The 130,759-nt window shown below is 40.5% G+C and overlaps 6 protein-coding genes across 20 annotated transcripts; 4 read left to right on the forward strand and 2 right to left on the reverse strand.

Annotated features, from left to right (window-relative positions):
- Nucleotides 1-17,932: 17,932 nt before the first annotated feature.
- On the forward strand, nucleotides 17,933-44,431 carry IREB2 (iron responsive element binding protein 2). Of its 8 annotated transcripts, XR_008468605.1 has the most exons (24): nucleotides 18,355-18,483; nucleotides 19,321-19,410; nucleotides 20,677-20,726; nucleotides 22,654-22,819; nucleotides 24,034-24,171; nucleotides 26,189-26,410; nucleotides 28,096-28,165; nucleotides 29,402-29,585; nucleotides 30,126-30,265; nucleotides 31,110-31,281; nucleotides 32,622-32,722; nucleotides 33,186-33,302; nucleotides 34,396-34,555; nucleotides 35,414-35,549; nucleotides 36,090-36,174; nucleotides 36,774-36,930; nucleotides 37,201-37,325; nucleotides 37,612-37,716; nucleotides 37,974-38,116; nucleotides 39,273-39,420; nucleotides 39,508-39,630; nucleotides 40,271-40,456; nucleotides 41,086-41,434; nucleotides 41,681-44,431. XR_008468605.1 is itself a non-coding variant. In XM_054215530.1 (22 exons), the coding sequence occupies exons 1-22, from the start codon at nucleotides 18,023-18,025 to the stop codon at nucleotides 41,194-41,196; spliced, it is 2,898 nt and encodes a 965-aa protein (XP_054071505.1). In that variant the 5' UTR covers nucleotides 17,934-18,022; the 3' UTR covers nucleotides 41,197-41,495. The 8 variants fall into 8 exon arrangements, 2 of the variants coding, with proteins under 2 accessions (XP_054071506.1, XP_054071505.1); XR_008468602.1 differs by lacking the exons at nucleotides 18,355-18,483; nucleotides 20,677-20,726 and adding an exon at nucleotides 17,934-18,041; XR_008468603.1 differs by lacking the exons at nucleotides 18,355-18,483; nucleotides 20,677-20,726 and adding an exon at nucleotides 17,934-18,041 and having other exon boundaries at nucleotides 42,240-44,431.
- Nucleotides 42,246-51,837, forward strand: HYKK (hydroxylysine kinase). 4 transcript variants are annotated; one of them, XM_054215532.1, is made up of 8 exons: nucleotides 42,246-42,356; nucleotides 44,921-45,072; nucleotides 45,753-45,863; nucleotides 46,491-46,569; nucleotides 46,877-47,229; nucleotides 47,937-48,079; nucleotides 50,475-50,658; nucleotides 51,374-51,837. In XM_054215532.1, the coding sequence occupies exons 5-8, from the start codon at nucleotides 46,884-46,886 to the stop codon at nucleotides 51,835-51,837; spliced, it is 1,137 nt and encodes a 378-aa protein (XP_054071507.1). In that variant the 5' UTR covers nucleotides 42,246-42,356; nucleotides 44,921-45,072; nucleotides 45,753-45,863; nucleotides 46,491-46,569; nucleotides 46,877-46,883. The 4 variants fall into 4 exon arrangements, with proteins under 4 accessions (XP_054071507.1, XP_054071508.1, XP_054071509.1 ...); XM_054215533.1 differs by lacking the exon at nucleotides 45,753-45,863; XM_054215534.1 differs by lacking the exons at nucleotides 42,246-42,356; nucleotides 44,921-45,072; nucleotides 45,753-45,863 and adding an exon at nucleotides 46,200-46,402.
- On the forward strand, nucleotides 51,804-60,741 carry PSMA4 (proteasome 20S subunit alpha 4). Of its 4 annotated transcripts, none has more exons than XM_054215539.1 (9): nucleotides 51,804-51,853; nucleotides 52,467-52,506; nucleotides 52,773-52,815; nucleotides 53,593-53,755; nucleotides 54,988-55,065; nucleotides 55,298-55,386; nucleotides 56,247-56,377; nucleotides 56,588-56,711; nucleotides 57,184-60,741. In XM_054215539.1, exons 2-9 carry the CDS (start codon nucleotides 52,504-52,506, stop codon nucleotides 57,336-57,338), a joined length of 786 nt encoding a protein of 261 aa, XP_054071514.1. In that variant the 5' UTR covers nucleotides 51,804-51,853; nucleotides 52,467-52,503; the 3' UTR covers nucleotides 57,339-60,741. The 4 variants fall into 4 exon arrangements, with proteins under 4 accessions (XP_054071514.1, XP_054071512.1, XP_054071513.1 ...); XM_054215537.1 differs by lacking the exon at nucleotides 51,804-51,853 and adding an exon at nucleotides 52,178-52,279; XM_054215538.1 differs by lacking the exon at nucleotides 51,804-51,853 and adding an exon at nucleotides 52,183-52,275.
- Nucleotides 60,742-63,864: 3,123 nt separating this feature from the next.
- Nucleotides 63,865-81,480, forward strand: CHRNA5 (cholinergic receptor nicotinic alpha 5 subunit). Its single transcript, XM_054215018.1, has 6 exons — nucleotides 63,865-63,982; nucleotides 74,165-74,316; nucleotides 75,102-75,146; nucleotides 76,604-76,713; nucleotides 78,443-79,274; nucleotides 81,319-81,480. Exons 1-6 carry the CDS (start codon nucleotides 63,865-63,867, stop codon nucleotides 81,478-81,480), a joined length of 1,419 nt encoding a protein of 472 aa, XP_054070993.1.
- A 2,526-nt stretch (nucleotides 81,481-84,006) lies between these two features.
- CHRNA3 (cholinergic receptor nicotinic alpha 3 subunit) lies at nucleotides 84,007-92,274 on the reverse strand. Of its 2 annotated transcripts, XM_054215016.1 has the most exons (7): nucleotides 92,063-92,202; nucleotides 89,944-90,083; nucleotides 89,823-89,867; nucleotides 88,540-88,649; nucleotides 86,492-87,327; nucleotides 86,316-86,398; nucleotides 84,007-85,052 (listed from the first exon to the last, which is right to left on the reverse strand). In XM_054215016.1, the coding sequence occupies exons 1-7, from the start codon at nucleotides 92,115-92,117 to the stop codon at nucleotides 84,924-84,926; spliced, it is 1,398 nt and encodes a 465-aa protein (XP_054070991.1). In that variant the 5' UTR covers nucleotides 92,118-92,202; the 3' UTR covers nucleotides 84,007-84,923. The 2 variants fall into 2 exon arrangements, with proteins under 2 accessions (XP_054070991.1, XP_054070992.1); XM_054215017.1 differs by having other exon boundaries at nucleotides 86,316-87,327; nucleotides 92,063-92,274.
- Nucleotides 92,275-97,184: 4,910 nt separating this feature from the next.
- Nucleotides 97,185-111,240, reverse strand: CHRNB4 (cholinergic receptor nicotinic beta 4 subunit). The gene is made up of 6 exons (XM_054215015.1): nucleotides 111,013-111,240; nucleotides 106,184-106,329; nucleotides 104,231-104,275; nucleotides 103,995-104,104; nucleotides 100,019-100,991; nucleotides 97,185-97,939 (listed from the first exon to the last, which is right to left on the reverse strand). The coding sequence occupies exons 1-6, from the start codon at nucleotides 111,065-111,067 to the stop codon at nucleotides 97,799-97,801; spliced, it is 1,470 nt and encodes a 489-aa protein (XP_054070990.1). The 5' UTR covers nucleotides 111,068-111,240; the 3' UTR covers nucleotides 97,185-97,798.
- Between the last annotated feature and the right edge of the window lie 19,519 nt (nucleotides 111,241-130,759).

The following is a 130,759-nucleotide window of genomic DNA, read 5'->3' on the forward strand; positions in this document are numbered from 1 at the left end:
ACTGCATGTCTGCTGTCTTGTAAGTCTCTGTGCCCAAGGAGCTAGACTTCTGTGGTCTGCCAGTGCCAAATGACTTTCAGGCTTTGTTGCTAAGATCTTTCTGACCATGTAAGTGAATGCATTAGGGAACTCTTCCCAGTGAGTTTATTACATACTACTATTTATGTTTGAGAGTATTTCTCCACAAAAGGCTAGCAGGATACAGATAGCTAAGAAGGTGAGAATTCTTCCTCCCTGAAATCTAAAGGCTTTGTCTTGCAGTTGCCTAAACAGTCCTGCTGGTTGAATGGATACAGTACAAGTGAGTATTCAGTTGCCTAAACATAGGTGTCTACAGCTATTTTAGATGTCCTGTGTATCCAAGAGATCTGTACAAAGCTGGCATATAACACAGGCTCTGCATGAGATCTGTGCCTTTTTTTTTTTGAGAGGCAAAGCAGACCAGGGATAAAACCTGAGGGCACCGCAACATAGATGTCTGTGATTAGGCAACTGACTCCCAACCTATGTGTCTGCAGGCTCGGGACCATGCTGTGCACTGCATTGACCACACTGATAACTAACTGCTAGAGCAAGACAAAGAAAGGGTTATACAGATATCTGCAGCAACTTGGCACGTGTAACATTTCACAAAAACAAAACTTCCCCACATGAGTGGAACACTAGGATACAGCAGCCATATTCTCTGCCCTAGGGCAAGAAGAGTTCATTTTAGGATTTTCCTTTGATTTTCCATACTTTGTTCTTATGCTGCTTTCATAAAACATTAATTGTTTTTCTTTTCTCCAGGAAAAATAAACATCCTAACCAGTAAACAGATCAGGCAGTGAAGTTGGATTCAAAATAATCCACTGTGAGAAACCCAAAAATATGAAAAAAAAAAGATCTCAGACAGAAATGTGATATTGCATTGAATTGTTCGGTTCACACATATCTGTACCACCAGCTACTTTTGTCTGGGAACAAAGCTGTCCCACTGCATGCTGTATGCCCTGGAGAGCTAGTGCTGCTTTAGCTCAAGTGATCACATTTTGCACTCTGAGTGCAAAGAGATCTATTTCTGCTGACAGGAAGCTCCAAATCCCACATGGCTGCAGAATCCAGAGTCTTTGAATCCTGTAAAATATGTGCTGTCTGAATACTGCCATGTCAGAGGTGGAACAACCTAAGGTGTTCTCTTTGATATTACAGATGGCTGGCTGGATAAGGAGCGTGGGGGAAAAAATGCTGTTATTAATAATGGAGGGATAGGTGGGAATAGATGTCATAGTGCTTTCTGCTAATTTCTTCACTTTCAACATTCCCCACATTGCCTCCCAGAACATGAGGCCAGTTTCAATCAGAAGCAAAAAAAACCCAGGATATATTAGTTCAGTCTTACTTGACTCTTGATGCACTCTGCTAAATCAGAGCGAAGTTCTGAAACAGGGGATTTTGTCTTCAGTCTCTCATTCTGTTTCCATCTGAGGGCCTGCCAGTGATGCTCTGCTGACATGATCTGTGGCAGGCACTCATTTTTTTTGCCATGTTGTCAAAACAAAGAGGAATCTGACAGTTAATCTGTTTTACAAGCTTGAGTATGATTTGCTGTTAGAATTTGCTATATCGTCACACATTGCAACTAGAGAGGAAGGTGGTGAGGCTTGAAATAGTTTCTGTAGCAGGCAATACCACAGTCTTCTACTAGATACTGCTATCTCCAGCACAAACCAGCTGCTCACCGGGAGAGGCAGTTCGGTTGCTCAAGCAGAAACGAGGCGACACTCTAGGTGACTGAACTACAGATTTCTTAAAAGCCCTGTAGATATGTATCTCAATGTTAATCTTCACAAGATGTTCACATGGAGGTGGTAGACTGATTTCATTGTAGGTCTGATGAGTTCACAGAAAGTTTTCAAAGGGCTGAAGCTTTCGTGTCTAAGTAGCTGCCACTGCTGGGAGATAAAGGTGCAACTGGAAATCAAGTGATTTTACAGAATCTGCAGATAGGAATAGCTATAGTGGGTCAGTGCAAAGGTCCTCTCTCCTCCAGTATCTGGTGCATAAGACTCTTCTGCCTGAGACCCCTGTGAGCCTGCATATATATCCCTTTAGCAGGCTGAAAGACACACAGCTAATCTGCCTCCAAACCAGGCCTTGGAAATACCTCTCTGTGCTTGTGTCCTATTCACTCCATTTCCTCACCTTTGTGTTCCACATACACAAAAAAAATGGCAGGACCTTTTTACTCCCATCAGAAAGACCAAGGGGCTTGTCACCTTTTCAAATACATTGAGAATTTCTGGCATCTTAGGTGAGGCTGAGTCAGACAGCATCGCTGAAATATACAGCAGTTGTGATGATCGAGGATTTAAGGGTTCTACTCACTGTGAGTAAAATAAAAAGGTTGCTATCCTTCTGTGTTTAGCTTCTATTCTGCCCTGTGACACAAACCCAGAAAATACACCCACAAGATGTGAGTTTATCTTAGCACCTCTGGAGAGAGATCAGTGATTTAGAACAATCTGGATGGAAAGCAGTGTTATCAGTATTACTCACAGAGACCTTTTGAGCACTAATCTATTGTCCATGTCAATGCTGAGGTTCTGATGCTATTAAGAGGTCTCTGATTGCTGAAGCTATTTCTTTCCATTTCTCTTGCTGCAGTTGGGAGATTTTTAAAATGTTCCATATGTGGAAGTTTATGTAAAATTCACACTCCGCCATAACGATGCATAGTGAGTCTGGAACATCTAAATAATTATATTAATTTGCATATGATCCTCCGTTGGGTGCGCCACGACATCAGCAATGACTGCAGTGAGAAGTCTGTGTCTGAAGTAAGCACCTAATAACTCTTTTTGCAGGAGTTTTTAACACTGAGCTTACGCAGTCTGTGGCAAGGCTAGAGACTGAGAACATATTGCAGTTATTACAGAGTTTGAAGTCCAAGTTCCTTTTAAGACACGTCACCAGCAATGTGTTTTAATCAGAAGTATTTTAGTGAAGTAAATTGGAATCATCTGGGCCTGACTGGCATCATGTTCTCTCAAGTGTAATTTATTTCCTAATTCCTTTAATGAACTTGATATCAATACTTTGTGATGAACATGAAGAACAAAGATTAAGGATCTGTAATGCTCTCCATTAGCACAGGTTATATGGAAATATTGCGGTTGTTGCCTTTGTTGCAGCAACAAAGAGAGTCTTCAAAATAGGTCATAGTGCAGCTATGGGAATGGTCAGAATGCTGTAAAAGGACCATTTTCAGGGACAGAGCTTTCTTCATGGCTATTGTTTGAGTAATAGGAGAATGAATTAATTCTCTGATTTTTCGCCAACATTTCATCCTGCTGGAAAAATATCTAAGAAGATAGTCCATGACTTGGGGTAGGGAACATCTTGCAGTGTTTCTCCTAACTCCATAGACAGGGTCCCAAGCAGGATGGACACAAAATTACAGTTTCAAAAAAGGGAGGAAGAAAGGAAGAAAGGTGTAGTGTGTGTTTGTCTGAGTGTGAAATAGCCATCATGTCAGGGTACCTAGTTTTCACACAGCTCTAGTAGTCACAGCTAAAGATGAAGACAGTACTCTCCTGCCTTTCTTTCAGTTTATTAGAAAGTGACCCATTTTGTTCAAAAGTTATTAACTTCTGTCTGACTGAAAGATAGACCAATGGCATGCCTGAAAGACCTCACTCCAATTTTGGGAAACCAGGCTAAAATACAATGAGAGATGTACAGCTGACACAGTTTCAGTGACAGAAGGGAATACTATACACTCCTGCTGGTAGGGTGAACAGTGCTATGAAATGTACCATTCCATTGTTTTCCGAAAGCTTTTTTATTTTACCATGTGGATTGACACCACGGCACAGAAGATTTTCCATACAAAACTCAAACAGCTCCTTCCCTTCTCACCACAGACAGTATTCGGCATGTTATGAGTATGTCAATGGGGAACACTCTGCATTGTAGATAAAAGTTAAAAAAGTCTCAAGTATAATACTTGGAACCATAGAAGGATCTCAACATAAAGCCCTGAATCTGTTCCAAGGTAGGGAGGAGGAGAGAGAGGGAATTTATAACTTTTTTCTAACTTTTTTTTTTCTTCTTGATTTTGGCTAAGAACCAGAATTTAAGGAAGAGTTTGAATACTCTGCCATAATTAAAAGCCTGGGAAGAGCTTCTTTGTATGCTTTTTAATTTACATGCATTTGAACAAATTGCTGTGTAGCTCCCTAAACTATTTGACATTCGCTCTTGTTAGGGCAAATTGTGGTTACATGTACTTTTGACTCTGACATCTTGTGAAAGAGTAAGTTGCTCTCTACTAAGTTTAAACAATTGCATGTGCTAAATGCTTGTAATAAGTGCAGTGGCCTGTTAAATTAAGCTTGAATTTATTCAGGATATGTTAATTTTATGAATACTTTTGAATAAGTAATTATCATTTTGCCTGAAGCCTGTCATTTGGATGCTGCAATAATTAGGCTACCCGTTTGCCAGATTTTATCATCTAATAACACAAAGCAAATTCAGGAGGAAATTGCTGGGTGAGGAGAAAAAGTTTGTATCTTGAAGAAGATACTGGGATAAGAATTTAAAAGACATGTCTCTATAAGCAAGACAGCAGTTAAATAAGTTTTTGGAGCGGATTCAACAGTGACAGGGTTACAGAGTTCCTCTCACAGACCACAGCTGTCACAGCTGGGTGACAGGAGGCAGAAGCAGGCGATGGTCCATGGGGATGGCTGGCGTGACTGTTCTTTGCGTTGAGTAGAGCAGAAGAATCCGATGGCAGCCCACTAACCTGCATCTGGTAAAGACAGCAGTTCACATAAACTGGTCATAAACAGATGAGATCAGTCTCAAGGAAATGATGAGAACCTACAAACATCCTGGTGTTCACTGGCTGGGAATGGCATGAATCTCCCTCGCAGTTACCCAGTCCCGGGAGGTGTGTAATCATTCTGTTATACTGCAATCCAAGCAGCAATTTTTACCTCATTTCTAAGAAACTGCATTATTGCCTTGCAAGGATTTTACTACCATTGTTACCCACATATATGTAAAGTTGCTTTTTAAAATAAACTCTCCTCTGTGTAGTTTGGGCGTATGCTGCCAGTGGAGTCCGCTGAGTCTCTGCACTGTCCAGAGTTTAGTATTGCTGCACAGAAGATAGAAGGAACTAGCTGGCTTTGGAAGGTTATCCATGGAAATAAAATGTGAGAAGACCTATGCCTCACACAAATGTGAGACCTCATGGAGCAACAGGGTAGAGAATGCTATACACAGAGCCAGTACCGATCAGCAGACCAAAACAACTTGCCTTCGGTCAAGGAAGCAGCTCTTGTTCCTCCTCTGCCCCTGCTTGGCCAGGGTCAGGATGTGCCTTTCTGGGTGAGTCTAGGAATAAGGCACAAGAATGTAGGAAATGACAGGAAAGTGGATGGTCAGGGATTGCAGCCATGATTTTCTAAAATGGAAGATATTTGTGTGGGACACACAAACCTTGAAAATAGATGCAAGAATGTCCTTATATTTAAGGATGCCTTACATAGCTCTTTCGCTCCACCTAGTTAAAGCCTCAGTCCTGCAATCAGTATGTTGAATGCTGCTTGCTTGAAAGCAATATGGTTACTTGTTCAAAGGCTGCTTAGCACGTGTTGTCCACACACACACACACTTCTGCACTGGGAGATCTTAGCGTAAGGCTGTTGAGTGAAACTACTGGTGTGGGCATAAGAAATTTCTTTTAAGGTTCTTCTGTAAAGTGCCAGCTGCATTTCTGGCTATAAAAATAGCAACAGTGCCCTTTGTATATATGACTTCAAGGGCATAATTTGTCTTATATTGGTATAATAACTACTGTCTTCTCATGCTTAGTGTTGCAAGAATAGCCAGAAGGCATTCAGCCTGCATGAAGCCTGCACCAGAGATGTTGTATTCTCCATAACACGTGGTAAAGTCCTCTATTGTTTTGAGAAATCTTTGTAGTTTGAATGCATTATTCAGCTGTCTGATCATCTGTGTGCATGATAAACTAGGCGCTTTTTGCTATTGTTTTATAAAACTGTGGCTATGAAAATGAAATGGCCTTTTATTTTATTTGGGCAACAAAGTGATTTATGAAAAGACACAACCATTTCCCTGCTGGGAAGTTCGTGTGTGCTTTAAGCCCCAGAGCTGCCTGTGGGCTGAGACTGTGCCTTTGCTGTAGTTTTTCACCATTTATATTATTGGAGCGCAGAGGAGGACTGAGCCCCTCTACTGCCCCAGACTCTGCTGTGCTAGGTGCTGTACAAAGACGGTTTGAGGACCTCCCAAACTTCAGTCTCTGTAAATGCCCTGGGACAATAGTCCTGGGGACAGAAAGACACACTCCTCATCCTCACCGTGTTCAAATGGTCCACATACAGGTTGTCATCTCTTGTATGTCAGTGGTGAGCTGGAGGGACAGGAGGAGGATTGGAGCAGCACAGAAAAATGATTCATGTAGCCTTGCTTCCGTGCCTGCCCTCTCAGCTCTCTCCACAGCAAGGCCTTCCTCCAGAGCCACACCATTTTCACTTCACTGGGTTCTTGGCTCAATCTGGGCCTGGGAAACACTGCCCCATCTGTTGTGTGTGGGGGTGTGTGTCTCAGGACAACCCTCACTTGCATGAAATGATGCTGTGCTCAGCTTTAATCTGGAGTTACAGCTGAGTGCATCCAGCTTGGTTTGGGCAGCTATGATAGCTGGCTGAGCCCCCTTGGCTTCATCTGGTGAAGGGAAAATGACTGAAAGGATGAAAACAGGGCTTTTTAATTGCCAAGCCACCTGAATCAATAGGGAACTCTGCATGCTACTACGTGTGGTCTCCATGGACCCCATATGAAAGATGAAGGCAGCTGTGACCTCGCTTCACCACCCTTGCCTCAATCAATAGCTACCAGCTTTTAAAGTCCCAAAAGGTGTGATTAAGCCTCTGCTGCGTGAAGTTAGCATTTCCTAGCATACAGCCCATTGTCCTGACTGAAAGGACCTAAAAGCCCTTATTCTGTGAGGGTTAATGACCAGATGTCCCTGGAAAGAAGCCCATCAGCCCTGGCCCTCAGTGCCAGGAATTATTTCATTCCCCTTTCCATCCGTGACTTAGCTTCAGTGGGCATCATGGAACACTCCACTCGAGTAAACGAGTATATGTGTGCAGGAATAATCCCAATGATGTCCTGGGAGAGGACTGGAAAGAGAGCTGTGTTATTCATTACTGTTGTGCAGAGGATGCTCTTAGTCTGTGAGAGGAAGCATCAGAGGGATGCAAACTCAAACCCTTCCATACCTGAGAGTATGGTAGTGCATGTTTCAAGTCCATATATCCAGCACTTTCTCTGGAACAGTCCCTCTTATGGAGTAAGAGCTTGCGTAACTGTGATAGTACCAGCAAGGCTTAAATCAGATTGTCCCCTTGTAGTAGCAAGGCTTTAATAATGCGTGAACAGGACGGTTGCATTGTCTGTGTGAAAACAGTAAGGACAGGTTTATGGTACGCAACAGCAGATGCTTCAGCACCTTTAACAGGAAGGGAATGGGCAGTAGAGTTTGGAGAAATAAATGAACAAAGCAAAAGTTGCCTCATGTATGATGTATGCAAGCTGCACATTTAGCAGTTCTAATATTGATACATCATTCTCTAAGGGCCATTTCAATGTCACCATTTTCATGCAGAAATCCAACAGTACATACATCAACTTAAAAGGGTTCTTTGAGCAGCTGGCTTTCTTACTTGCATTCTTCTTTCGCCCCATCTCATTATTGATCCCAGAGCTCAAAAGGCTGTGAGGATGTCTCACTCCAAGGAAAACGGTAATACTGGTATCTTGCTCTCCACATGGTGTGTTATTGACTGTATGTTACTCAACTCAGGCAGCACAATTGGATAGGGAATTTGGTTAGCACAGCATAACCGGGGTATGTGGTAATTACTGGGGTGTCATTATCAGTCTTATGACATGTTTTTGCAGTTGTTAATTAAAGCTTTTATTTTCCCTTGTATGTTAAAATTTTGAAAAACTTTGAACAGTATTTCTAAATCTCTAGTCCCTATAGCCAGCAGCAGCTTTGGTTTTGGAGAAAGAAAAGCCTGTAAGTCTTCTTTCCATGGGTTGTGCCTTGCATGTGAGTCTGTCTGTAAGGACAGGTCATTAAGGATTTGCTGCTAAAGGATGGAGGCAGAAATAAACTTACACATGCGCCGAGTATGGAGCACAGATGAATCCACTCATAATTCAGTTCGAGTGCAAGATTAGTTTCCTCTGAAATGCCATCAGAAAGCATTTGCTCACAATCTAGGTCACAGCAACAAAGGCTATGGGAGGGATTGACTGAAAGCAAAAGGAGTGAAGCTGAATTACCTATGTTCAACAGCTGTCTAAGTCTAAACCAGATGTTTGCAATGTTAAATATTCTGTGGGAACTGAGGTCTGTACCCATGTAGACCCTGTAGTGGGAAGAAACTGAATTGTACATTTATGTAAGTCCACACAATGACCTCGTAAGCATCTTACCTGTGCTATTACTAAAAATCTCTGCTTCTGTTCATGCTAAAAGTGCACTGAACACTCATTTTCACGGCTAGCTCATACTATGTTTTTTTTTTCTACTGCTTCACTTCCTTCCCCTGAATAAAATAATTGCTCTTTGAGCTCAGTACCGTGAACAAAATAGTGATAGAGATTAAGATGAGCAGCAGATGATGGGAAACAGAAAATCCAGCTAGAGTCATTCAACATAAACAAATATTTTGAGGTGCATTGCTCAGGCAGTGATTAGTTTGCCAGCTGTAGGCAGAGCTACAGAGGAAATTAAAAAGATGGAGTATGCTGAAAACTGCAGAGGGAAAGAAACTACAGCAGGGTACACTGATTCATAATGCAGCAGGGAAAGAGTGGGGTTTAGACTAGGATCTGATGGATTTTAAGATTCTTGCCTCTTTGAGAGTCAGCCCATCTGTGAGATGCTTTCTATACTGTCACGCCAGCAGTGGAGCGGAAGCTTTTTTTTTTTTTTAATAGGCAGAAGGAGGAGGGGAAAGCCCTACATAAAACCCAGGCTTTCATAAGAAGAAAATATTGCATGTACCTTTTCAAAATCCTTCAGGATGCAGCTGCAGATAATGAAGACAAATGATTCCTTCAAAATGCCAATAAAGATAATAATGGAAACAAGCTATGCCTAAAATTCACCTCAGCTTCAGAGTCTGATGGCAACAAAGATAATAGCATAATGGAGCCTATTAATGCAGTAGGAGGCAGAAATAGACAAAAGCTAGAAGAATGAAGAGTTATTTAAAATCTCAAAGTGGTGTGTACGAAGGAGTGTGAGGCAGGAAATCATCACTGAGATCGTGGAAACATGAGCAGTACATGCTGAATGACAGAAGTATATTACGGCCTCACTACCTTTACTTGCAGATAGTACGAGTAGCATCTCTAGTGCCCTCTCCAAAATGACATATCTCAGCAAACTACATTAAATGGAAAATAGTCAGAATGTTTTCAGAAACACAATTCTTTTTGTCAAGAAACATCAGCCAGCCCCCAAACCGCTCCTGTCAGCAGTGGAACATTAGCCAGGAAAATTCAGTAGGTTTAGGGCAGGATTTCTACTGAAAAAACAGTCACTTATAGAAAACATCCTAGTCATTTTGGCACTCAATGGTATTATGAGAGACATGGGAAAGCTAGTTCCAAGTTCCATTTCCTGTTTTAGACGATGCCGTGAGCTTCAGTCTGATGATACGGAAAATGCTTGCTTATGGTAAGAGCTTTTTGACAGCCTGGAGATTCTCCTAATCCCTGGAAATGAAAAAAGATCTGAGAGAAAGAAATTGAAACTATATGCACTTCCAAAACAGAATACTAGTCACCTCATCACTTCACACCTCATGCTATCTGATAATGGGGCAAAGCTGCAGTGTCCTTTTCTGTCACTTCCTCTGATTTTTAAGAAATTTTGGAACATAAATTAAATGTAAAGGCATAGAAAAAACGTATTTTGAGATGGAAGTTCTGGAGAGGGGACTGAGAAGATTCAAGGATGAGACAAAACAAATGGGGAAGTAGAAAGCCTGGTTCATTTCTGTCAAACTCATCACAGGATTCCTGGATGATAACGCAGGCACTGCCTGAGCCCTCATGAACCCTGAGCAACAGGATAGGCTCTATGTACAACAAAATATGAAGTTGTTCACTAAGGGCTGTTGAGAACAAGCCTGTAAGTGTATGGGACACGCACACCATTGGAATAGCTGTACTTACAGATCAGTGCTAAAAGCACAGCTGGCAGCCTGTATTAATAAGGTTTAATCTGTTATCCAAGGAGACCATACATATATCATGGGACTCTGTGACCTCCCAGAGGGAGACTGACTACTAACTTCACTAGGATGGTTTAGAAATGATCTTGTAGCCCTTCAAGGCCTCTTCTCTACTGATTTATTATCTCTTATGCTTCTGAGAATCTATTTCACACCTGCCCTTGAAACCCCACCCTGCTCCTTTTTAAACTTGCCCTGGTAGCTCTCTTAGGCTTTCACACATTTGTAAAAATCCCCAGAACCACAGTGTTATCCCTCCTCAGAAAAGCCACCTGTGTCGAGGAGTCTCTGACACTCAGGACAGTGGTGTGGTAGCAGCAGGGCTGTGCCCCTGCTCCTGATGGTCACTGGTACTCTGGGCTTCCCCAGCCATCTGTCATCTCTCAGATACTAAAGCTACTGCAGCAGAAGCAGTCTCTGTACACACGCACAGTCCATATTACAGTGGGGCCTCTGATTGGAGGCAGCAGTATATTACCTTTAAATAGAAAAATACTGCTACTAAGAGAACAAAGACTTTCAGCTGAGATTAACATTTTATTGCCTGGGCGGTAGGTATCAAAAGGCTTTATGGCTCTTCTGGAGTCACTTCAGTCCAGTTGGATTAAAATCAGCACAGCTGTTCCCCAACTGGTTTTAAAAATGCTTCCAGCAAATGCCACTTCCTGCTGTTGCTGTCCTTCTTCTGGAAGCAGCACCATCCTGCTCAGCTTAGCTCAGAGCCTTGCTCTTCCACTTCCTTCTCCTCCTCCTCCTCCTTTTCCTCCTTCTCCCCTCTGTGTTTGCTTCAGGCCTAGTAGTCTCCATCCTCTCTGCACTTCCCAGCAACAACCTTCAGCACAAAATTGATGAGTAGAGTGTGGTGAGGGGTTGCCAGTAAGGAAATGAAATTGCACACACAAACAAGTGAGGCTGTGAGTATGGGAGACACCAGGTTCCTCTTGCTCTACTCTCCCCTCTACACTGGGCTTGGGCACCAGGAGTGTATTGCTCTCACTGGTTCTTCCTGCTCTGATGGGACAAGGTGAGCTCTGCTGTAGCCAGCCAACCCCTCATCTGCTTGGGGCTGCTCAGCAGAGGCAGTAGGACAAGTATTTCCTTGTGCAGGTCTTGTGGAGTTGAAACTTTCAGATGGTGAGGACCACACAACCAGCAATAACAATTGTTTCTGCCTCTGCTGTGGCTGATGGGGTACAGAAACCCTTGGCAGCAATGCAGGGATGAAGAGGGGCTGGGAGACTCAGGCCTCTAACTGCACTTGGAAGTGAGCAATAGAGTGTGTACATTTAAAAGAAAATAGTTGAGAGTGCCTGTGCTGAAAAAGCCAGGAAAGCAGGACTGGAGCAGCTCCTCTTCTGCTGAAGAGCTGCAGCTGGGTGATGCTGGTGGGAAGCTGAACCGCAGAGTAATGAAGTAGGGTTCAGAGTTTGTCCAAGCTCCTTTGATTGCTTGCCGATGCACTGCATCGAATAAGACTCTTGCTCTGCTCTAGCCTAGATTCCACTCCATCCCTAGGATGCAGATGCCATCTGCAGGAGCCACTCGATCCAGCCTCTTGCAAGCTACAATAGCTGTGAAGGGGAGATTTAATCCTAGTAGTCGAAGAGATGTCAGAAAAGAGACTCTGCCTGCATCCCTGCCTGCTCCCTGAGAAGGAAGCACAACCCTTTTTTGTGGAGAGAGCTGCAATGGCAATTGGCAGCAAAACTGCCTCTCTCAGCTAGGGTCCAGGGGCGGGGGAGACTGGTTGGCTCAGGCACCCCTCCTATTTTAGGTTGTAGATTGAAGGTCTCTCCCTATAGAGCTGGGGGCTTCCCACCTCCAGCAAAAGTGTGTTTGACAGTATTTAGACAGAAAGACTAGTTGTCTGCTCCCACAGCTGGCTTCTTCCCTAATATGCTTCTTGGATTCTCCTAAATACACAGGTCTGTGTGACTCTTACCTAGTCCTGACTTAAGGACCATTTTCTAAGACAGATGATACAGTGTTATCTCAGACTGTTACTGGTTACTAAGAAGGATGTGTATGGTTTTGAATGGTCATTAGCTTCATGAGTTGGGTTATACCTTGCTAAAAGTTTCATTCATTGCAATATACGAAGAAGTCCTGAGCACACCCCCAATCTCTCTCTCTGTCCTTTGGGTCAGAGTGCAGGTAATGAAATATCAAGACTGAGCTGAACACAGAACTTGACATGAGCCAGGTCCCAACTCACCAGAAAACAAAACACAGAAAGTGGCTTGTCTTGCTGTGGAGGTTTCGATGGATGACTGAAGATTGTCAGGTGTGGTAAGCTGTCATCATATTAGAAGCATTTAATAGCAATAAGCAGCAAAAAAAGCTTTAATACCATCCATATCATCCTTGCACACTAGGGAATTGCAGTACCTGGTGCTGAAGGTCGTGATCTTCATCTGATCATGAATGATCATGACTTTATGATCATTCTTGCCAACTGTTTCACTAAACCCCACAAATTTCTTTCTTGTGGGTGTATGGAATGTGTTCCCTGCTGCCATCCCTCTCTGAAGGGATAGAGCTCTGGGCTCTCTGCAGCTGGGATGTGCCCAACAGTGATGCCCAGCACACAGCTCTCCTTGCTTTCTTTCCTCCAGATGTGAGAAATGCACATAGTGGTACTTGCCAAATTAATGATTCTCCTGCAGTGAGTGAGCAGAGCAAGAAATTTGGCTCTCCAGAGTGTGTGTGAGCAGATGGCAGGTGAGCTATACCTTCCTGAGAGGGAAAATGCTTGTTCCCGGAGGTTTAGGGGTGAAAGCTCGGCCAGCAGTGCCTAGGCTTGCAAAAAATTCTGGGGTAAGAACGCTGAACTGTGCCTCCCCCCTCAGTTTCCAGCAGTGTTTAGGAAAGAAGGCAACAGATGCCATCCATTTAAAACAAGCATGTCAGTAACAACCACAGCCTGAACCAAAACAGATGTCATCTCTGTAGCTGTTAAGCCTGATATTTCACAGACTGCCGTAAGTGCTGGACAGTGTAGCTTGAAGTTCCCCAGTCGCTTGTTGTACTTCCTGAAATGAAGACCTCATGCTCAAACTCAGAATCCAGTTAATCTGCCATCAGCACAAAATAGTCCTCCTTCTTCCTGACATCTCTGGGAAAAGCCTTTGCATACACTTAGACTTTTCTGAATAACTAGAAAAGGCAATTTTCAAGCTCCCTAATGATACAGGAGGACCAACAGTACTATAACCTGAAAATAGGTGCCTGTTTTCAGAATAGTAAAAGTTCGCCACTCTATTCTTTTATTATATGAACTATTTGGAATGTCCTGGTTTGAGGACACGACATGGAAGTAAGCATGTTTACTCTACTGAATTTCCCTTTTGGTACTAATAAACTCTTCACAGCAAGGTTGTTCTCCCAAACACAATTTGTGCAGGATCCCATATACTGGCACTTCTCTCACAAGATCATCTTAAATACCTCTTTTCTTCATCTGGAGAAGTGAAATGTACTGAGCCCTGGAAGTAAGTTTTGAACAGCAGCTTCCATGGTACTTGAGCCTCTCCTTATACCCAACCTGAACTTTAGAACAGTTCATGTGCTATCTCTGGATGTTCACACGACAGCATTATCATCTGATTGACCAAGAGTCTGATGAATGCTTGGGAGGGACTTGTAGAGGGGTTTTAGAGTTGTGTAGATCTGTCTAAACGGCAGCTCTTGTAAGAGATTAGAAACAACTTTTTGACTTTCTGAGTGCCAGCATTTTAGAGGAAAAATTATCATAGCAACTTGAATTGCTATCAGTGAATCAAGTAACAAACATCAGTCTGAGGTAATTAACATCCCAGGGGATGAGAAATCTAGGGAATGTTATTTCTCAGTGGAGCCTTGGCATGGGTAAGGAACTTGCCTTTCAGTGTCTTTTGTGACGTTGGCTCACACAGCACAAACTCGTGTCCATACAGCTAGTGTTAGGGATAAATGCTTTCTCCTCTGGCAGTTATTAATCTACTTATTTTGATTTTAGGGATTTTGTGTAGTGATTATAAGCAATATACAATCAAAAGTGAAGCTTAAATTCATATTCTTGAAGATTACATGGTGGCACTGAGGATACTGAATTGCCAAAAAAAGATTACAAAAGCAAAGACTGTATCACAAACCATGTGGTATCAAAACTAAATATTCAGTCATGTTCTTACTGAAATATTCAGCTTGCCATGTTCTTAGTTTACAGCTCACCTAACTCCCATGGCGTTGCTGCTGTGGCACATAGGGGAAAGCGACTATTTGATTTTTTTTTTGTACAAATTATCCAGCATTAATTTTACAAACCCTTTTTTTCAGTTTGTTACTGAAAATATGCAAATGTCAAAACGTCTTTGTGATCTTTTTTGTTAGGTGCCCCAATGAGCTCCAACTTTGACATAGTCTGTGCATAGATTACTATGTGTCTTACCCACCTCTGTAGATTCACTTGTGGATCTTGGACTGACCTAAATTTCTTAATATTCTACGGAGGTTTCCAAAGTGTTCATTCTTAGTGTCCTAAACTCACTCATGTGGAAATAAAACTTCCATTCCTGTGTTACCTTTTTCATCTATAGCTAGGTAGGAAAACTAAGCTTTACTCTCCTCCTCTAAAGATCTCTCACCTGCTTAGGAGAACTGTGTAAGATTTACTGCATTCGAGCTCTAGATACAACAATCATATGGAAGTCTGTGTGTAGCCAGGATTAGAAGTGATTTGATTCAAAGGCTTGTATTTTAAACCGTTGGACCAATCTGCTTCTGCTGTAGAAGAATGTATGGTGTGAGTGCTGGCTGGCTGTTCCTGCTATTGCCTTTCATCCATCTTTATAGAAAAAGGGAGGAACACGAAAGGCACAACTAGAAAAGTGTTTTGCATTACATTGGGTTCTCTCTATCTTGGTGTGGTCTCTCTTTTATATGATATTGCTGTGGAACACAGACCTGAGAGCATTGTTTAGCTCAGCTTTTTCCACAACAGAAGTGCTTTCTCTGTTTGAAGGCTGAAATATGGTGAACAACAATACTGAAATTCTCTCTATTGAGAATATGCAGAAGTAGCAAAAAGTAATTCCTTCTATTCACATTCTCTTCTTCACTAAGACACTCCCATTTAGCCTGCTTCTGTCAGCTCTAATTACAAAGCAGCAACACCCATCACCAGTTTTCTTCTGGATAAGCTCTCCCTTGAATTTTACTTATTTCAGGATGTTGGATGCCAGCTGGGAAATGGACAAAACATTCTGGAAACTACAAAAACATCTTTCTTCCTAGACTGTTACACAACACCTTAAAGGAATCCATGATTCTAAATGAATCACAAAAAAAATAGTATGCAGAACAGTGCAGTAGCCCAGATACTAATAAGCAAAAAGCAAGAAAATTTTCAGTATAAATAATATTAAAAGCCAAACTTCAAATGGCCAAACATTGTGTTAAAACCAAATATATATGGGATTTGCTTTCCAAAAATCTGTCTGATAAGTAAGAAGGGCATAAAAAAGGAAACACTTGGTGCTAAAGGATTTAGCATGTGAACAAGAAATACTCCATAATCACCAAAATTCCTTTCCCTGGATGCACCTGACCCACCAAGTCAGCCTTCAGCCAACAGTGGAAGATAACCAGAAGCCAAATGTGGATTCAGCCCTGTAAGACGAGAGGTATCTTTCACAAAGGAAAACAAGTGGGTCAGTGATGGTGCAGAATGTCCCTGGAGAGGGATCTTATCTGAATTTGTCAAGAGACAAAGCTGCCATCATTTGTCTGCCAACACTTCATCTGCTCGTCACTGCACTGACCCCAGAAACTCCTGCCAAAGTCCTCTGGGAGCAAACGCGTGGCCAGCACGTGTGAGCCAGCCACGTGCGCTGGGGAGCAGAAGGTAAAACTGCCCTTTGTGCCGAGGTATTAGGCTGCAGCCCTCACTGTTTGTCTGAGCTTCGTAATGAAACATGACTGCACCCATCCAACAAGGGTAAAAGCTATAAACAAGATGCCACACCTAAATAATCTGTTCAAACAAACAGACAGCTTTTGACATCCTGAACATGCTTTACACAACTGAACTGGGGGAGCTCCTCTAGACACGTCTCGGCCACATCTTCCACAGCATCCTTCCCACCGATCTAGTTCCTTCCACCTGTGGTCTCACAAAGATATGCCAGACATCACTGCCATCTAGAACAAGTGAAAAAATGGCAGAATTCATAGAATCATAGAATGTTAGAGTTGGAAGGGACCTTAAAGATCATCCAGTTCCAACCCCTCATTGCCGACACCTCCCACCAGACCAGGCTGCTCAAAGCCCCATCCAGCCTGGCCTTGAACACCTCCAGGGATGGGGCATCCACAGCTTCTCTGGGCAACCTGGGCCAGGGGCTCACCAGCCCCAGAGTGAAGTATTTCTTCTTAATCTAAATCTCCCCTCTTTTAGTTCAAAACCGTTACCCCTCGTCCTTTGCTCCACTCCCTGATCAAGAGTCCCTCCCCACCTTTTCTGTAGCCCCTTTAGGCACTGGAAGGGGCTCTAACATCTCCCCGGAGCCTTCTCTTCTCCAGGCTGAACCCCCCCAACTCTCTCAGCCTGTCCTCATAGCAGAGGGGCTCCAGCCCTCCCAGCATCTCCATGGCCTTCTCTGGCCTAACTCCAACGGTCCATGTCCTTCTGCTGTTGGTGCCCCAGCGCTGGAGGCAGCACTGCAGGGGGGGTCTCCCCAGAGCAGAGGAGAGGGGCAGAATCGCCCCCTCACCCTGCTGCCCAGCTGCTGGGGATGCAGCCCAGGGCAGGGGGGGCTTTCTGGGCTGTGAGCGCACATTGCCAGGTCGTGTTGAGCTTCTTATCCACCAACACCCCCAAGCCCATCTCCTCAGGGCTGCCCTCCAGCCATCCTCTGCCCAGCCTGCAGTTGTGCTTGGGATTACCCCAACCCACGTGCAGGACCTTGTGACCAACCAATTATGCAACCAAACTTGTGCAGTTTTGAGTGTAATTTTTGCAATTGGTGCATCAAGTCATTCTGTGACAGAATGGCAATGGCAGGGTGGGTCAAACAGATGCAGGCAAAAGGGAAAGTGGGCGGATGAGAGGCCAGGTCACAGATATTATCTGTCCTTTATGGCCTGGAGAAGATGAAGATAAAAATAAAACTCCATCATCTGGCTAAAAAACCCTATAATCATTTGAAAGCAAGAAAAGAGGAAAAATATTAAAGAAAAAACACCTCCCAAAGAAATCCAGCACCAGAGACTAGCACCAACACAAAATTAAGGCCGGCTGACGTGCCAGAATGACGACAGCACCTCTGAGCCACGTCACGCGGGGCGGCGGCCAATAGGCGACGCCGGCGGCCACGCTCACGCAGGGCCCGTGGGCGCCCCCGCCTCGAGGCGCTTCCCCCGGAGGGCGGCCCCGCGCCCCCCCGCGGCTGCCTCCGTCATCGGCCTCACGAGTATCGCGAGAGCAGGCGGCCTCTCTTCTGGCAAAGTCTCGCGAGATCTCGCGTCCCTTTCTCCTCTGCGCCACGGCAGGGCGGCCCCCAGCTCTCGCGAGACTGCGCCCAGCGCCCCCGCGAAGGCGGGGCGCTGAGCGCAGTCTCGCGAGAGCTGGGGGCCGCCCCGCCCGGGCCCGCTCCCCCCCGACCCCCGCTCCCCTCCCCTCAGAGCTAATATGGTCGCCAGCGATGGACCCTGTCAGGCCAGGTCAGTGGGAGCGGGGTCGCCGCCGCCCTCAGGGGACCCCCGGCGGCCTTGAACTATCGCCTCGCCCCTTCCCCCTCCTCCGCGCCGGCCGGCGGCGGAGCAGCGCGGCCCCCGCCGGTGTGAGACGATTCGCCTCTCTCTTTGTGCGGGAGCGCGGCCCCGGGCCTGCGGCGGGCGGGACCGGGGCGGACACCACCACCCCCCTGCTGCTCCGGGGCAGCCGGGCCCGTTACCGCCCCCGGCGGCCGCTGCCCCCGCGGCGGGAGGCGCTTTGTTGTCCGGGGCCGGCGGCTGGCCGCGGCGGTACGCCCGTCCCGCCGGGCCTCCCGTTATTCCCGACGACCATTTTTGTGCCTCGTTCTGTTCCCTCCGCCGCAAACGCTGCGGCGAGAGAGGGATGCGGTGCCCATAACGTTGCCTGCTCGTAGGGCCGAGGCCTAAGGTCGGCTTAATTTGGGGGGGTCACGCTAAATTATTTAGATGTTCAAGTGACGCAGTTGTTGTTAGCTGTTGGTGGTGCAGCGTTTGCTTTCCAATGAAAGTATAACTGTAGTGTATTAAGATCAAAGCAAACGGCAAACAAAGGGTGTTCTGCTGCAGATCCAGCGTTTGGTGTTTGTGCTTACAAGGAGCAGCTCGGTGATGTCAGAACTAACACCATTTTCCCCGCTGTTTGTGTTTTAGGCTTTCTCCTTAAACGTTCAGTATCTGAAATTCTTTAGGCCTGAGGGATTATATCACTGGCCCTGTCCCTTTAGTTTGTTAGCAATTGCATTAAAACGTTTTTATGAACCACTGCTTCTCAAGAAGTTATTTATTCTCTGCACCTAATAGCTGTTATGAGGTTTATTTTTGTCTCTTGTTTGCTTGTCATTAGTCAAGGCATTTAATGCTTTATGTTTTCTGCTATATTAAGACCTGTATCTCTTATCTGAGTTGGTGAGGTGCATTTATCCTGTTTTGTAGATGGTAAACTCAGACAATAAAGGTCAAATGTATTCAGGCGTGTGACTATGCTGATTACTTGCATGACCTGTATATACCTGGTATTACAGATACTTTTAAAATTCATCTTAGTCACGCATCTACATCATTAGGTGTCTCAATCCATTTAGAAACCTTTCCATATTATGATGTACTTACAGTCCTAGAGGAACATTATTTTTGGCAAAATCAGAAATAAAAAGCTCTTCTTATGAGTCCTCTATCAGACTCAAACTTTCCATTCTTTTATAGCTGTAACTGGTTTTGTTTGTTTTGGTTTGTTTTTTTCCCCCAGGAAGCCCTTACCAGCCGGTAATTGAAGCATTAGGAAACTATCCGCAAAAGAAGTTCTACAATGTCTCAAAGCTTGGAGGCGCCAAGTATGGTAATGATACTTTTTAGTTGTTTGCAATTACGATGGTACCAGCAGTAAACATGCACCACTTAATGCTGGCAAATGTGAGGAGATGCAGTCGTGAATACTTCAATTCTTAATAGGTATATTTGAAGGCTTATAATTTTCCAATCTGTTACTGCTTTATGAAGTTGGTAGGGGGTAATACTTCATGTAGCTTTTTTTCAGTAAGGGGGAAAGTATCGGTGTTGCTGGAGTTTTCAGCAAAACTCTAAATCACAATAATTTTTCTTTTGGAAAAAATGAAGTGACAGAGAACCTCTATGTAGTATTTAAACAATAAATACAGTTGTTACTGTAATTTTCTACTACTTCTCGGTGTTCTAGTTTCACCTTACCGGCAACTTCATATAGTAGGTATCTGTGTTTACTAGAATATAGCTTCTGTTGCAATTGCTGCAGAAAGGTGAGGTTTTGTGGTGTCCAAACAATTGCTTAATCTCAGCATGTCATTAGTGTGTAATATAACACTAAGTGGTATGTGCCAAAAAGACTTTTATTGGGTCTCTGTGTTTGGGTGCCTTTTAAAAAATAAAAAGTATGTGCACTTGTGATGGGCGAGGGGGGTTACATGCAGATGGAGAGAGCTATAGATCAGTGTCAGCTGGAATAGGCTTTACTCTTGCAGATAATCGAAACATACTTTCATTATTCTCTCCCTTTGCTTTCATGTTAAACTAAAATACTTACCTGAGGTACATATTAAAGGTATCTGGGATTATATTTTTTTTCAGTTTTGCTGTTTGTAAAGTCTGTATTACTCTCCTATATTCACAGAATTCATGATGTGTTTCTTAACTAAAAAATTACCAGTGGATATTTCATTTTAAACCCGTATTTGGCCACAGAAATTATTTCCCTATTGTTTGAAGCGAAGAGAGAGGGGAGCTAGTGCACAGTGGCTGATGAAACTTTTGTGCAACAGCTGTCTGCTCTTGCAGATTTCTACAACTTGTAATAATGAAGTTAATCTTTCAGATAAGCACGTACGAAGGAGGTAGAATGCTTCTGTTTGTGGCTTTGTCCAGGAAGAAGCAGTAGTGTGGCAGAAACAAAACCAGTCAGTTCTACAGCAGTTTTTTGAAAAGCCTCATGACAGGAGTGGAAATATAAACAGAAGATACTACTTTCTGCTAAGATGTGCCATAAAGCTTGGAGCAACAGCGGATATTCCTGAAGATATTTGGAGAAGGAGTCTAAATAGATTTGACTAAGCGTGTCTTTGTCTTCTAATAGAAACTTCTGTGCAGAAGTTGGAAGCCTCATATTAACTACGTATTAGCAAGGTATTAAGTAAAATTTAGGCACGGTGTGGGACAGCACTGGTAGCGTATCCAGCATCTGGAGTTGCTCATTCCATTTGTTCCTACAACATTAATTTGGGGTTTTACCTGTTTGCCCTCTGCCTTGGTGCTTCTGACTAGAATCTGACAATAAGTGCCTGTTTAAGTTAATCAGATTATGAATATAAATGTTAATTGATTTATTTGCCAGTTTGCTGGGGGGAATCTGATTTTCTAGTGTTTAAAATAGTATTCAGTTATGGGGAAAATGGTAGCTAGAAAGAGCAGAGGGGGCGTCTGGAGATCTAGTCCAGCCTCTTGCTGGGACTAGAGTTAACTTGAAGAGCTGTTCTTGATTGAGCTCTGCAAATCTGTGAGGGTGGAGGTTCCGCCACCTCTCTTGATCTTGTGCTTAACCGCCCTCCCTGTGAACTTCTTTTTCCTTCTATCCTGTCACAGTTGTTCTTTCCTGCACCTTGTGACTTTTTTTTTGTCCTTTCACTGTGCACTTCTCAGAAGCCAGGCCTCACCTTCTGTGCAGTTCCCATTAGGTTGTGGGCAACTACAGGTAGCTTGCTTGGCTTTTTCTTCTCAGGGTGAGTGGAGCCAGGTCTCCCAACTGCTCCTGTGTGGCAGATGCAGCAGCCCTGTAACCATCTTGGAAGGCCTCTCGCTGGATGTGATACCATTTCTTGAGATCTGCTGTATCCTGGGAGGCCCAAACTACACACAATATTGCAGATGTGAGCTTGCGAGTGCCTAATAGAGAGTAGGTCTTGCTTGTCCATAGTTGATGGCTGCCAAGCAGCCCATTGGACACTCAGATTTATCATTGTAAGGATGCACTCCCTATTATTTGTAATCCACAAAAAAGCAAAACAGTTTCTTCTGGTAACTTGACTTTTAAATAAAGTGAGTGGTGGCATTACAGCTGATCAGACACGTTTTTGGTGACGTTCTGATATTATTTTGGGTGATTTGTCTAATTAGACAGCAATGGATAATATCTGAGAAAGACACACAATGAGAACAGAATCAGCAAATCCTATATTAATAGTTTGTGGACAAACTTATGGATTAGGTCAAGAACACCAAATCTTACCTCTTTTTGTTAAAGCCTGAACTTAATTGATTCACCCTCTTCTTCCAACTTACTTTTTTAATATTTCTTACTGTTCTCATAGAGTCATTTGCCTGCTTGAATGGTGCTGAAAATAATGGGGTTTGGGGAGAAATGTGAATTAATGTTGATGTTTTTGTTTGCAGGTAGTAGTGACGTCTGTTGCTTTTTTCTCCTCCCACGTTTTACATTCTCACTTCCAGTTTCCTAAATTTTCTTGTGCCAGAAAGTTGCTTCTAGTCAATACCTTAATCCAGATCAGTAACAAACGAACTAAAGTTGTATTTAGGGAAATGTCATTCTTCTTTATAGTTAATGAAATGTGTTTAATTTTAGGGCACATGGCAGAATAGTTTCTGGTCTGACATTGGATGCTTTTGGCTTGATATCTCCAGTAATGAAATCGTGAAATTTACAGTTAATTTTTTAATATTCTAATTGTTGTTGCTTTTTTACCCACTGTGATCAGTAAACTCAGCTCTAGATTCCTTGCATCTCCCTCCTGCCAGCCTAGCATACCTTCTTAAATGTCACAGTCATAACACAGTGCGGTCAAGCTATTGGTATCTTCTGTTCAAATCCCATATGATAATTCATCTTCTGCAGTGTATACATTTTGCAACTTGCTGTTCCATATTGTGTAATAACGATCTTTCCAAAGGCAACTGGAAAAGCAGGCTCCTGTAGCTCTCATCCCTCCAATCCCTAGCAAAGTCGAATTTGTTAGAATTGCGAGATTGTAATTTTTTTAAAAACTTCATAAGTTGAAAGTGTTGTACTAATTAAGTCAGTTACTTTGCTTTACCCTAGATACTCTGCCTTATTCCATACGAGTGTTGTTTGAATCCAGCATCCGTAACTGCGATGGATTCTTAGTGAAAGAAACAGATGCTATGAACATCTTAGACTGGAAAACAAAACAGAATAATGTTGAAGTGCCCTTCTGTCCTGCCAGAGTTGTTCTTCAAGACTTCACGTAAGTGTGTGTGTGCACACGTGCCGAAAACTCTGAAATAATCTGTGTAAACTCACTGAGTTGTATGTACAGTTCTTTGGCTTGAAAATAAGTAGCACCTAGCCTTTTGATACTGACGTATCTCTCTTTCTTAGTAGAAACCTGTGCACTGCTTTTGCTGTCCATTAGATTCCTTGTGATAATTACATGTGATGCTGGGGTAGGAATTGTTCCATGGGATACCCTGGTTTTAGTGCAGGCTGGCGAGGCTGTAGCTGTTGGCCTACAAGGAACACTTTACAGGCCAAGAGCCAAAACACAAATGGAAGTGGTGACATTTTGGCTGTAGCCAGATGGCTGACAGTTCATTGAAATATGTAGAATTCTTACTTGAGATAACTGAAGATTAAATATTGCCTACTCCACAAGTATATGTAATCCAATTGAATCCATAAATAATACATATATTTAAAAGAAGTCTCTTAGGATATTGACTTTCTTTGTGATTTGAGCATGGCATAGCTAAAAGGGCAGTCCTTCTCCAATTTGCAAATACTAAATTTAGACTGTTGTGCTGACTCATTAACTATATATTTATCAATAAGTGAGATAATTAAAAAAGGAATTGTGATAATAATAAAAATGAGGTAACTTCTGCTTAGAAAACTAGGTCAGGAAGATTTATATAGTACTGTGTTAGATAAACATTGTCCTCATCTCAGTTTTGTACCTCAGGCACACTTGTCTATGGAATAGCAACAAGAATGTTTTTGTAAAACACCATGAGCTTCAAAAATGGCTGGCTCTGTGAGAAGAGTAATAATACATGCTGAGGTGTTCAAATGTGTAGCACGAGCATTGTTTGCATAGCAAGGTTCTATCGTAAAGATAAAAAGTACCTCCAAATGAGTTTTGTTGTAAAGTACCATCACACTTCAGAAGCATAGCAAGACAAAAGAGAAATTAATTCTCCTCTTCAAGACATTTCTATGTTCTTGTTTAGTCTGTTATCTTCAGGCATGCTGTTGCTTGTTGTGAATGAGTACCAACTCCGTTAACTTTCAAAAATGTTTCAAGCTCTTTAAAATTTAGAGAATAGAATAGTAGGGGTTTATTATCTGAACTAGAACTTAGGTAGATCTAGACTTAAATAAAGTTAAAATTAAAAAGACGCTTGTATATTTAGTGAGTTAATGTCCCATGCTGTTGCACTATTTTGTTTTTCTGTCTGTTAGGGGAATTCCGGCAATGGTGGATTTTGCTGCCATGAGGGAAGCCGTGAGAAATGCTGGAGGAGATCCCGTGAAAGTCAATCCTGCCTGCCCAACTGATCTTACTGTTGACCATTCTCTGCAGATTGATTTCAGCAAATGGTAACGTACCTCACTTTTTTAATGAACCGTATGTTTTTTCTGATACTGAAGTACGGATTACTCTGGTCTTGTGACTCTCTCATCAAATCATTTATCACGTGTGGATCCCTGAAACTACACCTGATGGTATCTGAAAGAGGGCTGAATAAAAATGCATAAAATAATACTCTTGGAGGGGAGAAGGAATGGTTATGAGGGGTTATGGATAAGGCTGACTGACAACCTGAATTCTGGGCAAGAGATTGCTGAAATAACTGGATTTGTCGTGGTTTCCAGAAAATAATGTGTCTTGAGAGAATGAGGCAGAGGGAGTTTGTAATTTCGCTTTGCCCTGTTCTTCCTGTTGATGTTAAACACAACTTTTTTTTTTTTTTAAATGTAGCTGCCTTGTCACAGCTCCAGAGAAACGGCTTGCAATCCTACTGGTCATACTGAAAGACTGTCATTTCAGCCCACAGTTTAGGACTGATTTTTTTTATATTTCTTTTTTATGGGCCTGGATTTTACAACAGATTGAAAAAGGCTGCATGTATTTGCAGAGAGAGAAGTGTAATTGTAGGAGTCTGGAAAAGTATTGGAACTGGAAAACTAACAGCGTGGTTTTCCTTTTCTGACAGGCAGTAATGTAATGAAAACAGCCTGGGGCTGCATTTTGCTAGAAACATAATACTACAGAAGAGGAAAAAGCTTGCATTTTATTCAGTGTTTGCTGAAGTAAACGCTAAGTAAATAATGCAGTTCCCCCTCTACGTTCTACCCTGCCCCCTCCATCATGGAGCCTTTCAAACTCATGCATAATTCTGTAAATTACTCTTTGGGAATTTTAAAAGTTCATGGGGAAGAAAAGCCTGTGGTCAAATGGACATGGGTGTATGAGTCATTTCTGTAGATGTTCCAAATACATATAGGATTTCAGTTTGGTTAGAATAGTGAAGAGGAAGAAGCCACAAATCATGTGTGGTGTTGCGTATGTGTTGTTGCGGTCCTGTGGTCTGTCCGTTCTTGTGTCTGGAGGGACAGCTGATTCGATTGCAATTAGGCTAGCCTAAAATTATCAGAAAGACCAAGTGTTGGCAAGAGGTCTCAACATGCTGCTTTGTAATGATAAATCCGGCTGCTGGAGTCTTGCTTTTAGAAAGCTCACAGGATCTCAGCAGCTGCTGCCCTGTGATAAAAACCATTTGCTTACAGGATGGTTTGTGCTGCTTTTATACAGCTTCCACCTCCTGCTGATCAGGGGCTGGTGGGCTAAGTTGGGATTTAGACAGGGTATCCTCTGAGGCCAGGCAATATCCTGCAATTTGATAACTATCTTTTCTGTGTTACTAAAGCAGAAGAAAGGAGTGGTTTTTAATTAGGAATCCATGATTTGGTAGATACTGAGAGGTTAAGAGTCATTCACTTTTCGCAGAAGATTTTTTGCTCTCATGTGAAGACTGCATATTGTACAAATAGAAGGTTGTGTACAATATGGACTTTTTTAAAAAAACAAACAACACTTTCCTGTCTTACTTCTGACTATGTAAAATTTATCTGAGCCTTTGAGAATTTGTATAAAAAGCCTAATTAAATAATAAAGTTATGTTTCTTGCCTTGAGAAAGCTCTGTCTGTAATCATTCCTCTGTGGATTTAACAGAACATGTACAGCACTGTCTTAAAAAAAGAAACATGTTCAGCAAGTCCAGCACTTGAATGAGGCTCTACCCACACCTTCAAAGTTTTGAACCCTGAGTTTAGCCTTTGCAACATTGTTTATAAAGATTTCTGGTCTGTTGTGAACAAATTGTTTATCTGGTGTTTATCTTTCAGACAATCCAGTTCTCTTCATTTACCTACTGCGACATTACATTACTTAACTAAGTTATCCAGTGGTAGTTTACTAGGGTTGTAGTAAAATAACTTTTTTTTTTTCAGATAATATTTTATAATCTGTTGAAGGGATTGCAAAGAAACAGAGGAGGAGAAAAAAGAGCAAAATTCCTAATGTCTAAATTATTGTTCTATTTAATGTTACAGTGCAATACAGAATGCTCCAAATCCTGGAGGTGGTGATTCACAGAAGCCGATGGCAAAGCTTTCTCCACTGAAAGCGCAGCCTCGGAAGCTGCCTTGCAGGGGCCAGACTGGCTGCAAGGGGCCCTGTAGCGCCGGAGATTCGAGTCGCAACTCAGGACAATTTTCTGCGCAGATTGAGAACACACCTCTCCTCTGTCCTTTCCATCTTCAGCCGGTGCCTGAGTATGAAAGCTTCCTTTTTTTAATTATCTGCACCCTTCTGTGTTGTTAAGCACTGCCTATAGATACATGATTATTTATTTTTTTCCTAACATCCTTCTGTATTCTTCTCCATATGTGCCATAGACAGGTTTCAGCATCTAGAAGAAGGTCTGATGTAGCAGATTTGAATTAGTCTATGATAATTTTCTTTTACACGAAGGGCTTTACTAAACAGTGCAAATGGCCAACTGGGTGACTCATGGCTGTGAATTTTAAATTAAATTTTGAGACCTCCCTCATTTCTTTACAAGGACAACAAAGCATAGGAGTAATCCTGTGTATGTTACAAAGTAAACTTCAATGAATAAATCAATGAAGCACTGATTTATTTCTAAAAGTAAATTCTAGTTTTTCTGTGAGAACTTTTCAAAAGTCTCTGTCTTTTAAAGAAGAACTAAGAACTAGCCTGTACATCATCCCCCAGCGTCCATGGAATCTCACAGTCCATCTGTCATTGAGTTGAAATTCAATGAATATCCTGCCTGTGTGTAATGGCCTGGGGGAACCTCATCTATCTGCCTCTTCCAGATTTTCAATATTATTAACCGATCACTGCATACCATTCCATCTATGACAATTACATGGTATCATCCTTCTCTTTCAGCTGCCACCTCTTTTGTCTGGTAGACTGTTCGGATCCCTATCTTCCTGTGCTGGACAGGTGTAGACTTTAAAAGCTGATCAAATCTGTATCCCACAGTGGCATGATATGCTAATTGTCCTGGTGATTTTATAGATATGCAAATATTCCTGCTCAGTAGAGGCATAGGAATGCAGAATTAGTGATGGTTTCAGCAATATTCTGAATATTCTGGCAGCAAAACAGCAGTGGTATTTATTAAGCTGCAGTGTGAATGATGACTGTCCCTCGGGGCTTTGCAAAGCAGTGTAGCCACTAACCTTCTGATGCTGCAGAGAAGAAAGGGAAGGGTCATGATGTAAAATACACCTCTAGAAAATTGAGGATGGACTTCCTTCCTGATACAAAGCAAGTGTGTTCCCTTCCTTGTCCACCTTCGCAAAGCAGAGGTTATTAATCTTAAATTGTGGATTACTCCTTTTTAATGAGTATCAGTATCTTATGAAAATAACACTTACTAAGAAAAGATGGTTCGTATTCTAAGACTGTACTGATGAATACTTGTGAAGAAAATAATCGTGTCTTGGAGGGAAAAAATACAGAAATGGAGGGTGGTTACAATCACCCTGATGTTCTACTCAGTTGCCGAAGGGCTAGTACTGAACAGAGAGGGTGTTTTTACCTGAACTAGTGAACATTGTGGTTCTTTACTATATCGAATCTTGAGGTGTGCAACCTAATGATTAGGGGAGGAAAAAAAGCTTCTGTGTATTACAGTACATGTTTGGATTAGATATCTTAAAATGAGTATTTTTGAGATCAAATGCTTTATGCAAACTATGCCTAGAATAACTATGTTCTCAAGCACAGCACAGATGAAATCAGTTATTTTTCACTGTTTACAGAAAGCTTGCTGCAAGGGGGGAATTATCTTTGTTCTAACAAACCACTTCAAATTGTGCTGCAGGCTTAAATGAGTCTTTCATCAAACAACCAAAATAACAACTTTTTCTTCTGTAATTTGAAATAAACTATGACAGTGCTTGTAAACTTGCTATCTTCCTAGGCCTGAGACAGTATTGAAAAATCAAGAGTTGGAATTTGGCAGAAATAGAGAGAGGCTTCAGTTTTTTAAGGTATGTCTGTGTACCTGTGGGCTTTGTATTGTGTTGTGTTTTTATGTCTGTGTACCTGTGGGCTTTGTATTGTGTTGTGGTTTGGTTGTTTTAAGAGCTTGCTCCATTTGTCTGCCAGTTTAGATGACAAATTAAATATAATCATTTGCAAATGTCAGACTCTCAAATCTGAATTTAATGTGGGGACAGAAAATTGGCTGATAACATGGTTTGTGACTTTAAATCTAAAAATTGTTAGGCAACAGAAGCTGTAAACCTAGGTGTTGCTTAAAGGGGAGATAATTTTTTGTAATTCTGACTTGAAAAAGTTCAGAGTGTTTGATTCGGTTCTTGTCAGCATGAAGATAGCGGACAAAGCAGGTATTTATGAAGCATTAGTCTTTTTAATGCTTTTTAATGAGCTCAGTGCCTTAGGTCATGATGCGTTTCTGAATAAAAGGTTTTTATCCATATTTCTATTACAAATCGTACTGAAGTTGTAAGTGTTGAACAGAGGCGGATGTTGGGACATTGCTGCTCTGAAACTAGACAGCAGTACCAGTAAACTCGTTTTTAATGGAAGTCTTGCGTGGTGAATATCAACTTCTGTGTTGTTAGCCAGGCATCTGCGACATCGGTATTTGATCCTCATCCACGTGGTTTAGGAATCTGATGCAATGCTCTAAAAATCTTTTCATGTAGGTAGACTTGGAGGTTTCTTTCTGAGAGTTGTAAATTAGCTTTTACATATTAAAGAGGGGAACTGCCAAGCTGGATCTTGTTACAAGTTTTCATGTTGGCTTTTTTAAATCTAGCATCCCGAGTTTGCATGGTAGCAAGACACTTTTCTAAATTGCATCTTCAGTATCATCACAGAGCATCAAACCTAAACTAAGTTCTGCTATAAATGCAAGTGCTCGGGTTCTGTCACCTAAATAATAGTCTTAGCTGTGCCCGAAATCAGTTGTGTGAACTGGAAGGTAAGATTTATGCAACCCTGCTTTTGACAGGTAGGTATGAATTATTGATTCAGCCTTCAACAGGAGCTGAATGAATGGCTTTGTTGATGATTAAGAATGTACAGAGTCCAAGGGGATCACATACCTCTGTTTGACAAATGAGCAAAAGCCATTTTCGTAAATAGCAAGTCCTGTTTTATTGCATATTAGTTGTGTCTTTTTAGTTATGTTCTAAGAACTGAATATACCTCTGAAAAAATGCACCTTTTTTTTTTTTCTCATTTTGGAAAAATTATAGTGGAGTTCAAAGGTTTTCAAGAATATTTCCGTAATTCCACCTGAGACTGGAATGGCACATCAAGTTAATTTGGAATATTTGTCAAGAGTTGTTTTTGATGTTAAAGATTTCCTATATCCAGATAGCGTGGTTGGCACAGATTCTCATACAACCATGGTAAATGGTTTGGGTATCTTGGGCTGGGGTAAGTATGCTCAGAATAATTTGATAGCACTTTGGAAGGTGTACTAAAGCATTGCTGAGAAATACTCTCTTCCCACTGGATGTTTCTATCTCAAGCATAACAAACTCTGCCTTGAATTATTCTTCAGAATGTTTTTGTCTAAAAATAATCTCAACTAACACTTCTTTCCATTGATAAAATGTTTTTTGTAATTTAAAGAGAAAATAACCAAGACCCAATTGATATTCAAATAACTGTTGTTTGTACATGCAGTATAAAATTTGTATGAAGGTTTCTTTTCTCTTGAACATTTAATTTTAGATATAAAATATTTTCTGGTTGACCGTGAAGTCTGACTTCAGAGGTAGTCTTGCTTGATTTTATTTTTCATGTAAAATATTTAACAGAACTTCTGCATTTATTGCTGTAGCCTTTAGGCTTAATAGGAAGGATTTGATTAGATTAGATTTATCAGATTAGAAGAATATAGATTAGCTACCTCAATGTATTTAGTGTCAGTTACTTAAACTGATGAAAAGCAACCTAATATTCTCCTTCCAGGTGTCGGGGGTATTGAGACAGAAGCAGTCATGCTGGGGATGCCGGTTACTCTCACTTTGCCTGAGGTCGCTGGGTGTGAGCTGACAGGCACGGCCAGCCCACTCGCTACGTCCATAGATATTGTTCTAAGCATTACAAAGGTAAGCGTTTGATGCCTTTTCAAACAAAGGAAAGTTTGTTGCAAGTTTTACCAGTGATGTTTGAGAACTGAATGAAATGGGAGTATTTTTAGTATACCTTCAGTCATGGCAGTGCAGGAAGACACAAATAATCTCTAACTGGTTTTATTTAATAGTCCTCCAGAGTAGTGGTTTTTTTTCTTTTCCCTCTATAGTGGTTAGATTACAGGCCATCTTTCACTAAAAAATAGGTAAAAAACCCCCAAAACTATGTGTGCAGGGTTGGGGGCAGGGGATAGAAGCTGTGTTTTCCGTTTTTCTCCTGCTGACAGCATGTAGGCTGCTTCTCTAGTGCAAAAACTTTTTCTGGATACCCTCGATACCCTTTTTGTTCTGAAATACTCCTGCAAGACACAAGGCCTACCTCTGGTTGCAAGCTGGTAGAACTCAAGAATGTATTTTCGGAAGAGAGGGTTTTGCCAGGGTGGCCTGAACTGTCAGTGTTGTAGTAGCTGCAGAGCTAGTGTCAAAGCATTGACAAGATGCGACTGCTTTGAAAATACATTCTTCTTCCTGGCATGATGCTTTAAGAAGTGTGTATTTGTCCTCAACTAGGAAATCTGAAGACCTCGGTTGCAGGTGGAGCTGTGTTTTATTTTCTGAACTTCCAGTGTAGACTTTTAGAGCCCAGTATGTTAGTGGGACTTGGGGTTTGTTTTTTGGTTGTTTTTTTTGCCAACATGGGCCTTAAGGTTTCAGCTTTTTGTTTTAAATGTTCATGACTGGATAATTGTGAATTGCTGGAACAAATACTGCTTGCATTGTACCTCTTCGCATAACAAATGTTGTGTATTCTTTTAAACAGCAACTTAGGCAAGCCGATGTCGCTGGAAAATTTGTTGAGTTTTTTGGGAGTGGAGTTTCCCAGCTGTCTGTAGCAGACCGAACCACAATAGCAAATATGTGTCCTGAATATGGTGCTATTCTGAGCTTTTTCCCTGTTGATAATGTGACGTTGAAGCACTTAAAGCATACAGGTAAAGATGAAATTAAAATAGTGATTCATTGTAATAGTGTCTTAGATACGATGTGTGGCAGTACATTTTTTTGCTTAAAACTCTGTAGTTCTTAAACGGTGACTTTCTGCAGAGTTCTGACGTGGATTTAGTTTGTAATATTCTTCCATACGGTAACAGGCTGTGTCATAGAATATACTTGGCTACAACTTTTATCCTGTAGAATCTCATGCGCCTGAGTAATACCTACCACAAAAACTGTACTGCACATATCTACTGTTGGCTAGTTTTGTGGGAGGCGTAGTACATGGCATTTGGGTCTGAGTTATTTACCTGCTTTATTGGCTGTAGCCTGTCTGTCTCTGTATCCCCTGTATTTACCTGGGGCTGTGGTTTTTGTATGCACAACACCAGCATGTGGAAAGCTGACTTGCACTTGGGGTTTGTGTCCAGTCTGGTTCATTTGTCTGATACCTGATTTACCAACATCATGTTGTTTTTCAATGTCCAGAGTCCTTGTTTTTGAAAGCATAGGTAAACCGTTAAAAGAAAAGTTTTAACAACACTCTCACTTATATTTTGAAAAGTGTATGGAATATAAATCTTCTTGATATGGAATGAATCTCTTAACCACCTGTAGATTCCCTACAAAATCAAAATCTAAAATGATTACTAGAAATAAGTGAAACTGCAAAACAAATCACAACGGGTTTCTGATTCTTTTCACAATGATTTTTTTTTTTCTTTTGAAGAGTCTTATTTCACTGGCATTTCCAGCTAAGCTGGAGGATGTAAGTTCCTTGTCAAGCTACTGCAAATAGAGAAAGCCACAGGGTAAAAGATGTCAAAAAAAAACTCGTTCACATTAGTAAGCCTTTCTGATGATGAAATCTGTCACTCTCAAATAAGAGTTAAACATTTTTAATTTAATAACAAACATGTTTTGTCTGGTCAGTGCAGAGCAAATGAAACAGCAGCAAGTAATACTGGCTGTTATCAACTAAGCACGTGATCTGTATTAAACAAGTAAATCTTAACAGAGAAAAGCTTTATGAACTTCAGGGACAAATCTGTAAATTTAATTAGAGTTACAGCTGCTGGAGTTGAAACAGCTTATTTTGTTCCTTGATATAAGAAGGGAAGTTAAGCTAATCTAAAAAAAAAAAAATAAATTTAAAAGTACTTTAATTTGTGTGTCATTCCTGAATAGCTCCTGGAGGCTGGGTGATGGAAGTGACTTGAAAAAAGTACTTTGGATGACATGCTTAAACAGTCTTAATTTCTGAGAACTAGGCGGGGGTGTGTGGGTGTATTTATTTTTTTAATGTGACTTTTCTCATGTTTGAAATAACCTTCCTAAGGTTTTGACGAGGCCAAGCTTGAGGTCATGGAAGCATATCTTAAAGCTGTGAAGTTATTTAGAAATGATGAGAGTTCTTCCAGAGAACCTGAGTATTCCCAGGTATGCTCGAAGTGACTTGTTTCTGTGTGTTTGACTCTCATAATAACTAACTAATGCTGATTTAACAATTTTGTCTCTTGCTGTAATTTTAATTGTTTTAATAAAAGTTGTATTTATTAACTCACAATTTTGGGCTGCAGAGTACGTTTGCAAAATATAAAGGGTGTGGTGGAAAGAAGGGAAGTACAATAATGTTCATGGCAACTACCATACTGAATTCCTGTCATTCCTGAGTGATCAGGTAAGTCTTAGGGATGGTACAAAGTTAGGGATAATGTTAAAACACTTCGAATAAGATGAAGAGCCTTTTACAGTGGGCAGTCTTGAAAATGAAAGTCCAGAGTTTTAATGTCTTGGAACATTCAGATTTTAAACCCAAGAGGTCCTGAATGTCTCAAGAGTACATTGAATGGAGTGTTGGGCTGGGGTTGATAATGCATGCTTTTCTGTTTCTTTTCTTTAGGTAGTGCAAATTAGTCTAAGTTCTATAATTCCATATGTCAGTGGCCCCAAGAGGTCCCAAGATCGAGTGGCTGTTAATAACATGAAAAGTGACTTCCAAGCCTGCTTAAATGAAAAGGTTTGTACAACTGATGTACTCTTCAAAAGGTGCTTCCAATAATCTGTGTGAATTAATGTTATGTTAGTTATACCTTGCACACCTGCTGTGAGCCCTCCTTATTACTCTATAATAAACAGCTGATCCAATGATACTCTTTTCTTGCTTGACAAGTATCCCAGGGATAATAGCTGATAAATCATAGGTGTGTTTGTCAGGAACATGAATTTCCAAAAATCCTTAATTTCACAGTTTAGATTGCGAGAGAGGAAAAACTTAAAGTAACAAAAAGCATAAACTTGGGAAACATTTTCTCATTTTCAGAGTTTTTTAAACAGATGCATTTTACTTAATTTCCAAAACAGAATTACCCCAAGAAAAGAAAATTCAGTGTATCTTAAAAGGAGGTGCAGAAGGACTTCCAAGATTCCTAGCTAATCAGTGTTCTGGGTTCTTAGCAAATGATTTTTGCTTGCAACTTAGCTTGACTTCATAGAGGAAGTGTTTTTACTCCGAAGGTGATATTTTTGGTTATGGATACGCATAGGTATCTAAGAACGCAGATAGTACAGGAGTGCATCTTAATTTTTAGTGTTTATCATTAAAGTTGAAGACTGGCAGCAGTATTAGAAACATAGACATTTAGACACACTGTAAAAATTCTTTCTGTTGGTTTTAGTGTTTCTGGCTTGTAATGAGGTGTATAATACGGAGTGATCGGTTGTGCTGGAGAGAGAAATCCTAACTGATCATGGGTCACGGAGTGGCTGAGGTTGAAAGGGACCTCTGGAGGATGACTGAGTGCTGAAGAGCTGGAGGGTGTGATATGTTAATTGACCTAGTCTGCTTTTAGTTATAATCCTCTTCCAATTAAAATCTTGTGTGTGCTTCTATTTTGGAAACAAGTATTGTATAGAATTAGACATGTAGTTGTAAGGGGTTGCTCTTTCATGTATGTGTAGAGGCATGAACTGAGGGCTGCTTTTAAAATCTGGTTAAGGGTTCCTAATGGGACAGCCGCATATTATTTTAAAATGAGGGTTTTACTTGGGCTTGCTGTAATGTCGTACTTTCTGTATTGTGATAACTGCTAACATGTATTTTTGTCATCTAGTCTGGTGTTAAAGGCTTTCAGATTGCAGTTGAGAAACAGAATGACATTGTACCTGTTCAGTATGAAGGAAACGAATACAAGCTATCTCATGGCTGCATTGTCATTGCTGCAGTAATCAGCTGTACAAACAACTGTAATCCATCTGTCATGCTTGCTGCAGGTATGTTGTGATAGTGACAACTAACTTGATCCTAGTGCTCCCGTGTCTACACAGCCTTTACTTTCACTTGTGTAGGTTGTCTGCAATGACCTGATTTAAAGGAAGCTGTAAACTTTTAACCTTAAACTCCTGGTCTGTTCTGGAGGTTATATAATGAAAGTTACTTTTCAATAATACAATCTCAAAATTTGTGTCATAAAGCAATATTAATGATAGTAATTACAAAGTATTTACGTTTGGTAGTATTTGAACAGGTAACCGGTTTTAGGGCTCTCTTCAGGTGGATGCACACAGTGACACAATTGGTGCAGGAGGTGGGCTTTATCTTTGACTCCCTCCTGGATGACAGTAGCTTGAGCTATAGTTAGCTGCAGAGTCTGGAGAGAAAATCTGTGTTGCTGAGCAGTTCTGCACTTTAGCCACTAGTTAAGGAGTACATGCCATACCTTTGCTAGCCGCATGCCGTTTTCCCAGAACGGCTAATCCTCTCTCAGACCTTGCTTGCTTCTTTGGAGGTCCTCTGTGGCCAAGGCAAGCTTCCCTTTGAGGCTGTGCGGCCTTTGTCAGAAGAAGAATAAATGGATTTGCACTGTCAGCTACAACATGGGAAAGAGATTTTTCTTACAGAAAAGAAAATGGCTATCTAAACTACAGGAATGGGAATGAAAACCTGAATGGTATTGTTATGAATTAAGAAACTTTATTCAGGCAAGTAGTTGCTTTAATAATTTAATAAACTGAAGGTCTGCTCATCCTCTGGGGGGGGGGGGTTGTGCTTAATTTAACTAAGGTAGCATCATATAGATGTTCTTTTAAGGGATATACAAAACATAAGCTGTCTTCTTTCTTTCTTGGTAGGACTCCTGGCTAAAAAAGCTGTTGAAGCTGGCCTAGTGGTTAAGCCCTACATCAGAACAAGTTTGTCACCGGGCAGTGGAATGGTTACACATTACCTCAGTTCAAGTGGAGTGTTACCGTACCTCAGTAAGCTTGGGTAAGTTGTGACTCCTACTTCATTTGTCACTCCAGGAAAATAGTACGCAGGGGGCTTATTCAGGTTGATAAATACAGTTGCTGTTCATTTTGGGTTGGCTAGGTTTTAACTTACTAGATTGTCATTTTAACTACTTGCTGACTTAAAGTCGTGTTTTACTCCAGTTTATTCTCACCTTATGATTTACTATATGTAGATATCTACCTCATCTGAGCTCTGTTTTTTCAGTAGCAATCTAGTTAATTGTGCCTTACAAAACAGGATGCTGTGCTCTGTGGGGAATGTTACTGCCTTTGCTTTGCCATTACTTATGGAACTAACATCTTGAGATATTTTGAGTTATCTTGACCAACTACAAAAAAGTTACCTTGTACCTTCCCACTGGCATCAGTGAGATGTAGCGGCTGCTGTTCACTTTCTGAAAAGTCTCATTGTCAAAGGAGAAAAAAAAAAAATCTTCTTAGTGATTCCTAATGAAATAAAAAGCTGTTTTGCTAATGATCATTTCATGTGCTACTTGATTGTTTTTTTCCAATGCAGGTTTGAGATTGTCGGTTATGGGTGTTCAACCTGTGTTGGAAACACTGCCCCCTTGCCAGAAGCCATCAGGAATGCAATAAAGCAGGTAAAGCTCTACAGCTTGTTGAATACAGAAATATAGTTCTCACCCAGCTAAGTGATCAAGAAATATAGTAAAATATACTTTATTGTTGGTTTGGACTTTGCATGACATATCTGCATGTCAGAGGGAGACAATGGTAATTGATTGCTATGTACAGGAAACATAATAAATAGTATTTGTAGCATACAGATATAAATTACAAGATAAATACATAGGATCTCATTTTATGGAAGATGCAATGTGTAGATTTTGTATCATAAATGAAGAGGAGGATTTTAAGAGTTATGTGCTTGAGTGATTTTTAACTAGCAGTGTCTAAACAGCTGCAGTGTTTTTCTCCTGTGAAGCAGAAGAAAAATACAGGAAATAAAAGGCAGGAGAGGAGCACACTGAACTGACTGGGGGACACATCCAGAGGTCAAGAGTGAAAAAGGAGGAGAAGGAGAAAGGGTAGCAGGAGAGAACAAAATGCCTTTAAACTGAAGCGTTAGAATAAACATTTGAAGTGGAGTGCTAAAAGTGAATCCTAGTCAACAAAAAATAGCACAAGCTGTTGAAGTACCACAGAGTCCTAGAAAAATATATCTGAGTCTGCTTTTCAGGGTGAAATAATTGCCTGTGGAGTATTGTCCGGAACAAAGAACTTTGAAGGTCGTCTCTGTGACTGTGTCCGTGCCAACTACCTTGCTTCTCCACCGCTAGTTGTTGCTTACGCTATTGCAGGCACGGTTAGAATAGACTTTGAAACTGAGCCTTTGGGTAAGTATTTCCTCACTTCTTCCATTTCTGCATCTAATGCATATGTAGAAGAGGTTTCTTCACGTGGATTTCAGCATGCATTTCTTTGGAAAAAAGCACGCTTCTATTTGGTGTTGCTCATAGCTAAAGCAAAGCATCCATTTAACTGATGAAATTCTTTGCATATCTGGTACCATCTCTGAAGACTTGAATATGTACGTATTTATATTCTAATATAAAGTCTAATATTTTATTCTTCTAAATTACTGTTCTGTTTAAAATCTTACTCAGGCACTGGCTTTAATGGCAAAAGTATTTACCTACGAGATATTTGGCCCACCCGAAGAGAACTTCACACAGTGGAGGAAGAGTGTGTGATATCATCCATGTTTAAGGAATTGAAAGAAAAAATGGAGGTAAGAATGGTCTTTTGTTCTACATAAGATTGCGTTTCATTGTAGCTTTATAATGTCTTCCAGTGGAATGTGGTTGGTTTGTCAGTTATTTCCATTACTGTAAAGGAGGACTTAAGTGAGAATGATACTTGTATTAAATAGTGATTTTTAAGTAACATCCAATGAGGTAACTCATAGTACGTAAGAGAAATTAAAAGGAAAATCACCAGGAGTCTTTGGTTTCAGAATGTATAAAAGATCATAAACCGATTTGTCTGTTCTTTTTTGTTAATTTTCTCTTTTGTAGAAAGGAAATAAACGATGGAATTCACTGGAAACACCTGAGTCAACTTTATTTCCCTGGGATTTAAAATCTACTTATATCAGATGTCCTTCCTTTTTTGATAAACTTGTAAGTACATTGGACACCAGATTATATGCATTACATTTAAGTAAAGGAATAGCTATTCCAGTAAAGCTTCAATGTTAAAGTAATGAATTTGATTATCACTCATTTTTCAGTCTTTTAAATACTATTTCTATCTCTGGAATGAGTGGAGCCTGTACATTATATGCTGTCCTGTATTACAGATACGTTTTATGTCTCTAAGGATCTTAGAAGAAAAATGTGTTTCTTTTGTTGTTGTTCCCCACCCCTTCCCTTTTTAGGCCAAAGAACCAGTTTCACCACAACCAATTGAAAATGCCCATGTCTTGCTCTATTTGGGAGATTCTGTAACGACAGATCACATATCCCCTGCTGGGAGCATTGCAAGGAGTAGTGCTGCTGCTAAGTATCTGACCAACAAAGGGTAAGGACTTCTCCTATTACACAGCTCTAATGATATCAGAACTGCTTCACGTGCCAAATAACTGGGCAGCACTGTTGCTTTCCTTTATAAATGCCTGTCTGCAACAAGTGGAGATAGTACACAGATAAGCAAAATTGTAACTGTTACTGGCGTTCATAAGTAATCGCTTGTCTTGCAATCCCAGTAATCACCTTTCTTGTGTTCTCTGTCTAAGGCTACAACAAACAGCTGAGACATGCTCTTAAAGAACTCATTCTCATAGCTGTTGCTACAGTAATATCTGCTGCCAAATGCATGCCAAAGCAGAAATAATGTACTGATTTACAAATCAGGTGACTGATGTTCTGTTAATGTGAGGTTAGTCACCGTTACTGTCATCGGCCTCAAGAAAGGCCATGAGAAAGATGCGCAGAACAGATCAGAAGCTTTAGAAACGTACAGAGTTTAAAAAATGAAGGCCAGTTTTATAAATAGATGTGAGTGATGCTGTGACTTACCTCTGCATCAGCGAGCATCCTGCAGTGTCACTGCTCCTGAAATCCTAAAAAGACGCAGAATGCAGTGCAGTGCTGAGCTAGTCAGGGTCACACCTCTGCTGAGGGTTTTGGAAATTATATTGTTGGGTTGTATTGCAAAGGTGTGTTATTACAGTATCAGTGAAGCACAACAAAATAATAGCCTGTGGTGTGGACTCTTCTTTCTAATGAAAGTCTGAATGAGTAGTATTACAAGAAAAAGAGAATTAATGGGCCTTTAATCCCAGGATGGTTGTTTGATTTACGAGTAAAACTCTTGTTTTGGTACAACGCTTGTCAATAAATATGCTGGTGGAGGTAAGAGGATTAGTAAACAGGCTTGTTTTCTGGAACAGTCTCCCCATAATTCTTCTGTAAGTACCATACTACTCATAGCACTTCATTATGAAGTCATAGAAAACAAATTTAAAATGGCAGTTTTCCTCATGAATAATCTAGCAATTATTTACACATTTTGTTCGTAATTTATAATAATTATATTTGTTGGGTGAGTAGTTCTTTACATCTTGCACTGAAAACTTAGAGATGCTGCAATAATTAGCATAAAAATCATAATATTGTTTTAAACAAGATAGTCTTAAAAAATACTGATTCCCTTTTAAATATGCTTTTAATTCTAGACTCACACCTCGTGAATTCAACTCTTACGGAGCTCGAAGAGGTAACGATGCTGTGATGACAAGAGGTACCTTTGCAAATATCAAGCTTCTGAATAAGTTCATAGGAAAACCAGCTCCTAAAACAATTCACTTCCCATCAGGACAAACGGTAAAATATATTTGTTTGTGTAGCTGCTCTGAAATTGTGATACAGCTTTAGAACTTGCTCAGACTATTTCACTTTGTTATTCCACAGCTAGACGTGTTTGAAGCAGCGGAGTTGTACCAGAAAGAAGGCATCCCTGTAATTATTCTAGCAGGAAAGAAGTATGGACTGGGTAGCTCAAGAGACTGGGCTGCAAAAGGGCCTTTTTTACTGGTACTGTTGGTTTGTTTGGGTTTGGGGGCGTGGTTTTGGTTTTTTCTGGTAAAACGTGTTGTTTAGTTTTAGGCATGAATGTGTTTAGAAACTGTCCTTAGTCTTAAATTTCCACTCAATAATTTCTTTGCTAGAACCTTCATAGAATAGAATCACTAGTCAGGATAAATCTGAATTTCCTAAGTATGTAATTTACCGTCTTGGACTCCAGACTTTTAGGTGAATTAGACATTTATCTAGTGCTGACTTCTGTTTGGTCTCTGTGGGGTATTAAATATCTAGCTATTGGAGACTTAATTTCCACTAATATTCAGCATGTATTCTGAGTCAGGCAGTTACTCATGTGGCGTAATGGAAGCAATTACATTCAGCCTGGCATTTCCTGCCTGCTAACTGCAGCATGGTCACTGTCTGTTATACAGCTCCCTTTCATGCTGGATGGGCCCTGCTCTGGCTCATTGACTGTCCTCTAGCTGTAAAGCGAAAAGGCTCTACCTACTTACAGGACTCTACAAAGCACACTCTCTTTACTCTTCAGTTTGAATTGCAAGATTTTTGGACATAATGTGTATTTGAAGCTTACTTTTGCATTTCACTGTGACTACTGTACTGAAATATAAAATCATTTGTATTTTTGCAGGGCGTGAAAGCTGTCCTAGCTGAAAGCTATGAGAAGGTTCATAAAAGTCAGTTGATTGGAATTGGCATAGCTCCACTTCAGTTTCTTCCTGGGGAAAATCCAAGTACTTTGGGTCTCACTGGCAGAGAGCAATTTTCTATATTGTTCCCTCCAGAGCTGTCGCCCGGAATGACTTTGGATATTAAGGTATCTTTGCAATATTTTCTTTAATTTCTCTGCTGAATGTGATAGTGATTGAAAGCACAGAAAAGAAAGTTAATCCTGATGAATGAAAGCAGGAAAAACCAAAACTTCATTCTCTTTGAAAGTAAGCTTATAGTCTTGCCCAAAGTTTGTCATGGCTACTGAAGTTTCCCAAAGTACAGATCTATGCAACTTATTATGCAACCTGAAATTCTTGATTGTTCTTTTGGGCATTGTTTTCCCCCACATGGGCACTGTATTAGGGGAGAATTGTGTCTCATCTCTCATTCAGGCCCTTTTAAAGACAAGGGTGCAACTATTTGAGAGAAGCTTCAGCTTCCCATTCTGTGTGAAGGAACCGTACACCCAAAATACTTTCTGCCATCTTAGGGAAATAGCGTTTTCTTTGTTATCGATAGGTACGTAGCACGTTCCCAGACGGATCTAAACTGTGCAGTACAATAAGCCTTTATTCTGTTCCCAGCAGTGTCTCGGCTCTGTGGTGGCAGATAAGCAGGTTGAATTTGCTTGTATTCAGCAAAGCTTGGGGTTAGAATCTTAACTGAGAATAAGCAAGGGGAAGTGAAAGCAAAACTCTTAATTGGTCTCTCTTTCTTGCTTTTGTTTTGAAGACAAGCACTGGAAAAGTATTCAGCGTGATTGCCTTGTTTGAAAACGATATGGAGATAACTTTATACAAATATGGTGGAAGTCTAAACTTTGTGGCTCGAAGATTCTTATAGTAGCTACTGACTCTATGGGTACCTTGCATAACTGGTAATTCTGAAAATGCCTTGTGTGAACCCAGGAATCTGTACTGTGGAACTGCAAACAGTCCTAGTGTGCTCAAAGTTACTTCGTCCATGGATGTAAAAGATTGTGAATCATTGTAACTGCAACAAGATCCTTCCTGATTTTAAATAATATTCTAATGGTGCTATTAAACATTGCTAAAGTCAACGTGTATTGTGGCAGAGAGCTGTAAGTATGGAGGGGATGTTTTATCAGACCATTTTGTAAATAAACTATGCGAAATCTGAAACTGATTGTGCTGAAGATTATTATGTAAGAAGATTTTTCTGCAGTTGTTTCCACTGTAAATCTGTGTACTGCTGTTTGTTGGTTAAAGGGTAGCACATAGTATGGAATGTTAAAGGCCAAACAGAATTTTTTTTTTGCATCTGGCGCTTAAAACAGATACTCAGTTTTGAATTTCTTGCTCTTTAGGTTATGTGCTGAACAAAAAGCAACTCCACATGAGGCCCATGGTATCCTGTATCACAGATCGTGACTTTCTTACCTTTATTATGGAATTATATTTCATCTGGATCCAGACTTAAAACTGCTCACGCTATGAAATATTCTGTGCTTAGAAGTATGGGAAACATCTCTGCATTTAAAACAAAACAAAAAAAAACCCAAACAAACAAAAAAACCCACAAACAAACCAAAAAGCTCACAATTATTTTGTTCATGCAAGTTAAGTGTAGCACCCCAGCATTTTGGCAAGCTGCAGTGTCCTTCGATTGAAGTTTGTCATATGTACTTCAAGGGATGCAGTTTGTCACTTCTGACATCGGTTTTTACTGTACTGTCTGCAATATCATTAGACCAAGTACCTCCCCGTAGTATTTTAACCTTTAAAAATCTTAAAAACATTTATTAGAATTGTTTAAATTCCTCTGCTTTAAGAACGACCTATGTCTAATAAGTTATACTGACGTGTCAAATCTTAGGTAGTGGAGGCAGCCGTGCTGCCTGTTAATGCTTTCTGATGTGCCGTTAGTTTACAGCTCTCCCAGACAAGCATCAGATTCCTCTGCTGAAGATCCCAGAACACGGAACAAATCGGGCTCTTTCACACCATTGCAACTTCATAGATTTAGTTGTCAACACATTGACGGTAAACCCCCTGTTCCATATTTAATATTAACAGAAGATGCGGAGTTTCTGGAAAAGTGCTTGTTTCACCACGTAACTAAGCATTGGCAGCTTCTCATCTGTGCAAGTGACTCGTCAGCTTCGAGATGCTCTTTCTGCGCTCCTATGTTCTGAAAAGCTTCATAATACCGCTGACAGTTTATGTAGCGATTAATTTCTTTTGGAGAACAAAACTGCAATAACTTGCCTATGAATTGTCAAGATTCTGCTTTAAGATTTTTTGCTCTTGGGAAACGTCTTAAGTATCAAAACTTCCAGGAGGACTGTATTAGCTTTACTACATGTGCTTTCAATTTATAACCAGACACTAAGCTAGCTGACTTGCGAACTAACAGATGCACCGTTCAAATCTTTAAATAGTATGCTTCTGACATTCCTTTCAAAAACAAAACAAAACCCCTGACATAATTATTACAATATATTAATTTTTTGTCACTTCAAATGCCAAATTAATTTGACTTCATTGGCATAACTTTGATACACCTTTTTTATTTTACTGGACAAAGTTCCCTGAAGTTTTAAACACTGTATACTCTGTTGTTACATTTCACTAGTTTTGCTGTGGTTTTCTTTTAGTCAAGATAAAAGCCATTCCAGTGACTCCTACCACTGATATGGGTGATAAATCAATGCATTTTTTTAATACTATATTCAACTGAACGCTGAATGAGTTTCCGTTCTGTGGTACGCTTTTGCTAATTTTATCCAGAGTTATTGAGCAAATCTTATTTCTTGTACAACAGCACCTAATAGTATTTTTTTTTTCCCAGCTCAAAGGCATGTTCTTGATTTAGTTCAAGAAAATGCATGTTCATTATTGGGGAGCAAATAGGAATTTAGTGCTGGCACGTAATGCAGATGATAAATAAAAACACAACTAAAAGCCTATTTACAACTCGTGTGACTGCTGATGCTTGAAGGCAAGGCAGCCTCCCACCCTCTCTAGCGCAGTAACACACTCCTTGCTTCAGAAGGTAAATGTCAGGAGCCACATCAAGGTAAATCAGTGTTGTGAAGTGCAATTTCAAGGGATGTGACTTACCTGCAAGTTGTCACCAATATGATGACCAAAGAGTCATCTCTTTTAGGAGACATATGGCGGGTTTCATTACCATAGCAACTACTTTAATTCTGCTGCACTCCTGTGTCTTAAAATCAATGAAAGGCAGCTTTTGAGCTGTGCTTTGGCACCTTTTCCATTCAGCTTTAGGCTACTGCTGCTGCAGTGGGCCCACCCCTAACTATGCCGAGGTCCGTAGCACCTTAGTGAGTTGTGCAGACTGACTCCTGCCCCCAGGATCCGTACGCCCGGAGCGTGGTGGGCGCTGCGAGGAGCAGCATTGCTTATGTCCCCATCTGCCGCTCGTGTGGTAGCCGACTGCCAGCCAAGGTAACGCCTGCCTGCCTGTGGTAATGTGCCTGTCCCCTCTCCCGCCTGCGGCAGCCAACGCTCAACAGCCCAGTGGCAGAGGGAAGACGTTTAACTTTGGACACCGCTAGGATCCTGGGAGCTGTAGATGGGCAGGAGTGACATCTGCTTTCTGGCAGTGGCGGGTTGTGGCACAGTCAGAGGACTGCTGTGATCACACACAAAACAACCTTGCCCAGTTAGACCTCTTTCTAGTATCCTAAAGCATAGGAGGAAACGTACCTTTTTGAAGAAGTGACTTGGTGTGTTAGACGTATTTAACCTAGACTTTTCTTTCTGGTTTGATTCAGAGAAGAATCTGTTCCAGTTTTTCTAAATGTCTTTCTCTCCTTGTGCCCCTCTTCCTTCCTCCCTCTCCCAAACTACAAAGCTTTGGGATAGTGTTGATGTTTATACATTTTACACCTAAGGACACGAAATTATGTATATTAATTATATTTAAGCAACTGCAAATAAATGTCTGCTGTTTAAAGCCAACAGAATAGTGTAAGTTTTAAGTTCAGTAAGTATTGTATAGACATATCTTAAGTTCAGTTGATGATAATTGTGCATAAAAAGTTAACGATGCTGTAAATTATTTTTAATAAAGAAAATTGTATGACAGTTCATGTATGTTACAATCTATTTTGAATAGAGAGAATGGAATACACTTAAAATGGTAATGTAGGTATGTATGAAAGGGTGGGGTGAATAAGGAAAAGGGTGTAATTATGCATGTTTTGTTTCCTCGTTAGGAGTGTCTCACATGTGGGCTTTCAAAGCATGCGTACTTGGTTTAGAGAGAGGTTATCTGTGTTACCTGAGCTACAGATACTAGTTGGGGTGTTATAACTATACCAAACACTCTTTGAATAACCTATTTTTTTTTCTGCAGGAAAATGTTTAATCTAGAATCTAGATCAAATCCTGCATTAGAGCAAGCTGTTGACTGAGGTTACATTTATGGCACGTAGAGCTTACAGATAGATGGGATCTTCAAAAGTGATTTGGGGGTGTCCGATGCTGCCCCATCTCTGAGGACTGGCTTTTTAAAGGAGGCATTAGACTTGCACCCAGCCCAGAGACGCTAAATCATTCAAGTCTTATCTTACTTACAGATAAGAGAGGCCAAAGTACCACCGCAGCCCTGTGCGTTGCCTCCCAAACACAGTGTGCTGGCTCGGCGGGAGAAGCCTGGACGGCTGTAGGTGGAAGTCTGTAGGTGCTCAGACTTGGCACTACTGTCTGGAAGCTAAGGCAGCCTAACGAGGTACAGATCTGAAAAATGTACTGGAATTTTGTTTACAGAGAGAATAAGTATATTCTGATTTTTTCTGCAACCTGCTATGTATCTTAAAGTCATGAGCATAGCAAGAATGTTTTCCTGCTAGATCAGTTTTGTTCCGGTGAGCTGAACCTTCAGTCAGCCTCCGAAATCAAGAGAGGGAGCCCTGAATATTTTCTGGAGCTCTTTTATTCTTGAAAAGAATTGCTTGTGCTTTCTGGGGGGCTGGGGGAGTGAAGTAGGTAAAAACATGTATGAGTTGGCCAATCACTTCGTTTAGTAACATCTGTTCTGAAACGGGGGGAAATCCAAGAAACTTCTATTTGTTTCTTGGGGAAATAGTTTCCCTTTTCTATTTCCCTATTGGATTAAAATAATGCTTTCAAAGTAATGTCTTTAATATTACAAATAACACTGAAATATCGGGACAGAGGATTCTTAATAACTCATTTACTTTAAACCAAGATTTTTGATTTTTTTTTTTGTAACTTCAGTAAGCATTTCTAATTCTGTCATAGAGGGACCTCAAATACTGCAGAAGATTACTTTCTTTTTTCTTTTCTATTCTTAGAATTTCGGAAGAGATTTAAATATTGATCTTGAAAGTTAGTATCTGTGGGGGGACTGAGGTTTGTATGATTTTAATTAAGTCTAAAATGCCCTAGGACTGGACAAGCGTTCCCAATCTGAACTCGGCACAGTCTAAAGGACACCCTGAGAAAGGCGCCTCAGGTTTGCTGCAGGTCAAAACAGCAGATCCTCGGTCAAAACAGCCGGTAGAGTTTTTGATCTTCTGTGCTGATAAAAGGATTTAAACAAAATGAAGAGATGTAAATCTTTGTTTCTCCCGATAGCTGGGGGAGCACGTTTTTTTGGCTGTTTTCCCCTTCCGACAGGAAGCTGTCGGTTTCCTGCCCCCTGAGGCTGAATGAACACAAACAGAGCAGCGCTGCGCGGCCGAGCAGGCAGCCGCCGCCCGCCGCAGGGAGCGCTGCGGCCCCGGCACGGCTCGCCGCCGGTCCCGCTGCCCGCCGGGAGGCTCCCGGGCCCGGCGAGTGCGGGGGCCGAAGGGCCCGGCCCGGTTCGGCGGCCTCCCCGCGGTCCCCCGGCCGCCGGGGGCAGCGGCCGGGCCCGTCGCGCTGCCCCGCCGGGGGGCTGGCGAGCGGGGGTGCCGGCGGGGTCCCGGGCAGGCGGCCGCCCTCCGGGAGTCCGCGGCGGGATAACGGTGTCGCGGCGCCCGCAGGGTCCAAGGGTCGCTCCTCTGCAGAGCGGGGGCCGCGGCTCGGCGCCGCCAGACCCGTGCGAGCGGCTGTGGGTTTGTTCTGAATTCCTACCGCGGGAACGCTGAAGAGCACATCTACGGGAACACTGACATCTACTAAAATGTTTCTTGTCTTTTGCAGACGCGAATTTAGAACTTCCTGGACCAAGATTCATCAGCTCTCTTCCTTAGGAAATCATTCCTTGTTGGCAACATACCAGGTTAGGCTATTAACTAATAGGAAATTAGTTAATAAGAATACTCCTAGTTAATAAGCTTTCCATGTCTAGTTGTTCTGAACAGATTGAGCGTACCTCTGTAGAAGACTCTCTTGAGGGGGGGCTGCAGACTAAGTAGTTGACAAGAAGCTGTGATGTAAGAAACCTGGGCTGGCTTAGCAGGCTTTTTTTTCCTGTTTAGTAGGCGTAGGAAACTCCTCTCCAGTACCCGAATGCATTTTGTTGCAGTAATTGCTGCTTTTGGTGTCAGAATACAGATAAGACCATCCAGCTTCTCTTTTCCTCCTAGAGACGTGATGTCTTCTGGAAACAACTGCCAACCCCAGTCATTGACCAAACCTGCACTTAGTGAAAAAGAAGCAACGGAATTGGTTGACAGGGTGTTTGGATTAAAGGTGTCTGGGATCAGGCCGCTCCCCAGTTACGATGATCAGAATTTCCACGTGCGTGTCTCAAGAAACAAAGGTGCGGCTGAAGGTGCTGACGAATATGTCCTCAAAATCACCAATTCAGAAGACAGCCAGGAGCCTGACCTCATTGAAGCGCAGACCCAGGCCATGATGTTTCTCAGCGCTGAAGGCTTCCCTTCAGCTACGCCTTGTCTTACAAAGGATGGTAACATCATGTCTCTGGAGGCAGGAGGTGAGCAATTCCAAGCACCTTTACTGCCTTCAGCTTGCTAGATGGCATTCTGTATATTTACTACAGTAAAACTTTAGCCTTATATTTAAATATATGGGGATATATATCAGGTCACCTGTATGTCTACCCATACTAGTCCAAACTTAAAATACCAGAAGCAAAACAAGTCAAAGAGAGTAATAATTAACTATGAAAACACTTAGGAAATAACTTCAGTGTGATGAATTGGAGAAAACTTTGACCTGACCTGCTCCTGCACAAGAAAAGGGGGAAAAAAAGCCTCATTGACTAAATGATGTTACAAATTATTTGCCTACAGAATGGTGTAAAATATTATTCTAGCTCATCTATGATGCCAGAACAAATTGCTTTAACAGCAACTGGAAGAAAGATCGTGTTGACAGTTTGCTTTTATTTTCACTGTAACTTCCATACAAAAGCTGGGATTCCCAACACTTCCCGTTCCGCTGCAAAACCGGTGGCTGCAAGCACCGGGGGGGTCCACATCCTGCACAGGTTACGAGTGTGTTAAGGTTTGCGCATCATCGTACAACATTCTGGTAAACCAAATCTTTGAATGAAATCTGTTTATCAGCTACCTCTGATGACTTCTACACTGAGATAAACCTTTTTTGCCTCTTGCATTAAGTAATAATACTCAGTAGCGTGTATCAAAGTGACTGACTGCACCTCTCTCTGCTTGTTAGATACGGGACCTGGGAACAAAAAGTACATGGTCAGACTGCTGACTTACCTGCCAGGCATGCCTGTAGCAAAAATTGCTACAAACGCGCAGATTCTCTATGAGATTGGTAAACTCGCTGCCAGTTTGGATAAAGCTCTCTCGGAGGTGAGTTTTCCTTGCTCCGGCCTCACAAACGTCTTTCTCAAATCATTCCTCCTCTGTATTTCTTCTTGTGGTTGCTGTCTGCTTTCCTGATCTGCAAAATTGAGGTTGGTGAATGCAGATGTCAGTTTAACTCATCTTTCAGGTGCCAGCCTCCAGGCTGGCTGTTACTAAAGCATTTCCCCAAGTAACGTCACCAGTTGGTGCTTATGGCTTGGTACTGGTGATCCTTCTGCAATGCAGTTTAGTACCATGAACAGGGGGATAAGGATTTCTTTTTGCTTATGCAAAACTCCCCTGTTTGGTGTTTCAAACCTGGCAAATAAGGAGAGTGAACCCTAGGCTGCCTGAATTAGAAGCGTGTAAAGCTTGTTTTAAAGCATTTTTGAATAATGCACATCAGGCATAGCTGGCTGATCTGTTATTTTGAATTCATTTTGACTTGCTCTATTTCTGCTGGTCATAAGAACTGTGACCATTTAACATTGGTAGCAGTTGGTTCCTTCCCTACAATACCAGCTGTGCTAATGAACAGAGATTTGTGACACTTCTCTCATTTGCACTGCTCCAAGTCAAATCATCTTAATGCAAAGTAACAGTTCTTTCTTTACGCTGTAATTATACAGGATAATAAAGCTGATAACTCAGCCAGTAATTAAGTTTGATATGTAAAAGAACTCTTGCATTATTTATTGCCTTTCATTAACCTTTCCTTCTCAATGTTCTGGCTACTGGCTTCAGACAGTTACAAAATGTGAATTGCCAGCTTTACAAACCGCATTCTTAAATTACAAGAGCATTTTTCAATTGGGAAAGATTATTTACTGTTGCTTCCCAACACTGGTCACGCTCTTATAATGCGATTAGAACAATTTATAAAGACCAGATAGTCTCAAAATATGACTGTGACTTGTCCTACCAGAGAGGAAATAGTTGATGAAGAAAGAAAATTTTGATGGAATAGGCTCTTTGTGCCCTTAACATACGGATTATCATCTACCAAGGTTTGTCATTTAAAAGAAAGAAAATTGCAATCATTTCTGTCAAAACTTCAAAATGTCATTGACACTAAAAATAATACCTAAGGTGTGAGGTTTTCTGATTACAGATCAGAAAATACAGCCTGTCTTTTCTAGCCAGTTCATTTACTTTGTCCACTTAATAGCAAAGCAATGTGCTGTGCTTTGTTTTGTGCACAAAATAGTATTCCCCCACGTTCTCGGGGGGGAATGCTATTTTTGCCTGGATGTGCCTCTCATCCTCTGAATGGAAATAAGTTAAGTTTATGGCTGCAAAGTGACTGTCCATGGCTTTACAGTAACAAGGGCTCGTGACTTTTTATTACCCTTCACACACGTGGTAACTCATTTACAGCTTGCTGGAATATCTGATTTGTGCTGGGAAGATCGCAGGGGTTGGTTACCAGCCGGCATTCTCCCTACCAGTGTGGTGCTTTACATAGCACTAGGGACCCTGTATTGTGATTTTTGGTGTAGGCTTCATCGTGTTCCTTACTTTTTCATACACGGTTCCAGTTTTGACTATCATTTAGCTATCTTTCAGAGCCGTAATTACAAGCATGGTTTTCTTTCTAAGAGGAAGCCAGCTACTCTTGTGGGAAGTGTTTTTTTTATTTGCCCTGTGCACTGGTAGAATCCAGCCCACAAGCCAACTTAATAAGCATTAGAGGATTCAAGGATAAGCGTGGTATGCCGTGGGAGAGATGCTCTTCCTCCCTGAATGTCACTTCTGAAACTACCTTTTTCATCTGCTAGTGAGAGAGAGGTTAGGGACCTTGTTTAAAAATTTAGGCTACCTGGATGCACAGAGGCAAATTTTTGTAAGAACAAAGCTCTGCCCAGTGTCTCCATAAAGTGCTTCTGTCCTCAGGACTTTTCACGTACCAGCTGATCCTAAGGCTTGTCCCCAGAAGCTGCCACCTTTAAATGCAGAGAGCGTGCCTGTTCCCGGCCCAACGGCAGGCTTTGTGTCTCTCCTGCTCTCACAGCTTTCTGTAGCGCCAGCTGTGCAGTGCGGGCTCTGCCAGTGTGCGACTCTGGCCTTGGCGAGGCATCAAAGGTGCTACATAATGGCACATTACAGAAAGTCAGTATCAATTTTAAATTACTGAAGTGACCAATGACTTAAGATAATCTTTTTACCTAAAGAATGGAGAAAAAAACATTTGGGTTCTATGTAGATATTAAGATGCTTGCCTTAATCATTCTTCAGGTTATTATTTTACTTGATGATACAAAGCAATGGTCAAAGTCACAGTGCTTTTCAGTGAGTCTCATTAGGAACCTGTTAAAGTTAATAGCGGCTTTGAATCAAGCCCTTTAATCGTAAAACCAGGGGTTTTACTTATGGCCTATTTTATCTTGTGCTTTTTCCAAAGAAATTCCATCATCCATCAGTAAAAAGTCTGCATCGAGGTCAGTTCATTTGGAACCTGGCAAACGTTCCCCTTCTAGATCAGTACGTTTATGCCTTGGGCCAGAACAAATACCGTGAAGTTGTGGAACAAGTTATTGAGCAGTTTAAAGGGAAAGTAATCCCCAAGCTGAGCAGTTTTCGAGCCTGTGAGTATTGTATTCTTGTTGTAATTATGTTGAACGGAGACACTGAAATTTCTTACAGGAGTTTGGGTCTGTGGAAAAGGCAAAAAAAAAGGAAGAAAGAAGAAAAAAAGTCTCCTTTATTCCTAGCTAGACATGTACAAATATTGTGCTGAATGAACACAGCGCAGAATAAGCCAGGAGGAATGTGCTGTCCAGAGTCAGGTTCAGTTCTTGATCTTTCTGATGAGTTTGCTTTCAGTTAAGGTGATGATTTTCATGCTGTTGTATCAGCTTAATAAGCGTATATGAAGCATATATGGAGTCCACTGCTTCCTTTCGTAAAGGCCCAAATAACTATTTAATCATATTTCTGCAATTCAACTCACGTTGATGTTGATGATAATTTTTCAATTTGATAATTTGAAAGCTGCTATTCTGTGTTGGAAAAACACTGTAGCCTGTCACAGGTAGTACCAGCCCAGAGTAAGATCTCGTAACGCTCCCTTTATCGATTGCTCTCTGGTCACCTGTTAGTGGGGTTGGAGGTTCCGAGGAAGCAGTAAGGCCGTGAAAGGTAACGCTTGGTGCTGAGGGAGGCTAGTATGATTTGGTAGTTACGTGTTTGAGCCTCTGTGCATCTTTTCAAAGCTGTTTCGCTAAGAAATGGGGGGGGGGGGAAGTTAGATTTTGTTGTTTAGGAATTATTAAATACTGTTTCTATTTCTTCTGTGCTTAGGTATCAATCATGGAGATCTGAATGACCACAACATTCTAGTAGACTCCAGTTCTGCTTCCCTGGAGAATCCTCAGTACAGAGTGTCAGGCATCCTGGATTTTGGCGACATGAGTTATGGGTATTATGTATTTGAAGTCGCAATAGCCATCATGTACATGATGATTGAGAGCCCAGATCCGCTGAGCGTTGGGGGGCATGTTCTGGCAGGGTTTGAAAGTGTGGTGCCCCTCACAGAGGAGGAGAGAGGTGCCCTGTTTCTCTTGGTGAGCGGGAGGTTTTCCCAGTCCCTCGTCATAGCAGCCCACACGGCCCTGCTGTACCCAGAAAACAAGGAATACCTCATGATCACAGCCAAAACCGGATGGAAACACTTAATGACAATGTCTGAGGTGGGCCAAGAAGCTGTAGAGAAGACGTGGTTTGAGACTGCCGCAGCATATACCAACGGCGCACCCGCACAGTAGATCGGCGGCTGCTGAGGTACTCGCAGGGTGACACCCGGCCCTGTTGCAATAAAGGCGGCGCTGCCTGCCCTGGAGCGCGTCCTCCGACGTCTGTGGGCGCCAGGGGCGGGGCGGGGCGGGGCGGGGCGGGGGTCGCCGTCCCCGCCTGAGGGAGGGCTCTCCGGGCCGCGGCGGGGGGCGGGCCGTGCCGCCGCTCCTCACAGCGCCGCGGGGGCGTGCGGCCGAGCCGTTAGGGCGGGCGGCGCGCGGCCCCTCCCACGGGCGGTGGGGGAAAGGGTCGGCGGGCCCCGCCCCAGCCTGGCACGCGGCAGCGCGCAGGCGCGGCGGCCATTTCCGACGCAGCGGTGAAGGTTTGGGCGCGGCCGTAGCGCCCGGTTCTTCCCCCTCCGCACGGGACCCGCTCGCTCTCCCCGGCCGATCGGCCCCCTCCGGCCTGCCGTGAGTGAGTGAGTGCGGGCGGGCGCGCTGGGGGGAACGGGGCGGGCCCCTGCGCGCCGCGAGAGGTGGCGGGGCCCTCGCCTCCCGCCGCGGCGGGGATGACTCTGCAGTGCGGCCGCGGCGGCAGCGCCCTCTGCGGCCGGGGCCGGGGCCCGGCGGTGCCGGTTAACGTGCGTTGTGCTGTCTTGCAGGCCGCGTCCCTCCTGCCCGCAGCGCGTCCCCGGCACGATGGTGAGTGGCAGCCGCGGGCCGGGCCCGCCCCCCCGGGGCTTTGCCGGGGCGGGGGCGCGGCGGAGGGGCCCCGGGGGTGCGGGCTCGGCGGGGAGCGGGGGCTGGGCCCGCCGGTGTAAGGGCAGCGCGTTCCCCTGTCACCCGGGGGCCGGACCGAGGTCACGCAGCGACTGGGGTTTGATGTGCGGCTCCGAGCATCGCTAATTTTAGAATGTTGCTTTCTGACAAGAGAACGATGATATTTAACGAGCTGTTGCTTTTTGCAGTCTCGAAGATATGACTCCAGAACTACCATATTTTCTCCAGAAGGTATTTTTTTAACCCCACACTTTCAAGTAAACTCTCACTGTTCTATCCAGCTTCTCAAAACTAAGTAACAAACTGCTTGTATAAAGGTTGGTTGTTTACAGCATGTTTCCATCCATATATGATTTGCAGAAATCATATTTACCCACTAGAAGTGGGTACCTACCTAGAAGTAGCTCCCAATTCTGTAAGGACACCAAGGGCCCAAAGTGGAGACTTCCAAATTCATTCTAATTCAAGCAGTAATGAACCGTACCCCATTAGTAGGTAATATCACCTGCCATGGTTTGAGCAAATCTTCACTGTTTGTCTTTTGTTTGAGTATGGATGGGTTTTGTCACTGCTCCTCCCCGAGAACGCAAATCCCGCTGGTGCAATCACACCTCTCCTTGGTACTCTTAAGGACGTGCCAGCCATGTTTTCCTGTTTCATACATGGGATGGACTCTTATGTCAAATATTTTCTTTGATTATTGAAAGCCCATTTTGGCTCATTCTACTGCAGTAGAGAGTTCTGTAGATTTTTTTATTTTTTTAATGTAAAATGTTTTTTTTCCCCACATTGGCAATGCCCTGTATTACCTTATCCAGATCTGTGGATTTTCCTTCTCTCACTCCTTCCTCCTTTTCAGCCAATTAATTTACTATCAACTGGTAATAGACTGAAGAAGTAAGACTCAGTTGTCCAATGAGTATGTCAGATTCTTGCAAATTTAAGTCACCTTGTGTACTTGGTCTTATCCAGTGTTACTTTTTTGATGTTGCTATAAATCCTCTCCAGGTCGCTTGTACCAGGTTGAGTATGCAATGGAAGCAATTGGACATGCAGGTACTTGCTTGGGAATTCTAGCAAATGACGGTGTTTTGCTAGCGGCAGAGAGACGCAACATTCACAAGCTGCTTGATGAAGTTTTTTTCTCAGAGAAAATATACAAACTTAATGAGTAAGTTGAAATGATGATCATATGTCCAGTGATGTAATCAGTAATGAAACACTGCTGTTCTTCAGACATTTTTAGCACTGAACCTGGTGTTATTTTATTTAAAGTGTTAGTATTCTTTTTCTTCAGTGTTTTAGACAGGTATGACTAGTTTTTTGGTTCTTCCCCATACAAGGCAATGTTATTGCAGCACTTCAGAAAATTGGGAATGCTCAGTTTTACAAAATACCATTTAGTGGGGTAGGATTCTTTAGAATCCACACAAAAATCCCCATACTATTTCAGCTCAGCATCCTTTTCTAAGTTTTTGGGGTTTTTTTGTGATTCAAAGACAACAAGATAATTAGGTAAAACATGTCTGAAGTTTCTTTGCCACAGTTGTAGCAGAGATGACAGATCTCCCCATTACGACTTCCTTTTTAGCTCTCTGGAAGTTAAATTTGTGATGTCGGAGCAGAAAGTGTTATGGATTATGCACTCTTGCCTATAAGGGAGGTAGAGCTTCATCCTTGCCAGAAGGTGCAAATGGCTTTTGATCCTGTCAGCCTTCAATTCGGTGCCGATCTTGCAAGCAGCTGAACTGCAGGAAGCGCTGGATTTTCAAGGAGGCTGCGTAACAGTGCACCAGAGTAGTTGCCTAGGCCAGCCCTTCTCTGAAGTTCAACTGGAAAAAATAACCTGGATTATTTTTCTTGAATCCTTTCTGTGTAGTGAAAGCTTTGTAGCAATATCACATTGGGCAAAAGGGATCTTAAATTAAAAGCCAATGAAACAATCAAGGACTTGATGCATTTATTTTTCTTATGATCAAGTTGAGATCTCTAAGTTTTGGTTACACAAAGGCAGTGTGTCAGCCAGCACCTTCCACTGAAGTGAAGGCCTGTACGGCTCCTTTGGTACGCTGATCTGCTGTGTCAGACGCCTCTACGTAGCTGATAGCTCTCATCAAGCCAGTCGAGACTTAATCATCTTTGGCATGAACCTCTTCTCAGAACTACACACTTAATGAACATACTGACCCGCTAACTTTTGGCTCTCCACCTCTGCTCTTACGGAAAGGTTACATATTTTTGATGTACCCTAAAGGCAGGAGCTGATGAACCACTTTCATATGGCAGCTATGTAGTTTTGATGAAAAAGGCCCAACAGCAGGTGTTCTTCAGCTGCAATATGAAGATGTTAATACTTGCTGGCGACTGATAGGAATTCAGTTAATTGGTGTGCTTCTGTTGCAGGGACATGGCTTGCAGTGTTGCAGGAATAACTTCAGATGCCAATGTTCTAACAAATGAACTGAGACTGATTGCGCAGAGGTAGGTCTGCTCACAGTTAACATGGTTTTACTTGCCTGCAATGTCAGATTCAGTTCTGTTGATGTATTAAATCAAAACGAACATGTGTTCAGTAGAGCAGAAGTAGACTGTTTGAAATAAAGCAGCTAGATCAAAGAGGGTCTAACTCAGAAGCTTGTTTCTTGTTAAATGTGATACAGGATACTGTCAGGAAAACAAATTTTGAAAACTGTTTTTTCCTCTTTCGTATTAGGTATTTGTTACAATATCAAGAGCCCATTCCTTGCGAACAGCTGGTAACAGCACTATGTGATATCAAGCAGGCTTATACGCAGTTCGGAGGTAATGAAGTGTGATGAACCGTTGTGCTTTTAAATGTCTAAAGAATTATTCTGTTCCATAATTTTTCTTCTGTAACAAGTTATACCAGGAAAAACAATAGCCAAATTTAAGGAGGGGATGGGTAGTCGTGGTTACTGTTTTGCTACTGAAGGTGCCACTTCTTAGTGATGGAGAAATTGATGGCTGAGATTCTGGCCCATTGCACAGAATGCTTTGAGTGCTTTTCGATTTAGTGAATGTCTTCCAAAGACCAGCAGAGAATTGTTTGCTATGTAACCTTTCAACATTTTGGGCCCATCCAGCATAATGGCACAATGAATCACAAATAAGACACTATGTAGGGGTATCAATATTGTAACACTTCAAAAAAAATAGTATTTCTGTGTATCAAGCAACATGTTAGGAAATGTTGTAAATACTTGTAAATGTATGTAAATATCACCTTAGTACATGAACTGATGATTCTGGTATTTTAAGTATGTGTAGTGTGAAAGAATGACCCTTTGAGGTACCTGGCTTTTGACTCTGTTAAGTTATATGCTTTAACAGCTAAGCTACTTACTTTAAGTATTAAGTTTTGATTTAAAGTCCTAAGATGATAAATTACAATTTGTAGAGACAGAAATGAGCTGTTCTTAGGGTTAAATGAAATAAACCTCTGCTGTCGGCCCCCCCCCCCCCCCCCACCGCATGACTTAAAAAGAGATGCCGGCGTGCTTATCTCAAGCAACAGAGCAGAACAGTCTGTTAAATCCTAGTTCAGAGGAGGAGATTTGAAAAAGGAAATCAAAGAAAATAATTGTCACTCATGACCAATCTTGTTACTAAATTTAGATTGCTAATTGCCTTCTTTTCAACAGGAAAACGTCCTTTTGGTGTTTCACTGCTGTATATTGGCTGGGATAAGCATTATGGATTTCAGCTGTATCAAAGTGATCCTAGTGGAAATTATGGAGGCTGGAAAGCTACATGCATTGGGAATAATAGTGCTGTAAGTTCTGGTTTTTTACCTCTCAAAAGTCAAGCAAAAAAAAAAAAGCATAAATTGCACTGTACTAATTAAACTGCGTTGTTGATTACTAGTGCAGAGTAGAAATAGGTAGAAGCACTGATGTTAATCGTGTATAGATATTATCTGGCAAAAAGCAACTGTTTGGTTGATTGCCCAAAGATACCGTTTTAATTTCTGTGAAATTTATAGGCAGCTGTGTCAATGCTAAAGCAAGACTACAAAGAAGGAGAAATGACCTTAAAGACTGCGCTTGCATTAGCCATTAAGGTTCTAAACAAAACCATGGATGTCAGCAAACTCTCTGCAGAGAAAGGTAAGCAGTTTGCTAATACGGGATAACACCCTTTGCTCAAAAAAAGAAAATTTAGTGAATGTATATGCACTAGATGTATTTTTTGGGTTTTTAGATGTCATGTGAAAAATGTTTTTAGAAGATGCAGCAGCTCTTAGCCTTAGCCTCTCTAAGAGGCATATAGATGTTGAGGGTGATCCACCTCGGTCAGCTGCAGGGGCTAGACTGCAGCGTAGAGATGGCAGGCGCATTGGTGCGGTAGCAGGAATGGCTGTGTGTCTGGTGGAAGAATGACTGGAGAGGTATTAACGTGCTTGTGTACGCTGCTGCAGAGAGGACTGCTGCCGTCTGGCTCACCAGTCAGGTCTCTTTGTAGAGGCAGGACAAGAGCCTTCTGCTTCATTGTCAGTTGTCACCGCAAATCTTACCCTTCTGATGATTGCTCTGCCTAAAGGACAAAATGTAACGCTGCTGTCTGTTCCATATGTTTCAGTTGAAATTGCAACACTGACAAGAGAGAACGGAAAGACAGTAATAAGGGTTCTGAAGCAAAAGGAGGTGGAACAGTTGATAAAACAACATGAGGAGGAGGAAGCAAAAGCTGAACGTGAAAAGAAGGAAAAAGAACAAAAAGAGAAGGATAAATAGAATATGAAATCAAGCGTTCTGTAGATAATATAGGACCTGCTTCAGTAAAAGACAGTCTGGATTTCTGTTTTGTCGAAGCCTACAAATATGCCATGGAGGACCCAGAATTACTTTTGATGAACCAGGTCCTTAAAGATAATTAGTTTACTGCTCCTTACATCGACCAATAATTGCTTTAATTCTTGAACACTCTATTTCTTTCATCTTCTATTTTTTATTATGGAATAAAATTTAAGAAGAATAGTGATGAGTGTCTTTATTTCCGCAGTAATGCCTGGATATGCACAGTCTTGAGGGATTGAATCGCTTTAAACCATTAAAACAAGGTATATGCTAGTTGGTAAAGAACAAATATGGTGTTAGAATTGTTAGAATTTTGTGTGTATGTGTGGGCTTTCCTTTTAAAGTAGTGAAAAGGGCTCCTAAGTTTGAAAAATTATTTCACAAATACAGAATTAAAGTGTGCTGGCATGCCAAGTTTTAGTTTTGGCCTATTGTGTTCTATAACAGGCTATGTCAAACTGATGGTCTTGCAAGCAGTAGTGTTTTAAACATGCTCTGGAGCAAGTGTGTTCAATTTATCATAGCCTTTCATGAGTGCATGTGTTTTCTAAGAAATGAATCATATAAACACTAGCTATATAGTCACACAAACTAGAAAGACATTCTACAAAGGCCATGTGAAAATGTTAAACTATCTCGTCAAAATACAAATAGGTAAATAAAATAGTGCATGATTTTAGGACATGTTGACTATTTAGCATTTTATCCTGGAAGGAAATTGAGATGTTTTATATTTAGTTCAGTGTTGATGATATTTCCCCAGAGAATTCGGTTCCCTTCTCTGACAGATAACAGTCTAGAAAATGAAACAGTTAATCACTTGAGAAATCATATTTGCGCATTAGAAATTACAATAATTTTTGTTCAGGTTGTGCCTATACTGAATGCAAAATATCATAGTTTTCAGATTAACAAAAATCTCTTCTAGTTCTGGAAAAAAAAAATGATCTGAAGTTAACAGAGGAGATGGAAACAAGTTACTGAAAATTATTTTGCACCCTTTCAGTTATCAAAAGCAAACTGAAAAGCTCACTCGAGTGACATGCTTAAATGAGAGTCTACCTGCTGAATTTCAAACTGACGCTGGTATTACAGTTCCCTTGTGTGGGCCCTGGATTGTGTCTATCTTGTAGTTTTTTGATTTGTGGGTGGGCTTTTTTTTGTTGTTTTTGTTTTTCCCCCCAAAGGACATCTGGTGTTTACAAGGTTTTAATATGACCATTTAAAGAAACACAGTGAATCCATGGAGTGTTTTTTTTAATCTATCCCCGACATCTTTGATAAAATGTACTTTGTCAACATGGCTAGAAATGACCCACAGTCTCAGCAAAACCCATATTTGAGCTCATTGCTGTACAATACACTGTCAAGAACAGAGGAAGGAATCTGACTTGAGGTGTCTCTGCTGCAGCTTGGGTAGAGGCACTGCACTCGCTTCGGCAACCTGTGTGCAGACAGCGGTGTGGGGTGGTGGGGGTTCTGTGCAGGCTGCAGGACCTGCTTGTTTATTTTCTAAGTCTCAGTGCAAGCCAATTGCTTTAGTCTTTTGTACTGAACTTAGGCAGTACTTTCTTAGTATTCAAATTTTATAGCTAATAAAAGTTAGACCGAGTTTTATTTGCACCTTGTGCAACAGTAGATCTTCCAAATAACGTAGGAATGGTATTTCATGTAACAAGTCCTGAATAGTTGCAGAGAACACGTAATGGGTAAGATTTAATCTCCATTATAAAGGGTTGTATAAATACCTCAAGCTCTATTTTTATGTTGAAAATTCAGTGCTCAATCTTCTTATTTTTTGATACCATGAATGCAATATATCGTCATCTTTTGCAGATTTCTAGATCACTGATGGTGGTTATAAAAGTGCTTGGAATGTGCCCTAAAAGCAGCAATGCCAAAATGGAGTTTTTTCTAACTTCTCAAAGATCATTTGAAACAAAACGTGATAGACTCCAGCAATGCTTTCTGTCTGCTAGGAAACCGTTAGAGCACCTGAGTCTGGATTCATCAGTGTATATAAATCACGCAAGGCAATTTGCTTAGTGTACTAGTAGGAGTAGTATTACATAGCTTAGGATATAGATTTATTAAAATATTTTTTCGTAAATGGTTCTAACAAAGAGGGGATAACAAATATACTTGGATCTTTGTTTAAAGAATTACCAATAGCATTTCTTTGCCAAACACTGCATCATTTGCCTGGTAAAGGAGAACTTTTTAGATACCGTAATAAGCAAAAGTCGAAATGATTTAAATTTTCTGATCTGTACTCCATTATTTATTGAAGCATTGTGATAAGTTGTGTAGTTACACTACATTTTGATACATCTATTTATTTAAAGGTTTTGTGTACCCAAGTAAAAGTACTGTCAAATACTTTACGAGTATAATCTTTGAACAATAATTACCAATCTAATTTAAAAAATTCTATCTTTACTGAGTGCCATTAATAGCCGATTGTGAGATGAGTCTCAGTTACTGCCTTGGAATAGGCAAGTAACTCTATCTGGCATTCATATCCAAGATGTACAGTAAAGTTCTGCTAAACTAAATTTAATTTCTGATTCTTTTCTGCATTTGAACCTAGGACACTAAGCAAATGCTGGAGATCTTTTTTTAGTGACTAGAATCTTCCTGGGACATCCTTACACTAATGGAAGTTCCTTACCCGTTTTTCCTAGAAATAGAGCAGCGTTTGGCTGCATAGGCCTATTGTGTTGATTCTGGCTTTGTGTGTTTAAAAAAAAAATAATAAAAAAATCACCACTATCTGTGCCTTTACTGGGAGTGGTTTGGGGATAAGTCGTAAGATCAGAAAAATGATTTTGGCGATACATTTGAGTTGTCTTTGCTAATCAAAATGATCTTCCTGTTCTTTGTATGTTTTTTTGGTGTACGTAGTGTTTACGTAGAGTTTGCAGTGTATTACGTAAGTATTTAAAATATTTAGCTATTGCTGTGGATTAAATGTTAACACCATAACTTCATGTGGTGCTGTGGAAGGTGACAGATTTTTCAAATTAGTTAAACGTATTTACTTGAAACTGTTTGCATATTATGATGTTAGTAAACTTAAAGACTGGATAGTTTATATCTCACTTGAGTGCATGATAGAACTTGTTAGGGCAAGTATTCCCAACCTGCCTAACAAATTAGGCAAGTTGTCCTAACAAATTGTAATGTGGTTTGTTATTCTAAGTAGTTTAAGAGATAATGAAACTACTGCTTCTCCGGTAATACCTGTGCTGTCTCTTGCATCTGTCAGTGTTTAAAAAATGAGTTAGCTTGTTTTCTAGATGACTGTATTCCGTTCAAATAAAGTCAAATTAACTTCTAAGACTGCTTCTTATGAGACTTACTGTCTTATGCACTGGAAGACAGAAGATTCCTTTAGGTATGCTTCCTTATTCATCCAAATGTTTTTACTTGTCAGAGTTATTAAAGCACCCAAATTAAGATGATAAACAAAGGATTGTGTTAAATTTGATGTCTACTTCTGTTTTGTTATGGATTCCCAAGGTAATTATTTATTCTTTCTGTTCATAATTTTAAAATTAGGGACAATGCTTCTCCACTGTGTTGCGAGAATACATATATTAATGATTACAAGGTGTTCATATTAGTGGTTTTAGAGGCTACAGAACTGTACGTGATGCATGACAACATAGCTAAGTGTATACAAGACAGCTATCTAAGTCCAAGAAGTTAATACACTCGGGTACTTCATACGTGAGACAAATGATGCAGCCTCAGACTAGATGAGATTCTAGGACTTACTTAAATGTCTTCCATTTTCTTTAAAGAATATTTTCCATTACAGTTTTTCTGTAGTAAAAGTTGTCCTCATTTTCAAGTTTTAATTGCAGTTATTTCTATTACAATATGAAAACCCGCTAAAATAACTTGATCTGAGAGTACCCTTCACTGGTTATATAGCTCTTGGCTTTAATCTGGAGAAAATTCAGCTTCACAAAAATTTTTTTAGAATATTTCTGATTTTACAAAGAGAACTGAGCAGCTTGCTATTTTTATCTGTGATTAATTTGGCATTTGGCTTTCCAGTTAAAGTACTCTTCAGTGCACAGTAAAAGCTGCCATCAGCCAATTTACTGGAGATCCTCAGAACATACTTTAGTGGGGACCTTCAGATGTCAACTCCTGCTGAGAAGGACCCTTTGAAAGATAGCAGACGTTACTCATAATTGTTTAGGCTTTCACTTAATGATAAATATTAAACTTAACATGCTGCTGTTCGTATTAACGTTTTGCTCCAAGTTCAAAGCAGCAGGAAAAAATGGCTTATTTATAACTGCTATTTTCTAGAACAGTAATAATACAACATAATTAATGTGTGCCAGATGATGCTACATGAAATATTTAGCAAAACGTTCGGCATGTAACCTAGAGAGTTTAATCCTTTTATACCTTACAGCATCTGTTTTGCCTAGCTAGGACCCAGCTGCAAACAAATTCATAGTTATGTAACAAAACCCGTTTGCTGTGTCCTGCACATTCGAGTGGCAACTCTGTTTAACGCTGTTAACTACACATTAGGGCTCTAAACTGCATTTACTGCAATGTACATACACTGCTAACAGAAATATAGATTTTTATCTTACGTTAGGAACACCAGGTGCAGTGTGGTGGTGGACCAGTTGTCATCAAAAACTACAGATTTGCAATTTCAGTAGAAATGCTGCCTAGTAATTTTTGAAGCACTGAAAACATTAGAACTCCACTGTATCACAGAAAAATAAATTAGGGTGTTTTGTGCCATGTTTTGGGCTAAAATATATTTTTTTTTACTCTAAAATGTTGGGTTGACCACTGCACACACACTGAGCATTTCAAAATAAGAGTCACACGCTGCATCCTTTAACACATACATATTTCAGTTGTGAGGGGCATGCAGTACACAAATGGATTCTCAATATATGCTATGACCATATTTACTGCAGAGCATTCAAATCAATACAGCATGTCACACGCAGTGTGCTGGAATAAACTACCGTGTAAGCAGCCTTTTTTCAGATGGCTTGTACTGACTGCATTATCCCTTGCAGAGACATGCACAACCTAAATATGGCTGCAGGAGAAGATAATATGGAAAAACACGAGTTTAAAAATTAAGAAAGAGATTAAAATGCTTAAGTACTCTGCTTTAGTCATTGAAAAGATTCATGATTTACACAGAGATGCACTATTTTTCTATAAAATGAACACTTGATACAAAAGAATTTTGACAATTGACAATGTGCTTAATGAAATTCCTACTTTGGGTAATGCTCATTTTAGGAAGGTACAAAGTTGCTAAAATTGATTTGAATAAGGTCGGTTTTTCTGAGGAACCTGGTATCTAGCACCTGATTAACACTGTGTAAAACCATTTAGCCCTTCTTTCCAAATCTTTTCTCTCTGTAAAAAGCTTAAATGTTACCTTACATGTGAAAAATGCATTAATACCAGCTCCTTCTATTTTCCGTGGCAATGTGTATGCTGTATATTTCTGTTAGGATGATTTAGGAAAAATCGCTAATTATATTTCACAGTTGGTGCATTTAAAGTTGTCTTTTGTAACAGCTTTTTACTTACCTGATATAGACAAAAAGGTGGGGTTTTGTACAGAGTATTCATTAGGTATGTTATATATCTATAATATACAAAAAGATGGAAGTATCCTAGGTCTTTTTAGCTTGCATCTGTTTATCTGGTTTTGATTAGAAGTTCCAAAACATTCTGATTTAGAAGCTTTGAAAAAAAAAAAAACCACCCAACCTACTGAGTATTTCATATGGAATGGAAGTTAAAAATTCGTTTGTTTACTCTTTTCCTTTTCGCTAAAATCCACTTAAGCTTATACCCTCCCCAAAACATGCCTTAAAAGAAACGCACGTTGCTGCAGGGGGATTGACCGTCCCTATTTAAGGGTTACACCTTACGTGAGGCCCGGCCGGCCGCCCGCCGGGGAGGCAGGGGCGGCGGCCGGGGTCCCCGCCTACCTGGGCAGCACCTGCGCCTCCGGAGGAGCGGTGTGTGTCACCGTGGAAGCGGCGGGACGGTGCCCGAGGGGTGCCGGCTACAGCTCCCCCACCGCGGGAGCTCCTGCCTCCCTCAGGGGGACCCTCTCCGGCCAACCACGAGGGGGAGGCGACGGCCGTTACCCGCCCGAGGCTGGCAGCGCGGCGGGGTGGTCCGGACAGCACGGGGCCGCCGCCAGGTTAAACGACGCGGGACGACGCCTCGCGGAGGCGGTCCCCTCCCCCTGAACCGTTCTAACGACTCCCGCCGCCCCCAACCGCCTTAACAGCTCCCGCCGCGCGCTCCTCTCCCCCCCGCCGCCCCCGCCTCGCGCCCCTTCACGGCTGCCCGGCGGGGCGTGGCCAGCGCCGCCCCGTCCGCGCGCCCCGTCCGCGCTGCGGGGCTCCGAGGCTCCGAGGCAGCGGGGGGCCGTGCCCGAGCCATGGCTGAGCTCGGAGCCTGGTCGCGCTGCGGCCGCCCCTTCCTCCTCCTCACCTGCCTCTTCGCGCCCTTTCTCGCCCAGCCCAGAGCTGGCTCCGCCGCCCGCGCCCCGTACGCGGGTAAGGCACCTGGGGGGCGGCCCCGTGCGGGTGAGGGCCAGCGGGGGGAGCCGCTGGGGAGGAGTGGGTGGCGGGCTCGCCGCCGGGGAAGGGGGAAGGTTGTACCGGAGCCCAGGGGGTCCGCTGGGCGACTGGGGGTGGCGGGAGCGCCTTTCGTGTGGTAAAATGAGGCGGTTTTTTGCGAGCGGGGGAAAACGCTGGCGGGGTTCAGGCGGTCGCGCATCAGGCTTCGTTTCCCCCCCCATCAACTTTTGCCAAGAGGAGGGTAAAATAAGGCTGATCCCAGGGTGAGGCGGGGTTCTGGCGGTCGCTGAGGAGTGCTGAGGTAGGGATTGAAGGACTTCGTCTAGTTTTTTTTTAAAAAAAATCAACGCGACCTAGCGAGACCGTGGTCAAAGGGGCTGCCCCTGTCACACATGAGGGGAAAAATGCTTTTGCCACCGGCTTTTCGGGTGCGTATCAGTCTTGACTACCACACGCTTCATTATGCAGTTGTTACGCTTTTCAAGTGAATATATAACGCTTTGAAGCGTCTTAGCTTTCAATTTTTCCTCCGTTCACTTTCTCAGACGATGTGCAATTGTAGATTTGTGGTGCATGCTCTTTGCGTTTGCAGCTGGTATGGAGGTAAATTTACAGAATACATTGTAATAATTGCAATATCGCATATGGATCTGGCTGCACATGAAAATGTCCCTCTTAAGATTTTATAACAGAATTCTTTTTAGTTTGGTCATGCATTATTTCTTAGACTTCAAAAGAGTCAGTCTGCTAATTCAATCAGGATGTAACTTTCAGAGTTGAATGATGTAAAATAGCATGTGAAGCTAAAGTGTTTATAAAATTACACAAAGATTAAAGGAGCAAAATCAATGCTCCTTCAAAGAATTGTTTAGAAATAGCTTTTTCAAAGCATTGCTTTTACATAATTTATGGGTACCTTGCTAAGAGTTTTGCAAAACATCTTGAAGTCATAACTGCAACATTTACAAGCAGAAAAATAAAATTGGCTTTTTTAATATTAGCCCAACATTGAAAAAATGGTCGTAAGTATGGTTTAAGGAAAGTATATGGTATCGATGTCTTCGTTTTAATTCAGCATACAAAAACTCAGTCTGTTATTGCTAAATGTGGTTGAAAAGATTGTTCTTGGTCTCTGTATTTGGAAGAGTAGTGTTTTTCATCATGGCAGAATATATTACTATGTGAAATTGTGTTACATTATGTGGTATATATGACTATGGAATTGTAATCAGGTTAAGACAAATTTTGCCTTTTGTCACAAACCAACCATTTTGACTTCACTGAGAGCTGATACTGATTGTATATAGTGAGGATAAAATTTTCTTTTTACAATTTGTTTGCTCCCAAATAAAATGAAATTTGCTAGTAAGAAAATGAAAAACATTATAGCTACCTATTATTACAATATAGGTCAAACGAAAATAATAACCTAAATCAGTGTTGTGTACATACAGTTAAAATTATCTTAGAGGTATTTCTCTGCATGTGGGTAGAAGTGAATTATGGATGTGACTTTGTTTTTATGATCCTTTAAGAATGCTTGCAAATGAATTTGGTGTTTCCTTTAGCTGTGCAGAGGTGAACTAACCCTTCATCCTGGATAGCTCTGATTTGACTAGACAAAATACATGCTGATCTAAAATACAATCAAGTTTTTTAAGTTTTGTTCTTTGCTCTGACTCTTAAGCTAACAGGTGAGACTTGAATGCACAAATTGAATTGAGATTAAAACCACCTATAGCACTGCCGGGCCATGCTGCAGACCTGTGACAGTGTTTCCTTGAGAGTTCGTACACTGGAACATTTTCCACTTGGCTTGACTGATCAGATCCTTCTCCTTGCCCAAGAGGAAGCTGCAAACCTTCCTGCTTGATAGGTTTCTTGTGATTTTTCTCTTAAAATATTTTGTGCTTTCTTTAGAGATTCCTAGGAAGAAAAACAAGAGCATTGATTTGTGAAGAAATGTCTGTGTTGGTTTGTAGAAGGAACTGCGGAAGGAAGTACTTGCATACTTTCCCACTTTTCAGAATGGTAAAACCTGAGTTCTGTATGATAGTGTATATTCTGAAATCTCCTACGCTGCGTCTGTTTTTGAGCAGAGTTTCTGATTTCTGTGAGCTGTAGGATTGTATGTTCCAGTGTATTCGAGACTGGAATTGAGCTACGTGAGCAAAATGCTACTGTGGCAGAAGGTTGATGCCAGTGTGCAACTTCTGCAGCACCCAGGGCTGCACTGACAACTTGTGAGAAGCCCAAGGCCTGTGTCTTATTTGCATGAAGGTCTTATTTATATACATGGTGGATTTGTGTTTACTTCCATGATGCATACCCTCTAAGTCTATATGAATAAATACTTAAAAAATACTTTTAAGATTCTACATGTTTGTTCTTTCTTTTACTCCTTGCACTATCCACACTTGTGTACATGGGTTTTGCTGCTTGCATTCAGCATTTCTCAGTGCTGTCTTCGCATTCCATTTTCAGTCCTTACTGACAGGTCAACAGTCGGTGAAAAGGACGCAATGGTTAGAAGTGGTATAAAGAGAGATGAAAAAATCCTGGATCCTGTTACAGAAAAAGTCCCCCTGGCTTCAGAGTGACCAGAATTTTTACCCTGAGGCAGGCTGATGTGAGGCAGGCTTTTCATGTGCCCCAGCTGTTGGGCAGGGAAAAGGATCACAGTTCTGTCTGCTGAAAACTGGAAAATGTTAGTGTCGGTGAACTCGCAAGGAAATGCTGTGCCATGCCACAGACCTGTAACGGTAGTGCTGCATGTGACTCTTAATCAGGAGGCTACTGCTGACAATAGCTTCACTATAGAGTTCTGGAAGCTCTTTGGCATATTGCATGTGTTTACCATAGAATCCATAGCAGTTGTATTCTGAAATAAATGATTTCTGTTCCAGTTAGCTCTCAATCTAAGACTCACAGTCAATCCGTAGTTGCTCATATCTGTTTCTTGATTAGTTACAAACTACATGGCAGTATATTACACTGTTATTAATAAAACTCGTAAATATATTCATTAATATGGGCCTCAATTGTCCCTTCATGCTAAGCTATTAAGGGATAGTTTAATTCTACTTTCCAGTTATCAAGCCAGAAACTTTAATCTTTTAAATTTGAGTTGAATGTAAGAAACAACTTCCCTGCTTTCTATGTGCAGCTCTTGTACCTCTGTTCATATTAGTAAATGTTAAGCAATATTGCAGTTTAAAATCCTTGATGGTTTTCATGTCCACAATACATCATTTCATTTTGCTACTGGTTGGCAGGAGAGTGATGTGCTGGGTAAGAGAAAAGGCAGCAATCCTTCTAATAACTTGAAAGCCCTGGAGAAACAAAAAATTGTAAAAGTTCCTGCAGCAGCTGGCAGCTGCCAGGCATGTATTAATACACAGTGATAGAAATACAAGGCTGTCACTCTTATATCTCAACCTTTGAAAGCCCAAGACAACCTCTGAACAAAAGAAAGCAAACCAAATTTGCAAAAAAAAAACATTAACAAGAAATGGTCAATAACGGGCACCTTTTCCATGTAGGTGTAGTGATGGGCTTTGGCTTAATTTTTTAAATGAGAAAAAAAACACTTGTAGGAAGTACAGAATGTAATAACTGGCTTTTCTGACTTTTGTTCAATAAATTGAATGGAGTTAGTAATCCTGCTTTGACTTACAGACATTCTAGTAAATATGATTTTGATCTTTCTAAATGCTTACTGTTAACTAAACACTTGGGTGTTAGTGATTGGATTCTTGGCAATTGCTAAAGTATAGAAGGAAAAGTAAGCAAAAAAATTGAAGACCATACAGGAGGTATCGCTCATGGCCCTTTTAAAGGGAGGGTGGAATCAGTACAGAAGTAAAACTTCCATTTTATATGTCATTTAATATATTATGTATCTTTTCTGCCTAATGAAGTAGTGGTAGGAGATCCTTTAAAATGTAAAGGGAGGCTGAGTCAGAGATCTGTGTAGTTAATATTGGACACGATCTTGTTCTACTTTTCCCTGTCTGCTGCAGTATAAAAATGACTTGCAGTTAGAATTGTCACCAGCTACATATTGTGATGTTACTGGATTTGTTTGGAGAAAAATTGTAAACTTTAAGGAGGAAAAGCACTGATGCTTACTGTAGAATAAGTTAGTTTGTAGGAAAGATGGAAAACTTTTTTTTTTTTTTTGGTCTCAAAATGGTCGCTGAACAATTCTTAGAGTAAGTTTTAGACAGTTACCATTGTGCTTCTAGACATCAAAGTGTTTCGTTTGTTATAAATTAGGTAAAATATATTATTTAAAAAAAAAAACAGGATCATCTTAATAGTGTACTAAAGGTAGGTGTACTGTATGTATTCATTCACCTCCCTGGTTTGTAGGCAAAGTATTAGTTGTATTGTAGTTTGTAGTAGTTAGATTTATTGATAACATTCTGTATGTTATGACAGTACACTGTTAAAGAATCTAATGTTAACTACAAAGTAAGGATATTTTGCCATGTTTATTGTCCATAGTAGTGTTCTTTTTCATTATATGAAAAAGTGGTATGTGATTATAAATCTGCAGTAGTAATATATATGACTTCTGAATCTACATCTTAACATTAGGCTTCTAAAAAGTGACCCTTGCCCTTCTCCCATGGACCTCTTGAAAATGCACCAAGTAGCGATCCAAAGAAAACCTGAAATCATTAACACTCAATTATATTGATTAGGAAATGCTTTGAACTACATTGTTTAAAGTATAAGGACCAGTGTTATACCTGCAATCCCAATGTGGTTCTTAGACACTTTACCTAAGGAAGTGCAGAGGAACATAGAGTTCACAAAAAGTCTGTTCTTTGGAGAAACGTGGACTGTGATGTTCTCTCATTTAAAACCAACCAAACAAAAAAATTATGAAAAGATATGAGGTATAGCTATAATATGAAATATTTAACTGGTAATTTTTATAAAAAGAGTACTGCTGCTAAATCATATTAAGATGCTAAGATGTTTCATCCCATAATGATACAATAAGAAATGAAGTAAAAAGACAGATTTTACAAAAGAATAACATTTTTGTAGTTTGTCTGAAGCATTTAAAAAGTCTGCTATTAGCAGCACGAGTGAAATTTTGACTTGAGGATGTTAACAAAATGAATAGACATGTACGTATTTTGTCATGCTATTCATGAAACTGAGACCCATGTAATACTTCCTCTTCTTTTCTAAATAGCTCTTCCAAAGTATGTTAATAAAAGAAGTTTGTTAAATGTTTAGGACTGAATTTTAAAATACAGTTGTGTCCAAGATCAAGTGTTTAATTAGAATTTCTACTTACTATTTGGTTAAAAGTGTGCTCTAACTACTTCAAAGTTAAAAAAATCATTAGTCTGCTTTGTACATAAATGTTTGTCTCCTTTTTGCAGAATTCAAACTTTGGTCGTTCAGCATTTTGTCATGTGATTTACATGTTTTTTGCTGAACATGGAATCATGTTGAGAGGGAGTGAGCAGAGAAGAGTTTCAGACGTCAATAATAAAGTAAACGTTTGTTTTGGGGTTTTATCACTGAACAGTATACCTTTGATTTAGACCACAGAAGTTACCTGACCTCAACAAAAATAAAGCCACACAAATACAAGCGTGCTTAGAATTGCCCTTCAAAGGCTACAAATCTTCGATGGTTTTTTTTTAGTACAGTGAGCTAGTAGCAGGGGTGAGTGCTTCCATAATCTCTTACCATCTGATTTAGTATGAGACTTGTATTCCAGGTTGCTTGTTTGTTAATCTTGCTAGTCATACGTTTTAACCTCTTTCTGCTTTTCTCCAACCATTATACCTGGTCTGGTGCCTTAAGCCACTAACTGTATTTTACTTCTTTTCCACTCTTCCGTAACTTTTTTCTGCTTGGCACCAGTTTATGTTTTTTTCTTAATGGTGTTAACACCAATAAGTCACTAAGAATTACACCCTTTGTTATAATCTTAAAAGCATACAGACACATGGAAAAGAGAAATTAAACATACGCAGTGTGTATAACAAGTGAGCTGTGTGGTCCTATTAAATAAAGTATGGAAAGGTAGGGGTGGTTTTTTATTTTATTTTTGCTGACTCTTAATATATTGTTACCATCTCCAGCTTCCTCATGGAGTTCTCCTTCATATAGGCTGTCTTTTATAGACCAGTATGCCCCAGTTTATTAATAAACTGAATAATCTAGAAATAGGAAAAAGTGTGGATGTTTCTGTGATAGAAAAAAAGAAGGAAAAAAATTAGTTGAACTATATTATTGTTAGTAAATACAGTCATCTTAATAAATCAGTGAGTGTACTTAGGTCTGAGCATAAAATGTTTGAAAAAAATTCTGTAAGTATATAGAAGTGGTAAAGGAACATGTCCCCATTTAGCATAGCAGAGAAGATACTTTGCTTTAAGAGAAGCTTAATCTGGAAACAGCATGTACCCTGAAGATGCTGTATTGCTGTGCAAGAGGTCATCTTACAGGAACACAGAAATGGTGAAAGTGCAACTTTGCCTCTGCATTGCTTCAAGGTCAATTAATGGAGAGAGAATACCCAGCTGCGTAGTCATTCTCAAATTGTACAAAAAATTCCGCTGAGAGTTGTAACTGTAAAAGGGAAATGTAATTAAAGCTAATTCATAAATACTTGATTTTTGTAACATTAGGCTGAAATATACACAAAACCATTCATAATTCAGGAAATAGGAATATAGAAATAAATTAAGTTGTGTCTTCAGGAAGTGTTCTTTTGGTCTGTCAAAAGCAGGACTTTCCAAATTATGTACAGTTACAAATAAGAAAAATTCCTTGGCTAATGAGGATACACTGAAGCTAAGGTCTCAATTAAAATAAATGTATTTCAACCTAATAAGCTGTGAAGGTGGGTTGTGTGTGTGTAACATTCTGTTGCTGGATCCTTTTTGGCAGCAATTCTTATTCTCCAGTGTATTTTCATGTATCCATCTGAGATATGCTCAGTGGTACAATGCAAGCTGCCATCAGTTCTTTGCCGTTATGCAACCCGCATGTCAACAGTCTTGAAATGGAAAGATGTTAAATTGTGTACAAATAATACATCTCGTTAAACAATTGGTTGCTAAGTGTTTGTGAATGAATGAAATACATTGTAAATAGATAGATTTGTGTTTTGAAACAGAAGGGCGAACTGTCTTAAAACCCAAGTGCTGATTTGTCCTTGTACTGGTTTCAGCTGGGATAGAGTTAATTTTCTTCCTAGTAGCTGCTGTGTTGCGGATTTAGTATGAGCATAATGTTGATAACACATATTGGTTTAGTTGTTGCTAAGTAATGTTTGTATTAAGTCAAGGACTTCTTCAGCTTCCCATAGAAGCAGAGAGGGAGAGTAAGCAGGGAGAAGCTGGCCAAAGGAATATTCCATACCATAAACGTCATGCTCAGTATAGAAATGGGGTTTGGTCGGGGAGCAGGAATCTGCGATCACTGCTCGGGATGGGCTGGGCAACCGATCACTGGGTGGTGAGAGCAACTGTATAACATCACATTATTTTGTACATACTTTTACCATTATTACAATTACTTTTTTTTTCTGCCGTTACTGTTCTATTAAACTGTCTTTATCTCAACTCACAAGGGTTTTTTTCCCTGCCTTTTCTCCTCCTTCTTCCTGTCCTACCAGGGGGTGGAAATGAGTGAACTGCTGCGTGGTCCTAGTTGCCAGGTGATTTAATTCATGACAGGCCTGCAATAAGAACTGTTCTGCAGCATGTTAGTATATGGAAGGGTTTGGAGGGAAAAGGAGTCCTGCTGCTCCCGCTTTGATCCTGTTCCTTAAGCTACATTCCGCTTTTGCTCCTACAATTAAATTTCAGAGAAAATGCAGTTAGTATTCATAACAGTAGTTCTACTGAACTGCCCCAAACCTGCTGTGCAGAAGGCAGGGAATTCTCTTGTGGTTGGGCTCTGCAGTGCTTCGGTGTTTTGTCAGAAGGATCTTTAAATGCAGCCTTCTGCAGCGCAGCAGAAAGCAGCTGCTGTCAGAAAAGTTGGTGAATGGGAGGGAAGATAAAAACTTGCCTTAGTTGTCTAGGCTGCAGTGGTTGCAGTCACATAAAACTAGCTTAGGTCCATCTAAATTAATGGCTTAAATGGTGTTAGTCAAGTCTCTGCAACGATGCAAGCCATCAAACTGTTGATCAAGTTCCGAGGTAGATTTGACAAGTTGTGTTAAAATGAGAACTGATACCCTAAGTAAGTATGATGCTACCTGACATAACTGCCAATTTAGTAATCCCAGGTAATACTAAACTTTTAGCCCTCTTTGATGTCTAATAATCTCTGATTTACCCAACGTTGATGGTAATGAACTTCAAATAGAAATTGTTTATACTGCCTTTAATTGATGTTTTTGTTTCCTTTACCTTCTTTTATGAGAAAGGTTAAATACCATCAGTCTTTTTTCTGCACGTATCATTCACTACTTCTGTCTACTTCTGTTACGGTCACTAAATTTACCTCCCCTCCAAACAAAATAATGTTAATCTTTTAAATCTCTCCTTGTATGGATGACTGTCTCTGGTTTTAATCTGTTTATGACATTCTCTGGTGCTTTTCTGCTTCTGATATATCTTTTTTTAGATGGATGCTGTTAGCGAACACATCATTTCTAGAGAGGTCATGCCATACATTTATGTAATGGCATAATATTTTAAATCTGCATTAAAGAGAGATGGTTGTGTACATCTTTCTTTGGTTTAGTCTGTCCCTTAAACTGACTATAATAATTGTTAGACCTTTTTTCACCAGTAGTTTCAGTCAGTTTAAATCTCATCAGTGGCTAGTAAAAATCTTTGTCTAGAGCATATGTTCATGTCTTGCGGTGGTTGCTCTGACTTCTCTTGGGGAATTGGAGCCCCTTTTGGAGCCATTCCTTTCAAGGTGATGCGTGTAGCTTGTGCTGCTTCTTGCGGTGATGGCTGCCTTCTGGTCTTTCACACTGCCTTTGAAAGCTGTTCTTACTCAAGTTACTTAGCTAGACACTGATCTTGCCTTTTTTTCCTCCCTTCTCTCTGTATCTTCCCGACGTTTGTCATTCTCATGTTATTTAGGGTATATAATTTTTTTGCATGTGCTCTCATAACAGAGAAACCTTAAACTTTGTCTTTTTTTGGGTAGCAGGGTTTCTACTGATACACTTTAGGTGAGACTGGATTGGTAAAAAAACCTAATTTTTTGTGGATTCCCAAAGATAAAGGACAGCGGTTGCTTGGTGAAGTCCTTTAGGACAGCTTATATATCTCGTTTAAAATCCGGGCTGCTTTCTGCCTGCAGTTTCTGCAGCTACAGTACTTTTTTTTTTTTTTTTTTTTTTTCCCCAAAGCACTGGCATGTATTCCATTCTCTCAGGAGACAAAAAAAGACATTTAGTTTCCACTTCTTGTAAGCTATACAAAGATTTTTGGCTGTTCCAGGTCAGTCAGTCTCCAGGCATTGAAATGACTCCTTGAGAACTATGAAAAAGTAGTAACTGAATGTATACTATTACTTAACTAGAAAGGTGTCTTCCAGTCAATATAACATTAAACTAGGTAGAGGATAGACTGGTAAATAGATAGACACACGTGCTTAAGATACAAAATAGCGTGGGGGGAAGAGTGCTCTACGAGTACTGCAAAGCTTATATATCACAGATGTGACCAAACATTAGAAGAAATAATGTATAAAACATGAAGAGACTGATGTTTCAAACTGGAGCGCAGGTTAGGCAATATACTAGAGACCTGTATAGTGTAGATGTAGGTTTTTTAAAAACCACCTTGTTCTAGAATGATATAACTTCAGTCCCTCATAGATAACCCTTCTGTTCTGGAAGAGTTCCCTAATTGCATGGCACCAGGTAAATTATATAAGTGCATTTTGCCTTTATTATTGCTTTAAGAATTATCTTAATGTTCTTGAGTCATAGATTTTAAAAGTGTGATAGTGGTATGAAGATGCTAATAAAACCACATAATTTTATAAAATTCTTCTTTCGAGACCTTGGCCATGCTTCCGGGGAAAAGGGGATAAGAGGAGAAATTTAACTCTGCATAAACATAGCTTTAGCTCTTTGGACACAGGAATGCATATGGACACTATTAATTTAAATCAATGTTAATAAATTACTTTTTTTTTATATAGGTATATCTGAACCTTCTTTTATTGCTAAAAGTGAAGATCGATTATTTAAATATTTATTTGATGACTATCAAAGATGGGTTCGTCCAGTGGAACGCTTGAATGACACAATAAAAATAAAGTTTGGCCTTGCGATCTCTCAGCTAGTAGATGTGGTATGTATAGTAAATAATTTTGGTTTTTTTCCCTTAGTTCTTAAAATTCTGAAACATAATGTCATATGAAATAATTGTGCATATTTTAGTTTAAACACAGTAGATGAAACCTCTGAAGTTATTACCACTGTAATAAAAAAAATGCATTGTAGATGGGGGCATGAAGAAGTGATTGTGAAGAGGTTGAGAAGACGAATGGCTCTTAAGTTTAGTGGACTTTTCAGAAAAAATAAAGAGTGAAATTCTTAAGCCTAGGGAATTGTGTTTTCATTTATTTATTCAATGGGAAAACTACGTGTTTTTAAAATTTATCAGTCTCATTTCTGTAAAATTCAGGAACACTTGCAAATACTGTTCTTCCTCCCACCTTAAGCAGCAAAAAAAGCCTCTAAGCCTTCAACTATGTGACTTCCATAGTAATGAAGATTATCTCTTTGCATTACCTGTGATGTAAAAGAGATCAACCAGATTAATTTTTTTCCCCTGATACTTATTCTCTTCAGAATATTCTTTTCAAATTGAATTCACTGTTTATAGATATGAGTGTTTCTTCTGCATGTTGACTGTTCCTTTATGTTTCCATAGAGAAACAGTAAGACTGCATAAGATTCAGTCAAATAAAATACAGTTAAATAGTTCTCATGTAAACATAGTTATCAGGGACAGAAATGCTTTTAGAAGTGTATTTTGTATTTTAAATTACAGGCCTCTGTGAACTAAAGCAGCTAGTTACTATGAATGTACTGTGCAGATCTTTTTTCATTAAATATGCTTTATTTTTATAGGATGAGAAGAATCAATTGATGACGACGAATGTCTGGTTGAAACAGGTATGTGTAAAATATTGATGAAAAACTCTGAAGCTTCATAACTGCAAGTCAAAAGTAGGAAGAAACTTTTCTAATTAATTGTATTTTCAAAAAAACTTAGTTGTTGCATGAATTTTTATTTTAGATAGTATCTTTAATAAATGTCCCTGGAAATGCTTTAAAGGATTAATTGTTACAAAACTCTTAAAAAACCAAACCCAACCTGCAAACAAAAGGTAAGGTTAAATTTACCCAATTAAAAAACATCTGATATGGTATTGCATGGCCATTTAATATACCAAGGTGCATGTATCCAACCATAAAATTTACTGCTTCAGTAGGTAAGTTTTCTTTGAAAAACTGTATTAAGAAAAGTATGGGTTTGTGTAGTCTTTTGTATAGTAGTTATAAGAGCTTTCTCTTGTCGGATATTGAGATTATTGGATAAATATCACTGAAGAATTTCAGGTTCAAAATTGTATATGCTTGCTATAAAGAGCTATTTTTTCCTCTTAAGAATATTTATTTATGGTCAGGAGAAAGCCTCAAGCTTTATAATAATCAGAGTCCAGTGTTGAACTTAATGGCCACTATTAACTTGGGAAATTCTGCTCACAAATCATTCTTAATTTAATTTAGAAGAATGTTTGCAGACCCTGATTATACTTACTAGCTTACTAAATTACTTTTGTTTTGGCTACTTCCTTTGCTTTTTTTTTTTTTTTCTTTTCTTTTTCTTCCTGTTGTTTCCCACTCCCTTCTTTTCCAGGAACTGTAGCTTCAGGCAAAGTTTGTTTGTTTGTTTTTCATTTCAGGAAAACTTTGAGGCTACTCAGCAAGTATGAGAAGGCAATATGTTGATGATAACACTTTGTGCCCTCTTAATAGTTTCTGCAGAACTCGTCGCAATTGAACCAGTTCAAATAAAATGAGAATGGACCTGAATATACATTTGTAATTCTATGTGATGGTGAATTCTTAGAAACTTGAATTTTAACTCTTGAGCTTTTAGTTCAAGTATAAAATTACCGAAGTACTACTGTGCTTTTAATGGTGCTATTTTTAGTGTTGCTTATAGAAATAGGAACAACTATCTTGTGAGAGTTGCAGCATGATTATTTTTTTTGTGATGAAAATGTTTAAATTGTTTCTGATTATCTTCCAAAGTCATTGGTACTCAATCAGAACAAACTTTTTCCAAATTTAATTGTCTATATGCTACAATAGCTCTTACTTATGTATACATGCTCTGAAAAAAAATTTTAATATCTTAAGTTCTGTACAGAAATACTGTCAAGTGGCTCTTAAAACAAATATTGGATGAGGTAAATAGATATCTGTTCAGCAAATTCACTGTTGTATACAAATTTTAGAAGCCAGGTTTTTTTTAATTCCCTTTTTATCTATTTTCATCCAGTCTTGCCCTGCTTAAATCAACTTCACAATAATAATCATTTTTACATCTCTCATATCCACAGGAATGGATAGACGTAAAATTAAGGTGGAATCCTGAAGACTATGCTGGAATAACATCTATTCGTGTCCCATCAGATTCTATTTGGATTCCAGATATTGTATTGTATGACAAGTAAGATTTTAACCTTTTCATATGAAATACCTTTACTTTATCATACAAGCTTCTTCTGGGAGGCTCATTGGATAGATATGCATGTACATTTAGTAGAGCTAAGAATGTGTGTAAGAATTTGCCTCTGAGTGCAAATGGATTTTGTTGCCATGTTAAATGCTTAAATGTTTTGGTTTGTTTCTGTATGAAGTTTCTAGTCTCTTTGAAAAGTTTATTTCCATTTCTTCATGTAAACTCTTTTAATTAGAAAACAATGTCTTGCGCAGTGCTGGGCACAAACAGATAGTGTAGAGTGATGGGAGGAAAGCAACTACTTAGAATCATAGAATTGTTAGGGTTGGAAGGGACCTTAAAGATCGTCCAGTTCCAACACCCCTGCCATGGGCAGGGATGCCTCCCACTAGATCAGGTTGCTCAGAACCCCATCCAGCCTGGCCTTAAAAACTTCCAGGGATGGGGCTTCCACCACCTCTCTGGGCAACCTGTTCCAGTGTCTCACCACCCTCATGGTGAAGAACTTCTTCCTAACGTCCAATCTGAATCGACCCATCTCTAGTTTTAATCCATTCCCTCTAGTCCTACCAATACCCGACATCCTAAAAAGTCCCTCACCAGCTTTCTTGTAGGTCCCCTTAAGATACTGGTAGGCCACTACAAGGTCTCCTCGGAGCCTTCTTTTCTCCAGACTGAACAACCCCAGCTCTCTCAGTCTGTCCTCATAGGAGAGGTGCTCCAGCCCTCTGATCATGCTCGTGGCCCTTCTCTGGACACGTTCCAGTACATCCATATCTCTCTTGTAGTAGGGACTCCAGAATTGGACGCAGTACTCCAGGTGGGATCTCACAAGAGTGGAGTAGAGGGGGAGAATCACCTCCCTCGACCTGCTGGCCACACTTCTCCTGATGCAGCTCAGGATACGATTGGCTTTCTGGGCTGCTAGTGCACACTGACGGCTCATGTTGAGCCTCTCATCCACCAGCACCCCCAAGTCCTTTTCTTCAGGGCTGCTCTCAAGCCAGTCACTGCCCAGCCTATATCGGTGCTTGGGATTGTGCCGACCCAGATGGAGGACCTTGCACTTGGTCTTCATGCTGTTCTAAGTCATATTCAGCATGGATTTAAAATGAAGTACACTCAACTGTAAGGCTTTTTGTTGTTTTTTGGTTGGGTTTTTTTTGAGAATTAACAGACCTCAGAAGCAATAACTTTGGAATTAACCTTTCTGCTCAACTCAGGTGTATATACAATGCTTTTACATTCCTTGACTTGTTGAGTCAGGAAAAAAGGCTGTTGTAGTGATTGTAAAGTCAAGTTTGGAGGTGGCACACCAGTACTATTTTACCTGTTTTGTGACTTTTTTCCTTCAATAATTATGATTTGGCCAAATTGAAAGGTATTTATGCGGTATTACCAATAGAAATGCACGAATTTGGTCATGCTGTTAAAGGTCATGATTTTTACAGTCCTTTCATAAGTCACTGGGACCACAGAAAGTTGCACAGATTTTTTCATGACTTGAAAATATTCTGCACCCTTCCAAAGCAGTTTACCTGTGTGAGATTCAGTTTTAACAAAAAAAAAAGTTGACTCTGAACACAATATAAAATTTGGCTATGAAGGGGGAGAAGGGATAAACAGCTAACAGCTGAAATGACAATTACAAAATGTATTTTCGTGTTTAAAAACACACACCCCTTGTAATTGTGTGCATATATTTCTTCTCTTTTAGTGCAGATGGACGTTTTGAGGGAACATCTACAAAAACTGTGGTAAAATACGATGGCACCATTGCTTGGACTCCACCAGCAAACTACAAAAGTTCTTGTACTATTGATGTAACCTTCTTCCCCTTTGACCTCCAAAATTGCTCTATGAAATTCGGTTCTTGGACTTACGATGGCTCACAGGTTGATATAATTCTTGAAGATTATGATGTTGACAAAAGAGACTTTTTTGATAATGGAGAATGGGAAATTGTGACTGCAACAGGGAGCAAAGGAAATAGGACTGATGGATGCTGCTGGTATCCTTTTGTTACGTATTCATTTATAATTAGACGTTTGCCACTTTTTTACACGTTGTTTCTCATTATTCCTTGTATTGGGCTTTCGTTTCTAACTGTCCTTGTCTTCTATCTTCCTTCAAATGAAGGTGAAAAAATTTCGCTTTGCACTTCAGTACTGGTATCTTTGACTGTTTTTCTTCTAGTTATTGAAGAGATTATTCCATCGTCTTCTAAAGTTATCCCACTTATAGGAGAGTACTTGGTGTTTACTATGATATTTGTGACGTTGTCCATTGTGATAACTGTCTTTGCTATCAATATTCATCATCGCTCTTCATCTACACACAACGCTATGGCACCTTGGGTTCGCAAGATATTTCTTCACAAACTTCCCAAGCTGCTCTGCATGAGAAGTCATGTAGATAGATACTTTGCTCAGAGGGAGGAAACAGGAAATACGAATGGATCAGAATCATCTAGGAACACCTTGGAAGCAGCTCTAGATTCTATTCGATATATTACAAGGCATGTTGTGAAGGAGAATGAAGTTCGTGAGGTGGGTATATTAGTCATATTATGCTGATTTTGTAAAACCAGAAATTAGAAAACTAAGAACTAGTTTACTATGCAGTTGCATATTAAATACGTCCTTTGGGATTTCCAGTTCTTGGCCTTGACTGGAAGCCATGTAATGATTTCCACTGGAAAGAAGTACAAGTATGGTACAATACTGAGAATTCTTAGAGATACTGGGCTGATACAATGCAGTCCTTGGGTTCTTTAAAGTCTTTTGCTTACTTCTAGAAGTAAGTGCATATTATTAATTACATATTTTCAGAGATACTTGTCTGTTACGAGAGCATGTACCATAACTGTTCCCTACAGTGGTGCTGGATGATGAGAGAAGTAGGTATTTTTTATTTTAATGTTGTACCTGAGGGCTGTCTGGAAAGTGTATTTGCCTTACATTTTCAGAATAAATGCTGCTAAGCCTTATTTTGCAGCTTTCAATTCCAAATAAAAACAATTTTAATGCTCTAATTTGTATTAGTTTAAATACAAGCTATAGCCTTATGTTAGTCATTTTATGCTGAGATCAAACATGGTCTCGATGCTTTCTTGAGTGTTCTCTTCTAGGCTTATTATTATTCGTCTCTAAATTATATCAAAAGATGTCAAAGGCTTTTTTCAGTTTGTACATGTGCATTCTGAACTATCTTTAATGGATATTTACACCATTTGAGTAAGATCATTATGGATCTGTTTTCTTTCCGTGCTTTTTAAACTAGCACCGTTGGAACATCAGAAGCTTAAATGTTCTTTTCACGCTAATACAGAAGTTTGCTCTGTGGTGTGGTGATACTGCTGTCTGTTTCTGATGGCAAGGCCTGAGATTCTTTCAATTTATACAGAAATTACTGTCTTCAGCAGTTACTGGTTGCTGAGAGCGTGTTCGCAGATGCTAGCCTAGGAGTAAGCTAATATCTCTAATGTACCTTCTCAGGACTTGACTCTGACATTATCACAAGGGATCCAGCCTAGATTTTGAATAAATGTATCTACTGTACTGTTAAAACAGCATCTAATACCCCTGCATTGTATCAACAACACAAATAGAATAGTTTGCTATTAAATACCTGATTTCCTATAAATTAAGGGTTGGTTTTCTTTCTCTTAATGAACTTACTCTATTTCACTGTGAGTGACGAGACAGGTGATAAGTATTTTGTTTCTCAGGTGTAATGTTGTTTTTACTCTAAACCTCAGAAATTAATATGTAGCTGACTGGGGATTCACTTGTGTTTTGTTATTTGGGCGCCAGAGAATGCAAGCTTTAATTGCAAAAGTTGTTAATACAAACTGCACAGCTAGTGCTGTTGTAGCCTTGCCTCTTAGGAAGCAGTAGGCTTGGGAAATGTGGATAGCCCCAGCTCGAATCAAAGACAGTTATTTGGCAGGATTTTAATTTGCTCTCACAATTATATCTGCTATATTTGCAAAATTGTGTATAGATATGAATAATCCTATCAACCAGGAAAATAGTCTTGAAAGTACTGTGAGTATTCACCCTAGTGTGTAATTCTGTGCAGCGGTACCTTCGCAGCTTTCAGATCTTGTAACACAACAGCTGCTGTCTACTGCTAAATTTTTTTTTGGTTTGGTTTGGGTAGTTTTGGTTTTGTGGGGGCTTTTCAGGTGTGGGGTGTGTTGTGGGTTTGGTTTTTGGTTCCCCCCCGCCAGCTTTTTCTTCTAGCTCCTGCCCAGGAATTCCACTTTATGATGAGGCTGTGGCATGAATCCTAAATCCTGCAGTATGTTAGAAAACTGCATGCTAGTTTCATCTCTGTTCAGTGCTTGTCAGGGTCAGTTTCTGCATTAAAACCTAGTATTGGTCTAAATAGCTTACCAATCTTCATAAAGGGACGTTTGTTCCTGTTCTAGCTCACAGTGTAATTATAAAAAGTTATTAAAGGGGGTTACCAAATGGACCTGATTGGAAAAAAGTGTACTGTAAAGTGATTAAGAATTGCAGGGTTTGGTACTGTATTTTTACCTGTTCTTGCACATACTGACTAACTCTTATGCTCTTTGTTTTTTAGGTTGTTGAAGACTGGAAATATATTGCTCAGGTGCTTGATCGAATGTTCTTATGGGCTTTTCTTCTGGTTTCAATAATTGGATCACTTGTGTTATTTATTCCTGTTATTCATAAATGGGCAAGTATAATAGTACCTACACATATAGGCAGTGCAAATGCGTAAAATATTTTTGGATCTGCTAATATGGTTCTAAAGAGTTTTTCAGTAGCTCTGTTTCCATGCATGTTCTTTGTAGGCATGTTTCTGATAGAGTAAAAAAAAACTAATCAAAACCGAGAAAATTATGTTTATATTAAAGCTTGGCATCCCTAGGACACATAGAAGTCAGTTTGCTTATTGCCAGTCTACTATTTACTTCTAAATCAGGTCGGAATTAAAAGAACCTTCTGAGGCACTTGCATTTATGATATGTCAGAAAAGCATACACTGACACCTACTGTGAAATCGAAGGATTTAAATTTTTTTTGTGATGATCACTGTAGTCCAATTATTGAATTAGTATGTAAATTATTATATTGACTATTAAATATTTGCAGGTATTTACACAGTAGTGTTGCTTATTTCCATTTACTATAGTATGCAAAGGAGAATTTTTATCAGCTCTCTTGAATGTGTTGTAGAAGTATAAAGATTCTACAGAGTAAATTTAAAATAAGAATACCAGTTAAACTTCCCATGTATTCAACATGTAAGTAAAAATAGCAATCTGGCTATGTTTTGCCTTTATATCTTTTCAGTGTAATTTGCTGCTAAATTTAAAACCTTATTAATTCTATCATACTAATATGAACATTTAATACGGTAAGGCTTAAAATGCCTAAAGGATACATGTATATCAATATCTCTGTATCAGCTATGGAAAGGAAAGACGGTTAAATGAGTTCGCAAGTTGCACAAGTATTCTAATGGACTGGAACATTCAGCTTTCTTTATTCTTGACGAAGAATTTGATACAGTATGTTAGTTGCAAACGTGTTAATCGTTTACTGCCTTTTTTTGTTTCTTGGAATTAAGTTCTTAAGCACAGGTAGAAGGAATTTGCAGAATGCCTTTTGAAGGGAATGGGTTGAAAATTATTATGGTGTATAACCAAATGCAGATGATTAAGTTTTCACACATTTGTTAAACTGAACTTAGAAAGCTACCTTTAATAGGTTCTCTGGCTTATAGAACCATATGTAACTGTAAGCAGCGAGGATGTACAGCTTTCCATACTTTCTGTTTTCTGAGCGTTAAAAACTAACTTGCAACATTTTAATTATTTCATTAAAACCTGTTCTTTACGTACTGGTTTTAAATTCTTTAAATTCGTTCCAATGCCACCTTTCTTAAAAGCTTTATTTCTGGTAGGGACTGTTAAAATAGGTGGGGGTTTTCCTACACCAAAGTTTTGTCAGTGTGTTTCATAATATGTCTGCATCCTGCGGGGCTAATACAGTAATGCCAAGATAAAGCAAGTCTTGGTAAGTTTTTATTTGCTTAAATTACTGAATAAATAGTAACATGTTTAGATGAGAATTTTAATGTAAATTGTAGTATCTTTGATAATGTAAGTTTTTATAGTGGTTATGAATTTGGAAAACGGACATGTGTTCCCCCCCGCTCCTTCTGTCTCCCTTAGAATAGCACTGTTTGGCATTGTACTGATTATAATACTGATTGCTTATGTCATAACTTATATGTAAGTGAATATTTATTTGAAATTGTTTTCATCTGTAGGGCATTCTTGGTTTTGTGTAGCTTTTTAAGGTTCACAGGCAAGGAAATGATGCCAGGCAAGCCTTTTTTTTTTAATACCAATTTATAAATAATTCTGATTGTGAAGGGACTCACTCTTTCTCTTCAGTTATGCAATTATATCTGGCATTGGATATCCATATTTCCTCTATTCCCATCATAATTAATTTTAAAGGTGATTTTGCAAATATTATCTGGTTTAATTGATTAATATAATAATTTTAACTTCATCAGTATTACTAAGATTAAACAATGCTTCAGTGACTTTATTTATGTGGCAACTGTAGCAATACTTTAGATATCTAATTTCCTCTTCAAATGCAAAATTTCTTTTTATAGTCCTCCTTGGTTTTGAGTTACTGAAGTTTACTCTTACCTGAACAGAAAGCAAAGTAAGTAAAACTATAGATTAGCTACATATATTGTTTTTTTTAACTCCCCACCTTAGCTCTTTCCCCAAGTTAAATGATGCCTGTCTACTGCCCATCGTAAGGTGACTGGCATTATATTGACCAATGGAGTCCCAGTCCTTATCCTAGTAACTCACAGGTTTTGCAAATGCACAAATTTCTTTTAGTCATTTCTACAGTCTGATCATGATAAATACAGATAAGATAGCAGACACTAGAATCCTTCGGGTCTTCAGCTTATCATCAGCTGTGTCTGAAACAAAATAATTTTAATAGATGCAGAAGCACAGACCTTTCTTATGTAACTTGTTTCTGAATGTGTTGAACTGTAGCTAATGCTACCTTATATAGGTTCTTGTCACTTGGTCAAAATAAATGGAAAAAAGTGTGCAATTTTCAACAGCTTGATTCTCTTTATTTTCATAAATGTTACATCACTTGATACACTGTATTTCCAAAAACTTTCCAGTTTGATACAGAGAGAACAGTTTATATTTTTATGCAATATTTTATCACTACAATATTTTGTTGCATTCTTTATTCATGCTCTTAAATTATGTGCAGTTACTGACTAAAAAAAAAAAGGTATGCCTAAGAAGCAACATTAGCATTCTTGACAGTACTATTTTGTATCTTCCCCTGTCAAAAAACACTTTGCTGTAACAGGATGCTTTTTTATCCAAACTATCCTATCAAAGTGTTTTCATCCTTTGCACAACCTGCAGAATGCATCTTAGTATGTGTTTTACTTGTACATGATTTTAAACATTATCGGGTTTGAAAAGCTTCGTTTTTTCTGACAGTCTTCTCATACACTGAAGTATTGGGATGCACGGAATTTACGTTATGGTTGCTTTACTACCATCATTTATTATTTACCTGTTTGTTTTCCTTTTGTGATAAACCCGCCCATGGTCCTTTCCTCCCACTGAGTCAGTTTATACACCAGGTGGCAATGTCTGCATTCTAGCAATTCGGTATGTGTGCTTCCTAAAGCATTTCGTCCTCCTGAGGGCATTCATTGAACGCAGTATGAGCTTATTCCCAGAAGATCCTGTCATGATCTGAAAAGACTTGGCACCAGACTCGTGGAAACAAATCTAGTAGCCCAAAGTATTCAACCTGTCTTGACTTTCCGAGTATTCATGCAATCTTCAGTTTCTTTATCAACCCCTTCTTAAACTGTTCCTATAAAGTTTAATATACTACCTACATCTTTTCCAGTCATTGCTAAAAGTAGCTGCCAAGCATAGCTCATATTAATTTGAGATTAGCTGTTATAAAGGTTCAGAATTATTTTTTTTTCACATATTTAACAAAGCCTTCTTGGTCAAGCAAAGTTGAGGCCAAGAGAGATCCTTATTCTACTACACATAGAAAAAACAGCAGGTGCTGGGGTAGGGGTGCAGAGTTGGTTTGCAAAAGTTTTATTTGATTTCACAACATACTATTTGATCTTTACATTTCATCTCCAGCCATCAAAGGTTGTAAAAACAATCCTGCTGTTCCTAGAATACATACCAGGATGAAAACCCATAGAAAAATACGATCGATTACCATGGCAACATATTTCCAGTCATCCTGAATCTGAAAAATAAATGAACAGCAAGTAGGCATATTTATTAGATGAGTAACTTGCATTAGCAATTAGTACCATTTTATACAGGAAGCACAGGGTTTTTTTTTTATACATAGATGTCTTTCATATATGCATAACTTGCATATCTGCATCTTCGTTGACACATTAATTCATCTTGAAGAAGCTTTATTTGAATATGCTATTTGTGGCAAAGCCAAGAGCTCCTTCTTTAAATAAAAAAAGTTGTTCACCAAGACACTGGACTTCATGAGATACAACTTCTCTTCAGTATACCGAAAATGAAAGTGAAAACCGTTACATTCTTAGGTGATCAGGTTTGTCCAGAAAACTTTACTGAAACAGACTGCTCCTACTGGTCTTTACACAGTATGTACAAAGACAAAGGTTAATTGGTATATAACTATTTGGTGTGTTTCTTACATAGTACTGAAATTTGATTGTTGTCATGCATATAAATGAATAATGCATTTGTTGCTTTTGAAATTTTGCACTTTTTAGCTTACAACTTGTTTGTTAAGGCAGACTTAAATAAAACCAAAACAAGCCCAGATTTTCTATACCAACTAATTCTAAATAAAGTTCTGAGAGGATAATAAATAAAGCCATACTGAGAGGATTTAAATCAAGTGATGTTTGTGGTGGCATGGCTACTGCTCTTAGTATGTTTGAGGAACATGATAAAAAGAAAACTTTAATTTTTTTTCATTGCATCAAGATGCAGTTTTATGAAAGATGATGGACCCTGCCTTGCAGGAGTTGGCTCATTTAACTACAGCACTTTACTCTGCAGCAGCAGAAGCAGAATAAGCCATATCATCACTGTGAAGGACATTCATTCTTGTGTTCTTTGTTATTGACCGTAAGCTGTGGGAGGAAGAATATAACTTTCTAAAGGCATAGAGTCAGCAAATTCCACTATTAAGATTATAACTTGGAATATCCTCACTCCGAATCTTGTAGGATGTATACTCAGGTATGTTTGCCTAGCACTGGTTACCTTAACATGCTTCACTTAGTGTATGTGTTGTTAATAGGGTGTTGTGTAACAGAGCTGCTCCCCAAAATTATCTACATTCAAAACTGGACATATTTGTAATACAACTTGGGTAGTTTACTTGTATGTAATAATGGTCTGTGGTGTCCTTTTTTTTCTTTACTTTTTTGGGGGCTTTTTTGAGATCTCTTTTTCTTATAAAACACTAATGGCACATGGTATCTGCAGTTTGAGTAATAGTAAAATATGTTCTTACCTCTTTTGCTTCATTCTGCATTTTCATATTTTCTGCAATGTATTTAACGCTTTCAATAGCATCTCTCATTTCTGGTGACAGAACTGAAAATGAAAACAGAGGATCTACAGACTCAGAGCTTGAACTTCTTGTGAGGTTGCCACTGAAATCTGAGAACTTCATTCGCTGATACTGACAACAGCTGCATGCCACATCTTGACATACAAAGCCATCTTTGCAGCATTTGGTTTCAGAAGTGTTGAAGCAGTTTAAGTTTGAAAACTCAGAAGTGAAAACTGGTTTTGGCTTCTGATTATTCTCTTCATCGCTGGCAGGTCTTGTCATAAACATGATCCTGGGAAGTAGGTTCAAGAAAATGGTTCTCACCCACACAGGCATTGTGTGTGTCTTGGGTGTTCTGTAGTGCACGTTAAGTACAAATACCGTAATGACAATAGACAGAGTTACAAATATCATGGTGAAAAGGAGGTATTCCCCAATAAGTGGAATTACCAGGGAAGTAGAAGGTATGGTTTCTGTGATAACAAGGAGGAATACTGTTAAAGATAGAAGGACTGATATGCAGAGTGTCACCTTCTCACCGCAGTCCGAAGGCAAATAGAAAACTAATACAGTCAGAAAAGAAATCAGCAGACACGGAATAATCATATTGATAGTGTAAAATAAAGGTAAACGCCTGATGTAAAGAGAGTATGTGATGTCTGGATATATCTCTTCACAGCAGTTGTACTTGATGTCATGTTTATACCCAGGAGCTTTAATAATAGCCCATTCTCCACTCTCCCAGTAATCTTTCAGGTTCATTGTAGAGCCAATTAAAACTAAGTCAATTTTGGCTTTATCGTAAGACCAGGAACCAAACTTCATGGTGCAGTTCTGATAGTCAAATGGAAAGTAGGTTACATCTATTTTACATGAGCTTTTAAATATAGCCGGAGGTATCCAGGTCACATCACCCGTATATTTTAGTAGGGCCTTTGTCTTGTCATCAACCTGGAAATCCCCAACTGCACTGTAAAACAAATAAAAATAACAAAAATTAAAATGAAACTACACGTAGTTTCATACATTCAGATCATATACATTAAGTCTTTAATCTGTTTGGGGAAAGTCAGCAATCACTTGATGACATGGAGCTGAATTGCATGTGCAGGACTTGAGTCATCAGCTATCATAAATTTGCATAGTTAAACTGAAATAAACAGCTGTATAAATTTACTTATGGAGGGTTTGAAAGGAAATATTCTCCCTTATAATAACATGGCCCTTACAATAACAGTGCAATCAAAATCCAGAACTACAAATAGGAGATCGCAAATGGCAGTCCGACTAGGTGATCGTTTAGGTCCCTTCCAACTGAACTGTTTTCTTCTATTCTAGATGAAGCACATCAGAACCCAGGGGCTGGTAAGAGGATATCCGCAGTACTGGTATTTCCACCTCTTCTGTGGACAGTGCAGGTAGTGATTATGCAAAGAGGGATTAGGGTTGGGGTGCATCTTTGGATAAGGAGTGTATCTGGTGAGGGTTTTTTAAAGTATAAAAGATCTGTGTGACGATTTCAGTTGTTTATATGAAAAAGTAAAACTAAAGAGGTAATTTAAAGTTTTAAGGCTACAGTTAGAAAAGGAGCATCATTGCTGTTGTTCCATAGACCTAAGTTTTGGCTCTGTGTAGCTAACTCCATTTCACTGGAACTGCTTCCCTACATAGCAGAGGGATCCATTTAGTTATGGATTGTCTCCTCGCAGTCTCAGAAACTGACATCAAAAGTAAACTTTACTTGTGGCTTTTATATGTCAACACTGTTATTGTGAAAGGTGGCAAATCGACAGTTTAACTGCTAAAAAGATATAATTTGCAGTGTTTTTCAGTTAAAGGTCTGACTCACAGACAACAACTCTTCAGTCTAAGGGAATTTCTTGCCACCTCCCTTGTAGACAGTGGTAAAAATAATAGTAAAAGTAGAGGCTTGTGAAGTGGAAAAGCAAAGTTCACTTTGGCCTGCTCACTTGCAGCTCCAGGTTGGGAGCTGGCTCCTGCCCAGCGATGCTGATGTAGGTGGCACAGAGGCGAGTACAGCAGTAGGGAGATGTGGGACACAGGTGTGTTGAAAAGCAGGCTTTTTCAGTTAATTTAGTGAACCTGCTGCTGAGTTTTTTTAAGCTAGTAACGTCACCCTCCTCCTTCCCAAGTTAAAAAGATAAATTTGCAAGAGTCTTACTTGTTATATAAAACAATATCTGGCTTCCAGATCTGGCCAGATGGTACTCGGATGAATTCAGCACCTCCATAGTCTGCTGGATTCCACCGAAGCTTGTAATCGTTCCAGATCTAATTATGGAAGGAATGAGTCTATGTTAGGTTTGTGAAGAAACTGAAATTCTGTGGACTAGACTCAAACCAAGTGTTGTCATATCACTTCTAGGGTTGTTTTATTTTGAATACTAGCAATGATTAGATATTTCCTTAACAAGCATGTATGTCTGGTGTTCCCATAGAGATTGTGGGCCTGTTGGTCTAGGTACAACTGAGATGTGTGTGACTCCATGTCCCAGGAATGTCTACTCAGTACCTGCAACAAGGTGAAAGAGGGAATAAGACACTCTCTTGCCAGAGAGCATAGGACTTTAATAACAGCTAACTTAGGTCTTAAAAAGCCAGGTGTCCGTGAGATGGTGAAAACAAATTGATGGGAGGCTCTGGTGCTAGGTGTGATGATGGGTGTCATTGCTCAGTTAAGTAATAGCCTTGTTCGTTAGGGCTTGTTAAACCCCAATTTAACAAAGTTGAATATTAAGCTGAAGCCGTGAATTAAGTTATTAAGCTGACTGCAACAGTGAGTAACTGCATTTTTAACCCATAAGGACCCTTTTAAGTGAAGTCAGCATTTTTGGTTCGTTCTCACTTTCCGAGAGGTGACAGCACCCAGGGATGCTGTGTGGGACCTCCGTGCTGAGCTGCTTCCTCTGTGCGTCGGTGCCTGCCAAGGCATCCCTCTTTGGAAGTCTTTAGGGCAAAAATACAGCATTTAGTGACTACATGAAGCGAGAGAAGGTTAGGGCTGCAGCTGACGGCCCACAACCGGAGTTCAACAGCCGCGCCCCGAGCCAGGCCCGTACTTAAATGCTGCTGCACCCAGGGCGGGTGAGGCAGAAAGGCGGAGGGGTCGGTGGTGATGCCGCTGCTTCTGGCTGCTCGGTTCCTGGGGCGGGAGCTGCCCGGCGGCGGGGTCCGGCCGTCCCTGGGCGCTCCGCCGCCGCTGGGGGGCAGCCGCGCGCCGGGCAGGGCGCGGAGGCGGCGTTCCCGCCCGGGAGCAGGCCTGAAGGGGGTGGCCCGCCGTGGAGCCCCGGGGCCTGTGCCCGTGATGCGCCCCGAGGCCGCGGCTCCGCCCCGAGGGAGGGCGGCCTGGCGAGCCCGGTGCTGCCGGGAGCCCGCGGACGGCTCTTCCCGCGCTGGGGAGGAGGTGAGTCTGTGCCGTGTGCGCTGTCAGTGAGCTCTACTTACGTGCTTCAGCCACAAGTTGGTTTCCATTATCTGGTTGACTTCATCCTAGAAAAGAGAGGGGTGTTGGGCGCGGCGCCAGGCCTCCCTTCGCCGCGGGCGCCCCGTCGGGGCAGGTACTCACCACCTTCACCAGCTGGGACATGGACACCTCGAACTGGATGATGACGGGGTCGGAGACGTTCTTGACAGGGCGGACAAACTGGTTGTAGCTCTCAAAGAGGGCTGCGTAGAGCCGGTGCTCAGCCTCAGAGCTGCCGCAGCCTGCGGAGGGAATGGTGGGATGAGCGGCCTCCAAGGCGGCAGCACCCCACGTCTGGGTGCCGGAGCGGGGGTCAGTGCCTGACTGTGTTAATGGCCTGGCATCTCTGCGATGTATGGGGAGAGGCCAAGCGCTACCTAAGTGGGTAGTTGTGTGTCATGATTGGCATTGGCTTAGGCTTGGAGACGAAAAGCAGTGAAAGGTGACACTACAACAGAGTTTTTCTCACATACCTCTCTGTAAATCGGTTCAAAAATTAGGGAGTTACTGAAGAACTGGAGGTGCCAAAGCACTTTGCCCGCACAGGCCTAGTCCCCTCGACCTGCTGAAGCTGCAGGGGTGTGGGGCAGAGGGAGGGAAAAGTGTAACCCGACAGACCAGGCCGCTCGTAAGCTGTCAGAGCATTTTGCAAAAGGAGGATTCCCAGGAAATGAGAACTCTGCTTTCTAGCCTGAGTCATGATTGCGTGATTATAGCGATGATAACAGCCTGCTTGTTAAAATATGAAAAAAAAGGGATTAAAAATTGATTAACCGTTATATTCAAAGACTTTACAGCACATTCAAAATATTGTGCTAATTATCCATTTATTATTCTAGGTAATTTTTATTTATAATATATTCCTACTGTCCGTTTTGCCACTGATAACTGCTGTTCATGGTGTCTTGTGGCCAACAGAAAAGCTGCGATCTGAAATTCTTAAACAACAAGACCTTTCAACTGTTTCGGGATGATGTGTGACAGCCTGGATTTCACACTACGTTTTTACTGTCTAAGCTAGCTAGGCAATAACCATCCTGACAGCTGGACACTATTTAAAAGCCAATGGCCTTTTATTTTTAGGGACTCTCTGCTAAACTCTCTTCTGGATGGCACATCCTCAAGCACTCCAACTGAAAAACAAAAACAGGCCTGTTTTGTCATTTATGTATGACGCTATTTGAATTAGGCAAAGGCATAGAACTGAAGTCTGTTGAATGTACTCTACAGTTCCTTTGAAAACCAAATACAAATCTACAGAAATATGCAAGGACATGTTCATGTTTTGCCAGACCGTAGAGAAAGAGACAGGAGGCAGAAGTATCTGCAGGTGACTGATCTATAGTGTTTCACAAAGTAGGTGTTACTTTCTGGTCTTTCTAAAAGCTTCCCCTCTCCCTAGGACAAGAGGGTCCCCCTCATGAGAAACTATTGTTTTCAGCTAAAACCTCTTTCTTTCTTTTTTTTTTCTCCTTCTCCTGCTCACTTGGAGGGCAATTTTATTTTCAGATTAGTGAAATCATTCAAGCCAACTTGCTAACTAAAAAATTAACACGTCTTTCACACTTTGTAACTGCTAGCCTTGCCCTTAATATTTATTGATACCTTGTATCTCTCCGATCAAGACTTCCTGGAATAAATCCTCCCAAATCTTTTAGGGAAATAATGGCTGTCTGTTATAGTCAATCACAAATTGCCAGCCTTTTTCATGTCAACAGCACTCTAATTAAATCTAGCATCCACCGTATCTACAGAAGTACATTAATGTTTTTTTTTTTTTTCTTTAAATATTTTGGTAAATATTTTGGTGCTTTCCATATCTACAGAGAGAAGGTGCGCTGTTTGCAGCATATATTTAAAGCTGTTTAATTTTTTTTTTTTTTTTGTCACTTTCTTGTGGTCTTCTCTACAAGATGTAAAGCCACACCTTTATGTGTGAGGTGCTTTCTCTTCTTAATGTTAAAATGGCTTTGTGTGTCCTGTTTGGCATCTTGAATCAGGACTACTTAACTAATTTACGAGGAGAAATCAAAAAAAAAACCACCCACAACACTACACTATGCAACAAAAAGAGCTGTACTGGGATTCTGTACATTTGTCCGTTAGTTTGGAGTGAGGTTCAGCACTTCTCAAAAATAATTTGCACCAAAGCCACCTCCTGTTCACCTTTTCAACCCCCCCCCTTGATCAACAAAAAATAAACAAATTAAGGATCACTCACCTTGACAGAAAAAGCAAACAGCAGCAGTTAGAAGGAGAGCGTGCGTGCTCTCCATGGTGTTATGAATTACTGCCTGTCGACAGAGGCTGTTGAAGATGAGCTTAGCTGCCAGGATTGTATGAGCATAGGAAGTAGAGAGAGCTCTGCTCCTCCGATGCGTGAAATGCCTGGAAGCAGCAGACGGCAGGACCCTGAACGCAGTTCTGCGCAGTGAGCTCCCATTAGGTTTGCTGTGCTGCCCCCTTTCTAGCTACCCAGGCTGTCAGAGCACTTGAAACAGCAAATAAATTGCAGGCAAAACAGATGTTATTGTAGGCAAAGAGCAGTCTTCTGGCAAGGCTAATAGGCAAGTCCTTAAACTGGTGCATAAATGTACCTGGTAATCTGACAATGCTAAAGATTTGTCCAATCAGCTGCTATACAGGATCCTTCTCTATCAGAAGCTCATGCCAACCTGCCAGGAGAAGTTTAATTAATAAAAATCTTATAATTGAATTGTGCTGAAATGGATATTGACATTAGGGATGCTTGATTTAGCAGTGAACTGAGACCATGGGACCTGAATTTCCAATTACGCTGTAAATGTTGAGGTTTTTTCCTGCCTGTGTCTCATCTTGCAAGCACATGTGCTAGGTGCTTGACTGTATAAAAAGGATGTGCTATTCCCAGGAGTAATTAAAGTCATGTACAACTGTTGCCAGGATCTAAGCCCAGAGTGGTATACATAGCAGCTGGGATCCGGCAAGAGCCAGGGGTTTGAGTTGGAGACCAAACACGACCAAAGCTCTTGAAAATAACTGTCTTTGGACCGTTCCTGCCTTCATGGATTAGAAAGGTGAAATTTGGGAAGGGGAATAAGAGCACAGGTTCCCAGCTTGATCCCACAAAAACCTTATTGTTCAGGGCAAAGGAGATGGGGGACAATGGAGAGTTGTGTTTGAAGTTTGATCATAAAATCATGATTTGCAAAATGGCTTATTCCCCAGGTGCCCATCAGTTTCCTTGTTAACTTCGATGTCACTTCTTACCCCCCCCTTCAATGACCAGGTGATGCAAGGCTCATGCACGCAGTGCTTGTTGCACACATCGGGGCAGTCTGTGCAGAGGGAGGAGAGGGAGAAAGAAAAATGTGGGGTTCCACCCTTGTTTTTGGAAATGATGGGAGGTAAGCGTTATGGGACAGGAGGCTGCACCTAATAGGTGCTTCACACCCTGCTGTTGGGGAAGGATAAATGATGACCCCATTTGGCACTGTGTTAAGAGGTAGCACTGGGAGAAGGAGCATCAGACTGGGTTCAGCTCAGCTGCGCTTGGCACAGAGCTTGTTTATCATGTTTGCCCTGTGTCTCAGAGCATCGTTCACTCCATCCCCAGACACAAGCTCTTATGGTAATTTCTGTAATTCTATTAGCTTGGAGGAAATAGGCTTTACTGTCCATTTGATTTTATTTCTTTTTTTCCAGAGAACTCGGTTGCTTGGTCGAGTTCTCTGGAAAAGCTTAACCCTTTGTGGAAACATTTTTTTGCCTTGCATTGAGACTAGATGTTTTCCCTTTCTGCCTTCTTGGTTTCCATGTATACGCAGCATTATAGCTGAGATTTTTGTTTGTTTGGTTTTGGTCCCAACTAGAAATGAGCTAAACCTTCAAAGGTCAGATCATAACTCATGTTCCCCAAAAGTCAGTGCTTGAGCCTGAATAATTTGGAAACATCTGATCTGCAGAGGCAGCAAAGAGCCGTTGCATCAAGAGATACAGGTATTTTAGCTTAATTTGCCTAGTTACTGAAATTTTCAGTGGTGTTTGTATGCACAGATATTTTGTTTCTAACATTACATGCTGGAGCTCCTGGAGCTCCTTTTTTTTATGACTAAGGGGAGTGATGTGATAAGAGCACATTACCATGACTGCATTGCAGAACTACATAGAAGAAGAATTCGTATGGGTGGGGGAAACCATCTATCCAAGAAGAGCTGCAGTAACAAACTACGTAGCCTTTGCTTTTTAATGAATGTGCCAATTTTAGTGGTGTTTTGCTTTGTTAAGATTCGTTAAGATAAAATCTTAATCAACTCAGGTGGCGAGGAAAAAGAGTGTTTCCCACCTTTGTCTGGGGTATTGATGCTCCCTCTATAAAAAGCGAGCGCTGCTGGTCTTTCTGGTTCACTGTGGATGCAGGGGTGCAGAAACAGTCCCAAAAAAACTCACCTGGAGGTAGATGGTACATGTGTGTGGTGGTGTTTGCACTTCTGCGTGTTCTGATGGAAGACAGGATTGGTCAGGGTTAAAGAGTTTTGTAATGGTAGGGAATGGGGAGGAAGCTAACAGAGGCTTTTCCTCACTAGTAGAGAGGCAAAGGCTGGTTGCACACTGCCATTGAAACACAGTATTAGTGAAAAATACATTTTGAATGACCACTTTTCTTCTTTTTTTTTAATGAAAAGCATTACTGTAAAAAACCCTGAAAAGTAGAAATGTTGAAATGTATTTTTATCAACTGAGGTCTTATCATATTCGTGTTAGCCTGCAAGGTGACATTTTTAATGTCCTTCTTTTTGTCATTTTTAATGTCGTAATTTTAATTTCCTCCAGAAATCTTTTATTTTTGAAATTTTGCAAAAAAATCATAGCAGAAAACCCTAAAATTCTTTGACAAGTTAAACTGGGAGCAGTTCTATGTATTATGTAGGTGGAGCTGCTGAGGGTTAGGCAAAAATAGCATTTCCCATTTTGAAACCACAGTTTTAGGAGGTCAGGTTTTTCAAAATTTTAGGACTTTGGGTGAAATTTTCCATTCTGAAATTTGCTATGGATTGAATTATTTCTGTAAACTTTAAAAAAATACAGTGGTGGTTTTCAAAAACATAACTAGGGAAGAGTATATTGCTTCACTTGTGATTAAAAAAAGAATAAGGTGACCACAGTGTATGGAAAGCACCAGAGCCTACCATTTCTTGGATGAGGAGATCTAGTTCTTCAGGGAACTCCCTGGGGCCAGGGATGTGCCTTTTCAAAGCTTTTTCTGGGTTTGTCAAGTCTGAGGCCTCCGTCTGCCTGTGCTCTGTGTTAGCTGCTAGCTGAACTGCCAAATCCTTTCTAAAACTTTTGTCTGTGCTGGGGATAATTCAGCTGAAGGCTGAGACAGAGGGAGCCAAGCGTTATCAGTCATTACTGCTCATAAAGATAAGGCCAGCTATGAGATGGGAGTACTGGAGGCCTCATTTCAGTTGCATTCAGGCAGTGAGCAAGAGGATAAGAAGGGACTGGGGAGAGGAGTAATGATTGGCAGGAGGGTGAGAGCAGGACAGAGTCAAAAATGTTGGTGCTGGGTGAAAAGAGCAGAGAGAGGGGTCTCTGCTCTGCACAGGTTCAGTGTCAGCCGGGTGGACTGCAGGGTCTGGGGCTGACTTGCTGCATCCCTGGTTGCTTGGCTAGGTGAATCCCTCTCCCTTCTGCCCTGCAGGAGTGTGTAGACGTTTAAGTCTGTGCTGAGGTCTGTGCTGCCTCTTTCAGATTCACTGTTTAGGGTTATTGTGGGATTTATAGGGGCTTCACCTGTCTGCACAGTGCTGGCAGCTGCCTTGGCTTCCCTCTGGATTTTCTGTAAGCAGAAAAAGCTGCTTAACAGCTGGGGCAGTGTGTGCACGCATGCTTGTGATGTTCTGTGCCACGTCAGCTCCCGGCATGTAACCTAACATAGATGAGCATCTCCCTGCATGGGTGAAGGTACCCCTCTGCTCTCGTGGGTCGGCCTATGCCCCATCTCATCTCACAGCTGTTGTTTCAGTTGCCTGCAGAGAAATAGCTCTGCTTTCTAAGTTTGAAAAGCGGAAGACGACATTTGAGGTGGGGAAAGCAGGTTTGACCCATTTAAACTTTATACTGCCCACCAGTCACCATGGGAAATGTCCAGAACGATAAATGTTTGGGGAGGTGACCAGAGTGTTCCCATCTGCTGGGAGAGGAGGATGTGGCAGCTTCTATGGTCACAGGGCACACCTGCATTAGTAGCGCTGTCCAACAGTCGTCCTTCACCTTCTCGCCTTGACTTCAGCAATGGACACAGTTACAGTGCATAGAGGAAGGGGAATGGAAGGGAGGATGATGGTGTTACAACCATTCCTTCTTCTAGCATATGACCCGAGGGAGATGCTGCTGCTGCTGACGCAGCCTCACCCACCTCACTTCTAATACTTTTTCATTGTGTCTTTCCTAGGCTACCGCACATCAGGCCGTGCTGCAGTGCTCAGGCCCCTGGGGGACCCATTGCAGTGCTCAGGGGCGGGGGGATGTGTGGCAGCAGTGCTGGGGACTTCAGCGCATGACCAGGTGGGGAGCGAACACAGGAATCAGCAAAGGTCCCAGAGTTGCTCTGAACGATTGGAAGGGTGTTGGTGTAGCTGTTTTGGCATGTCTAAATCTATGTAGCTATCTGTAGCTGCCTGAGAATGGTGATCTAAGTAGGGATGTAGCTTAGCTCTGGTGAGGACAAATAGGTGACTTTACCTGTGGCTTGTTGAAGAGCACAGGTTTAGGTGTCAGCTAACCCTTCCCTGGGACAGACGAGCCTAAGGTCTCCTTGACAAATAGTAGTGGATTTTAACAGTCTGTTCACCAGTTGTGCCTATCAATGGTGGTAAACTGTCATGTGTCCTGATAACACCCCAAGGAAAAGCTGAGGTTGGTTTAGCTTGAAAAATACCAGGTGCCCGCTTCTCTCTTTGCAGATTACAAGCTACCTGGAACAAAGTGTGGTGGGATTGTCCTGTGACAGGTGTGTAGGGCCTTGATCTGTCCTCTGGCAGACTTTAAGACTGTACGTGCATTACTTGCTTTCATAGCTAATTTGTTAAGGATTATACTTAAATCTGCATTAAAATCTCCCCAGCAAAATACGCAGGTCTGCTTGTTCTCAGGTATCTTCTCTTGATTCTTGCTGCCTTTCACCGTTGTCTTCTCAAGGTGCTTTCCTGTGCTCTTTAGATTCATGAAAGTGTATACAAACCCCAGTTGCATAAGCTGTGAAAGTTGCAGGAACATTTCAGGACTAAATCTATATAAAGGAAAACTTTGCATTTTATTTATATTTCATCATTGAACAGAGTATATAAATGTTTGTTTATCATATATTAATTTGGCCTCTGTTGATCAATCAGCTATCAGAGATAGCGAGGTGAGAAACCTATTAGTGGTCACCTCAGAAGTATGTCTCTGTTTCTCAGTTCAGTTTTAAATATCAGACTCATAAACATTCATAAACAGTGATTCCACCTATAAAGCTCTTTATAAATCAGACACAAATAGTTTTGATGTATTGGAAGGTAATAAATGTCATAGCAATATCTTCTTTATAATAGGGAAATTTCAGTATTCTAAGGGAAGAAAATGTCCTTCCTGAGGCAAAGTATGTAAAATACTTTTTAAATAATAATCCTTGTGAGCCAGGATGGCGCATTGTACAGTAAACACCTTTCTCTGTAATGTTCAGACTTCAAATAATTGAAAAAAGGGCCAAGATATCACCAGAAGTACTGAACTCATTGGAAAAAATAATAGTTTTCATTTTGTTTGGATTTTTTTTTCCCTATCACAGTAAGTAAATTTCTACTTTCCATTTCCCTACTCTAAATCTGATGTAAGAACAACTCAGTTGGCATCTCTGTGGATTTAACAGAGGGGAACTGAGAGCAAAACGAGACCCAACATCTATGTAAGTATTGACAATTTTAAATGACAACTAAGGGTTCATGGCAGCATTGTGGTTTTGAAAAAGTGGCTGCAGAAATAATCCAACAGTCCCCAGGACACAAACAAGGACGAATATCCAGAGAAACAGCCTGTCCACTACCATGGCAACATACTTCCAATCTTCAATGACCTGGAAGAAAAAGCCAGTTAAAGATATTAGCAGTTTGTCATATTCTTTTGCTCTTCCTCTTCCTAATGCTGAGGTTTTGTTTATGAAAATAAAAGGAAACAAATCTCAAGGTTCAGGGAATAAGCTGAGTTTAGGTTTGGGAAGGGACTTTTCTCCTACAACCAGTCTGGGTAGTGGAGAAAAATACTGTTAGTATTTCTTAGCTGTCTGTGATGCATCAGGTACTGAGTGTGGCTGCCTGGCAGAAGCCGGTCCGGAAGGACCCACAGTGTAATCCAATTAAGGATTTTTTTTCTTTAATTTTAGTTTGCAGATGCTATTAATCTCAGTGGACAAAAATAGATGGTGTTTACTGCTGTTAAACAAGGTTAGCTTCAGAGTCCTTTTCTTATCAGCAGCCATCTTAATCAAGGGGTTTAATGCATATTAATACTGTTGCTTTTATTAAAATCCCTTATTGCCTTGCATATGTTGTCTGTGAAAGTCATGGGACTAGCCTTAGATTCTGTTCTCAAACTCAAGTGACTATCAGGCTATTATTATAAAGGGGGAATGTACCAGTCTTCATTTGCATCTCAGGAATGATTATTTTTTCCTCTCTCATTGATTCTGGTTACACGTGGGACATCTTCACCTCAATGACTTTACCATGCTTGTCAATTATCTCATGTTTATATTAGAACACTACATATTTTTCCTTCAATGCACACTTTTAATTTCCACGGCTGCTAATGGGAATTGTGCGCTTCTCAAATCAGACTATACAAAATGTACATGAACAGTTGTTATCAGACTGTGATAATGAAGGAAGAAAGAAGTGATTAAAATTACTAATCTAGAAAACAGTGATATGTAATATCAGAGGACCCTGTGTGAAAAGCATTCAATTAATTTTTTATGTATAAAATACCCTTGAAAATTTTCTTAATATCGAGTGGAAGCTTTGTAGATCCTTTAGTGTGTTGTTATACATTCTTGCAAGAATTTCTGAGCTATTAGAAAACTTTTTTCTGCTCTATGCAGTTTGCTTCTGTTCAGTCAGTTTCAGTGTTTACAAGCTCATGTCTAATGTTAATAGCTGATCTTCTTTATTTATATTGACAGTAATTTCAGTTAATAGAAAACATTAACTACTCAGCAGCATGCTCCTCGAGGGAATTCTGCAAGATCAGAAACCAGACTTTATTTAATCTGGTTAGCTGAGGGAGGAAGAGCGCAACAGGAATAGAGAACCTTGAGTCTGACTGGGATCTGGGTCAGAGAGAGGACACTGATAGGTATGAAGGTGATTTTTCCTAACCATGGGTGCTTATCTAAACAAAACTCTGAACCCTCTGAGTTTTTCCAAGCATTATTCAGTGTATTTATATCAGCTTTAGTGTGCTAGCTAGTAGCACATGAGTAGAGCAAGTGAATAGGGCAGCAGCACTGCTTAAAAGCATCCTGGATAAAGTACTTGTCATAGCCAATAACAAGTTTGATATAACTCAAATGAAAGAAGTGTCAGCTCTGCTGGCATTAGGATTTACATCCTGCCCATTGTGTTTGCCAGATATGGACAGACATCTTATCCCGGAGAGGGTGTTTGCAAAGGCATTTTACCGATTTTACTAAATCCTCCTTCTGTGCCCAGTTAGGTAAATAAATGCTGGAGCTGCAGGTACATTGTTTCTGGTTAACATGGCCTGGCTGTGGGATAAGTCACAGTCTTACTGAATACAATGGGGAAAAATATTCTTTTTCTGGCCTGGAACTGAATATTATTTTTTTTCCCCTGCCAAACACTACTTGAACGTGACAACACAGCTTTTTCAAGGATATTTCATGGCTTACTGGGCAATCAACATTCTCTCTTTGTAGAAATAGCCATGTTACTGTCCAGGAGAGTATCAGTGTTTACCAAATTGATATTCATTAAGTTCTTTTAACAGCAAAAAATATTTCCTCTTATGAGCTATAGCTAGAATCTCTCTAAAAACTTTAGGGAATTCAGATCGCCTTTCTGAAGAGCAACATGTTACAAAGGAGGACAGGAGATGAAGTTTGAAAAGACCGGGATGATTTCTCATTTTCACTTACACTCTGGTCGTTGTCATCACTTTTCATGTGCTCTGCTATAAAACTGACTCCATCAATTGCTTCTTGGACTTCAGGAGAAAATTTCGTGCCTGTTCTTAACCTAAAGTCTCGATGACTGCTGACATTGTCAAGAGTCTCAGTGATTTTCGTATCATATTTTTTGGCAGAGGCTGTATTCAAAAAGTAAGTAGAGTTCTTGTAGAAGTCAGCTGGGTCCGTACAAGGGTTCTCTGCTTTTGTCTTTTTGCAGTTGCACAGCTTTTGCCGTGGAGAATTATTTTCTGGACGCTTCATGAACAGATACGCTGGGAGTCTTTCAAGGAAAACCAGCTTTACCCAAGGGGGCATGGTGTGAGTACTTGGAGATCTATGGTGCACATTGAGTACACAGACACTGGTAACTATTGAGAAGGTCACTAGTACCATTGTAAACATGAGATACTTCCCAATCAGTGGAACATCTAGAGATGTTGGAGGGACAATTTTGGAGATCAGCAGCAAGAACACGGTCAAGGCAAGCAACACAGATATGCATAAAGTCATTTTTTCACCACAGTCTGAAGGCAAGTAGAACACCAGGATGGCTAAGGATGTAATTAGCACACAGGGAATGATAAGATTGATGGTATAAAAAAGAGGTTTTCTTTTAATAATGAAGTCATATGTCACGTCCACATAGTTTGGGTCCAAAGGATTTACAGTCCTTCTTCCTGGGAGTGCTACAATGTCCCACTCTCCACTTGGCGTAAAGTCATCCATGCTTGCCGTGGACGTTTTAAGCACCATATCAATTTCTGTGTGATCATATGTCCAAGACCGGAACTTTAATGTGCAGTTTTGTTGATCAAATGGGAAATGCTTAACTTCAATCTTGCAGGCACTCTTGTAGATGGCTGGTGGCAACCAGCAAATGCTTCCATTATTCTTTACAATTGCATTTGTGTATAGTGAAACTTCATATGTGCCATCCGCACTAATGAAACAAGAGGAAAGAAAAAGGAGAAAAGATAATAAAACATTAAGAGGAAAAACACAGTTCAAAACAGAAGAGTTCTGACATTCTTGATCTTCGGGGCCTCAGTTATTTCTAGAATAGAAGTTTAGTAATATTTTTATTTTGAAATCTATGTTGTACGGAGCTATAACTTGATAGGGAGATTAATGTATGCATTTCTTCCAATCAGAGAACTGATATTTGGCCCAATACTTACAAAAATTATTTTGTAAAATTATTATTAAATAACAAATATGCATTTCTGTTTCGTCCAAAGAGCTCTAAGTATTTTGTAAATGTTTGTTAAAGTGATTAAGGCTTACTACATCTCCGAAGGCTGAGTAAAAATGAAATCAGCCAGCATGAAAATGGAGGTGCCTTTGATCTGGAACACAGCTACTGGTAAGAGCACACACCAACACTCCTAGATGACTTAGATGAGGAAATTAGGATGAGCGGTGTTAGAAATGCAGGGAGAGGGTAGGCAGAGGAAATGCAATTATATTGTTTATAATTTATTGTGTCACTCCAGTTAATGTTTACTTATTACAAAACAGAACAGACAAGCCACAGTGTTCTTAGCTCCTACAAATAATCATGGCTTTTTATCTCCTCCAACTGCCAAACTTCCACCAGAAGAGTCTTCTATGTTATGATGGGCCCTTTAATTCAGGGAGAAGATCATTAGCAGTCAGTAGTCAGTATCTTCACCTGTCCAATGTTTCTAGGCAAAAAACTTAGAGCTGTTAAACCTATGAAATATCCTGAGTTAGAAATGTGGTCAATTGCTGATAAATATTACTGAAATTTAGTATTTCTGATCATATTCACTGCATCTTCTGAAGTGTGCTATGAGACACCTTTCAAACTCAGCCAGGCTACCAAAGGGAGGTGTAACAACAATTAGTGACTGTCTGTCTTGACAGATTAGGAAACTCAAAGGTTTGTTCCTATGTCGATCAGTTGCTTTTATTAAAAACTGGGTTAGCCACTTCATTAGACTGCAAAGAAGAGTCTGGACTAGATATATCCCACATGCCTTCCTTTTGATAAACAAATATCTACGTAAAGAAATGCACATAATCTAAGGACAGTATGTTATCTGCAAAAATATAAGACCAGACTCACTGCAAGTGTTAATGAATGAAGTTCCACTGACTATAGTTAGGTAGCACCCTTTTATTTAAGTGGAAATGTGCTCCTTAACAGTTAATAAAAAGTCTAATGAATCACTTGTTTGTTGACAAGAGATAGTGGAAAATAGAGCTATTTCAGTGCTAAGGTTGATTTTTTTTTTTAAGCAGTGAAGTGCTACAAGCATCCAGGGCTTGGCAGATGTGTGGCTATTCTCCAGATCAGTTACATTTGGCTCTGGAAAGGCCTCACGTTGCAAACCCTGTGCCTGGCACTGAGCTGAGACCCTTGTAGCTAATTCCTGTAGGCAGTGAAACAACCAGATGCAGGAGTGAGTGGCTATAGCATACAAGGGTCATTAGTTCATTGCCAATAAAATGGCTATTTTTTAGTAAAGCAATTGTATTCTATTTCTCACATGTGTGTATCTCCCCGAGTTAGGTTTACCGTTACACCATACAATGTACTGGGTAGACTCCTGGGCTCATCTGTGGGCTGCCCCTGGCTCAGCTGTGGGCCAGAGGCTGGGCTGCTGCTGCTGTCTCAGGGCCCTCTGCACAGTCTGTGCGTGCACAGAGCTGTGGGGCAGGGGATGCTCTCTGTGTTTTCCTTAGCACCTTCTTGAACTGATGGATGCATCTTCAGCAGCAGAAAGTTACAGGGGGTTGTCCTTTATCTAAAATTTTAAGTTGAAGCTTTGTACTAATGTTAGAATCCAATATGATGAGGCTAAAAGCTTGTTTCTGTACATTTAAGACATCTTTTAGAACTTTCTTTCCATTCTTACAATCCATTTAATGGTAGCATTTGGGGCGTAAGGAAGAAAGAAGCAGAGGGCGGGGGCACAATTTACTAGAACAAGATTTGACCAGACAGAGTACATCCTAATCCACTGGCTGAATTATTTTGTGACTAATACAATAGTTTTGAGTATTTCTCAAATCTGATTTCGAGTAGTAGGATTCCAGGGACTTAACTCAGTTATATATAAACTTCCTAGGTTTCCCATCTGTTTATGTTCATAAACTGTAATATGTTCATGAATTTTCAAAGTATCATGAAAGTATATTATAAGTTATTATTTTGTTTCCCAAAGACTTGATATCATCCACTTCAAGGCTTTGCTAGAGACTTAAAAACAAAACAAAAAAAACCCAAACAAAATTGTCAGTTAGCTCTGTGTTTGAAAAAACTGACGTATGGTCTAGCACCAAACTTATTTTTCTCAGTACTTTAAAGCAACTGTGTCAAATGTTGCCAAATTTGTTATGTGTTTTTATAGTTGATTTTTTTAATGCTTTATGAAAATAGAACATAATTTGTTTTTGTAAATGAATATTAACTCATGCAGTTCTGGTACATGTGAGCTTTGTAACAGATTTATGTCCCGAACTCTGTGGTAGAAGAGGGTGGGGGGGTGAAGAAGTAGGAGACAAAAATGTCGCTCAGAACCTAAGATGTCTGATAGAATTCCAGATGTCTTGTCTTCTTGCAAACATGACCAGTGTATAGCTGTGCTTGTACTTACAATTCATGCTTTCTATATAGTCTAGTTTGATACAGATTTGTGTCTCAGTTGTGAGCCTTGTCATGGATCTTCTGGTGTAAGAGCTCACACTGCACACGTGTGTTCCAGGGCTGCTGGAATTTCTCTAACCAGAGCCCTGATTTTACTAAAATTATCTTCAAGTCCAGTTCCCCATTCAGATACACTTGATACTGGCTAAAGGCTACAAAATTCAGTTTTAGAGTTTTATCAGACCTGCTTCATTGGTTCTGATGCTTGTTTCTTGATACATGGTTAAAATTTTGTTCACTGTCTGCATGAACTACAGAAGTTTTACTTACTTATTGTAGAGCACAATGTCTGGCAACCAGATGTGTTTTGCAGGTATTCTCAGCTTATTTATTCCTTCATAGTCAGAGGGCTTCCAAGCCAAACGATAATCAATCCACTCCTAAGAGAAGAATTGTACAGTAGTGACGGAAGTATCCAGACCAGCACTAACAAAACAATCACTGGGATGGAGTGAAAGAAGTCACATTTGGGGTTTGCAAGAGCATGCCTCTGTGGGTTTGGTTACCTGGTTCAGCCAGACATTTGTAGTCATGATCTGCTCTCGTTCGTTCTGCAGGGAAAAAGAGAGAAAAGTTGTCTTCTAAAATGTTTCACTTTATTGCAGAAATAAGATTGATTCAATGGGCTTTTGAGGATATTTCCAACTGCATGATTTCATCTAGTGTATTTCAAGACAGCATTTCTCTGCTGGTAAGATGGCCAGTCTTGTGCACAGACTGATGATAATTAGTAACCCCACAAGTGCAGAGCTCCGAGTGGCTTTTAACAGGGACGGTTGTGATGGGAGTGAGTGTGGCTATTTGGGAACAATTACCACCACCCTGGCCGAGCTGACTTCCTTCCCCCAACCCCCCCCAGCCTGTGGATTTGATTTGAAACAGAAAGCACATTTGACCACCAGGAAGGCCTAGATTAAATTGTATGAGGTTTATGTAAGGTTTGTCATGTAAGCTTTCAGCTACGTACAGCACTCCAGAAGAGAAGTCTCTCTGCAGCAGATTTGTGTGGCTGTCGCCCTACTGAAGGGACGAGGTAGGAGGTCAAAGAGTCAGAAGGAATTCTGCAGGAAAATAAGTTCATTCTCCAATCCTGAAGATTGTTAGAGCCTATAAGATGCCTAATTCTGCTTTCTGCTTGCAGATTGGTGATATAGAGGGATGGGGACTGAGCTGTGCCATTCTTGATCCTTGCCCATTCATCTACTCTGTTTCGGTTGTTGGTCGCTGGGGCCTGTGGGAGCAAGACACCTTGCTTTTTATGCCCAGAATCCACAATCTGGGAGGACACTGTGCTGGTGGTGGCAGTGCACTGCATGAGGAGGCATGTTTGTGCCCAGGTGGAGTTCTCCAGGAGAAAGGGAGCACTGGTTCCAGAGTCATCTGGTGTGCATGACAGCATCTCCTGTATAAATCAGCCTGCATGTGTATATGAAAGCTCATCTGTTTATACGGTTTCCCTTATGTTCCATCAGTGTCTCTCTCTTTTCCTCTTGAATTTCAGAATATAAATTATATACGTCTCTTAAAGTTTGCAGCAGTCCAGTCACTGGCCCATACACAAATCCTGGCGGGGAGGCAGTCATCTGTATCCGCTGTTTCATCCAGGGAGAGAGCAGCAGAGTTGGAAGCCCTGATTCAGGAAATTATTCCCACTTATGTGCTAGGTCTTGTTCCTACTGCAGTTAATGCCAAACCTCCTTGGCATTGAGGTGTGTATTTCTACTTTGGAAGAACCGTTAAACATATTCTAACCTTGTGAATGAAAATGTCTTTCAGAATCATTGAAGTAATTTTTATTGAATATGAGGAATTGCTTACATGAGGATTGTTTTAATCATGTTAAGCTATTCCAGCCAGAACTAACATGTCTCTTTCTTTACAACATTTCAGTATTCTTTGCTGATGTGCCTGATATGCCATGAGATTTTGAACTGGCTTTGTAGCTTGTTTTCAGGCCATTCAACCACATTTCTTTGATGCAAGCAGCAGAAGACAGTTTAGCGTTGTGTACACAGTCCAGGATAGATCCTGGTGTAACTTACTGTACCAGTACCAAAATCAGTGAAGTTATTTTGATTTTTTAATCAATGGAGTCTTATTGGATGAAGATCTGACTAATGTTCTTTATTCCTTAGGCATAGATTGATCTTCCTGTTGTAGCTGCATTCTGAAGTATAAAATGAGTAAATCACATGTATGGGCCCTGCCTACTAAGTATTATTATGTAAACTAGAAAATAACAAGGACATAGTAATACCAATAGGACTTTTACTTAGAATCATAGAATAGAATCATAGAATCTTCATGGTTGGAAAGGACCTTTGAGATCATCGAGTCCAACCATAAACACACACAAAAAAATCCCCCTACAATCTCTGTCACTAGAGCATGCAATCTCTGTCATTAGAGTGCTGTGCAGGTAGTAATGAATTAAAAGGCATAGCCTAATTTGAACTTACCACACTGATGAGCTGTGCCAGGGAAACCTGCAGTTCTATAGATACCAACTGGGATGAATTGACAGCTGGTCGAATCAACTTATTGTACCTGTCAGGACTCAGTAGGTGGTTCATTAGCTTTTCTTCAGCATCTGCTGCGGTGCTTCCTGTAAAACATCACATAACAGGATTATAGAAGGGAGACCAAGTGACATGATGTAGGGATCACAGAATTTCTGTGTATTCGATCATCTTCATGAAATAATGAGGGCTTTTGATTTTCTGAAGACTAGGCTTGTGTGAACAGAAGGATATAGTGCTTGCACCATGATCTGTTCTGCTGAAGTTGTCGGTCTTTCACAGAGCATACATCAAAGCAGGTAAATCAGAACCCTCTGAGTTTTTTCACAGTAAAATGTGAAGTTCAAATTGATAGATGCTTTTGGGAATACATTCAGAAATAGAAACTGGGAGAAAACCACCCTCCTAATAACAGAGGAAGACTGTTTCGACAATCCAAATGCAGGGAGTCTGGCTGTGACTTCTCTCTTTAGTGTTGTAGGAGACACAGTTGCAGGCACACATACAAAGTGAAAGGCTCTGATCTGTGTAGGGAAAACCAGGGGATGAACTGCAGGAGTCATAAGGGGTTTTTAATGACTGGGGGCTCTTTGCTAGCTAGTGATGTTTCTGTTTCAGAATTATTTTATTTGAAAACCTGAGGCAGTATGTAAGCCTTATTCCATGTGGAAACAAAACCTGATTTATGGACTAGCACAAATACTGTAAATCTTTGATGGACAAAGCTGGAGTTCAGTGACTGCAAAACATAGTGTCTGCAGGATAGTATCAAACAAGCCTGAACATTCTCCATGGAGCAGAACGGCTTATGGCACAACCCCAGAGGTAACCGCATCTGTTCCCATGTGCTTGCATGTGCTTTTTAGAGCCATTCTAGTGGGCTTTTCAAACCACTATTGACCACATCCTAACACTGGTGACTAAGGTCTTGGTAACATCCTGCCAACAGAATTGACCCGGAGGGATCCTGCTGTATGTCAAGTAATTCTGTGTTGCGTTATACAGCTGACAGTGATGGACACAGGTGTTAATGAAAACAGATTCTAATCCAATTGATAGAATGATTCTTCCGTAGGAAAGGGCAGCTAACTCAACCCTGGATATTGCAGAAATGAGGATAGTGTCCCTCCAGCATACTTGCTTCATTATTCCCCAGAGCAGTTGCACACAGTAAAAACCACTGGCCATGCAAGTATTTTAAATTTCTGGTACATTAACTTATTCTGGTTTTTTTATGTTGTAGCATATCCATGAGATCCAGAGAAAGGCAGACATCAAAAAGCCAGGATCACATAAGCAGCCAAAGTCTGTGTGTGTTTCGAGAATGTACCTAGTTTCTGTGTGAACTGGGCTGGAAGTTGCTAGGGGGAACAAGTCTCTCTTGAAACTTGGTACTGCTGAATTCCACTCAGAGTAAAAAAATACTATATGAACTTCATGTTTCTGATCCAGGAAGAAAGTGGAGAGATGTAAAAGGAAACATCATTGAACAGATTTTTCACATCTAAGAACAGCTTTTAGTCAAGCTTTGGTGAAAGGTTGAGATGAACGCCAGGCTTGTTTTAATTCTTTTAAGACCAGCATATGCTGTGGCATTGGTAGCACAAATTTTGTCACATATACTTAACCATAACATTGTTCTTCGGAATAGGCTTCTCAAATACTTCCCAAGCCATTTGGGAAAACAAATTTGGATGAATATATCTGTGTTTTTCAGGTTGGTTTGTTTTTTGATTCACACTTGCTTTGTACCTCCCTGCAAGTCATTATAAAAGCCCTAGTACCATGTGATATTTTAATATTACATTTATTCTCAATATAAACCTGCCTAATCAGAGGCTTATCAAGCTAGAGCTATGCAGATCCTTGCTACGCTCCAGATTCTGGTTTTGTCTTGCGTACTGCCATCAAGATAGGGATAAATTTGATACTGTGAAGAAAATGGGGCCGCACTCTAGGAATGAATTGTTCTGTGTTTATAAGGGTAGGTGAGAAGCCTTGTGGTAGCTAGAGAGAACCTTGCTCAAAGTTATTTTAGTGTGTTGTTTTGTTTTTGTTGGTTTGTTGCTTTTTTTTTAACAAACGTTCCTGCTGTTGCATATGTAAGTGACATAAGCAGATGGCTATAATTCAAATATAAATAAATTGTCATTTGGTTTGTTTCATACAGTGGTCACTGAATGCTGCTAGCAAAGAGAGCGAATTCTTGTTTGAATAGTTAAATATGTTTTCACTGTGTTGCCATCTTTTTCTGTAAATATTCCAGCATATGGAGTACTTTCTAAACAGCGAGTAAAAAGTAGAAACTGCAGAATGTTTGCAGAAAGCTAATGCTGAATTTGTATTAATCCTATTCTGTGAAACCTGGTTTTAGCAATCATAGTCGTCTGGTCTGCAAATCAAACCATACTGTGGGGTCTGCATGTCTGATGAGAACCGCTCAGATTTCGGAGTACTCACTCTGTCAATAAACTTTATGCAGATGAATGCCAGGCCACAACTTAATTATAAAAAATGATTTGTTAAATAATGAATCCCTTTAAGAAATTATTATCTGTTCTTAGGGAAGGGGTTTCTGTAATGAGTAATTCTTTATAAAATAGCCTTCCCATCCCAACCTTTAAATAACTTAATCGTCAGAAATAAAGATCGAAGGGGCTACTTTCTCATCTCACTCAGATGCCTGTATCACATACCACTAGATGTCAGCAGTGCACTGCCCTAAAGGTTGCTAAAGCCAATCTCTGTAATTAACGTGTAAAAATGAGTGATTCTTGTATAATTTTTATAATCCATGTTCTATTACCAATCCACATATTAACCAGATGGCACCTAATGAGAACAAAATTACCAGGCATTCGGTTCATCTTAACGTGCATTTCATGACGTCAGTAGCCACGCATTTGAAACTCTTCTTTTTCCTCTCAGAATTGGAAGAAATGGAAGTGCACAGTTTCCCTCGCAAACTGTTTTTTTTTTCCAAATAGCAGTAATCACCAGAAATGTTTTTTTTCCAAATAGCAGTAATCACCAGGGCAGACTGATGCTTTTAGACAAATGATTTTAACAAGAACGATGAAGCAGTCCTAATTTGGGGGTGGAGTATTTTCTCTATTACTAAAAGCAGTAATAGAGAAAACACACTGGAGTGGATCCTGAGCTAGGGAAATTGTTTTAGCTTCACTGAACACGCTATACATCTGCTCCATGACAAGGAGAGCAAATTGCCACATAACTTGCAGTACACATTCTGCAGTAAGTTTGCTTTCTTTGCGGGAGTATGACCGTTTTAAAAAAAATTGCATCTGGATGCTTCCAATTTCACAGCGGAAGAAACAAAACCACAGACTTCATTCACTCCCCTGTGCAAACTGTCCAATTTACGTGGTCTAATTTAAATATATAAATTGAAATAACTAGTCATCCTGTGTTATGTTGTTTATTTTCAGTGTAATAACAAATATATTGGAGTGATTGCCACAGAACAGAATAAGGAGCAATGCTGACAAGTACAGGCAAGTGCACTGCTATCACTGTCTAAACTGCGAAATTTAACATAAGGCATGTTTCCTCCATTTCCTGACTCCACTTATTTTAACAAATGTTGAAATAGCATTTGTTTAGAAATAATATATTGTAGCATATATTGTCATTTTTGTTCTTTCCTCTCTCACAAATAACTTATGAGGACAATGGTGACACACCAAATTCCCATCTGTAATTAGTAAAGAGCAAGTGAGAAGCAGCAATAAGACAATCCCATTTTCTTCTCTGAATTACTTTGTGATGTTGTTAGTTCTCAGCATACTTTTGAGTAAAAAGATTTATATAGCCTCTTAGAACAATGCATGCTAATTTGGAATGCTTATTATTCCAATGGAAGTACAGGTGAATTGACTGTATGTTAAAGACACCACAATTAATGCAAATAAAAAGGAAATACTAATGGGTTTAAAAGTGTGTAATCTAAGAATCTAAAGTAGGCCCTCACTTCTCATTTGTTATAAAGCAGATGTTTTCTAAAGTTGCCTTTCAGTGACTGAAGAAACAAAACAACTGTGGGATGAATAGGTAATCATGGGAAAGATATGATTTTTGTCTCAGTTCAATTTCTGCCAGTTTCATTCTGAACACTTCAGGGGAGTCTCTCCGTGGGAAGAAGCTCCCGTGGTAAATGCACTATTTCATGCTGCTGTCGGGCTGCATGTGTTGGCTAAAACGTATGCAAGAAATCCTGGTGGACTAAAGAAAATATTCTTAATGTATGTTTGCCTTTTTTTTAGCATATATTTACATATTTTGACTTAATTTAAACTATTTACATTCTAATCAAACAAATAGGAAGCATGAACTTTGCAAAATATATGAACTTGAGCCAATAGTTGTAGAGGGATGGTATCTGTCTTATTTATGGTTCATCTCATGGTTCGTTTTTTTATTATTTCACTCAGCACAATACCTGCTTTCCCCATCACAGATTATGCTGGGAACATCTAAAGGGATATTATTTAGCAATTATCATTGTCATCTCCTACTGTTCTGTCATTTTATGTCCAATTCACTGTCTGTCCATATCCATCGTAGTCGATTTGCTGATACCAAACAAGCCAGAAACAACACTAAAACAGTCAATTTCATGCATCCTCTTAAAGTCTACAACCTACGAAGGTGATAGTTACAAATCTGAGAGCTTATATCACAGTCCTACCTCCTAGCCCCGAAAGCTATCGCTGTTCTGCAAACTGTATCTGAAAGAAAAGATCACTTACCGTTAAAATAAAAGGAGCCCACTACAAAGAGAAAGAGGGTGTACGTATTCCTCATGGCAATAACAAGAAGAGGTGGATTACTGTTCTTCAATTAAGACAGCTGGCAGTAGGATCTGTTGTCAGGGATGCACAAGGAAGAGATGTAAAGGCAAACCTGAATCTTGGAGGTATTAAATGCCTGGAAAGAGACAGACAGTAGGACCTGGCAGAAGCATTCTGCAAAGTGGAGTTTTCGTGAGCATAGTGGTCCCTCCCCCTTTGCAGCTGTTTAAAGAGCTTTGTGAAGAGGAAAAGCCCATAAGAAGAGGGAATGTAATGTGATAATGTTGAATAAGAGGAAATGAAAGAGCAAGCTAAGGAACATGATCTGCAAAACACAACTGCTTAATTCTTCCTTCTAGATAACATTTAGAAGGCTTTCTGGTTACTAAGTGCAATGGGTGGGAATAGCTGTGTGGGCAGAGCTGGGTATAACTTTGTGCCGTAAGACTTGTTAGTGCAAGACATATCAATAAATTACAGCCCTAGCAGAGGGTCATTTTCTGTGTCAAGAGAAAAAGTTGATTGCCTACTGGTAATTCTTTTCCACTCCAAGGCCCACACATGCGATCTCTCTAAACTAGAACTCCAAAAGGCTTTTTGGGAGCAGCAGGGAGGAACAGAGAATTTGTTGTCGTTAGCATTTGACAGGATTTTTAAAAGACAGCTAAAGCAGCCTGTTGAGAAATAGCAATAGCTATAGAGACACTCCAGAGGAGCATTAGAGAAATTCTATGGAAGTCATCTTTTACAGCTGAAGGGTTCAGCAGAGTGTAGAGTATCATGTGTTTTGGGACTTGCCATGGGAAGATTTCTGTAGAAGGAAGGGGAAAGAACATCTTACATGCCCTTTGCAAGCACTGTAGGAGAGGCTGAAGTGCCTGGATAGTAAAAAAAGGTGCTAATCTTCTAAATACTGTTTTATCTCCATATTGAGGTTCTTCTCTGCTTCAGCTGGCCACAGGATGCAGTTCTGCTCTTGTCCCATCTCCCAACAGCTGACGCTGTTGTCGGGGATGGAGGCATTCCTGATTTACCAGCATAACATACCAGACTTCTGCATCTAGCACAGCTGCTACCTGACTAGGGTTATTTGGAGAAGGTCACCTGCTGCTGTTTTTAGGCAAGTTGTCAGTTGAACAACTTGTGTTAGCATTGAACAACTCATTGCCTTCTCCCTAAATGTTTTAGCTGCCTTTTTTTTACTAAATAGGCCAGCATGTTATAACTTTGTTGTCTTTAAAGGAGCTGCCATCAGAGGTAGCCCAGTATGTAAAGACTGTACTCAAATTTTTGGTAATTGCACTATCTACAATCTATGTAACTCCTCTAAACAGACTATTTATTATTTTTGACTCATTTCTTTAGGGTAGGAGGATGGATTCAGTGAAGCAAATGGAAGAGCACTCACTGCATGGACTTCTACTTGGATATAACAAACTTTTGCAAGTCATCTTTGATGAGGTGGCTTGTGGTGTTGCCTTCCCTTACTCTGAAAACTCAAGGTGTGTCAACTATACCATATCCTCCACTGAGAATTCCCAGTAGTTCTTTAAAAAGCTCACAGCCTTCCACCATGAGGAACATTCTCACCTTTCTTCACCTGCAATCTCAAACAATTTCCTTTAATATACATTTAATATAACACCCTCAGTTATAATATCTCAGGGTTTATAGTGGTTTTAACTTTAAAAAATATAAAATTTGATCTCTTATAACTACTGAACTTTTATACGTATACATGTGATCACTTGGTTTAGAGGTGGATTTATTGCATCTCGACGCTATGCAAACATCTCAGATGATAAGAAGTTCTGTGGACTATGTAGGAATTGATGGTTGATTATTTTTGTGTACTCAAAATTTTTTTACAGCACACGGTTGCCTTATTGTTAGCCATACCAACATAAATGTGCTGGTTTTGTTGCTTATCTTAATGATTAGGTCCAGCCTGGTATCAGAGATCCCTTGTGTGTGTGTGCACCTTCATCACTTCCTTTTCTCTCGTATTTGCTGTTAGCTGGAATTAATTTAAATTGTGGTTGTTTAGCCTGGAGAAGAGAAGGCTCAGGGGAGATCGAAGTGTGGCCTTTCAATTCTTGAAGGAGCCTTATAAGAAAGATGGGAACAGACTTTTAATAGGGCCTGTAGTGATATGACAAGAGATAATGGTTTTAAACTCAAAGAGGGTAGATTCAGACTAGATATGAGGAAGAAATTTTTTACAATGAGGGCGGTGAAACAGTGGCACAAGTTGCCCAGAGAGGTGGTGGATGCCCCATCCCTGGAGACATTCAAGGTCAGGTTGGATGGGGCTCTGAGCAACCTGACCTAGTTGAAGATGTCCCTGTGCATTGCAGGGGTGTTGGACTAGTTTACCTTTAAAGGTCCCTTCCAACCCAAACCATTCTATGATTGTAAATGGGAGTTAGAATTCTTACCTGAAAATAGTGTGGGAACGGAGGGGGAAGAGAATGGTTTCAGTGAGACATGCAGGAGAACGGTCATTGTAGAGACATCTACTTGGATGTAAAAAGCCAGTGCAATCATAGTGAGTACATGTGAAGAGACTAACTGCATGAAAATATAACATTATTTCTCTGCTTTCCTCCAGCATTTAATTAAAAGCATGTAGAAACGGAGCCTTCCCACAAAAAATTACCCTCTCATAATAGTCGCAAACCCTAGGAGGTGTGTCCCAAGCAAAGTGTTTATCCTGAGCCCTCCAATTCTTGCTTCTCACTACAGTTTGCTTGGCTTGTACCTCATCAGAGGCTTGTGCTGTCAGAGACCTTGCTGCACTCTTGAGCCTGTGAGCAATGTTGTCTTTCATAAAGTACGGGGAGTTGCTCTCAAGGAGCTGTGCCTTCAGTTACTAAGGGTATGTTTGAGCAAAGTACCAGTCTGCTGGGGAAGAAAAACTGCATCTGTTCTCTGTTTTTACTTTCTGATATCTGACCTATTTCTCCTCAAAGGCAAATCTTCCATCTGCCAAGTGCTTTTGCAGCGGTTACAGGAGTAACAGATGTACAGACCCTGAAGTCACTGTGCTTGTACCATCTATGCTGCTTGACGCTTGACAGTTGAGCAGCAGCTCAAAGCATAACAAAACAGATTGGGATTGCTTCACCAAAGCAGTGGGCCATCACAGAGCCAAAGGGTCAGAGGTTGTTCACTGATTGCACTATTTTTGCTGCTGAAGCTGAGGTGGACAGAGAGAATTGCCACAGGTGGTTTTCTTCTCTCTGGCCATATTCCTTCCGTTGACATTCACTTGCTCTTGTTCCTTCTGACAGATCACTGAAGCCCTTCATCACTTGTTCTATGCAATTCTTTTCCCCGCAGCAATGCTGCAGGATTCCATTTGTTCATTAAGCTGAGATCCTGAAATGGAAAGTCTTTTTGGTAAACATTAGCATATGTGATACTCTGGATTTGCATGTTAATGCACAGTGCAAGCATGGGAATAGCATGGCAGGGAGCCATCCGCTGAACAGGCTGGGGGTTTATTCCTCGTGCTGTAATGCTTTGCATGCCTTAGGGTATTAGAGCTCCTAGGTGCATGATGAGTGCTAGATGTCCAAGCACCCAGGAAAACTGGCAGTCCTCTTTTGTGGGTTTATCATGGTGATTTCAAGCTGCCACTTGCGTTAGGAAAGAACCAGTCAGAAATTCTGGAGCTTCCAAATTGGAAGCAGCCTGGGGTGCAGCTGGCCTCCTTAATGGTACAGGTATAGGGAGATTGCTGCAAAAATAAATGCTTCCAGGTGGAAATCCACAAGTAGTTTCCAGTAGTTGTGAGCTCATGGCTAAACTGAATCAATAAGGGACTTCAGATCAGCTTGTTAAATACTGGCCTTACAGAACACATAGGACTGACTTACCGTTGCCACTTTCTGGTTGAAAATTGCTGCAGAAAATGTCAACTCATGGCAATTTTTGTTTTCTAGCACCTTATGTCTGAGGGAACCTGCCAAGGTCCTGCCTGGCTCATCTCATCAGCAGCAAGGCATACTTTGCTCTCTGATCGGTTGAAAAATAGAACTTCTTACAAGTAACTTCTGCAAATATCCAACGTGGCCCTCTGCAGGTAAAATCACAGTTTTCCCTACTCACCACTGTCCAAATGAGCTCATCAGGAGAGCGGTGCTGGAGCTAACATTCTGCATTACTGGAGATTTTTTCCCTTACAAGTGCACTTACAGTCCCATTAGAGTTGTGTGATACCAAAATCACGCTGGATTGGTACCTCAGCCATTCTGGTGCTAATGTGTTTGTGTTAAGTTGTACGGCTGCAGCATCATTTAACAGTGCTGTAGTGTGTCCTGATTTAAAGTCTGCAAGGCAAAACAAAACTGTGGCACTGTGCTTCCAGTAACTGTCAGCTGGATGAGCATAGCTAGGTCCTCATACAAAACAACAGTTGGTAGAAATCAGTGGGAAGTGCAAAGATATATGGAAAATTTGGATTGTTGTAATCTAAAGCCTTGGAATTTAGTAAGCTTTTCTGGCTTCATAGATGCTTTATCATGGAGAACTAGTTTTCATCCATAACACTCCTTCAAGGTTTCAAACGATGATATTATGTTTGTGTCATCACATTAGAATCTGCTCCAAACCCACAAAATGTTCCAGAGAATTGCCACTAATAGCACCGTGACAATGGTAATAACACAAATGGTGCACACAAATGACTCAGTAGCAATGGATGTGATTCCAGCTTTCATTGTCAAAATATGAATGATTATGGATCAATGAAAAGCCACATTTCTGCTCTGGAATATGACTGATGTCAGACAAAGTCACTCCTGGAAAAACAATGCTTTCCTTTTCTGGTTAATTTTTGAAAGTTGTCACCATATGCTTTTGTGAGCTAGCAGGTGGGTTATGTTTGTAGAGTATTTAAGGCAGTAGTATTAAAGCCACTAACACTCACTGATTATTGTCAACATCCTTAACGTCCAAAGTGCGTAAGTGTAACAAGTGCAGAGAGTTCTCCAAAGCACTGCAGAAGCAGCAGCTGAGGGTGGTTATGCTATTCTGGAGTGATGCTTTTATTTTTATCAGTCTCTCTCACTTCCTCTTACACACTTCGAAATTTGTTGCAGGGTAACCTGTTAACTGCCCAATATATGACTGGAAAACAGTCATATATTCTTTGAAAACATTGTAAATGGACCTGTAGCCATTTTTGCGATGCCTGCATTTTGTATGAAATTAATCAAAAGGGGCTAAATGCGGGCATGTTTAAGAACACGTTTTCGCCAATACCAGTGTGTTCCTATATGCAGTGTAAGTATTTTTGTGTGCTCTTACTTTTTGAAGTAAAAAGTCTAAATGTAAATTCCAGGATTAGGAAGCTCTATTTCTTAGGTTTATCTACCTTGCTACATTATTCTGACTCAGAAACTGTGCTTCCTTGCCTGCCACATCACTCTGATTGTTGTCCAGTTTCCAGTTTTCCTGTAATGGCAGAGTGTGTTACATCCCTTGGTAAAGGTCCAGTCATAAGTTTTAGTATTTACAATATGTTTTCTAGATTCAGTAGAATTGTCCCTTTTAATCCTAATCACTTTATTCTGCTTTATCAAACTGAACCTCAGCGTCAATTAGTAAGGATTTATTTCCAGCCTTTTCAGTATTTACACCTTTCTACTGAAACATCTGGAATGTCCTATAGCGAAATCCTACAGCAGATAACTGCTTACTATGGGTGCCAAAAATTACAAATTTCACATTCCTGTGAAATAAAACATAACTATCCCAAGAGTAAAGACAGTAGAGTAAGCAGCCTGTGCTAAGGCAAATACACATTCAACTATGCTGATTGAAATTTTAATACCATTTACTGCTGCTGTGTTTTCTGCAGTAATTGGTAAGCTATTGAGAAAAGCTTTACTGTCTACTAAAAGTAGATGCTATGAATAAATCACACATGATGTTTTCGAGCTGTGTGTGGAATGTAATGTTTCAGGGCCAGACCTGCAGGTCTTGCTCAGACTGTGGTGTGATGTGAGGTTTATCTGTGAGGTTGGCAGATTTTGTACCCGACAGAGTTGTATTAGAGGGATCGCTATTTTTGGCAGTAAGATGATTTTTCTTCTCAAGATGCCTCTATATACTGCAGGGTGCTAATAGCAATAGATAAGTTCCTGGTGCATACCTGGTCATCTGGAAAACCCAGAAATGCGGTGGTGCAGAGCACACGTCACTGCAAAATTGTGAATTTTACGTGATTTCTAACCATCACTCTTCTTCACTGAGGCAGACCTGCACACTGCTACCTCCTTCCTTGCTTTCACTGTGTTGGGCTCATGCCAGAATAGTAATGGCTATTTTGTACACTGGGGCTTTTAGGATGAGGCAGTGGCATTTGTGGGTTATTCTTCTGTTATTGAGATCACTTGCATGACAGAAAAAAAAACAAACCCACAACTGTTTGTGGCAGAGTCCAAAGGTTTCTCTGTCACACTTGTGATGGAGGAAATCAGGAAGTCTGTATCTGCACGTCCCTTCAAATGGAGGAGTAAGACAATGAATGACAATTGTACTGTTTGAGATTGACCTTTCTATTTGGAACTGCTGCATTTCAAAATGAGCAAATTTGAAAAGTGCAGAAGAAGAGAAGGCTTTAGGATACAAGACTGAGAGCCAAAAGACATGGGCTTTGTTCTCAACTCTACCATGAATCTCCAGGGTTGTGTTTAGATAAGTACCGTCCCTACTCAGTGCTCCAGTTTCCCCAGGTGTAAAGCAAAGATAAGGATTTGCAAAGAATTAACTAATGTTTGTAAAGGACTTGGATGGCAAGGGATGAAAAAGAATCATGAAAACACAAGGAAGCCCTGTGTTACTGTGGCTTTCACAATTACGCTTCTACTACCAAAGAGGCTTTTGCTTGTTCTTTATCGAGCAAATGGAATGGATATTGGTTTTGTCTGTCCATGAAGCTAACCTAGAAGTACTGCTTCATCAGGACTAATAATCATTAACGTCCTTTTAACTTCACAATCCTTTTTTTTTTTTTCTTCTCCTTAAAGACAAAGATCCAGATGTGGCTAGGGTGATGAATACATCTTAACCAATAACCTGCATCATCACTACCTCAAAGTGAGGATTGTTAAAATCACATTAAGGGTTGGCAGAAACCTGTTAAGGAGTTGGGGACTGGCCAGACTTCCAACTTCTAGTTTTCAGGCTTCTGTAATTTGAAAGTACCCAGACTCTCAGTGCAGCGCAGGAGGTTGCTACTGAGATTCCTTTTTATTTTAATTGCTTTGAAGGGACATAAAGGAAAGTAAAATCCAGTTTCGGGCCTAACAAAGTTTTGCTGGAGGTTGACTTTGTTATGGCTGCTGTCAGTGAGGGCTGGATCCCTGTTTGGAGTCAGTGTTAGCCCAGCAGAAAGATTGGTCTTATGGCTCTCCCATAAGACCCTCCTGTACAGAACTCTTTGGGTTCCTGTAACCTTCTGGTGGTTACACAGAGCAGTGAGAACACATATGAAGTCTACATAGGCTTACATAAGAGAGCAGAAATGGCTGCTGTTTTTGCTTCCTAGTAGATGCTGAAACTGTGAAAGTGCAGACAGTGGGCTGGGTCTGAGAAGAATCAAATGGGCAACCCCAGAACAGTTGTCTGCAGAAGCATGGAAATTCAAAGTAGAAGCTCTTTGGTCCTATTTTTGGTGGAACAGAGCTGAATGCTTACTGTGATTTAAATGTCAGAGGCCCTGACAAAACTGGTTTTTGCTTTGAAAGTATTTGACGTATAAGATGGATGTATTTGACCTCTCTGAACTCTTTAAAAATTTATCATGTTAAATGAAAAGAAATGCAGCCAGGACAGATGTACAGGGAATGTGGTTCTGTAAATAAGGGAGTTCAATAAGCATAAAATCTTCAATATGAGTGACTTCCCTCAAGGTCACTTAAAAGGCGTTTGGGTACTAGTCGGATTTGTTCCTGCTGTGATGCAGAGAGGAATGGAACTGAAAACACTGGAGGAAAAGGACTCACAGGTGGAGATGCAGGCATAGCCTCAGTTTTTGCCTAGAGAGAATCCCCAAATGAATGGTTTTAATTTGAGGCTGTTATACCTGCTTGGCTTGGGAAGTAGCAGGCATTGGGAGACTTGGAGCGCAGGGGTCTGATGCCAGAGCAGACAGCTGGGAGATGGGAACCCCGTCTTGGGTGGGGAAGGTAGTGGTGTTAGGGCTGAAGTATCTTTTTCTAGTCATGCCCACACCAAGGTAGAGGATAGGAGTGAGGGAGAGCAGGGAGTGCTGCCAGTCACCATGGTGTCAAGCACAGAACTGGCAACAAGAAAACCAGACTTAGGAAGGCTTTCATACCAATGCCGTAGTCACAAATGATCCGTAGTGAATCTAGTGGATCTGCTACTACTAAACCTAGATTTCCTACTCCTGCTCTGTATTTGGGTTTGCGAGGGCATCATATACTCTCCATATGAATAACTGGGCAGCATTTCACTAAGAAAGCCTTCCAGAATATTTTTGGTCATCTGTTTCTGGCAGGTTGTGTGTGATTGCAGCATTTGTGCCTGTTCTTAACAATTTTTTAAGACTCCTTGTGGTGATTTGGCTTTGCTAACAAAAATGGTGAAATGTAAACAAAAAACCAGCAGATGGCAACCAAGAGCTTGACGTCTAGCGCACACAGTGCAATAATAAAATGATAATAAAGGAAAATTGTGCAGGATGATGAAGTAATTCCCTGTTCTTGGATTTACAAATTAAGTATTTGTATATCAAGTAACAGAAAATTTTATGGAGCCATATGCCTGACAACCTGGGGTTTTTGTTCTGGTTATATCACTTGGTCTAGTAAAAGATAGTACTACCTCCTGCGAACTTTGCCTTGTATAGAACTTGTGAACCTTTCTCAAATATCTAACTACTTGCATTTCCTCTGCCCTTCCTTCAACTTTGGTCTACCAGGAGAAACTAAAAGAAGAGGAAACCATTTAGAAAAACACTCTAAATGACATTGTATATTCATTTTTTTTCAAAGCTGAAAATAGAGCTCCCTAGATTGCTAGACAATAGCCTATTATGTCACTGTTAAACATCAGCATATAATTAATAGACGAATATGAGCATCTAAAGATGGGCACTTCTATTTATTTTTTTTTTGTAATTTAGAGCAAGAATCCAAACTTGAATTTTGATTTTTAAGTATGTGAAGCTTTTGAAGGTCCATCGGTGTCCCAAATTAAGTTTTTTTTCTTTTGCCTTACCCAGCATGCCACAGCAAAATTTGTTATTTCCAAGTCAAAGGAAGCAGTTCCTTCTGTCTCTTCAGATTTGGTTTTTGTAAGCTTCTTTAATGCCTCCGGTTCTATCATCTGCACCGTGTGGAAAGCAGTAATTTGTGCTGACATCATCTAACTGCCCTGAAGAAAAAATATGTTGCATATCACCAAGGAAAGGGAGAAATTTATCTATAATTTAGGATAATAATGGGGTTTAATTCACAAAGTCTCATAGCATCTCACATACTGACGGAGTCGGCTATCATTAGAGATGTCTTGGGATTCTGTTGTGTGGATATAATCAGTTATGACTGAAAGGAAATCGTTATGAGGGCCTCAGTTTTGTAACCACTTCTGGGGTTTATTATCCTTTGTGGCAGTTGTTCTTATGAGAACTCAGGAGTCATTTGCTTTTTCAAGCAAGAAAACCCACACAAATTATTGACATTTTGCTGGGGGGGCTGGTAGTGAGGTGCTGGTGCTGAACAACAGGCAAGGTCCTTCTCTCCAGCAGAAAGCCACTGTGACAGCCCAGATTGATCCCATGGACTTTTGGTGATTATTTGTAGTTTCTTAACCTGCCAGGCCTGTGCTGATGGCCCTGCAGACTGCTGCAAAGGCCATGGGACACCCACTTACTCTCCGTTTTGAGGCCTGTGTAGTGTCCCTGAGTTGCACACAGAGCTCGCTGGGGGAGCTCTATCCAGCAGCATCTGTCACCTTACCTTACTTCCATGGGCACCTTGTATCTGTGTTTTTTCCCAGTGGATAGTTAGCATGGTCCTTTGTGCTTATGCTGCTGCACAGATGCCATGTGTATCCAGGGGAAGGATGCTGGAGGTGGGTTTCAGCGTGAATCAGCTGAAACCCAGCCCTGAGAAAACACACAAAGTTCAGATCACTAGTTCTGAAACTCCAGGCTGAAAGCGTGGGATACCGTCTGCTTGATGTGCTGCTGAGAGCTGTGTCCTACAGCTGTGCTCTCTTCCTCTGTTAGCCACAGCTAGAGGAGAACCAGGAAGGCAGCATTTTGCACCAGGTGTACAGTATCGCTCTGCTCTAGGATATTTTTCACGTTGTAGATTGTGGGATTTGGGGTAGGACATGGTTTTGGTGTTTTTATTTATATTGTGTATCTGTTCCATGTGTTTAGTACATTTTACATGCGTGTCTGATTACTGGCTTTGCTGTGCTATATACGGTAACAGCACTACTAGCTTTTAAATTGCTGCAGAATGACGGATGTTATGCTTAGGCTGGATTACAAAACAGCCATATGCGTTTGGGAACAGACCACCTCTTCCCTGCTGCCAGTGCCTTGTGCAAGTTGAGTAAGTAACAACATGCTTTGATTAGGCTTTTTAGTCCTGAAAAGCAGAGCCGTTTAAGCCCAGGATGGCTGTTTCAGGGATCTTGTTGCGAGGCTCCTGCCTCCACCTTTCATCATCCAGTTTAGAGTTAATGGTACCTGCCTGCCTTGGCCGTGTTAGTCAACACACCAGCTTTCCTGTAAGGCTTTTCCTTCCACCAGAGATGAGGACTCCCTGTTTAATACTAACATAGCACATTTGGGTCACAGATACCAATGTACTTTTCTAGGGGCTTGAAGTACCACTAGTCCTGTTTTATAGATCAGGAAACAAAGTAAAATGAGAGAATGAAATTTAGGCCAATTGTGTAGGAAATCGGTGATGAGGATTAGAATATATTTCTCAAAAATTCAGTCACATATCTGTGCTACTTCCTTAGAGAATAGAATGGATTTATGTCAAATCCAAACCTTCCCAGTATTTGAGTGATGAGCTTCGTTGACTTGTTCCTTAGTCCTAGCAGATGGCCGTGTCTAGTTTCAGAATAGTCTTCCAATAAATAGACGACAAGTTTACTACCCACTGCGTGCTGTTTGCTGTAAGGTTCAGTATGTTGATATACAGCAGATGGAATGATCTATGTTCTTGGTTCTTGTATGTATTAATGTAGGCACAGGAAGATTCACTCCATAAGAATTTAACAATTATGTATTTGTGTGACGTCTGTAGATATGTAGACTCTAAAACCAGAACGCATCATCTAGTGTTCTCCCTACTACAGACCACAGCATTCTTACCTCTCACACATAACTTAAGGTTAATCTACAATACAATTTTTAAATTTCACACTTTTAAACTTATGTAGTTTTTAACTTCTTAAGACTTCAAATGATGAAGAATAACCATATCCTTAAGTAGCCGGGTTCTGATGGTTAATTAAATTGTTATAAGTTGGTACCTTATTTCTAAGTTTCAACCACTGCGTATCTTTATGACCTTGTCAAAGTTCCATTTGCACTCTGAAATCTCGCCTATTAGATAAGTCTGAAACTCTTAGTTTTCTTTTGGATGAGTAAAGGAGATTAGGTTTCTTAGTATCTCATTAATAAAGCATGTACTTCTCCCAAACCATAAATCATTCTTGAAGCTCTTTGTGTAATTTGTCAAGGTGCTCATAGCTCTTGTGTCCACAGCGTTGGGTGATGGTCTCACTACATCTTCAGTGGATTACTTCCTTCTGAATTTATTTGATCTTTGCTTGTTTATTAAAGTATCACCTCTGTTCTTTCAGTTACTGGCTCATAGTGCAGCCTTTGTGTCCTGGGATGTTGTCTTCAGCTAGCATAGACCTAGTATAGCTCATCACGTTATATGACATATAAGGCAATATATTGCATCTAGTTTAAGAAAATATATTTCTATTTGAAGAGATGGTGTTTCTGATTCAGTAGATAATACGTCTGATTCAGCAAGTAATAGATCTGACTCACTGGGTCATTTATTTGCTTGGTAAGTAGTACATATAAGGTAATTAACAGAGTATCTGGCTCAGTACACGATCTGTTTTTTTTATCCTGAATAATTAACTTGTGTATGTGCATGAGATTCATCTCTAGCTGTCCATAAAATCTCTGTCAAATTGGTTTTGTGACATGTCTATCGCAGTGCGTGGTCAAACACAATAGTTTCCCTGTTGTCACATAAAATACAGCAGCAGTCCCTCTGAATGTGAACATGAGCTAAATATAAGCATATAATACATTTGCTTGTCAGTAAGATGGTGTATTTTTAGAATTCAACTGGAACCTTAGAATTTCTTTTATGTAATTGAGAATCTCCAGAGACTACTGTGTCTTGAATAGCCAAAAATCTATTTTGAGTTCTACCCGGTGCAATCTGCACTTGCATCTGCTCCTTATTTGTGGCAGTGTGAAGCATGCCAGCATGCAAGAGAACAAAAGCAATTCCATTTTGACTAGGCTAGAACCACGTCTGTGATTTTCTTGGTATGGTCCCATTTGAGGCAGCAGGAATAATTGATTTAGCAGGGTTGGCACAAAACCAAACATTTCAGGCCAGATCAACGCTGAACTAATTTCTTGAGGATTTTTCATGCTGAAAATTTTAAAAAATATTTCGTTTTGTCATCATTGCAAAGAAAATGCTTTGATTTTGTATAGGTTGTAAACATCACAGTCACTGAACTGGAGATATTCTGGGGTGGAATGCTTCCAATCTCGGATTGCCACTGCTTTGCTTTCCCAGAGCTTTTAAAACATTAATATTCCTCTCTTTCTTATTCCTCTACTTTAAATGGCCGCTTTCTGATACTGGGAGCAGAAGCCCTACCTTGTTTGAAGCATGTGCAGTCATTTGAAATTCAGAGCTAGGCTGGGTATTTCTGCCTTCCCCCACCTTGTGTCATACAGATGTGCCCTGACTTGTTATGATTTACATGACTGTTTTTTCTGCCTAAATACCATTTTGCTGAGGTTTCAGTTACTTCTAAGTGCAATTAATTTTTGTAATGACTGTCAGTGAGAGGTTATTTTTCACCTGAAGACAGTTGCTGAATGTGAGCATCTGAGAGAAAGGTGAATCCTTTGTCATTAGAGCTGTGAGGTATGTCCAAAGGACCACACATGTCCTCCCAGCTCTCCTGGTGACCTCCTTCAGTCCTTGTGCTTTTAGAAGATGATGTGCTTGAGCTGCTGTCATTGAAACACAGAGCTAAAGCAGTCTTAGAACATGAGATGAAAGGGGTTGGAAATCAAGGTGTTGGAACACAGTTTCTCCAGGTATCAGTTACACTGGCTGAGAAAGGGGAAGAAACTTTCCAGAGAGCTCATAATGCTTGATTTCTTTATAAAGGCTAGATGTGTCAGGATGAAGAATTTAAGATGGCTTCAACATAAATGTTTTAAAAAGAAAATGGAGCAAAAGACAGCTTAGTATGAATTTTCTGAACCATTTTACGTACAGGAATTTTAAGCATCCTCTAAAGAATACTTTTATGTCAGTAAAGACATACATACCATACAAAATGATAGTGCTGTGCTGTTGGTTTAACACTAGCTATTTTCTTCCCCTTTTTATGGTTTTAGAGAGGGGAGAAAACGAGTCTTCCTTAATTAGTGATCAGGTGCAGTGAGTTTCAGCACATTGACTGATGAATATGACGTGCAGGCAGAGGCTTTTGCAGCTCCCACTTACATGGAGGGAAGGGAGAGAGGCTGCTCTGCATAGCTGCATCCTGTCAAGGTAAATGCTTGTTACACAGGCCCCTGGCGGTGGAGAGATAGAGCTCCCAAAGTCTATGCTGTAAGGCTTTCAGTTAAAGAGCAAACATGTTTTTATTGAATCAAATATCTTTTTTTGCAAAACTTCCTATTTTGCTGAAGAGGTCATGCTCCATCAGAAAAGTGGCTGCTGTTTATTAATCAGAGTAAATCCTTTGTCTGTGCATGAGCAGTACCCAGGGGTCAGTCCTGTCTGAGTATGCATCTATCCAAGCAACATGAAAAATGTGAGGGAAAAAAATACCTAGGATTTTAAAATAGGGAGAGACTTCCTATTTATGTTTAATGCTTTAAGGTATTTAAATGTAATAATTTCTGTATTAAATTCAACTCTTTTGTGGACTGGAAGACTAAGGAGAGCAGGGTACAGGTGAAATGATTGCTACAAAGAATCGGGGCAAGGTGGTATAGGACTTTCATTCTGGCTATTTAAAACTGGCTTGGGTTTTTTTGCACTTGGTTTTCCTTCTTTAACTGAATAATTTGTATTTTGGAGAGATGCAGTATAAGTGTCGTGTTTGTTAAAGATCCATCATCACCCTTCAATTTAAGATGTGAGTGGCAAATAAAGAGGCCGAAGGCCTTTTGTAGTGCCTCTAGCAATGCCAAGGGGAGCTAGGCTTGAGAAAGTTTATCCTTGTAAGATTTAAACATTTTTCTTTCAGATGAATCCCTTGGCTTTTGCTTAATACTTGCAAGAAAAAGCTCTTTTTTGATATGTCAAACTTAAAATACATTTATAACCAAACTGTCTTGTGTTTGCTTGAGACTAGTCGTTCTTTCTGGCTTTGGGCTACCAACACTAGGATCAGGGAAGCTGAAGGAAGTGAGTGACTGGCACAGGAGAACATAAAAACTTTATGTTGGGAAAGAAATTAGGTTTTCAAGCCAACAGAATTTCCCCTCTGTTCTCAAAACAGCACTGTAGGCCTTTGTCAGCTGGAGCCAAGGAGGAGAAAGAGAGGGAGAAGCTGATCATTAGCATACAGAGGCTTTGAAGCGGTGGCTTTGGGAAACTCATGTTGTGTGGAACAGCTCTCTGCTTACAGAGGAATTCTTCCAGACTTTCTGTTACCAAGTGGGTCCCTTGGTAAAACGGACAATTTCAGAGAGGGTAATCACAGGTGGGCATGGAATATTAGCATGTGATGTAGTAGCTTATTTTGATTTTATTTTTCCCCCCCTCTTACATTCCTCTGTCTGGCTGACTGAAGTCAATTGCTGTGTGGTGGGTAGGGAGAAATATCCCATTCCCCAGCTTCCCCAAGTCTGCCTCTGACAACTTGTTCTCAGAGGACTCTCCTGCCTGATATCTTACTTCCCACTACCCATCCTACGCTTGCATGTGTTCCTTTGCCAGGGACACCTCCAAAGCTGCAGAAGTAGGATTGATTTGAGCGCACACACCATGAATACGAAGTGCTGTTTCCTGTTAAACCAAGAGCAATGCTGTTTATATCCAAGTTATACTCTCCGAAGCACAGCTGAACTGAAAATGTCAGACCAGCCTGTTTGTCCTGGCACTCGTGTAGTGTCTGAGCGTAGGGTAGCAAGGCTGTGAGCCTGCAGGGAACTGCAGATCCCACAGGTCTTTTTTTCCTTATGCTTTGCCAAGCAATTATGATCCTCACATTGAGGTTTATGTTGGCTTCAGTGCTCTTTTGTAAATTATCTTTAGGATGTTTCTTATTACCTTATTCTGTGCACTTGGAAAACAGTTCAATTAAAGCAGATTAGTATTTTATTAATATGACCATATCCAGGCTGTTCACAGGCAGCTGTAATAAGAAGAGATGGAATCTCAAAGAAAGTGGTACAGAGGATAAAAGACTCCCAGTTGGAAAGGTTATGCCTGATACTTCACTCTGTATTGCAGTTTTCACAAAAGGTAGCTTTGCACTAACTAATAACCACAATGCAAAACATAGACATACTAGTGTGTTGCTAATCTGCATGGTTGTATGGTAAATGCTGCACATGATGCAGTGCTTTCAGGTACATTTGAAGGGCTGTTTGTGCGTGCAGTCAGTATTTCTGTGTACTGTTTACCCAGGAAGCTACTACTTGACAAAGGAAATCTCATTATTTTGAGAGGGGTTCTAACTGTATGAGGAAACTGAGGTGCAGAGGCTCAGGTGCCGTCCTGGCAGTCTTCTCTGCACAGGCAGCTGCTCTAATCACCTGCTTGTAGCTACTCTGCCACCAGGAGCAGTTTGCAAGATGGTGTTCTAAATGAGGCGTACAAAGGCTTTGGAGGCTGTGCTGTTTATCTTTGCAATGCCTACGAGTCAGGCAGGTGTCAAAGGAGGCAGGTTCCACAAAACTGTAAGTAGCCAGTTTGTGAAGAACATAAGAAGGGCACTTTTATAGGTAAGAGCTGTTAGCACAAAACTGAATACCAGAATGCCTGGGTCTGTCTGTATGCATGGGAGGAGAGTAGGAGAATCCCTTGTCACTTGCCTGGCAACTCTTCAAAATACCTGAAAATTTACAGAGTACTTTGCCTGAGGTCACACAATGAATCAAGGCCAGGCTCTCATTCCCTGCGGTAGATGGTTTTGTGGGGTTTTTTTGTTTGTTTTTTCAATAGAGGGTAAGCCAGACTATTGTATTTGGAGGTAGTGCCCAACTATATACAATGTTAAGTTGTGCCATGCTCTAAGGAGCTTCTGCCAAAAAGCACCAACAAACCCCAGAAACTCAGGTGCTTACTCATATAATCTCTAGTGACTTAGGTAATTCAAGAATTGCCTACAGTCACAAGTAATTCAGGGCCAGGAACTTCAGAAGAGGCTGAAAATGGATTCTGGTTTGCAAGGCTGTTTCTAGTACAGACAGGTTCCCTGGTGCTTAATGCATGGTGAGCATATTGGGGTTTCTCTCCCCTGCTGGTCGCTTGTCTGCAAAGGCATTGAGGTGTTTAGAAGCCTTGCGCTTCTGGTAAGCATGGCTTCAATAAGCTGTGAAATTCCAAAGTTACTGGGGGCCAAGTGGACAGAATGCGACATGGATGAAAAATCTTGTTTTCTCAGGAAACAAAGCTAGGAATATAAAGCATAAAGTCACTACCCACAAGAGTTAAGGAGCTGGGCTTCTGTTACCCTGCTTTTATTTGCTTTTTACTCATAGGGCATGGTTTTTAATATTAGGACAGTACTTACATTTAATCTTGTTTTCCTAGTCCTTCCTGTCCTCCTCCTTTAAATCTCTCAGCATTGGCTAATCCCAATGTCTTTGTGAATTAACTGTCCACAGGACCGCTTTCACCGTTTAGTTACAGACACATCCTTTCCTTCTCTCTCATCTTCTCTGTCTACTCTTTGCACCTCCTTACTCCTCCCTTGCCTTTACCCACCTCCTCCTCTTCTGCTTAACACTTCAGCTCCTTCTGCTTCCCGTTTTATCACACCAGTGGGAAACCAGCAAGTTGGCAATGTGGGAGACCACTTCACCGATGGCTCGCGGTATGTTTGCCAGTAGCCAGCTGGAGAACTAAATGCTTGTAAGCCAGATACAGTCTAGTTTCACCAAACTCCGTATTACTATGAGATGCAAACCACCCACCCCTTTCCCTTGTGTCAGCTGGTCTGTTTCTGCTTACTTGGAGCAGCATTAGTGCTGGTTTTGTGCACTTACTGGCTAGACAAGAGATGTAGGGTCAGTCTTGGTAGCTAAGCATGATCAGGTGTTATGTTCTTAAGTACAGCAGATGTGCAGAGCATGCGAAGAGGACATACGGGCTTCTGTGAACCCACAGCTAAGGAACTGTAGGCTTGGCACATGGCATGTGGAGGACTTATTACCTATGTGTTCTTTACTATGTTATATGACAGCGGTCCACGGAAATGTGACCTTTGTGTGTGTGTTGAACAGAGGCAGAATAGAGTCTCAGCTTCCAGGAGTTGATAGCCTGTAAGACAGGATGCCAAGAGCAGGGTAATTGAGAGATAAAACCAGTGAGTCTCATTGGAGGTGGTTCAAGCCATCCTGAATAGCACTGAGCAGGCACTGTATCAGCCTGTTCTAGGGGAGCTCTTTCGCTTGTAGATTTACAAGTGCTCTAAGGAGGGAGGCTGGTTTCAGAAAGTAGCAGGTGCAGAATTTGGTAGCTCTCTACATGGAGAAGGGTGGATTTCACTTTTACTTAAATATCAATTTCTTCTCCCTCTGAGGTCAATTATGCTGATTCCACAAACTCACGTCCTAACCTGTGTACCATCTTCTTACATCAGGGTCACCTTAATCAGGTGGGGTGAAAAATGTGTGCTGTTAAGTCTGGCAATAAGATATGAAATTTTCTGTCTACTGGCTTGCTTTCTTTTGTGAGTATTATTGGTTTAAATAATAAAAAAAAGGCACATGTGTTTTATTTTTACTTCTGTCACCGTTTAGAAAACAATTTGGTTCCATCACCAGGTCGCTGAAGGGGAATTTTTCTGATGAATGCAGCATAGCAATAGCTTGTATGGCAAAAGACAAATAGCCCAGCTCCTGAGATGCGGCTTCAGAGCCAACCCTGTATTCCACTAGAAAGATTTCTGTTACTGTGCAGCTCACAGGGAACACAGTTTTGAACTGGTTTCTGGTGCTTGCATCGTAACTGGGTCCTTATGTTATGTGCCTCTAGGAGAGTCATGTCACGTGCTGCTCCTGTTTGGCTCACGATTGTGCACTTTAATTTGGAGATGTTTTTTAATCTTTCAGCAATTAAAAAATCAAATAAATCTACCATTATAAAGGATGATTACCTGTCTGTTTTTTATTGCTGATAATTTAGTTAAGAAGTCATCTAAATAACAAAGATGGGGACAGCCAAAAGATGAGACAATTCTTATTAATTTTTCATTATATCCAGGAGTTTTGTCTTAGCAGCAGGAAAATAAGCCATTCCGCATAACTGGATGAGTAGAGCAGAGCTGGTTCAGCTAGTTCCTTGATCTTTCACTAAGAGCACTTGGAGTAAGCCTGAGCCTTGTTGAAATCACTGAAGCTTGTTAACAAGCAACCAGCAATCAGAGAGGAGAGCCATGGAAAGAAACCTTGATTTTGTCGAAGATCTAGGTTGTTGTGTGATATTTCCGTATGATTCTCCTCATGACTTTTCTTTTTGCATTGGTGGTTCAGCAGGTGGCTTGTCTCTGTGGCACAAGCAGAGCGTGCTCTGCACACAGAGCTCTGTATCTGAAGTTTGGGTTTGCCTAGGTTGGATCCATTCCCTATTCACACTTTCTCTGAGTGCTTGAACAAGTCTCTTAGCTTCTCTCTGCTTCCTCATTGAGAGGATAAATGCATTATAAAGCTGGGAATCCGCTAAGTGCTGTGTTAATAGGGATCATATACATGCACTTAGGTAAACACCAATCAGTAAAAATCTCTATCTGTTACAGTGGTTGCATTACACCTTCCAAACTATATGATGTGGTTTTGTTTGTGTTTGCAGAACACGGAATAATAATGCGATGTGGTACGAAGTCCCACAGTTTTCCGTACAGGAAGACTGCTATAGTGTGGTGGTGATGTACACTTCAGCAGTGTTAGCTTTCCTATCCCAATCAAAAAGCCTGGGTCAGGTAACTGAGTTGATCTTATCTATTTTTAGGAGTGGGTTTGGGGTGGGCTATTATTACTTCTTCCATATCTAAGTTAGTGAAAAGTCAAAGCGGTTCAACCAACTGCAGGTCCAGATCTAAACCCAAAGGGTAAGGAGATCATAGAAACGTGGTTTTTTTTCCTATTTCTCTGTGGTTTACCCCTCCTGTTCCCACTCTGCTCCTTCCACCTCTGGCTTCCCTTTTTTCTTCCCAGTCTGCCTGCAGAGGTTCTAAA

This window comes from Rissa tridactyla, chromosome 9 (assembly GCF_028500815.1).
Source record: "Rissa tridactyla isolate bRisTri1 chromosome 9, bRisTri1.patW.cur.20221130, whole genome shotgun sequence".
In the NCBI taxonomy this organism is placed as follows: domain Eukaryota; kingdom Metazoa; phylum Chordata; class Aves; order Charadriiformes; family Laridae; genus Rissa; species Rissa tridactyla.

Coding starts and splice junctions, on each gene's coding strand:
- IREB2 (XM_054215530.1), top strand. Junction 29,586..30,125: donor TTTGGGTATCTTGGGCTGGG/GTAAGTATGCTC, acceptor TTCTCCTTCCAG/GTGTCGGGGGTATTGAGACA. Junction 38,117..39,272: donor AAGTATCTGACCAACAAAGG/GTAAGGACTTCT, acceptor TTTTAATTCTAG/ACTCACACCTCGTGAATTCA.
- HYKK (XM_054215532.1), top strand. CDS start 46,884: ATGTCTTCTGGAAACAACTGCCAACCCCAGTCATTGACCAAACCTGCA. Junction 48,080..50,474: donor TGGATAAAGCTCTCTCGGAG/GTGAGTTTTCCT, acceptor CTTTTTCCAAAG/AAATTCCATCATCCATCAGT. Junction 50,659..51,373: donor GCTGAGCAGTTTTCGAGCCT/GTGAGTATTGTA, acceptor TTCTGTGCTTAG/GTATCAATCATGGAGATCTG.
- PSMA4 (XM_054215539.1), top strand. Junction 52,816..53,592: donor TACCATATTTTCTCCAGAAG/GTATTTTTTTAA, acceptor AATCCTCTCCAG/GTCGCTTGTACCAGGTTGAG. Junction 56,378..56,587: donor GCATTGGGAATAATAGTGCT/GTAAGTTCTGGT, acceptor TGAAATTTATAG/GCAGCTGTGTCAATGCTAAA.
- CHRNA5 (XM_054215018.1), top strand. CDS start 63,865: ATGGCTGAGCTCGGAGCCTGGTCGCGCTGCGGCCGCCCCTTCCTCCTC. Junction 75,147..76,603: donor CGAATGTCTGGTTGAAACAG/GTATGTGTAAAA, acceptor TCATATCCACAG/GAATGGATAGACGTAAAATT. Junction 79,275..81,318: donor AGGAGAATGAAGTTCGTGAG/GTGGGTATATTA, acceptor TTTGTTTTTTAG/GTTGTTGAAGACTGGAAATA.
- CHRNA3 (XM_054215017.1), bottom strand. CDS start 92,117: ATGGAGAGCACGCACGCTCTCCTTCTAACTGCTGCTGTTTGCTTTTTC. Junction 90,084..92,062: donor TGTTTGCTTTTTCTGTCAAG/GTGAGTGATCCT, acceptor TTCCCTCCGCAG/GCTGCGGCAGCTCTGAGGCT. Junction 85,053..86,315: donor TGCAGAATGAAGCAAAAGAG/GTAAGAACATAT, acceptor TTTATTTTTCAG/ATTCAGGATGACTGGAAATA.
- CHRNB4 (XM_054215015.1), bottom strand. CDS start 111,067: ATGAGGAATACGTACACCCTCTTTCTCTTTGTAGTGGGCTCCTTTTAT. Junction 106,330..111,012: donor GGGCTCCTTTTATTTTAACG/GTAAGTGATCTT, acceptor GATGTTTTACAG/GAAGCACCGCAGCAGATGCT. Junction 100,992..103,994: donor GACATTGTGCTCTACAATAA/GTAAGTAAAACT, acceptor TTGTTTCATTAG/TGCGGATGGCACATATGAAG.